The sequence below is a fragment of the Erythrolamprus reginae genome, chromosome 3, assembly GCF_031021105.1.
Source record: "Erythrolamprus reginae isolate rEryReg1 chromosome 3, rEryReg1.hap1, whole genome shotgun sequence".
NCBI lineage: Eukaryota > Metazoa > Chordata > Lepidosauria > Squamata > Dipsadidae > Erythrolamprus > Erythrolamprus reginae.
In genome coordinates this window covers 22148312-22292490 of record NC_091952.1, presented here as the reverse complement: position 1 = coordinate 22292490, position 144179 = coordinate 22148312, and the positions used below count along the sequence as shown (strand labels likewise).

Genomic DNA, 144179 nt, shown 5'->3' with positions numbered 1-144179 from the left:
CCTGGAGTGAGGTGGGAATGGAGATTTTACAGTATCCTTTCCCTGCCATGCCCCACAAGCCACACCTACCAACCCATGCCACGCCCACAGAACCGGCAATAAAACAATTTGAAACCCACCACTGAACACATACAAAAGGATTTCCTGATGGCTCCGGTGAGTGAAAATCTCAGTAATTATTCGAACAAACAAATGGACTATTGAGCAAGACATTTCCTCCAACAACAACAAAAGTGAGATCACCTAAAAACTGTCCATAAGAAGTGGTAGTCTCCAGCTTCCAGAAATTCCTCAGTCAATATGCCCACGGCTCCCTAAGACTCGCTTAAATTACTGTTTCTCAACCTTGGCAATATTAAGATCTGTGGACTTACAATAACTCCCAGAATTGGGGAGGTCTTAACTTATTAAGATTGACTTAAATGATTCTTTTCCAGCCCGATTACCTTCACATAGGTCAAACTGCAATTCCCTCCCCTACAGTATGTTAATAGGAACAAAACACTTCTGGAATGTAGCAGGTTGCAGAAAACTTTCTCTTAAAATTGCTTCTCTTTTTGGTAGTGGGCACCGGACCAGGGTATCTACGAGACCGCCTTCTGCCGCACGAATCCCAGCAACCGGTTAGGTCCCACAGAGTTGGTCTCCTCCAGGTCCCGTCAACTAAACAATGTCGTTTGGCGGGACCCAGGGGAAGAGCCTTCTCTGTGGCAGCTCTAACCCTCTGGAATCAGCTTCCTCCAGAGATTAGAACTGCCCCCACCCTCCTTGCCTTTCGTAAACTCCTTAAAACCCACCTCTGTCATCCACAGTGGGGGAACTGAAACATCTCCCCCTGCCTATGTAGTTTTTTGTGCATGATATGAATGTATGTATGTTTTTATATATTGGGGTTTCTTGTTTTTTAGACTTTTTAAATGTATTATTGTTATTTTAGATTCTAACTATTAGATTTGTCATTATATATTGTTTTTTATCATTGCTGTAAGCCGCCCCGATTCTACGGAGAGGGGTGGCATACAAATCTAATAAATAATAATAATAATAATAATAATAATAATAATAATAATAATAATAATAATAATAATAATAATATAATATAATAATAATAATAATAATAATAATAATAATAATAATAATAATAATAATAATAATAATAATAATAATAATAATAATCCTGGCTGGAGAAATCTGGAAGCTGAAGTCCACAGAGCTGGAAATTGTACAACCCTGATACAAAGTTTGGGATCAGCCTATGGTTGTCAATTCGTATACTATGTACTGTACTATACATGCAAATATATAGCTAAAAGATATAACTGGAGATAGTTTCCAAGATTATATGGCATATTCATAGGTGATGTCATCAAAGGAGTCTCTGCCCTTTTGTTTTTGTTTTTTTGTGGCAAAGAGGACATTTTGTCCTATTAGTAACATTTTTAGTATGCAGTATTTGTGGAAATGATGCTGTTTTCTACTATAAGTATCTTCTTCAACTTTTTATTTATTTATTTATTTATTTATTTATTTATTTATTTATTTATTTATTTATTTATTTATTTATTTATTTATTTATTCATTTATTCATTTGTCCAATACACAAATACATAGGAAGAAAAATAGACATGTAGTAATATATATAAGGGTAAAGTGAACTTAGAGGAGAGGATATATGAAAGAAAGAAAATATATATGATAAGTTCTCACTTATCATATATATTTTCTTTCTTTCATATATCCTCTCCTCTAAGTTCACTTTACCCTTATATATATTACTATATGTCTATTTTTCATGTACATGTCAATTGGACAGGGGAAAGGCACACCAGTGGACTTATGGACGCCCCTTACTGGCCTCTCAGGAACCTGGAGAGGTCAATCGTGGAGAGTCTAAGGGAGAAATGTTGGGGGTTAGGGGTTGACACAATTGAGTCCGGCAATGAGTTCCACGCTTTGATAACTCGATTGTTGAAATCATATTTTTTACAGTCAAGTTTGGAGCGGTTCGTATTAAGTTTGAATCTGTTGCGTGCTCTTGTGTTGTTGCGGTTGAAGCTGAAGTAGTCATTGACCGGTAGGACGTTGTAGCATATGATCTTGTGGGTAATACTCAAATCGTGTTTTAGGCACCGCAGTTCTAGGCTTTCTAGGCCCAGGATTGTTAGTCTATTTTCGTAGGATATTCTGTTTCGAGTGGAGGAGTGAAGGGCTCTTCTGGTGAAGTATCTTTGGACATTTTCAAGGGTGTTGATGTCTGAGATGTGGTATGGGTTCCAAACAGATGAGCAGTAGTCTAGGATGGGTCTGGCAAAAGTTTTGTAGTTATGAGCATTTGTTTAACAACTGAAGTTACAATACAGGGAGGGCCTGTGAATTGTTAGTTCATGCCCCCTCCAGGCCTGCTGGCAAAGCCAGGTCTTCTTGGCCTTATTGTCTGGGGAAGATTGCTCTATCCACTTACATGGATTTTGCTTTTTCCGCATGCGTGGAAGCAAAATCTCACCAGGATGTACCTGCGCACCCGTAGCAGGGCCAAAACTGCATGCGCAGCTCCATTTTTACTACCAGTTCTCAAAAGTACCAGTAGGAACCCGATACTGGCTCCATCCCTGTTTTCAAAAATAGGCTGAACAATTAATTGACTGGGATGGTATAAGGCCCATACTCTCAGCATCATGTCGTCTGGTGATGTATCATGATTTCCCCCCCTTTGCTAAGCCAGAGGTGGGCATGACCAGCATGTGACGCATCCAGCCTGTGGGCCGCGAGTTTGACACATCTGGTATAAGGGTTTCTGCCTTGAATGTTTATTTATTTATTTTATTAGAGTTGAAAGGGACCCTGCAGGTCATCAAGTCCAACCCCCTGTTCAAGCAGGAAATCATATACCTCCCCAGCTAGATGGCAGTCCAATCTCCTCTTGAAAATATTCAGAGTTGGGGCGTTCACAATCTCCACTGGCAGGCCATTCCGCTGGTTGATCGCTCTGAATGTCAGGAAGTTCTTCCTTATTTCTAGGTTGAATCTCTCCTTGGTCAGCTTCCATCTGTTGTTCCTTGTCTGGCCCTGTGGTGCCCTGGAAAATAGAGCGACCCCCTCCTCACTGTGGCAACCTCTCAAGTACCTGTATACTGCTATCATGTCCACCCTTGGCCCTTCTTTTCACTAGACTATCCATGCCCAGTTCCAGCAACCTCTCTTCATATGTCTTGGTTTCTAGTCCCCTTATAGAAACATAGAAACATAGAAGATTGATGGCAGAAAAAGACCTCATGGTCCATCTAGTCTGCCCTTATACTATTTCTTGTATTTTATCTTAGGATGGATATATGTTTATCCCAGGCATGTTTAAATTCAATTACTGTGGATTTCCCAACCACGTCTGCTGGAAGTTTATTCCAAGCATCTACTACTTTTTCAGTAAAATAATATTTTCTCACACTACAGTACTTCTGATCTTTCCTCCAACTAACCTCAGATTGTGCCCCCTTGTTCTTGTGTTCACTTTCCTATTAAAAACACTTCTCTCCTGAACCTTATTTAACCCTTTAACATATTTAAATGTTTTGATCATGTCCCCCCTTTTCCTTCTGTCCTCCAGACTATACAGATTGAGTTCATTAAGTCTTTCCTGATAAGTTTTATGCTTAAGACCTTCCACCATTTTTGTAGCCCGTCTTTGGACCCGTTCAATTTTATCATTTTGGTTGCTCTTTTCTGTATCCTTTCCAGAGTTTCCATGTCTCTTTTGAAGTGTGGAGACGAAAACTGAATGCAATATTGCAAGTGTTGTCTGACCAGAATACTAGAAGAGTTTGGACTAGAACACCTATTAAATCCTTTCAATTCTATGATTCCATGAAAAAAAAAACACTTGAGAAAAGAGGAGAGGCCTAGGTGAATTGGCCTAAACTGAGCAGTGGTGGTTTACCTCCCCAAAGGTTTTCCCTTTGAAATCAGGGCAGGGGTTGTTTAACATGATTAGGACAGTTTATATTTAAACATAAGCTTCTGCCAGTGAAACACCCCACCCACCCACCCTCTCTCTAGTCTAAGTGCTGATAAGGGCTTCTAATCTTGCCCAGAAAAACACGAAACTTCATTGCTACCCCTCTATAAGGGAGGGAAAAAAGGACTTTTGGAAAAAATCCTTTGACAAGGAATTTTTCAAAGAGCCAGGAAAGAAGAGTAAGCTTTGGTTGAGATTAAATGGGATGGAACCAGGAAGTTTCAAGCATCTCATTGAAATGCTAAGCAGGTACAGTTCACCTTGCAACAGATGTAATTGCACACCTCATGTTTTAGCCTTAAGAAGAACCCCATTGCCCAACAGCACAGGGCACACACCCTGTTCTATAATGTTTTTGGAGGAGAAGTATGTTTTTGGTTTTACTCAATAGAGACATTTTGAAATTTTTTTAATACTGGTGATTTTTAACCTTTTAATAGCCGCCCAAAGTCCCTAGGGAGTTGGGTGACATAAAAATTGAATAAAATAAAATAAAATAAAATGAAATGAAATGAAATAATAAAATAAAATAAAATAAAATAAAATAATGAAATGAAATGAAATGAAATGAAATGAAATAAAATAATAAAATGAAATAAAATAAAATAAAATAAAATAAATAAAATAATAAAATATAATATACTATAATATAATAAAATAAAATGAAATAAAATAAAATAAAATAATAAAATAAAATAATAAAATGAAATAAAATAAAATAAAATAAAATAAAATAAAATGAAATAAAATAAAATAAAATGAAATGAAATGAAATAAAATAAAATAAAATAAAATAAAATAAAAAATAAAAAATAAAATAAATAAAATAAAATAAAATAAAATAAAATAAATAAAAATAAAAATAAAAATAAAAATAAAAATAAAAATAAAAATAAAAATAAAATAAAATAAACCTGATGTTTTTCTGAGTTGTTCTACCCAACCCCCAGAAAGGCAGTTTTTATGGATTTTCCTGCCTTATTTCTTTGGAATTAGAGGCAGCTTGTTCTGTTTGCTCCAGACAGTTTGCCCATCTCACAGTCCCGGGCAGGTTAGACTGCTTTTTCAGTCTCAACCTTTGCTCTGATTTTAAGGTTTCTGTTATTTGCAGCTGATATTTCTTTCCCTCTGCCTCCCCCTTTCCACCTTTTAGCATTGAGTCATTGCATGATATGAGCAATGCTTTCATACGAGGAGCAGATTGTTGTGTAGATGTGTGATTGACTAAACGTGATCCAAAATTTACAATAGATTTCCTTCTGTTGTGTAAATAAATACGTATCCTATTTCTTCAGCTGCCCAATTTAGGATTGTACCGCATGTACACGTGGCCGTTTGGCTAAATGCCTGGGCAAGAAGGGCTACCTTAATCCCTTTGTGAACTAGATTCAGCGACAGGCATTATAGAATTGAGATCTCATTTTTAGGGCCAATTGAAAGTGATGAGGGGCAATCATCTTATCATTCATCTGTTTGGTTTGGATGTAACAGACATAGACTTGCTGTTAGAAAGGGAAAAATAGAGGATGGGGACAGGGAAGGTGGTCTTAGACAAAGGAACAAGCAAGGGTGGGTTCCAACTTACCTTGCTGCCAGTTTGCTCCCTCCCTCTCATACAACGTGGGTGGGCCTCATGGGCACACGTGTGCGCAGTAATTAAAAATATCCAATAATAATAACAATAATAATAACAATAACAACAACAACAATAATAATAGTTGTTGTTATTGTTGTTTTAAAAACTAACCAGAAAAAAAGATGGTAACTGCATGCACAGTGCCGAAACTCAGTTTCTCCGCATGCTCAGAAGGGATTTTTTTTAAAAAAAGATGGTAGCATCCATGGACCGGCACTGACCGATCTGGTTCAGTGACACCATCGTCTTAGGTGACCCCGTGAAACAATCGTTCAACCCCCAAAGGGGTTCCCACCCCCAGGTTGAGAATCACTGGGTTAGACCAATGGTGTCAAACTCACGTCGTCACAGCGTCGTCATGTCACAAATTGAGACTTTCCCCCCATTTGTTAAACCAGACGTGGGTGTGGCCAGCATGTGACACATCCGGCCCGCCGACCATGAATTTGACAGCCCTGGGTTAGACAAAATAAAAATTCTACCAAGAGATATGAATAGTCCTCATTTAGCAATTACTCATTCAACAATTGTTCAAAGCTATGATGGTGTTGACAAAGGAGAATTTAAATAGTGTTGTTGAAGTTGTGGTTGACACTCTTTTTCCCAGAGTCATGTGATTAATGTTTGAAGTTGTAAGTTCCAATCATGTGATGTCAGACCTAACAGACCTTTTCAGAGAGGGGTGGCATACAAATCTAATAAATAAATAAATAACTGTGTATGATTCACTTAATGACGACAACCAAAACTGTTGTAAATTGGCATGGCCACATACTTTTTTTCACTTTACAACTGTGTTGCTTAGTAACAAGAGTGGTTGGTCCCATTTATGGTCATTAACTGAGGATGCTTACAACACCAATTCAGCACTTGTTTCAGCCCCATCCAATTGACTGCATGTGACAAAAACCACAACTAAACTTTGTATATTTAGGAAGACTTTATGGTTGAAAACCGCTCCAGTGAAAAACTACTACTACTTATTGAGTGTTATTTTAAGATTTTCCAGATAAACCAGAATAAAGGCTTCACATATCACTAATATAATTAATGTTAATTTAATTTCTAATGGAAGAAAATACATGTACAATTAGGGGTGACCTGTGTAGTGTTTGTTTGCAGACATTTCATTACCCAACTACAGTATGTGACAGCCACAATTTAATCTACCAGCATGAACATCCTTCTAAAGTTGGTAAAATGAGGACTCAAATTATTGGGGCAATATGCTGACTCTGTAAACTGCTTAGAGAGTTGTAAAGCACTGTGAAGTGGTATATAGTTGTACCACATGATTCTTGACAAATGTATATTTTATTTTATGTACGTTGAGAGCATATGCACCAAGACAAATTCCTTGTGTGTCCAATCACACTTGGCCAATAAAAATTCTATTCTATTCTATTCTATTCTATACTGAATGTCTAAGTACGATTGCTATTGCGCATTACAAATCCAACCTAAATTCTAAAGAAATTCTAGACAAGAGTTAGCAAAATGTTATCACACACATGCACAAAGATAAAATTTTATTCATTCGCGGTTCACTTTTACTTTATAGACCAAGTTACATTTTAAGCAGGATGGATGTTCCAACGTCAAACACAGAAAATGATATTTATGCCAACAGCTGTTAAAAATCAAAATCCATGCATTTCAATTGCCAGACAATACTTGTGGTTTATTCTTTGCAGAATTGTATGGGACTGATTATTCATTGATCCAGCAAATTAGGCATTGCTTTTCTTCTCTCCCACCTTCTGATCTTATCCGATTCTAAAGGATAATTACTGATGGAATTGTTCACCAAGTTGTTATGAGGATTGTAAAGCTTTTTTAGTTAACACGTGGCATATGTCTACAACATTCAGTTAATTCACATCTCTCTGCACTATTAATAGAGAAGGTTACATGCCAATTATCCCCAGATTCAATCAACTCTCTTAAGATACAATAGTTGTAGTGTTCACACACTTGATGACTAGCATTCCAGTCAGATATTATAAACAGCTGGTCTACATAAGATTGCAGCGGCATTGCTACTACACACATTTGCCAACAATGTATTTGTCAGTCGTATCTCTTTAGTGGGACAAGGTTGCTCACTAAATATTCACTGGTAGTAATTAATTACTCGCTATTAGTCTCACTAAGTTCTGTGGGATGCGTTCCCAGATAAACATGTTTACAGCAAGTAGCTAGGGATCACATATTTTTAGATTGAGAAGTGTGAGAATCTGTGTGATGCCTTTTCTTCCATGTAATGGGCTACATTGAAATCTATTTTAATCTCCCCTCGCCCCCCATCATTAAAAAAAAAAGTTGCATCTAAATTTCCAGCTTCCCCTGGCTTGAAATTTTGTTGAAAGCACAGATGATTAATGTTTGCTTTAACCCAGGGGGAAAAAAAGGGCTGCTTATTGCAAGATGTGTTCAAAAGCCCTTGCAATGTCCCTTCATCATCTTTCCTGTCTGCAAACAAATTAGAGGCACAGTTGTGGATTCTGACATCTGAACATAAGACAATTCCATCTGTTCTCATGGAGATGCTTGTCCTCCTTTTCTGAGTCAACTGGTCAATCCACAAATGCTGTCCTTGCATTTCTCTTTACAAACCAAATATTCTTATCTGTATGCTTTGGGTAGAATGGAGAGAGATTGAGACAAAACAAAATGTGCTGAGGCCAACAGAGAATGTCAGAGTTGCACCTTCGGAAGCCCAGCAAACCCTGCAAACCACAGACCAGTAGATATGAAGCTGAAGTTTTCAATGAAACACAGCAGCAGGGTTTCTTGCAAAAATATATTTACTTCTTATTTACACTACTATCTGTATTCTTCCTTACTATACATAAGTCACTACTAGTATATCACTACTACCTTTACAACTATCTCAATTACATCAACTCTGTACTACAAAGGACTGCACTGGTTGCCAATTGGTTTCTGGACACAAGTGTTGGTAATGACCTACATGGCATTGGACCGATTACTTACGGGACTGCCTTCTGCCACATAAATCTCAGCGACCGGTTAGGTCTCACAGAGTTGGCCTTCTCCAGGTCCCGTTAACCAGACAATGTTGTTTGGTGGGGCCTAGGGGAGGAGCCTTCTCTGTGGGGGCCCCGACCCTCTGTAATCAGCTCCCCCAAGAACAGAGAGGTGGGGGCATATACTAGTTGCCCCATGCCTGGTGACAGAGACAGAGCTTTTGCGGAAGGCAAGGAGGGTGGGGGCAGTACGACTCTCTGGAGGGAGCTGATTCCAGAGAACCGGGGCCACCACAGAGAAGGCCCCACCAAACAACATTATCTGGTTGATGGGACCTGGAGAAGCCCAACTCAATGGGACCTGATTGGTCACTGGGACTTATGCGGTCCCATAAGTAACCTGGTCCGATGCCATGTAGGGCTTTATAGGTCATCACCAAAACTTTGAATTACGTCTGGAAGCCAATCGGCAGCCAATGCAGGCCACGGAGTATTGTAGAAACATGGGTATATCTGGGAAGACCCGTGACTGCTCGCATAGCCACATTTTGCACGATTTGTAGTTTCTGAACACTCTTCAGAGGTAGCCCCATGTAGAGAACATTGCAGTAGTCGAACCTCAAGGTGATAAGGGCATGAGTGACCATGAGCAGTGACCCCCTGTCCAAAGAGGGACACAACTGGGGCATCAGGCGAACCTGGGCAAAGGCCCCCTCGCCACAGCTGAAAGATGGTGTTCTAAAGTCAGCTGTGGATCGAGGAGGACGCCCAAGTTGTGGACCCTCTCTGTGGGGGTCAATAATTCCTCCCCTCAGGTTAATGGATGGATAGTTAGGGTAGAACTAACTAACTAACTAACTAACTAACTAACTAACTAACCAACCTACTTACTTACTTATTTACTTTATTTATTTATTTAGACTGTAGACAGTCTAAGGTTAAAGTTTTTGGAGTTTGGGGAAGAAACCACAGAGTCAGGTAGTGTATTCCATACATTGATCACTCTGTTGCTGAAATCATATTTTCTGCAGCCCAGTTTTGGGTGGTTTACATTGAGTTTGAATCTATTTTGTGCGTGTGTGTTTTTGCAGTTGAAGCTGAAGTATTCATTGACCGATAGGACATTGTGGTAGATGATTTTATGAACTATATTTAGATCAAATCAAAGACAATGTAGCTCTAAGTTTTCTAAGCTCAAAATTTCAATTCTATTGAAATAAGGTATTCTGTTGCGAGGACTCTTCTTGTGAAATATTTCTGATCTCTTTCAATTGTATTAATATCCGATATGCAGTGCAGGTTCCAGAAAGGTGAGCTGTATTCAAGAATTGGTCTAGCAAGTGTTTTTTATGCTCTGGTTAGCAATTTAATATTGCTAGAGAAGAAGCTACGCAAGATTAGGTTAACAAGTCTTAGTGCCTTTTTGGGCATATTGTTACAATGGGCTCTGGCATATAGGTCATTAGATATAAGTACTCCAAGGTCCTTAACAAAGTGAGGGTCTTCTACAAGGTTGTGTCATCCAAGTTCATATTTTGTGTTCCAATTCTTTTTGCCAATGTGTAAAACAAAGCATTTATTGGTTGCCAGTTATCAGACCATTGTGATACCTGGTCTAAGTCTTTTTGAAGGGTAGAAGCATTGTCGGTGGTGTTGAATAGTTTAACATCATCAGCAAAGAGAACACAGTTACTTATAATATGATTACAAAGGTTGTTTATGTAAACAACAAATAGTGTTGATCCTAGAACGCTCCCTTGAGGGGCACCACTTTTGACAGGTACAGGATTTGATAGGTGCAGGATTTTATGTTAACGGAAACAATAATATTTCTGATCTTTGAAATAAAGAACAGGGCAGGAAGCTCAACATAACATAGATCGTGTTGGGACCCACAATTATTTAACATGTGCTTTTCCTCTTAAAGTTGCTCTAGCATATCTAGCCGTAAAACAAATCAGCCAAATAAATAAAGCTTTACATTCTCTGGGCTTAGACTGAAACCCGCCTGGCAGGTTTTACAACTTCTCACTAAACTGCATTCACATCTTTCCATGGGGGAGGTTTCACTGCTCCCAACTGTTAGGCCAGGACAAAGAAACCTGATACCTTGGAATCTTCCCAGGGCAGGAGAGAAAACAGCCACCGCGAGCAGGACCATTAGAAGGACAGAGAAGATGGTTCAGTTCCTGGATGCATCTGCCATACATCATTCTATTTCTTCATTTCTATGTTTGATTGATAACAGCTAAATTAACTCAGGAGCACTGTAGCTCGCCCACATTATTCGACTGCAGGAAATACGATTTTAGTAACAGAGTAATTGTTGCATGGAACTCACTATCAAACTCTGTAGTATCATCTCCTAATCTCCAAAACTTTTTATTTTATTATTTTATTTTATTTTATTTTATTTTATTTTATTTATTTTATTTATTTTATTTTTTTTATTCATTTTATTTATTTTATTTATTTTATTATTTTATTTATTTATTCCAATACACAATGAGGGTTTTAGTGGGTATATATCTATATACACATAGTAAAATACATAATGAAGGTTATAGAGTAGATTCTCATAGTAAAATATATCTAAGAAATAATAGAAAAGAAGATATAGTAATAGAACATATCAATGAAAGAATAGAAGAAGTGATATAGGAATAGAAGAAAGGTATAGGAGATATAGGAGAGCAATAGGACAGAGGACAGAAGGCACTCTAGTGCACTTGTACTCGCCCCTTACTGACCTCTTAGGAAACTGGATAGGTCAACCGTAGATAGTCTAAGGGTAAAGTGTTGGGGGTTTGGGGATGACACTATGGAGTCCAGTAATCAGTTCCACGCTTCGACAACTCGGTTACTGAAGTCATATTTTTTACAGTCAAGTTTGGAGCAGTTAATATACCTTTACCCTTAGACTATCCACTGTTGACCTCTCCTGATTCCTAAGAGGTCAGTAAGGCACGTGCATAAGTGCACTAGCGTGCCTTCCGTCCCCTGTCTTAATGTTTCTTTTACTTTTTACTAGTATCGTGTATATGAATATTATTATATCTAATAATAAATAAAATTAAGTCTCTAAAGAAATTAAGAAATTTTAAAAAATGTAAGACAGAAAATAGAAAATTACACCAAATAGATAAGATAAATATAGGTGTAAAGACGCAGCAGAATAAAAAAAGAAAGCTAGAAAAGAAAAGAAAAAGAAAAGAACAAAACAAAAAAGAAGAAGAGGAGGAAAGAGGAAAGAAGAACTTTCCTCTTCTTCTCATTGACTTCTCCACCTATCTCCTTATAGCATTTTCCCAAATTTGCAAAGTTTTAAAATTGCTTTATAAAAAAAGAACATATCCAACAGAATCCTCCAACCCGAACAAAGAAAAGAAAAGAAAGAAATTTCCTTGATTGCCCACTGGGGTAAACTTTTATATATAAAGCTGCATACCCAGCTGAATCATCGTGCCCTAGTCAGACCTCACCCCATTCCTAAGAGGTATTTAAGGGCGTACATAAGCGCACTAGCATGCCTACCATCCCTGTCCTAATATTCCCTTTTATTTGTATCCATTTCATATATTCATAATCATAGAAACATAGAAACATAGAAACATAGAAGTCTGACGGCAGAAAAAGAACTCATGGTGCATCTAGTCTGCCCTTATACTATTTTCTGTATTTTAACTTAGGATGGATATATGTTTATCCCAGGCATGTTTAAATTCAGTTAGTGTGGATTTATCTACCACGTCTGCTGGAAATTTGTTCCAAGGATCTACTACTCTTTCAGTAAAATAATATTTTCTCATGTTGCTTTTGATCTTTCCCCCAACTATTTATTTATTTGTTTGTTTTGTTTGTTTTGTTTGTTTTGTTTGTTTTGTTTGTTTTGTTTGTTTTGTTTGTTTTGTTTGTTTGTTTGTTTGTTTGTTTATTTATTTATTTATTTATTTATTTATTTATTTATTTATTTATTTATTTATTTATTTATTTATTTATTTATTTATTTATTTATTTATTTATTTATTTATTTATTTATTTATTTATTTAATTCGATTTTTATGCCGCCCTTCTCTTCAGACTCAGGGCGGCTCACAACATGTTAGCAATAGCACTGTTTAACAGAGCCAGCTTATTGCCCCCCACAATCTGGGTCCTCATTTTACCCACCTCGCAAGGATGGAAGGCTGAGTCAACCTTGAGCAGGTGATGAGATTTGAACCGCTGACCTACAGATCTACAGTCAGCTTCAGTGGCCTGCAGTACAGCACTCTACCTGCTGCACCACCCCGGCTCAGTAACTTCAGATTGTGTCCCCTTGTTCTTGTGTTCACTTTCCTATTAAAAACACTTCCCTCCTGGACCTTATTTAACCCTTTAGGGTTAAATATCTATCTGGAATATATATATCTGCTATCTAATATGTTTGATGAAACAAACAAACAAATAAACAAACAAAAGATGACTTTTGTAGTGTGGGACCGTAAGCTACTTCTTGGGAAGAGCTGAGAATTCCTTAGTAATAGCAGGTGGGTGGCCCATATTGTGACTAAAGGCAAGGCTGGCATTGTTTTGATGTGGCCTTCCTTATATTTGGAGAAATAGGTTTGTACAAACATTTTTTTACATTGCCATGTTCATGGATTTCCTGTCTCAGAATAGCCAGAAATAACACTGCTGAGTTTTGACAATTGCAGAAGGAATTCTGTGGGCTGCGGAAAAAGAAGATTAGGGATCGCATGCAGACCTGGGGAGGAAGTTGCAAACCTTGCAATAAATAGTTTTAAAAATATTGCTTTTAAGACACACTGAGACCTTCAAAGCAGAGGAAGGACCAGATACAGTATAGTGACAAATTTTCCTGGATGTTTTCTTCCTTTGTTAAAAGATCTGTCTGTTTTCTAACCTAATTATGTCAGATTTATTTTGGAGTTCTTGGGGTTTTGATTATTGGAGGGAAAATTAGATATGCCAGGTGGGTTTTTATTTTTATTTTTCAACAGTCAATCTGCTGCCTCCCTAGTGGTCGACAGTTATTTGTTCTGAAGAACTTAAAATCTTTTTGGGGGTGGGATTGGATGGAACTAGGGAGGCCACCGATGGGTCTCCAACTTGGCAAGTTTAAGCTTAGAGGACTTCAACTCCCAGAATCCCCCAATTAGCAAAGCCTTGTCTATATGCACTTTTGTTATCAGGGTGTTGTCTCTGCTTTTTAGTATGCTGTCTAGATTTGTCTTAGATTTTTATGCCTGTATTAGCAACTGTATTATCTCCCTCCCCCAATCTTGGAATTTTCCCCCTTTTGGAATGTTCTAATATTATTTTTATAATTTTAAACTTTTAAATCTTAAATTATTCCAATTTTATTGTTAATTGTATTGATTATATTGTATATTGCCCAGAGCCCCTCCCAGAGGGAGATGGGCAGTTAAGGAATATGAAACATCAATAAATTAAATATATACCATCTCCTGTGGCCTAGAGGTGGAACTCTTGTCTCACAGTTAGGAGGTTGTGAGTTTGATCCTAGGTAGAGGCAGATGTAGGGTCTTCTGCTTGGGCAGAGGGTTGGACTAGATGACCTGCAAGGTCCCTTCCAACTCTGTGTATTTGTTCAATAATAGAATAGAGTAGAATGGAATGGAATGGGATAGAATAGAATAGTATAGAATAGAATAGAATAGAATAGAATAGAAGGAGGGGGAATTATGGGCAGCTCTGTATAATATATCTTAGAATTTAAGAATTTAACTAGAATTAGAATTTAAGTACAACAAATAGACAAACAACAATTATATTGTGAAACTATACAACATGTACAATACTATATGCCTGCTCTTTTTAATCTTTGTATTATAATAAAAAAAATATTTAAAAAAGAGAATTTTATTGGCCAAGTGTGATTGGACACACAAGGAATTTGTCTTGGTGCATATGCTTTTAGCGTACATAAAAGAAAAAGATACATTTGTCAAGAATAATGTGATACAACAATTAATGATTGTCATAGGGGTCAAATAAGCAATGAAGAAACAATCAATATTAATAAAAATCTTAGGATACAAGCAACAAGTTACAGTCATACAGTCCTTTGTGGGAGGAAAAGGATGATAGGAATGATGAGAAAAACTAGTAGAATAGAAGTGCAGATTTAGTAAAAAGTCTGACAGTGTTGAGGGAATTATTTGTTTAGTAGAGTGATGGCGTTCGGGAAAAAACTGTTCTGGTGTCTAGTTGTCTTGGTGTGCAGTGCTCTGTAGCGACGTTTTGAGGGTAGGGGTTGAAACAGTTTATGTCCAGGATGCGAGGGGTCAGTAAATATTTTCCCTGCCCTCTTTTTGACTTGTGCAGTATACAGGTCCTCAATGGAAGGCAGGTTGGCAGCAATTGTTTTTTCTGCAGTTCTGATTATCCTCTGAAGTCTGTGTCGGTCCTGTTGGGTTGCAGCACCAAACCAGACAGTTATAGAGGTGCAGATGACAGACTCAATGATTCCGCTGTATCAGCAGCTCCTTGGGCAGTTGGAGCTTCCTGAGCTGGCGCAGAAAGAACATTCTTTGTTGTGCTTTTTTGATAATGTTTTTGATGTTAGGTGACCATTTTAGGTCTTGAGATATGATAGAACCTAGGAATTTTAAAAGTGGTGACATCAGAAAAGCAAGTAGTGGGTTTGGTTATAAAATTTTCCTTTGCTCTCAAGAATTGGTTTCTTAAACTGAAATGTAGTTCCATCTCTCTCCCTCTCCCTTTCTTTCTCTCTCCCCCCTCTGTGTGTTTATGTGTGTGTGTGTCCCTTCAAAACCTTTTGTGTTACTGCTTAAATCCTCATCCACTATTGTATGCATGTTCAATTGCTCATCCATCTTAAAATCAGTGGTCCATATTGATTTGTTCTTCCAAATTCTTTTCTCTTCCTTTCTTTTTCTTTCAGTACCTTGTTTTACATTGCAATCTCTTTAAAGTAAAGATGTGCAGTTCTGTATATACTCGCTAGCGTACATTCTTTACTCTGGTTGTGAATAAGGCTGTGTTCTGATGAATTTGCTGCTAATATCACCATTTTTAATGGAATTATTTGCCCAAGTTACATTTTTAAGCTTTTCAATAAAATTAAAATGACTACATATTACCAAGAGAGCTAATAGATTGGAATAGAATTATACGAAAATATGATAGCATAAAATAATATTATTGATTATTATTAAAAATAAAAAGAATGAGACTTAGCAGTTTTTTTCTCATGCTGTCGATATTTTAGTTTATTGCTGCATCTTAATTTCTAAGCAGCAATTCTAAATAAAGTGAATTGATCATTCCAAATATTACAGCTTTCCCTAATTTGTCTTCATGTGATAATTTATAGCTTTACGGTACTTTTTCAGGAGTTAACAATGTCAATTCTTAAATGTCAAATCACACATTTTGTATCATTTGAATTCAAAAGTATACAGTATTTTAATATTGAATTGTTTTATTAAAATAAGTCCTCCCTATCTTTACTTTATTTTTAGTCTATATGTTCTCCATCATAGAAAACATTTAATTCCATCACAAAATTCTCCCCCCCCCCGACCCCCATGGGTGCATTCTTCTCTGCAGCTGAAGATGAAATTTCTACAACATAGAAACTACAAGCCTTGGTCTGGAAAAATTTATAAAGAATTCCTGCCCCCCACCAATATTAGCATATCAATAGAACTTGCTCTCCAGGAGTTAAGAAGGGAAGACAACATTTGCATCTGTATTTTTTTTTAACAGTAGAAGAAACTGGATGGATCTGTAACTTCACCAAAATTTATGCAAACTAGAAGGATTGTTGTTGATTGTTGACTACGGCAACAGAGAGAGTTGGAAGTCAATTCTTATTTTTCTCTTCTTTTTCCCAACTTTCCTCACTTGTCTTTCCTCTTTCCCCTCCCTCCTCACTCATTTTATTATTTTTATTATTTATTTTATTTGTAACTTAATAAAAATGTTGTTGTTGTTAACAGAATGAAAATTAATGTATTAGGTCATTCATATATGTACACACAAACATATATATAGTCTCTGTCTGTCTCTCTCCCTACACACACACTATGCACTCAATCCTGCAGTCAAAAGAAAACAAGTTATCTTCCCATCCTCTTCCCGGGCATCCTGAAAAAGATGGACCAGAGAATATACCCTTTCCACCGGCTGTTGTTATTCAGATAATCCTCATTGGAGACAATCTAGGATTACTCCAACCATAGACCTTGCTTCCCAAAACCCCCAATGAAGAGCTCAACAAGCCCTTATACCAATCCTAAAAGGTAACATACCCTATAACCTTCCATGTGGTAATTTTTAATGATATTAAACCCTAACCCTAATGATAAAAGTGGGTAAACTAAATTAAGCTAAACTAACACCCTTCCAAATTTTCTGTCTCTGATATCTAGCTAGCAAATCACAAATTATTTATTAGCTAAATCCACCTTCTTAATGATTTCTGATGGAACAATAAAGCCACAAACTAGTATTTCCCCCAGTTGTGCTATTGTATAAGAAGGATGATACAGGAGAAGCATCACAAAAGATGAATTCCATCTATTCAGGTCTCCCAGTATGGGGTCAATTCAAAAATGCTTCAGGAAGAACAGTTGTGTCATATCAGAAACCAAGATTTGTCAACCTATTGTTATTTGTCAGCTGCCTTACATCTGATTTGGTGATATGAATTATGAATGCTGAATTGAACAAATGATGTAACTGATGTGGATGATTTCTGTCCCCGACCAATGAGGATAAATCAGTTTCTGGAAGCTTATGAAAAGGGAGCTGCAAATAAAATAGATGTAGTTGTTGATGATAAGGGGCAAACTAATAATGAAAATAATGTTCTTCGGGTAATGTGCATGAAAGCAACAAGCTCTGTGAGTTAATGGCCATAATATCTAGAGATAATTTGGATCTGGTTGCCATAACTGAGACATGGTTTAAGGATTCTAATGAATGGGAAATATCCATACCAGGATATACATATTTCATAACGTAATAAAACAACATAGAAATAAAATACAAGTAGTCCTCGAATTATGACCACAATTGAGTCAGAGAAGCTTGCCATTGTGTGAAGCAGAAAGTTTAAATATTTTTTTTTCAACCTTACACTTACTTCCGTGCATAGTAAATAAATTTGAAGTTGCAAAGTTTGCAAATTGGGTGCTCGGGAGTGGAGCTCCATTTTCACTACCCCATTGCGTCCCCCCCCATCCAGGCAGTAGCCCACCCCTGGGGGTGTCCAATTCTAATGTTATTTGCAAGAATTCACAAGGCTTGGAACAACGCAGTACAGGTAGTCCTTAACTTAAGACAGTTTGTTTAGTGACCACACTTACGTCCATTGCAGCATTCCCATGGTCACATGATCAAAATTCAGGCACTTGGCAGCTGACTCTTATTTATGATGGTGGTCATGTCCGAGGGTCATGTGATCCCCTTCTGCTCCCTCCTGACATGCAAAGTCAATGGGAAAGCTAGACTCACTTAACAACCATGTCACTCACTTAACAACTGCAGTGATTCACTTAAAAATGGTAAGTGAATCACTGCAGTTGTTAAATTAGTAACATTTAAGGCAAGGAATGTCTTAAAATGGGACAAACTGCATTTAACAAACATCTCACTTAGCAACAGAAATTTTAATCCCAAGTGTGGTCATAAGTCGAGGACTACCTGTATTTTAAAAGTTGCTTTACTCTTTGCAATGTTTTCCAACTAATACATTTTATTAAAAAGTGTAAGCTTTTGTCAGCTACTGCTTTGCAAAAGCTTATGTGTTTTAATAAAATGTTCGAGTGACAAGAATGTGAGTTATCAGATTCCCATTTTCATTATGGATGAAGATGACTTTTTTCCCTACAATCTTTTCCCCTCCTGTAATTATTGACTTTTCAAATAAAGGGACTGCCAGGGTCTTCCTGGGGGGGGGGGGGGAATGCTACATTTTTGTGTGATTTTGCATGTAAGATTATTGCATTCTATCTGGTAAATGTAAAACTGTCAGTCAGCAGATTTTTATGGAGGTGGCGGAGGAAGAAATACAAACACAGGGCGGTATCTTGTTCTTAAAATAAACTTTTGCAAAATGCCTTAAAAATGTCTTTTTTAAAAAAAATATTAAAATTCATAGCTCATCTTTCTGATGAAAAATTTAAAAAAAGTCTTTGTTTCTTAGAAACTACTTTTGGACTTCTTGCTTGAAAAAAATAGCAACGAGGTTTTGATTTTTTAAAAAATGAGTAAATCTGTTTTGATTATAGAAATACAGTGATACCTTGTATTACAAACTTAATTGGTTCCGGGACGAGGTTCTTAAGGTGAAAAGTTTGTAAGATGAAACAATGTTTCCCATAGGAATCAATGGAAAAGCGATTAATGCGTGCAAGCCCAAAATTCACCCCTTTTGCCAGCCAAAGCCCCCATTTTTGTGCTGCTGGGATTCCCCTGAGGCTCCCCTCCATGGGAAACCCCACCTCTGGACTTCTGTGTTTTTGCGATGCTGCAAGAGAATCCCAGCAGAGGAATCCCAGCATCGCAAAAACGAGCTCTTTGCTGGCAACGGAAGTCTGGAGGTGGGGTTTCCCAGCGAAGGGAGCATCAGTGAAATCGCAGCATCGCAAAAACACAGAAGTCCTCGAAACCCCACCTCCGGACCTCTGTGTTTTTGTGATGCTGTGACTTCACTGAGGCTCCCCTCGCTGGGAAAGTCCACCTCTCCAAACTTCCACTGCCAGCGAAGTGCCCATTTTTGCACTGCTGGGATTCCCCTGCAGCATCACAAAAACACGGAAGTCCGGAGGTGGGGTTTCCCATGGAGGGGAACCTAAGGGGAATCCCAGCAGCGCAAAACCAGGTGCTTCGCTGGCAATGGAAGTCCGGAGATGGGGCATCCCAGTGATAGCGGTGGGTTTGTAAGGTGAAAATAGTTTGTAAGAAGAGGCAAAAAAATCTTAAACCCCGGGTTTGTATCTCGAAAAGTTTGTATGACGAGGCGTTTGTAAGATGAGGTATCACTGTACGGTGTGTTGTTATTTCTTTTGTTTGCTATGTATGCTTTGTTATGTGTGCTTTTATTTTTGTTTGAATTCAGAGTACAAGTTTATTTTATTATATATTTGTATGTGAATGGAAGAAAGTTGGAAGTGATCCAACTTTTAAATCCAATATTTTAAATAACATTTTATCAGTTTTTGAAATGTAGCAACGTTTTTTTTTTAAAGAAAAACCACACCTCACTTTTCTGCTTCTATAAGCACTCTAGGGGATTGGCAACAATTAAAGCACAATGCAATATATAGAACATGGCAGCAAAATCAATACGCTGAAAATCAAAACAGAAGTCAGTATTGTTGAAACAATTTAACAGTTAAAGGGTTAGGGAAAAGACATGCTCTGTAGCTATTTCCTGGTGTCCAGATCCATCTGAACATGTAATGACTCAGCAATTCTGCTTGCCTTCTAGCCTGCTATAGCAGTGTAAATGTCTTGAACATCTTACGCAGAACAATGGATATTCACCTATATTGATCTTTTTGCTAGACTGCTTACATGGCAAAAGACAATGTTTGAAGCCAGATATACACAGGATGAAAGCAAGATTGACTTCCAGCAATGTACAGTTCTTGAGAGTGGTGTCCATGTAAGCTAATTTAGGCTACATGTAAGCTAATTTAGGCTACCTTTCTTTTCCTTATCTAGTAGATTTATTTACTTTGCATCGCTGTTTCTGTGCTTTTAAGACGTTTGCTCACCCTAGCGTGATGGATACACTTGCCTGTCATTCTTATCCTACTTGCCTTTTGAAAGAAACATAACCTTGTAAGTATATTGCATATTTATTTATTTGTTTACAAATGTTATGGGACGGCAACCGCCTATATCTCTCCGTACTTAACAATATTAAAGATAAAAGGAGGAAAACCACCTTAAAAGCAACAATATTTTTTTTAAAAAAAATCAAATGAGGGGTGTTAAAAGTCTAATCCCCACCCCCCAAAAAATTGAAAAGCAAAAGAAGAAGGACCCATCTTCAGATCAGTAGGGAACACATTTCATAGAATTGGGGCATCAAAATGAAAGCTGTTTTCTAGTTGCCAGAAGGAAACCATGACAATTGTAAGCAAATCTTTTTGGATAAACGCGGCCCAAAGGAAAAGCAGACAAGAATCTTAAGAGAAGAGAAGGCTTTCTTTCTAGATAAAAATTATCCTGTCTGAGAGACAGATACCCTGAGTCTAAGGAGAAGGGCGGTATAAAAAATCGAATGAATGAATGAATGAATGAATGAATGAATGAATGAATGAATGAATCAGATTATTATACCCCAGAAACTTCTACTACAGGCAGTAATCTTAAAGAAACGAGGCTGTATTTATTCTATCCCAGAAAAAACATCAGGTCAAGAGCCTCGGTGGTGCAGTGGTTAGAATGCAGTACTGCAAGCTACTTCTGTTGATCACCAGCTGCCAGCAGTTTGGCAGATTAAATCTCAGTAGGCTCAAGGTTGACTCAGCCTTCCATCCTTCCAAGGTCGGTAAAATGAGGAGTCAGATTGATGGGGGCAACATGCTTACTCTCTGTAAACTGCTTAGAGAGGGCTGTAAAGCACTGTGAAGGGGTATGTAAGTCTAAATGGGATTGCTATGCTATTTCATTTATCTTCAGTTAATGATCATTTTAAAATTTTAATTAAAAAAAAATTAACATACTTTTAAAAAGGAGGGTCTATTCCTTCTTGTTATAAATGGGTAAAAGAAGTGCAGCTTTTTCTATGTAAATATTTGTGACAGTATTATAGATTTAGCCTACAATGCAACATCACATCTACTAATCCTGAGTTACCCCTGGATGGCAGCAAAGAATCAAAGGCTTTTTCTGTATCCTTTGCTGTCACCTAGTGGTCATGGGGGTATTAGCAGACTATATCTGGCAGATGTTTGTACTGTACTCTTCTTTATTCGACAATTTTGTGTTTAAAAATACTCTATCCCTGGGATCCCCAAACTTGGCAACTTTAAGACTTGTGGACTTCAACTCCCAAAATTCTGGCTGGAGAATTCCTGGAGGTGAACTCCAGGAATTCTCCAGCAAGAATTTTGGGAGTTGAAGTACACAAGCCTCAAAGTTGCCAGGTTTGAAGACCTCTGCTCTATCTATTTCTGCTTTTTATTTTTATTTTTAAAAATAAGGTTTCAGTATTTCTATTATGCTTCTAATTCTAACACTAGCTGGCTTAGAAAAAGTATCTCATATAAATCTGCCTGAATGTTAACTTAGAAAAAATACTCTGACCATATTACCAAGAACTGCCTGTCCTGTGACCACAGAAAAGCATTCTCGCCATGAATGCTTGATTGTTGAATCCTCTTTTTCCTCTTTTTTCAGTTAAAGTTGTTGGCACATCTTTAGATGTTTAGTACCACCTGAAGACATATCTGATCCTCTAGTCCAAAACTGAGGAACGATGGCCCTTTTATGACTTGTTGACTTCAACTCCCAGAATTCCTGAGCCAAGAATAAAAGGGCTATAACACCCCATCCCTGATCTAGTCCTTCTGTTAAATTTGTGCTGCTGGCTTTCATGTTTCCTATCAATGTCTAGTTGTTTCATGATGAAATATGAGTTTTTAAAACCAGGATGAATAGAAAAAAGAACTGGGATTAATAGTAAAAAAAAAACAAGACTAGGGCAGGTATTGGACATGGCAAACTTGCAGGGGGATGGGACTAAGGAGATCTGAAAGAAAACTGATACAACAATTAAATACAAAAAAGAGTTAAAACTGGAATGTAACTTAGGTAATTGTATTATTGTTTTTAAGTGATAATATATGCATATTGAAGGTATATAGAAACATAGAAGACTGACGGCAGAAAAAGACCTCATGGTCCATCTAGTCTGCCCTTATACTATTTCCTGTATTTAATCTTACAATGGATATATGTTTATCCCAGGCATGTTTAAATTCAGTTACTGTGGATTTACCAACCATGTCTGCTGGAAGTTTGTTCCAAGGATCTACTACTCTTTCAGTGAAATAATATTTTCTCACGTTGCCTTTGATCTTTCCCCCAACTAACTTCAGATTGTGTCCCCTTGTTCTTGTGTTCACTTTCCTATTAAAAACACTTCCCTCCTGAACCTTATTTAACCCTTTAACATATTTAAATGTTTCGATCATGTGCCCCCTTTTCCTTCTGTCCTCCAGACTATACAGATTGAGTTCATTAAGTCTTTCCTGATACGTTTTATGCTTAAGACCTTCCACCATTCTTGTAGGCCGTTTTTGGACCCGTTCAATTTTGTCAATATCTTTTTGTAGGTGAGGTCTCCAGAACTGAACACAGTATTCCAAATGTGGTCTCACCAGAACTCTATATAGCAGGATCATAATCTCCTTCTTCCTGCTTGTTATACCTCTAGCTATGCAGCCAAGCATCCTACTTGCTTTCCCTACCGCCTGACTGCACTGTTCACCCATTTTGAGACTGTCAGAAATCACTACCCCTAACATATGATGTTATGTATGTTTTTGATTTGGAGAAAAAATAATAATAATAAAAGAAAGTCAGCAGCTGCATTGTGTGAACAAGACTAGAGTTTTCAGATTAACAGGTATGGCCATTTTAAAGGGAAAAAATAGATATCACAAAGAACAGCAGTGTAAAACAAGCAGGTAAAAGTTACACAAGTATTAAGCCCATCATCATTATTTACCCAGCTGTTGAACAAGCCACACCTTGCTGTGGCTCTAGAGGAAAAGAACAACCAAGACGAATCTTGAAGGCGGAACAAGGGCATTTGAGTTTTATTCATGTCATGCAGAGTATTACTCATGTCTGTCAGCATTTCAAAATCCTGCCATGCTAATTTAAGCCATTCTTCTCTCCTAAATTTCACTGCCTGCTGTCAGCACTCCACAGCAGACCATACCTTGAAACATGTGAAAAGCAAACGAAGAAATCTAGATCAGGATTTTTAACCTTTGTACATTTGTTCAGAGTTTCATCTTAGGTATGTGCCTGAAATTGAAAGGTAATAAAGGACACAGAGGCTAAAACATATGAAGAATGGTTGCAGGAACTGGGTATTTCTAGTTTAATGAAAAAGAAGGACTAGGGGTGACATGATAGCAGTGTTCCAATATCTCTGCGGCTGCTACAAAGAAGTGGGGGCCAACCTATTTTTCAAAGCACCTGAGGGTAGAACAAGAAGCAATCGATGAAAGCAATCGATGAGAGAAACAACTTAGAACTAAGAAGAAATTTCCTGACAGTGTGAACAATTAATCAGTGGAACAACTTGCTTCCAGATGTTGTGGGTATTCCAACACTGGAAGTTTTAAAGAAGAAATTGGACAACCATTTGTCTGAAATGGTATAGGGTTTCTGCCTGAGCACGGAGTTGCATTAGAAGACCTCTATGGTTCCTTCAAATTCTGTTTTTCTGTTATTATTTTATACTGTGCTATGAGATAACAATATATTTTGCTATTGATCAATTCATCCATTTTTAATAGATCTCTTTTTAAGTTTATCTTAGTGGTACAGTGAAGGCCAGCAAAAAGTTTTACTACCACACTGTGGGTGTGGCTTGGTGGACATGTGACCAAGTGGGAGTAGCTTGACGATCATGTGGGGGTGGCTTAAAGGTCATGTGATTGGCTTAAAGGTGGCCAACTTGACATCAGTCATGTCAAGGGTTTGGGTAGCTTAGGGTGCCTGGCCACTCCTCACCTCAAAGAGATACATTTTATTTTATTTTATTTTATTTTATTTTATTATTTATTTTATTTTATTTTATTTTATTTATTTTATTTATTTTATTTATTTTATTTATTTTATTTATTTTATTTATTTTATTTATTTTATTTATTTTATTTATTTTATTTATTTTATTTATTTTATTTATTTTATTTATTTTATTTATTTTATTTATTTATTTTATTTATTTTATTTATTTTATTTATTGGATTTGTATGCCGCCCCTCTCCGCAGACTCGGAGACACATTCAACCTCATTTTCTGTGATACACATTCAACCTCATTTTCTGTGATATGAAAAACATACCCAGAGCCCAGAAGGGAAAAAAAGAAAAAAAAAATCAACATTTTTCTACTGGTTCTGCATACCTGACCGTACCCGTCAGAGCCCATCAATGTAATGGTATCTTTTCCACAATGTGGTCTGCCCCATGTCACCATGAATGGCTTTCCTTAGCCCTGGCTAATAATATTACTTAGAAATTAAAGGAAAGAGCCAAACAAAAAGATGTGAAATAACTGAAACAGAAACATAGTGAGGGTAGAACTGGTAGTTCTGCTTTTTTTCCCCCATCAGCATTCACTGAATGAGTCTCAATTACAAATACACAGACGGCATTGCTAAATGACCTGGGTATGTGTGAGAGAAAGAGAGGGGAAGGGAAGGGAAGGAGAGAAACAGACAAAAGGAGATAAAGGGAGTAAGATACCATGAAGTGAATTCAGGGATCCACTGAGTGATAGACCAAACTAAAAATAATAATTCTTTCTATTTCCACTTCACCCCATTAGAATCAATTCCACTGTTCTGAAGAAATGATGATATCATTTCATCAGAACAGTTTGTCCTTATTTATCAACCCAGCCCATCAACCCAGATATCTGAAATTTGGCATATGAGTTCCTCAAAGAATTGGTTCACTGACTACAGTATATACTGACTACAAATGTCCTCATATTTGGCCCCAAAAGTAGAGGCATTTTCTTAAAAAAAAAAAAAGGAAAAGGAAAAATTCAACTGTAAAGATGTTTAGCTGGAAAGGCCCTCTGCCAATTTCAATAAAATGTTAACTTCATTCTTGCTTAAAATACTTGGCCAAAGGGATTCAAAGTACAACATGCCTACTGTTGTAAAAACATTGCTCTTATATCTATTATAAATCACCGACTAAATGGTAGGAAAACCAAGCTTTGTTAATCTATTTCTTGTCTTATTCCAGGTAATTAACTTGGTTAGGCGGCCTTCAGAAAAACTCATACCTGAATATTTTCAGAGCTTGGGTTGAATTACCAAACTAGACCATTTACATATATTTTAACCTCTAGCTTGTTTTCTCTGAGTTATCCACAACCGCACACCTCTTTTCCTGATTTCTTGGCTGCAAACTGAGAACTCCTTTAGGGTCTGAAGAAATCTTAAATATGTTCAACAAACTATACTGCTTACCTGTAATGAAGACCTTTTAATAATACAATACAATACAATAATTCAATACAATTATGCTACACTATGCTATGCTACGCTATGCTACAGTGCAATGCAATGCAATACAATATAACATTATTCAATATAGCACAACACAATATAAAACAAAACAATATAAATATTAGTGGAAGACCCTGGAGTTTACATCTTTGGGCAAACTACTCATATATTCCTGCTTTCTTATTTATATCTGGGGTATTCTTCAAAAAGGACATCACTTATCTCATAAATGTTACATTTGCTCAGAAGCCTTAAATGAGGAAATGTGTTGCAAACGTTTTGAAAATTGAAGCAAATTGCATCTTCTGGATCACCTTAATCTGTATGCTTCAAAGAACTCTTTAATATTTGAAAGATCTCTAGAATTTTGCCATTTGCCTCTGTTTCTTAGACTCTTTCTTCATAAGATCGGACATGGATATTCTATTATCTACAGTGGAGATGTTTCTCAGTTTCTTTGAAGTCTCCTTATCTTTATCTTTTAATTTTCCTTTACCTCCCATGATCTCCAATGGTCTAACAACTTTCCTTGCCAGCTTCCTACTTCAATTGCCTTTTAAATGCACCTTAACGTGATTGATGACATTTTACATTTACTTTGTGCAGTGCTGTGTTCTCTTTTGGTTTTTGGTTTGGCAATATTTCCAGTTTTGAAAGAAGCCTTCTCTTCCCCCAGATCTAGTTTGAATACTGCTCCCCCATGTGGGTGATCTCTCAAGGAGTGACTCTAGATGAGCTTCTATTGTTATGTTTTGTTTATTAAAATTACGGTATATGGCCTTTCATCTCAGAAAGGACCTGTTTGATGAAAGGGAACATATCAGAATAGTAAATATAATATTTTTACATGAAAGGACCTCCCTTTGCTTGTGGCACTGCTGTGGCGTCCTTTTTCATAAAAATAAAAATCAATAAAAATAAAAAATCCATAAAAATAAAAAACGATGGGATTCCAGGGGTGGAGCTTTGACGCCACAGAGCGTTCGGCATTCAGGTTCAGCCAAACTTTGCATTTAAATATATTAAAGGGTTAAATAAGGTCCAGGAGGGAAGTTTTTTTAATAGGAAAGTGAACACAAGAACAAGGGGACACAATCTGAAGTTAGTTGGGGGAAAGATCAAAAGCAACATGAGAAAATATTATTTTACTGAAAGAGTAGTAGATCCTTGGAACAAACTTCCAGCAGATGTGGTAGATAAATCCACAGTAACTGAATTTAAACATGCCTGGGATAAACATATATCCATCCTAAGACAAAATACAGAAAATAGTATAAGGGCAGACTAGATGGACCATGAGGTCTTTTTCTGCCGTCAGACTTCTATGTTCTATGTTTCTAAGTTTGTCCGAACTCACTGAACCCGAACACCGCTGGGTTCGCCCATCACTACTTATGACCGTTTTTCACAATTATGACCATTGCAGCATCCTTTAAAATGAATCATTTTTATTAGATTACACCGGTCTACAAAACATATTTTTGTAATCATCGCAGTTGACCTTGTACTTTTCTGAATCAATTTTGTGTTTTGATTTCAAAAATGTATATAGTTTTTCTGTAACAGGTATAGTTTCCATGGAGCAGCATCATTATATAAGGTGTAGGAAATATACTGGCAACATTAAAAAAAACAGTAACACAGGTCTACAAAAATATTTTTTGTAATTGTCGCATTTGACTTTGTACTTTTTGGAATCATTTTTTATTCTGATTTCAAAAATGTATATAATTTTTCTGTAGCAGGTATAGTTTCCACAAAACAGCATCCTTATATGGTATAGGAAATACATTGTCAACATTAAGAAAACAGTAATCTACATGCCAGAAATATAATAGAATAGAATAGATTTTTATTGGCCAAGTGTGATTGGACACACAAGGAATTTGTTTTGTTGCAGATGCTCTCAGCATACATAAAAGAAAAAGATACATTTGCCAATAACCATGTGGTACAACACTTAATGATTGCCATAGGGGTCAAATAAGCAATGAAGAAACAATCAATATTAATAAAAATCTTAGGATACAAGCAACACGTTACAGTCATACAGTCCTAAGTGGGAGGAAAAGGGTGATAGGAATGATGAGAAAAAACTAGTAGAAATAGAAGTGCAGATTTAGTAAAACGTCTGACAGTGTTGTGATATGCCCATGTTACACCAACACTCCGCAGTCTGCATTGTTTGCCGATCAGTTTCCGGTCACAATTCAAAGTGTTGGTTATGACCTATAAAGCCCTTCATGGCATCGGACCAGAATATCTCCGGGACCGCCTTCTGCTGCACGAATCCTAGAGACTGGTTAGGTCCCACAGAGTTGGCCTTCTCTGACTAAACAATGTCGTTTGGTGGGACCCAGGGGAAGAGCCTTCTCTGTGGTGGCCCCGACCCTCTGGAACCAGCTCCCCCTGGAGATTAGAATTGCCCCCACCCTCCTTGCCTTTCATAAACTCCTTAAAACTCACCTCTGCTGTCAGGCATGGGGGAATCAGCAAAACTAAGCATATTTTTGGAATCGGCACATCAAACTCCATAAAAATGACATATTACTTTTACTGATGATTTTTTTGTGTTGACCAATGTTATAAAATAAAATTCAAAAATATGAAAGCAAATAATAGATACAGTGGGATGAAAGAGGCATGGAAGTGAGGAAACCCTAATAGCTAAGCTAGCTCAATTCAGTCCTTAATACATTTGTGGCAGAGCTAACGAGAATACATTGTCAATTTTTCCACATCAGCTTTTCCTAACTTGGCATTGTTTTTCATATGTAGAGACATGTTAGCTGAGAATTTAGGCAATTACAGCCGCAAAACATCTGGAGGACAGGAGATTAGGAAAAGCAGTTTTAAAAGAAAGGTCATTCTTTGCAAACATCTAGTACAATGAAATGTTTGAGCAAACTTGAAAAACTGGATGTCCTAAGCTAACAGCAATCAAAATTGCTGATGTGTGTTCTACAGAAACGCCCAAGAAAGACATATGCCTTATTTCACCCTCTTTCTTGCCAAGTATCCAAATAAGAGAATGATTTTTTTAAAAAAGCTCCAGAGGCATTGATATCCATATACTGCATAATCTGACATTAACTTTTCAAAGACAAAAAAATATATTTTGCTTGCCAATAGGTTTGCTTTTATTTCGCTGGTTCTCCAGAGATGAATGAAAGAAAACATTTTTGTGTTTTCATGCAGTTCAAATGTCTTTATGTATTGGAGAAGCTGAATAACCTATGATTTAACACCAGTATCTGCTGATCAAAGAGATAAACTGTCTCCAGTCTGTCTGGTACATTTCTTAAGTCCTACTACACCTTCAATTATGTTTCCCCCCCCCCCCTTCCTAATGCATGCAGATGAGTCTTTAGAGAGTTCAGTTTTTGCATTTTAAAATGTGCTCTAGAATTGGCTTGTGAAAGAAGATTTGTTTTCCTGTTGAGGAGCAGCTGGTGAGAATGGCATTGAGAGGATAATCCAGAACAAAGCTGAATTCTTGAGAAATTCCAGCATGACAATAAAACTCGCACAGCTTCTTGCTTTAATAAAAGATGGGAGAAATTAGAAACCTCCCAAAGTAATTAAAGGAATGCCATTAAAATGTCTTCCCCCAGAGTTTGAACACAGCTCAAACTGTTACATGAATTTATATTTTATTCTTAATCTTAATACGCAGAGGAAATTTTGAACCTTGTGACTCAACTTCCTTTTTTTTTGCATCTGTATAGGTATATTTATATACGCTGCTAAACTTAAAAGAAGCTCTGCATGGCAGCCCACTTCCTGAACTAAGTAGACATCCGCATTGAGGCAAAATGAAATGGGATCACAGAAAGCTGTCAACAGCCCAATTTTCCTTGAAGAGTAAGTGGAATAGTTGTATCATGGGCTGCTCCAGTTCAATCTATCAATTAGATCCTCTTTTGGAATATCTCCTCCTATTCTTTGCCCTGCTTTTGCTTCTACCTTCAAAGAAACACTGCACCTTTAAAAAAAAATAACAACAATAGATCTTTTTATACATCTGTAAAATTTGGGATTTGTTTTAATGAATGTATAGTATTCCCTCCACCCACCCTCCAGGTCTGGCTTCTAAGGGGCTGCCACAAAGAAGAAAGGGAGTAAGCCGATTCTGCAAAGCACCTGAAAACAGAACAAGAAGTAATGCATGGAAATTAATCAAAGGGGGAAGCATCCTAGAACGAAGGAAAAATCTTCTGACAGAACAATTAGCTAGTGGCTAATCTCACCTTCAGAAGTTGCTCCAACACTGGAGGTTTTTAGGAATAGATTGGACAACTATTTGTCTGACATGGTATAATTTCCTGTTTGTTCAGGGAGATTATATTGTATTGTATTGTATTGTATTGTATTGTATTGTATTGTATTGTATTGTATTCTTTCCTTATCTATTTACTATTACTGAACACCCGGAATATACTATTTAATTCTATGTATATATATATGCCATATACATACATATTACATACAAAAAATATACATTATCTGCTATATAAACTGCATGTGTATGTACGCACACGCACACACAGAGCTCTTCTAAAATTATATACATTCAACCTCATTTACTGCAATAGGAAAAACATACCCAGAGCCCAGAAAGGGAAAAAATAAAAAAATCAATTTTTTTCTACTGGTTCTGTGTACCTGACCGTACCCATAGGAGCCCATCACTGTAATTCTTATGTTTCCAAACCAATTCCTACATATTACCTCTATATAACTTTCTGAATCGGACTCCATCTTATAAATTATGAGGGGAAACTGTACTTCTGAATTAAAACTCAGACTGCAACTATCAGTTCAAGAGGTGAAGAAATATGATAATTACAAATGAAATTAACTGGCTGCAGCAATGAAATGTCAGAAGTACAAGATAATCTGCATCTGGCAATATGGAATCGGATCAATAAAAGCTAGTATCACAATTGACATGTTATGCTTTCAGTTTTATAAAACTTTCAGCAAAATGACTTAATGGTTTCCCTTGGTGAGGAATCACTACTGCCTTCCTTCCTTCCCTCCTTCCCTCCCTCCTTCCTTCCCTCCTTCCCTCCCTCCCTCCCTCCTTCCTTCCCTCCCTCCTTCCCTCCTTCCCTCCCTCCTTCCCTCCCTTCCTCCTTCCATCCTTCCTTCCTTCCTTCCTTCCTTCCTTCCTTCCTTCCTTCTTCCTCTTTCTTTAGCTTATTACAGGAAGATTTGTACTATATTTGGTCACCACAGGGGATTCAATAGATCTTTTAACACATCACTGTTAATGAGCACTTTACTAATTGTCTCTTCAATCCAAGGCCTGTAACAATTGCCAATTACCGTTATTATTGGATTTCACTCAAAGAAGAATGATTCCTTACAGGTTTATTTTTAGAAATGCCATTATAGTATTATTAAGTATCAGTTCCAGGTTTTCTTGAAGAATTAAATGCACATGATCAATTTAAGCTTGAGATCTATAAGACTGGTTTGGTCATTACTTGATGAATTAATACAGACTATCTTTGCTCCATTCTATTCTTTGGTGCATAAATTCATGATAATATTTGCTGATTATCTTCAGCTTTTAGTAAAGAGATATTATTTATTCCCTGGCAATGGATATAATTCCAAAATTCTTTAGCTCCTTGTCAACGTCACCCCACTAGAAGTTATGGTTTATTACTTAAGAAATTTGAAATTTGAAAGATATTTCAAAAATCACTGGGTAGGTGTAAGGAAGTAATCTGATATTTATTGTGGCACAGATAATAGGATTGCTAGCAAAGCTTTTAATTCACCCCAACCCTGTCACTTAAGTTGGAAGGATGCATTTTATTTACTTTGTAAAAGTAATCACAGAGTCTTGAAAGGAAAACAAGCTAGAGTTGAGTCAAATGATTAAACAAGAACATAATAGAAACAGCATGCCTCTTTTCTTCTAGTTCTGTCATACAGGAATGAAAAATAAATTTTGGAGAAGTTTATCTGGTTTCAAGAGTTGACAGAAACATAAATTGGATTAGGTGAAGAACATTGAGTGAGAAATTGTAACTTTTTAAAAAATGGCCAGAAGATTGATAAATGGCAATATTTGGACATTCAGTTATGGACCAGAATCCATAAATACTTCAGAATTTCCTCCAGTGTTAGAATATTAATATTGTAAATATTAATTGTAAATACTTCAGAATTGTTATTGTCGGGACACAACAAGAATCTTCTCCAAAATTAGACGATTAATATAGGACAACTGATAATGATGATTGTTTATAAACAATATACTCAAATCGATGTTAAGGTGTGCAGAGACGTATGGAATAAGGAATTAGAATGCCCAATACATCAATCTCAGCTGATGATTAACTGAACTGAAACTGAATAGGGGAAGGTTTGGTAGGGAAGGTTTGCCTATTTGCCGATAACTCTAAAGTGTGCAATAGGGTTGATATTCCTGGAGGTGTCTGTAATATGGCAAATGATTTAGCTTTACTAGGTAAGTGGTTAAAGCAATGGAAACTGCAGTTTAATGTTTCCAAATGTGTGCACTTGGGGAAATGGAGTCCTCAATCTGAGTATTGTATTGGCAGTTCTATGTTAGCAAAAACTTCAGAAGAGAAGGATTTAGGGGTAGTGATTTCCCAAAATGGGTGAACAGTGCAGTCAGGTGTTGGGAAAGAAAGTAGAATGCTTGGCTGCATAGCTAGAGGTATAACAAGAAGGAAGAAGGAGATTGTGATCCCACTGTATAGAGCACTGGTGAGACCACATTTGGAATACTGTGTTCAGTTCTGGAGACCTCACCTACAAAAAGATATTGATAAAAATGAACGGGTCCAAAGACGGGCTACAAAAATGGTGAAAGGTTTTAAGCATAAAACCTATCAGGAAAGACTTAATGAACTCAGTCTGTATAGTCTGGAGGACAGAAGAAAAAGGGGGGACATGATCGAAACATTTAAAAATATTAAAGGGTTAAATAAGGTTCAGGAAGAAAGTGTTTTTAATAGGAAAATGAACACAAGAACAAGGGGGTACAATCTGAGGTTAGTTGGGGGAAAGATCAGAAGCAACGTGAGAAAATATTATTTTACTGAAAGAGTATTAGATGCTTGGAACAAATTTCCAGCAGACAAGTTTGGTAAATCCACAGTAACTGAATTTAATCATGCTTGGGATAAACATATATCCATCCTAAGATAAAATACAGGAAATAATATAAGGGCAGACTAGATGGACCATGAGTAGTGATGGGCGAACCCGAACCCGCAATTTTTCCAAAGTTCGGGCAAAGTTCGGGGTCGTGTTCGGCGTTTGGAGCTTTGACGTCACTGGCAGGTTGCTAAGGATGCCAAGGTGATCACTTCCTGGATGAGGTCTTTTTCTGTCATCAATCTTCTATGTTTCTATGTTTATGTTTCTATGAATTAAAAATTGATTTTGTTTGTTGGATGAAATATAATTTCAAGAAAGGAATTGATGAGTTCTGTTAACCATGAACTATCACTTGATATTTGTGGGTGGTCATCTTCTTCTAACTCACAAATCAAATCACTTAAAGGTTAATGCAAGTAAATACCGCACATTCTGTGATCACACACACAAAAACTAATATTACAAGCTTGGAAGGATATCTCTTCTCCATTGTGTATCCCATGCCCTAAAGAACATTATTTCTATTTGAACCACACATGAGAGCTCCTGGAGTTTTTCCTTACTTCAAGGATTTAAAAGAGCTTCTATTGGCATCAATGGAAGCCATTTATAGCCTTAACTGCTGCATTCAGGAATAGGGACAGTTTTCAATAGAGGGTTGCTACCAGGGTGTTTTAGCTCATCCATCCCTCCCTTTCCCCATTTGAAAAACCATTCCCTTGGGGTTGGGGGGGGTTGTATTTGTGCATTTGTGTGTGGTGAATAAAATGAGAATCAGTGAATAGACAGTGTAGATGTCTTTATGCTCAAAGAATGTGGGATGTGGCCCACCTTGATTGGCTAGCGTGTTCTCTTCAAGTAGTACAGTTCCTCATCCTTTTTGTACTAGTTGGAAAGTGTTCTGTCTGGGTCACTCCAGAAGTCAATGCCAACCCAAAAAGAGAATCCAGACACACTGGTAAAAGGCAAAGGCAGTTTATATAATTCAAGGAAAACACAGGTAACAGAAAATGTCCTTACAAACAGGAAAAACGCTGGAACTTCAAATATATACACGAAGGGAATAGTCCATGAAGCAATACCAGATTCTTGCTGCCAAGACGGAGCTGTAGATAGCAAACAGACGCCTCCCACGAGTCTTCCAGAGTGCGAGGCCACAAGCCAAGATCAGAGACGCTGAGAATCAAAACAGGTCACCGCAACTCCAATTGATAACACTCCACATGGCTTCAAGGCCTTGCCTGCCTTTTAAACCCTGCTGATGAGGACCACAGCCAAACCCAGCTGCTTCTAATTCAATGGTGATAATATCTCTTTAACTGTTCCTTTCGTTGCTCTGAACGTCTCTGTCTCATGTCAATGACAGCTTGTGCGTCATCACCTAATGACTCCAAGCTACTGGCTGGGGAGTCCTGACTCTCCTCTCCCCTGTCCGACTGTTCAGCCCCCTCCTCTACGCTGTCATCCTCCTCCGGGCATGGAGCCAGCAGAGACACAGCTGGTCCCTGAGCAGCCTCAGGCTGAATCACAACAGAAAGAGACATTTGTTTGTGGGAAGATATAACACTTGCAAGAAATCATTGATTTATTATTCTTCCCTTTGGATGTCCACATGATTTTAAGACTCTTTTTCTAGTTTGTGCATGATGGTTCTCTCCTCCAAGAGATTATCCAGGGCAGCACCTCAGGCTATGCTGAGATATGAATCAATATAGATGGAAGGGAACTTGAAGATCTTCTAGTCCAGCCTCCTGCTCAAACAGGACACTCTATATCATTTCAGACAGACAAGTGACTTCCAGTCACTTTGTAATGTGTGTTAGAACTGGTCTCTGGGTGTCACGTGACTTTAGTTGTCAATGACAATTTGGTTCTATTGACAACAACAATAAAGTATTTATATGTATTTGTAAAAATCTCCCGTACTCACAACTTCTGGAGGCAAGTTGTTCCACTGGTTAATTGCCCTCACTGTTCTGAAGTTTCTCCTTAATTTCAGGTTGTTTCTCTCCTTGGTTAGTTTCCATTCATCCACATTCTATTTATATTTACCTAAATTGCATTTAGGCCCCAAAATATACATTAACATATAGGTAGTCATTAAACAAATTCAGTCTATGAGGGTGGGATGTGGGTGTCAAAAATAAATAAATACATTTAAAATGGCAGTAGTTCCAATTGTGTAACTGAAAGCGGACTATTTTCTGCTGGTGTCTTGATGTATGAGAAAAAAGAGTGGGGCTTCCATTTTGGCCTTTCCTATTCTCCCCATTCATGGGTGGGTTCCTCCCAGTTCGGATCAGATCACCTGAACTGTTAGCGACCCGCTGGTGATGTGACAATGGGGTCACGGATCTGGTTCTGTCAGGGCTGGTCTGTGGCCTCTGCCATCTTTTTAAAAATAATTTTTGACAATTTTTTCTGTCTTTGGATGGCTTTGCCCCTTCTACTTGGAAAAAAGCCCTCCCACCTACCCGCGGGTTAATCCTGAGCATTCTTTCTTCGCCCAAAGCATAGCTGACCAGCTCCTCAGCTGTGTTTCAAGCTCTATCAGTTTAGTTTAGTTTAGTTTTATTGGATTTGTATGCCACCCCTCTCCGTAGACTCGGGGCGGCTAACAACAGTGGTAAAAACAACATGCAACAATCCAATACTAAAGCAGCTAAAAACCCTTATTTTAAAACCAATCATACATACAAACATACCATATATAAATTGTAGAAGCCTAGGGGGAAAGAATATCTCAGTTCCCCCATGCCTGACGACAGAGGTGGGTTTTAAGAAGCTTACGAAAGGCAAGAAGGGTGGGGGCCATTCTAATCTCTGGGGGGAGTTGGTTCCAAAGGGCCGGGGCCACCACAGAGAAGGCTCTCCCCCTGGGTCCCACCAAACAACATTGTTTAGTTGACGGGACCTGGAGAAGGCACACTCTGTGGGACCTAATTGCTTGCTGGGATTTGTGCGGCAGAAGGCGGTCCCAGAGATAACCTGGCCCGGTGCCATGAAGTGCTTTGAATTGTGACCGGAAACTGATTGGAAACCAATGCAGACTGCGGAGTGTTGGTGTGACATGGGCATATTTAGGGAAAGCCCATGATTGCTCTCGTAGCTGCATTCTGCATGATCTGAAGTTTCCGAACACTTTTCAAAAGTAGCCCCATGTAGAGAGCATTACAGTAGTCGAGCCTCGAGGTGATGAGGGAATGAGTGACTGTGAGCAGTGACTCCTGATCCAAATAGGGCCGCAACTGGTGCACCAGGCGAATCTGGGCAAACGCCCCCCTAGCCACAGCTGAAAGATGTTTCTCTAATGTGAGCTGTGGATCGAGGAGGACGCCCAAGTTGCGGACCCTCTCTGAGGGGGTTAGTAATTCCCCCCCCCCAGGGTAATGGATGGACAGATGGAATTGTCCTTGGGAGGCAAAACCCACAGCCACTCCATCTTATCAGGGTTGAGTTTGAGTCTGTTGACACCAATCCAGACCCCAACAGCCTCCAGGCACCGGCACATCAGGCTAGTGAGCATGCACAGAAATGAAAACATGTATAACATCATGATGCAAACTGGTAGCGAATGTAAGTGCAACTTATCCCTCTCCTCATCCCCTTGATTGTATGAATGGGTCCAAAATGTACGGCCCATATATTAAACTTTAATAGCTGAACTATGGATGAAGGCAAATGCCACGGACTGCTGTGAAACTTAAAATGCATTTTCATCTGGCAAGGATGATAATTAATCCAAAAGACAAAATCTAAAGTGTATGGAGGAAGGAAGAAAGAGGAACTTCTCCAGTGCTGATTTCACCATTTAATAATTTTGAAAAAAAAATTGAGCACTGCAAGAAAACTCTTGAAGTGGATAAATGCTACTCTCTTAAATAGCAGATTAACTGTGTTAATATTGTAAATATCACTAGTCATTAGTGTGAAATAGGCCTAAATCAAATTCTCAATCCAAATTTTATTTTGTTGGCTTATAGTTTGATACAGAGGAGAGAAGAGAGCCATGCATTTTGCCATCCCAAGAATTTGGCGTGAACCGACTGATCCCTCAACAAATTGCTACTTCTGCATGGTTGACCCTTCCAAATGTCACAATGGCAAAAATGCACCGCCTGTAAAGTATCCTGACATTCCTTCATCTATTGCCCCAGTACCACACTGCCCGAAACTTTCTGAACCAACACCTCAAGACAGAGCTACACCACCTTCAAAAGAAAGCAACAGGTCACACACCATGGAAGACGTTGAAGATCACAATTTCTTCTCTAAATATGCCCATGTTACTCCAACACTCCGCAGTCTGCTTTGGTTGCCGATCAGTTTCCGGTCACAATTCAAAGTGTTGGTTATGACCTATAAAGCCCTTCATGGCATCGGGCCAGAATATCTCCAGGACCACCTTCTGCTGCACGAATCCCAGCGACCGGTTAGGTCCCACAGAGTTGGCCTTCTCTGGGCCTCGTCGACTAAACAATGTCGTCTGGCGGGACCCAGGGGAAGAGCCTTCTCTGTGGTGGCTCCGACCCTCTGGAACCAGCTCCCCCCAGAGATTAGGATTGCCCCCACCCTCCTTGCCTTTCGGAAACTCCTTAAAACCCACCTCTGCCGTCAGGCATGGGGGAATTGAAACATCTCCCCCTTGCCCATGTAGTTTCTGTGTATGATTTGACTGTGTGCTTGTTTTTTATATATTGGGGTTCTTTTGCATTTTTTAACTTAAAACTGTAATTTAGATTGCTAAATATTAGATTTGTTACTATGTATTGTTTACCATTGTTGTGAGCCACCCCGAGTCTATGGAAAGGGGCGGCATATAAATCCAATAAATCTAATCTAATCTAATCTTTCTCTTCATATGCAGATGAGGAGCGGAAGCCATACTACCTTAACCAAAAAGACCTCAACGATCTGATCAAAGACCTTGGTCTCACCAAGTCCAACGCTGAGCTTCTGACATCAAGGCTCAAGCAATGGAACTTATTAGATGAAAGCGTCCAAGTCACAGATCAGAGGAAGATGAAAACCATGTACAACTGGTTCAGACTCTGATAAAGAACTATGCTGCAATGGATTGCAGGTTGTCACTCAAAATCCATATCCTTGATGCTCATCTTGATAAGTTCAAAGAGAACACGGGAGCTTATTCAGAGGAGCAAGGCAAGCGCTTTCACCAGGATATTATGAACTTTGAATGCTGCTACCAAGGACAATATAACGAAAACATGATGGGTGACTATATTTGGCGATTGATTCGTGAAACTGATTTGCAGTATAGTCGTAAATCTTGGAAAACCGCACACTTCTGAACAGTTTTTGGTAATCTGTGTAAATTTGCAATGCATATAGTGTTTTTAGTCTGACTATATAAATGAGAATATGCAAAATCATCTGTTTCTATAGTAAAAATGCATAATTTTCGTTGCCGTGGTCACAAAAGCGAAGTTTATGATGAATGTAAGCAATTTTTTTTATTTGTTTTAGACACAAGCAATTGGAATATAACATTTAAAAGCTGGGAACAAAATTTGTGGTACATAGTCAGAGCTGTAGTTGGTGACTGATCTCTTTCCCCCCCCCTCCTTTAATCTTCCAAATTCTTCTCCAAATGGCAGCTCCAAGCCGAAGACAAACTTCCTGTCAGTTGAGTAGATAATAGACCCGTTTGAGGCCATAGGGGCTCTTTCCACAAAGCAGGACTATTTTTACTAAGCCACCAGAGAGTAAATCAGTCATTTATAAACATAAACCCCAGGAGAAATTCTTCAGCCTCTCTTATATTGGCGATTGACAGCAGTGGTGAAACATTTAGAAATTGTATGCTAGCAACCTTCACCCAGAAAAGGTAATAATTAATTCCAGAAAATGGAAATAATCATGCAATGTATCTATAGTATGAATCGTGTATCATCTGCAGGGAAGGGTGGAGGGGAGGAGAATGCCAATATTCAAGAACCAGAGAAAAATTCTGCTTTAACCACACATGGCTTAAAGTTAACAATCATTTATTTTATGAGATAGTCTCACCTCTTGATGGTAGCCGGGTCTCAAACCAACCCACCCTGGAGAAGTACTGTCAAGGAGGATTCCCAAATGTAACAATATGCAACCTACTATTAGGAAGCAAATACAACAGAATGTCATGGTTCTAAATTTCAACAGGATGAAGAAGACATTTTTTTAAAAAAATCATAGTGAATGGCATGGTGAAAGACTAAATTGTTCATTTTGGTGGTTGTCTGCAGAGGTGGGTTTCAGCAAATTCATGCCACACCCACAGAACCTGTAGTAAAAAAAATTGAATCCCACCATTGGTTGCCTGTTCTAATTGGTAGAGTTGTTCAGTTCCAGCTTTGACTTAAAGCTCAAGAATGCTATTTTGAGAAAACACACTGACTCATACTCTTTTGGACTCTTTTTTTAAAAACTTTATTGATGGATATTTATTCTGCATAAATCAGATTTCATTTTCAGGCCTTAATATCATAATCTAAGAAGAATATCTAGGATAGCAGGGAAGGTAAAGACTAAATTGTTAATTACCGTATTTTTTGGAGTATAAAAGAGACTGATAATCCTATACTCTGAATGTAGCTTCCCCCCCCCCCCCCCACCTAAGTAGCTGCTAACCATCTTCCCAGCTCTTACCTTCCAGGCTGTTTCATTGTTTCTCTCTGCAAATAACGTTTTACAAGCCCTAAGTCTTTGCAGGGTTTTTTCCATTGTTCTATTGGATCTGAATGTTTCTATCCAAGTGCTAATGATGTTCCCAGCTCTTACTGGCTTGCAAGCTCTTTCATGGTTACTCTCTCCAAATAAAGGTTTTTTAAATCCCTAATCATGGGATAAAAATAATGCACTGGCTAAGGATACTAGCCAGATGACTACCTGGTAAGCAGATTCTTATACTCTGAAAAGTACAGCATTTTTTTTTTTTGCAGAAGCAAAAAAACCTCACTGAAACACACATGCACGTGCATCCCCATGTGAGATTTTGCTACCTGCACAGGTGCAGGAAGCTAAATTTCACTCGAACGTGCACTCACGCGCCAGAGCCACGGAGCTGCACACAATTAGCCATACTGGCAGGCTTTAGAGTCTTCGGAGATGGGCGGCATACAAATAAATAAATAAATAAATAAGTAAGTAAGTAAGTAAGTAAGTAAGTAAGTAAGTAAGTAAGTAAGTAAGTAAGTAAGTAAATAAATAAATAAATAAACAAACAAACAAACAAACAAACAAACAAACAAACAAACACACTACTGATGTACATGTGCATATGTGCACACTCTTCCCTCATATAAACCTTATCCGTGCATACTTAAATCCTGCATAAGCACAGAGCGTCAAAAACGCAACATGATTACATCCAGTTGGGAGGGTGGGGTCACCTACAGTCAGCACTACTGGTTCACTCAATCCAGACAGAACCAGCTGAATGCCATCACTGACTCTGGTTTATATTTCCCTCCAAATTAGAAGTCATTCTTGTCTTTTTTAGAATGGCATTGTGAGCTCTTCTATGAAGGAAGGTAACTAACAAGAATAATGCTTTCTTTTTTAATGACTTCTTTTTCATAAAACATTTGAGAACTAAAGTCTGAGATCTCCCATGGTTTTGCTTTAGATCTTGCTTGACAACACCCAAATCCTCATATATTGGGACTATTTTTTTAAAAGAATAGGTTTTTTGGGGGGGGGCAAGGGGGAAAGGGAGGTGACCTGGTTCCCACTGGGTTGGTTCCTGATCTTTGCTCTGAAGCCACTCTTCAAAATATATTTACTTCCCCTTTCAATCAGGAAATATGGTTTCAACTATACGCTCATTGCATTAAAATTCTGTGAAACAAAATAATAAATACTGGGAACTAGGGGATAAAATGGAATTTGCCCTTTGCTGAACTTGGGTGTTATATATATTTACTTCTAAACTGGAGTGCCTTTTGTATCCTTTTCAGATCCATCAAATTTCTCACCTTCAGCAAACTAAATAGAATAACTGTGCATTTGTTCTGTCCGGCTCTCTGGTACACTCCTCCCAAAAATTCACAGGTACAAATTTCAGACACACACACGTTTGAAAATTCAAAACAATGTTCTTTATAATGAAAATTCACTTAAACTAAGCCCTCTTTTGGTATAGCAAAGAGCACTGGTCTCCAAACAAACTGGTTATTTGTACAAGTCCCTTATCAGTTCTGTGATACTTAGCTTGCAGCTGTGAGGCAATTCACAGTCCTTCTTTCACAAAGTGAAACACACTTTGCTCTGGTTTAGATTCAAAGCGGGGAAAAATCAGCACACAAAAGGTCAGTCAGTAAAGCAGTCACGAAACACAAGGATCAGATAATCCTCCACAATGGCCAAACCCACAGGCTGCTATTTATAGCAGCCTCACTAATTACCACAGCCCCACCCAACCACAGGTGGCCTCATTTTCTTTGATAATAATCTCTCAGTTGTTGTTGCCTATGCATCGCTCTCCGCATGCGTGGCTGTATCATTAACTCTTGTTCTGAATCCAAGGAGGAGCTAGATAATTGATCTCCTTCTGAGCTGTCTGCCACACTCTCCTCCTCCCTGTCACTCATGTCTTCTTGGTCAGAGGAGCCTTCAGCAGCAGATTCCAGGGGGGGGGGGCAAAACAGGCCTGCAGCATGTGGATGTCTCCCCTACATCCACAGTCCTTGGGGCAGGAGCTGGGCGAGAGCTAACCACAACAGCATTTAAGTTGCCAAAGGCTACTGTGATTCACCTGCTTGAGTTATTTAAAATGCCCCAAAAGTGTGATAGCTTTCTTCTGAAAGTGTGTGTGTGTGTGTGTGTGTGTGTGTGTGTGTAAATTAGAGCTGTAAGATAAAACAGAAATATAACAACTAAACAAGGATATGAAGACTGCCTATATGTTTAGGAATGTTCAAGAGGGGGAAACTACAAATAGTTATTGACTTAAGACCACAACTGAACCCAAAATTTCTTTTGCTAAGAGAAAGATAGTTTTTAAGTTTTGTCCCCATTTTATGACCTGTCTTGACACAGTTGTTATGCAAATTGCTGCAGCTGTTCAGTTAGTAACATGTTTATTAAATTAAATTTGCTTGTTAGATGGTCGCAAAGAGGATCACTTGACCCAAGGACACTACAACCGTCATAAATATGAACCAGTGGCCAAGCCTCCCAATTTTTTATAACATGACTATGGGGTCATAAGTGTGAAAAATAGTCATCAGTAACTTTTTTCAGGGTTGTTGTAACTTTAAACAGCCACTAAATCAATGGTAGTAAGTTGAGGATTGCCTTTAATGCACAAGGAGAAGAAATCAAACAGAAGATAAACTGGTTTGGTCTGTGCTGTGTTTGATAAAAATAAATAAAAGAAGAAGATTTGTCAGGCCACACAGAATTAAACTATGCTAGTTTAATTTGATGAACAAAAATTAGCTTTTCTCTCTCTCCCCAAAGGAGAACAAAATAATCAGTGAAATGGAATTCTAATGCTTCCTAATTTGCATACACACTCCTGACCATTCAAATAATGTATATCTAAAGTTTCACATTCGTACCATTACTGTAGGCTGAGAAAAAAAAGGGGGGTGCATTACTTTCTGGGTGACCCTTTTAGATAGATAGATAGATAGATAGATAGATAGATAGATAGATAGATAGATAGATAGATAGATAGATAGATAGATAGATGATAGATATATGATAGATAGATGATAAATAGATAAATAGATAAATAGATAGATAGATAGATAGATAGATAGATGATAGATAGATAGATAGATATATGATAGATATATGATAGATAGATGATAAATAGATAAATAGATAGATAGATAGATAGATGATAGATAGATAGATAGATGATAGATAGATAGATAGATAGATAGATAGATAGATAGATAGATGATAGATAGATAGATAGATAGATGATAGATAGATAGATAGATAGATAGATAGATGATAGATAGATAGATAGATGATAGATAGATAGATAGATAGATAGATAGATGATAGATAGATGATAGATAGATAGATAGATAGATAGATAGATGATAGATAGATAGATAGATGATTGATAGATAGATAGATAGATAGATAGATGATAGATAGATAGATAGATAGATAGATAGATAGATAGATAGATAGATAGATAGATAAACTATTTTAAATGAAGGGAATTACCTCAGAAAGTACAATATGGTGCCCTCTGCTGGTTATAGCAGATTAAAATCTCAGCAAGGGAGTTTAGCAGTAACAGGGTTGAGAATGTATGAAGCAGAAAACAGAGCACGGAAGTGAAATTAAGCAACAGTCAACTTTGTCAATAAAACTGGGCAAGGCTTGAAAATTGTAATCGCATACCAGGGAGGACTATCTCATTCTTAGCAGACCTTGCACTAACTGTCAGCTGTGTACATGTAACCAGTTCAAGATGTTGAAACAGAAGCTGTTGGGAGGGAAGAAAAAACAAACAGGAACTGAGGCTTTTCCAAGTTGTTTGATTTCCTCACCACAAGGAAAAAGAGGTTCTTAATAGTTTTGCATAGATGGGCAAGTCGAAAACCCTCCCTCTCCATATTCCATGACAACCAAAAAGAAGAAAGGGCAATGTAAAAAGTCTCAAATGTTTGATAGTTTTGATACTGAACATTCTGAAATTTAGAGGGCCAAAAGAAGGAAGGAAGGAAGGAAGGAAGGAAGGAAAAGAAAATGGAGGAAAGAGAAAGAAAAAGACAAAGAGAAAGAAAGAAAACAGAAAGAAAATAAAAGAAAGAGAAAGAAAATAAAAAAGAGAAAGAAAAAAGAAAAAGAAAGAAAAAAGAAAGAAAAAGCAAAAAGAAAGAAAGAAAGAAAAAGAAAGAAAATAAATGAAAAAGGAAAGAAAAAGAAAATTAAAGGAAGAGAAAGAAAGAAAGAAAAAAGAAAGAAAGGGAAAAAAAGAAAGAAAATAAATGAAAAAGGAAAGAAAAAGAAAAAGTAAATTAAAGAAGAGAAAGAAAGAAAGAAAGAAAGAAAGAAAGAGTATTCAAGAGGACCATGGTCTGTACTTCCCACCTATATTTTTTGCTGATCATGGCTCAGTTGCTTCAAAAGCTTTGATAATGAGGGGATGGCAAAAGCATAATTGTTAGGGCTGTGCTGAGCACACTTTTAAAATGATCAGAAAGGAAGAATTTGGAGTTTGTACAACCTAGTGATGAAAGCAGCTCATCTTTCCCCCAGCTTCTATGCCAGCTACAAACAGTTAACTCATTAAAGGTAGTGCATCTGCAATGTTTTCTCAATTGAAGATTGACAAAGGATGTGTCTGAACAGACTGTAATCCAGCCGTTTCCTGTGTGTATATGAGAAAGAATGAGTAGGTGAATGTCAGCCTACCAAATGCAATGTGGTGTTATATTATTTAAACAAAACTTTGTTTTGTATGTATGTGAGAGTGGGACTTTTGTTAGGTTGAGTGGCTGTATTTATATATATATATTTGTCCCTTTCCCTTTTTTATTATTTTATTTTGTGTATTTTTTTCTTTTTCCTTTCTATAACACTAGAAAGAAATAAAAATGTAAAAGGAAAAGGAAAAGGAAAAAAAAATCTTAAAAAGTCATCCAACTTAACAAAAGAACCTCCACCCTCACACAAACACATAATTACCAGAAAAGGGGAAAGCTATATATCTCACAGATTAATCAAATTGCAAAGAATTTTTAAAATTTATTTTAAGGGAAAATAATTAAAATGAATGTTTCTCTAACATTACAAAATATTACAAAAATGGCACAAAATTATATTGAGTGATTTTGTTTAGTGGATAGAATTGCCTTTTTCTCAAAGAGAGGTTACTTATCTCTGAAATTTAATCCTTAACATCAAGAATAGTACTATTTTCCCAATTTTTCAAAATAATTATCTTAGCCATATCCAAAGCCATAAAACTATCCATCCTCAAAAATGACCACAATGTAAAGTTTTGGGGCATAATTTAACATAATTCTAATATCTTTAACGTTTAAATCTTTCCTATAAATCTAGTTAGTTATTTGAAAATATTAGTCCAAAAAGATGCCAGTACAGTAAACCAAAAGATCAAATCACAATACTTAACAACTCCGGACTGTAATGTTTTTGTCCCAAACAAGTTTTGTGATGGCAGCCTAGCCATTTTTCTACAAGTGTGACATCACACACATGTATGAAGAATAGATCTAGTGGCACAACACCATGAAAAAAACAAGAAGATCCTGAAAATACAACACTTTTTATCTGTCAACACTGGAAAAAAAACCATCAACATATAATTGCTTAAGAGATTTTAAAAGAATATACTGGTAGAAGGAACAAAAACCAAGCCAAATGTTCTGAGATTTTGTAGAAGAAAGCAACTCCACCTATGCTTGGGGCAAGCTTATTCTAGCATATACATGATCTTAGATATTGCTTAACCAGCAGTGTCTGTCTTAGTCTCCCAAAATATATTTGGAGTTTAACATTATCAAGCAATAAAAGCAATTGTTCAAGCTTTTATCCAAAAGAGTAAGGGTGGGAGGAAATCCACAGGATTTATAGATGCTAATGTAAGTGAATAGTTGGGGTATAGGGGTAGATAATTGACATAGAATTCTTTTAGAGAACTGGATGAAAATCCCTTATCTGAGAGTAAATGAATTTGAGGCATTATCCTATGAGTTATCCAAAGATGGTTGGTTTGTTTGTTTACATTTTTTCCTGTTTAAGAAAGTGTGCTTACATTTCAACACTGGGTATGGAAGGAATCATTACTCAACTCAAAGTCAACTCAGACAAGACGGAGTGGCTGTGGGTTTTGCCTCCCAAGGACAATTCAATCTGTCCGTCCATCACCCTGGAGGGGGAATTACTGACCCCCTCAGAGAGGGTTCGCAACTTGGGCGTCCTCCTCGATCCACAGCTGACATTGGAACATCATCTTTCGGCTGTGGCGAGGAGGGCATTTGCCCAGGTTCGCCTCGTGCACCAGTTGCGGCCCTATTTGGACAGGGAGTCATTGCTCACGGTCGCTCATGCCCTCATCACCTCGAGGTTCGATTACTGCAACGCTCTCTACATGGGGCTACCTTTGAAAAGTGTTCAAAAACTTCAAATCATGCAGAATGCGGCAGCAAGAGCCATTGTGAGGCTTTCTAGATTCGCCCATGTTTCTACAACACTCCGTGGTCTGCACTGGCTGCCGATCAGTTTCCGGTCACAATTCAAAGCCCCCACCCTCCTTGTCTTTCACAAATCACTCAAGACCCACCTATATCGCCAGGCATGTGGGAACTGAGACACCTCCCCCAGGCTTCTATATTTTATGTTTGGTATGTATGTGTTGTATGGTTTTAATTGTTGCGGTTTTATATACTTTTCTTATATATCTAATATTAGATTTGTTTACTGTTATATTGTTTTCATTATTGTTGTGAGCCGCCCTGAGTCTTCGGAGAGGGGCGGCATACAAATCTAATAAATTGAATTGAATATTATCTGGGGGGGGGGAAATATCACATAATAATATGTGGCATTTCTGCATTTGTTACTCTTAGTGGAGATGTTTGGTAGAACTTGGCACCAAGCATCAATTTCTTCAGATTTGTTTTAGGAGGAAAACTTGGAGATCTTTCAAATGCAATGAAGAAAGATTGGGATGAACAGCCTTGACTAAGCTGCATGTAACTGGAACACCACTTCCTTGTGAATCAAAACGTGGGTGAGCCAGAAATATATATATATTAATGATTCACTGGGAAATCAGTTTTGGGGAAATAGGTTTATCTGAGAGTTTTAGCAATTACAGTACATTTGTTCTTTTGGTTTCTAGTTCCTCAGCATGGTGTAGTTCAAATTATGGGAACATAATTCCCCCCAAAATTTAAATGGTGGTCACAATAATTCTAGATCCAACCTTGGCAACTTTAAGACTTCAACTTTTAGAATTCCCCAGCCAGTCATGTCTTAAAATTGCCAAGATTAGACATTCCTGATCTAGAGGGTGTCATAAGAGCTGTGGTTGTGCACTGGTTAGAATGTAGAATTCTAGGCTAACTCTACCCACTGCTAGGAGTTTGATCCTGGTTGGCTCAAGATTGACTCACTCTTCCATCCTTTCAAGATCAGTAAAATGACTCAGATTGTTGGGGACAATGTGCTGATTCTGTAAACTACTGAAAGAGCTCAGTAAAGCACTACAAAGTGGTATATACAGTGATCCCTCGATTATCACGAGGGTTCCGTTCCAAGACCCCTCGCGATAATCGATTTTTCGCGATGTAGGGTTGCGGAAGTAAAAACACCATCTGCGCATGCGCGCCCCTTTTTTCCATGGCCGCGCATGCGCAGATGGTGGAGTTTGCGTGGGCGGTGGGGAAACCCCGATCTTCGTCTGCTCGCTGCTGCTGCGGCCGCCCAGCAGCTGATCTGCTCGGCGGCAGCAGCGAGGAGCCGAATCGGGCTTTCCCCTTTGCGTGGGCGGCGGGGAAACCCCGATCTTCGTCTGCTCGCTGCTGCTGCGGCCGCCCAGCAGCTGATCTGCTCGGCGGCAGCAGCGAGGAGCCGAATCGGGCTTTCCCCTTTGCGTGGGCGGCGGGGAAACCCCGATCTTCGTCTGCTCGCTGCTGCTGTGGCCGCCCAGCAGCTGATCTGCTCGGCAGCGCAGCAGCAGTGAGCAGACGAAGATCGGGGTTTCCCCGCCGCCCACGCAAAGGGGAAACCCCAGCTCCTCGCTGATGCCCCCGCTCGCCCGCCTGCCGCCCGCCAGCAAGAGGGGGAGAGATAGAGAAAGAGAGAGAAGGAAAGAAAGAGATGAGAGAGGGAGGAAGAGAGTGTGAGAGAGGAAGAAGCAAGATAGAGAAAGAGAGAGAGAAACAAAGATGAGAAAGGAAGGAAGAGAGTGACGTCATCGGGTGGGAAAAATCGCGATATAGCGTTTCGCGAAGATCAAGATCGCGAAAATCGAGGGATCACTGTACTGTATTTTTCAGACTATAAGATGCACTGGTGTATAAGATGCACCAATTATGGCTGTGGGTTCTGCCTCACAAGGACACTTCCATCCGTCCATCCATTACTCGGGGGGGGCACTTGTGACTTCCTCAGAGAGGGTCCGCAACTTGGGCATCCTCCTCGATCCACAGCTGACTTTGGACCATCATCTTTCAGCTGTGGTGAGGGGGTTGTTTGCCCAGGTTTCCCTGGTGCACCAGTTTTGGCCCTATTTGGACAGGGAGTCTCTACTCACATTTGCTCATGTCCTTATCACCTTGAGATTCGACTACTGCAATGCTCCCTACATGGGGCTACCTCTGAAGAGTGTTCGGAAACTACAAATTGTGCAAAATGCAGCCGTGCAAGCAGTCGTGGGCCTTCTCAGGTATGGCCTTGTTTCTCCAACACTCTGCAGACTGCATTGGCTGTTGATTAGTTTCCAGACACAATTCAAAGTGTTGGTAATGACTTATAAAGACCTACATGGGATCGGGCCAGAGTACTTGCGGGACCACCTTCTGCCGTATGAGTCCCAGAGACCAGTTAGATCCGACAGAGTCAGCCTTCTGCAAGTCCTGTCAACTAAACAATGTTGTTTAGCGGGGCCTAGGGGAAGAATCTTCTCTGTGGGGGCACCAGCCCTCTGGAATCGGCTCCCCCTGGAGATTCGCACTGCCCCAGTGATGGGCTACCAAACCTTATGCATTTTGTTTCAATATCTTTCAGTGCAAATTGGGTTCTCTGGGGTGGAGCTCCAAATTTTGCTACTGGAACTGCGTTCCTGACCGTACCCGTAGGAGCCCATCACTGCACTGCCCCCACCCTCCTTGCCTTCTGCAAGAGTCTTAAGACTCATTTATGCCACCATAAATGTTTGTATAGTTGTTGTCTGAATGGGTATGATTGATTTTTAATGTACCTGGGGATTTTAGATTGTTTAGTTTTAATTAAATTAATTTAGCTGTTACATTCTGTTGTTTCTTTTTTCTTTTTTAAATAGTTTTTATTAATTATTTACACTAAAACAAAGACAGGACAAATATAATGCAGAGAAGAAGAAAAAACCAATACTGTACAACAATACACACACAATAGAAAAGGAAAAAGAAAAAAAAGGCAAAAACAAAGATAAAACAATGCCAACTTGCAGGCTGGCAAATATATGTTTGTTTTATCTGTTGTTTCTTTTTATATGTTGTAAGCCGCCCCGAGTCCTCAGAGAGGGGCGGCATATAAATCCAATGAATCTATTAATTAATTAATTAATTAATTAATTAATTAATTGATTAGATTTTAAAGAGGCAAGTAAGAAAAAAAGTTGTCCTTCCCAGCCTCTGCAAGCCTCTTAAACCCTCTGTGCACCCTGTTTTTTGCAAAAATGGACCCATTTTCACCCACTCTTTGGAAGAGAGAGAGAAAGAGAGAGAGAGAGAGAGAGAGAAAGAGAGGGAGAGTGTGTGTGTGTTACCATACCTGGGCTACATATTTATGAGTCATATAAGACTTTTCCTAATATTTGTTCCTAGTTTGTGCATTTTCTCTCACAGATCTGGTACTTACTTAAGAGAGGTGGTGCAGGATTTCCTGTTTCTTGCCCTTAAGCTGAGTAGTCTGTAAAGAGCTTGTAGTCACTAAAGGAGACACCATGGAAAGGGTGGAGTTGTAGTTTTCCCCAATTCTCTGCTTAAATGTTTTCTTTACAAATGGAGAGAAAATAAACTATGGCATTTGCAATGCATTTTCTAGAAAAAGCAGGTGCAGATACGGGTGTGTTGGGGATGGCTAAGATCCTGTACTTCTAAGCCATGATTTAGAAATCAGAGGAGCTAAGTTCATGCTACATGAGGTACAACAGCCACTTTATTTTATTTTATTTTATTTTATTTTATTTTATTTTATTTTATTTTATTTTATTTTATTTTATTTTATTTTATTTTATTTTATTTTATTTTATTTTATTTTATTTTATTTTATTTTATTTTATTATTTTATTTATTTTATTTTATTTTATTTTATTTTATTTTATTTTATTTTATTTTATTTTATTTTATTTTATTTTATTTTATTTTATTTTATTTTATTTTATTTTATTTTATTATTTTATTTTATTTTATTTTATTTTATTTTATTTTATTTATTTTATTTTATTTTATTTTATTTTATTTTATTTTATTTTATTTTATTTTATTTTATTTTATTTTATTTTATTTTATTTTATTTTATTTTATTTATTTTATTTTATTTATTTATTTTAATTTTATTTATTTTTTTAGTAAATAAATATTTATTTATTTATTTATTGTGAAATGTGTGAAGAGAAAGAGACATTTCCAAGTCAGACCTTCACTTAACCTGCTTTTCTTCTTCTTTCCTAATTATACATTCAAGTACACAAATGTGCACATACACTCAAAGGATTTGATTGCAAAAATCCCTGGAAATGACCCAGCCTCAATGTAGACTGAAACAGCTTACTGAAAGCCATAAACTGAGCTATCTAGAATAGTTTTATAAGCAACATAAAGCTGTATGCTGGAGAGCTGCGGTAAAGTAGCAAAAATAAACGGTGTGTTTTCATAATATTAATCTTTAGCCTAAACTTTTAGAACTCAAGTATTAATTAATTTTTTATTTTATTTATTTTATTTTATTTATTTTATTTATTGTTAGAGTTGAAAGGGACCATGCAGGTCATCAAGTCCAACCCCCTGCCTGAGCAGGAATCCTAAAGCACCCCAGCCAAATGGCAGTCCAATCTCCTCTTGAAAGTGTCCAGAGTTGGGGAGTTCACAACCTCCGCACACAGGTTGTTCCATTTATTCAAGCAGTGGTGCTAGGCAGAGGTGGGCTTCACATAATTTAACAACAGGTTCACCCAGAATGAAAAATATGAGAGTGCGTGCATGCTTGCTTTGCTCGCTTGTGCACCTTGCGCACATGTGCACAGCATAAAAAAATCAAAGCAACTCACTCATATGCCCCGCCTATGCATGCATGTGCTGTCATAAACATAGCAATTTATCGATTACATCACTTCAGCACACATGAAGCAGAACCAACTGTAGCTCGTTCCCGCAGTTTTCATCTAATTAAAGAATGAATTATTTCCTCCACTCCTTTGCCCAGGTCACCTTGTCCAAATAGGTGTTCTGATATTTCTATGGCAACTCATTTAAGCCTTTGCCAAATATCTGTTGAGATGACCTTGGTTCCCATAGGACTTTTATTGTTCTTATTGAGGCTAGCATTCCCAACCTCCCCTTCCCCTGCCACCCATAGTCTGTGGCAAAGATGGCTTAGATAGTAGGACAAGTTTCAAAGTTGACACCTAGATCTTTTAACTATCTTTTAATCTTTTAATGTGTAGTGGCAGCCAACATAATCTTGAGCTGCATCAACAGAGGGATACAATCTAGGACTAAGGAGGTACTAATACCACTCTATAATACCCTAGTCAGACCATACCTAGAGTACTGCATTCAATTTTGGGCTCCACACTACAAAAAAGACATTGAGACTCTGGAAAGTGTTCTGTTGGGCTTTCTGGTAGAATCCTCCGGAAAATTCACAGGTACAAATGTCAGACACACACACGTTTGAAAATTCAAAACAATGTTCTTTATAACGAAAATTCACTTAAACTAAGCCCTCTTTTTGTATAGCAAAAGCACTCGTCTCCAAACAAACTGGTAATTTGGTACAAGTCCCTTATCAGTTCTGAGATACTTAGCTTGCAGCTGTGAGGCAATTCACAGTCCTTCTTCTTTAACAAAGTGAAACACACTTTGCTCTGGTTTAGTTTCAAAGCGGGGAAAAATCAGCACACAAAGGTCAAAGTCAGCATGGCAGGCACGAAACACAACGATCAGATAATCCTACACAATGGCCAAACCCACACGCTGCTATTTATAGCAGCCTCACTAATTACCACGGCCCCACCCAACTACAGGTGGCCTCATTTTCTTTGATAATAATCTCTCAGTTGTTGCTGCCTATGCATCGCTCTCCACATGCGTGGCTGTATCATTAACTCTTGTTCCGAATCCAAGGAGGAGAGAGATAATTGATCTCCTTCTGAGCTGTCTGCCACACTCTCCTCCTCCCTGTCACTCATGTCTTCTTGGTCAGAGGAGCCTTCATCAGCAGATTCCACCGGGAGCAAAACAGGCCTGCAGCATGTGGATGTCTCCCCCACATCCACAGTACTTGGGGCAGGAGCTGGGCCAGAGCTAACCACAACAGAAAGAGTACAGAAGAGAGCAACCGGAATGTTAAAGAGACCAGAAACCAAATACACAAGGAAAGGTTGCAGGAACTAGGCATGGATAATCCACTGAACAAGAGGCCCAGGGGGGACATGATAGCAGTCTTCAAATACTTAAAGGGCTGCCACAGTGAGGAGGGGGTTACACTGTTTTCCAAAGCACCAGAGGGCCAGAGTAGGAGCAATGGATGGAGAGATTCAACCTGGAAATAAGGAAGAACTTTGTGACAGTGAGAGCAATCAACCGGTGGAATGGCCTGCCTGCAGAGGTTGCGAACACCCCAACACTGGAGACCTTCAAGAAAAGACTGGACTGCCATATGTCTGGGATGGAATAGGGCAATGATGGTGAACCTTTTTTTCTCAGGTGCTGAAAGACTGCACATGCACTATTGCATATGCATGAGTACCCACAACCATAATTCAATGCTTGGGGAGGGTGAAAACAGCTTCTCTGCCCCCCCCCCCCCGGAGGCCCGTTGGAGGCCGGAAATGGCCTGTTTTCCAATTTCTGGTGGGCCCAGTAGGCTTGTGTTTTGCCCTCCCCAGGCTCCAAAGGCTTCCCGGGAGCCGGGGGAGGGTAAAAATCTCCTCCCCCATCTACCTGGAGCTCTCTGGAAGCCAAAAAAGCCCTCCCAGAGCCTCTGTGCGAGCCAAAAATCAGCTGGCCGGCACACACACACGTTGGAGCTGAGCTAGAGCAACGGGGTCAGACTAGATGGCCAGTGAGGTCGCTCCCCTCTCTATCATTCTGTAAGTCTCCTGAATGAGAAGGGAGTCAGAGTAGATGGCCAGTGAGGTCCCTCCCCTCTCTATCATTCTGTAAGTCTCCTGAATGAGAAGGGAGTCAGAGTAGATGGCTACTGAGGTCACTTCCCTCTCTATCATTCTGTAAGTCTCCTGAATGAGAAGGGGGGTCAGATTAGATGGCCAGTGAGGTCCCTCCCCTCTCTATCATTCTGTAAGTCTCCTGAATGAGAAGAGGGGTCAGACTAGATGGCCACTGAGTTCCCTTTCCTCTCTACCATTCTGTAAGTCTCCTGAATGAGAAGGGGGATCAGACTAGATGGCCACTGAGTTCCCTTTCCTCTCTATCATTCTGTAAGCTAGGGGCCTTTGGGCGAGGGAGTGAAGGCAGTGGCTGATCAGCTGGTGCGGAGGAAAGAGCTTCATCCAACTGGCAGAGGCTAAATGTCCTAAACCCACGGCTGACCCGTGCCATAGTTTTGCCATCACTGATATAGGGTCTCCTGCATCAGCAGGAGGTTGGACTAGAAGATCCACAGTGTCCCTTCCAACACAAACTATAAATAAATAAAAATAAAAACTATTCCTTTGTTTCCAACCTTTTCACCATCTTGGTAACTTTCCTGAGCATGCTTCAATTTATTTACTTTTCCCTTTGAGTGCTGGCACCCCAAAATTTCCCTTCTCCTTAATGAAAGATTCAGAAATCTGAACTAGGCCAACTTGATAGTCTGAACACGAGCGTCAATATATTGCTGAATATTAGATTTCCAATGAGGTTTAAATATATAAAAGATGAATTCCTGTACTACTTGAAACCTAAGATATGATATGTAATATAACATGGATTTATAGCAGTCTTCCCCAATTGAGCGGCCACCCAAGAGAGAGAGAGAGAAAGAAAGAAAGAAAGATGCACACCCACACACAATCACCTATCAATCATTTGGCTGGAGAAATGTAGGTGACAGTTTTATGTGTTCATATGTGTCATTTTGTCATCAAAAATTCAGTGAATGTCAAAGTGTCCTTGGGTGTCAAACATCTGATGTGGACTTTGATAGATCCTAAATATATTTCTGAAAACAGTAAAAAAGCATCAGTATATAGTACCCACATTTTGCAAAATTGGGGTCACAGCCATTGCGAATTAATAAAAAACCTTTAATTAAGCGATTAAAAGCAAATACTTTTTCTTAAATAATGTTTATTGAATCAGAAGGAAATCAAAATATACAAGTATTTAAAATTCAGGTGCTAGTTTAAATTATAACATTAGTCTTACTGTTCCTTACTTTTACAATAATGAATAGAATCTGTTTGTATGTGTAGCACAGATGTGCTATGAAAAGCTCCTACCACAGAATGTTTGTAAATCAGTTACAATTTGCATTTGTTCTTCTAATCCATTTTTAAAAAATCATATAATGTATAAACTAAAAATCTGATCTTCCCCTGCAGTACACAATACACAAATTATATTAATAACACAGAAGTAAATATGTCCTTTAGGTTAGTGATAAAAGGGCCTCCATATTGCCCCCTTGTGTTGGATTCTGGTTAACACTTTAATTACTTTTGAGAAAAAAAATGCTTGCATTTAATTACATGAAGATAGAAATAGATGAGAATTAGTGAGAAATCCTGTAAATTTCAGCTTTTTCAATAGACTAACAACTGTTGTTTGATAACCCTTTGCAGTTAGAATGATGGTGAAAAACATGGACTTTTAACCAGTTCTTGTACTTAAGGCCATCATGTGACAATGCAGTCACATTATCAAAATCCAGACAATGAGCAACTGGTATATAATCACAATGGTTGCAGTGTCCCAGAATCACATGCAACCTTATGACAAAGTCAAAGGGGGAAAGCCGTATTTGATTAAAATACTATGGCAAGAAAAGGTCATAAAATTGGGCATGAGACTCACTTAACAACCAGCTCACTTAGTAACAGGAATTCTGTCCCAGCTGTAGTTGTAACTTTGAGAACTGCCTGAAATCACTTGAAAACCAATTTTAAAAATGACTTTAAAAATTATACACTGCTCGAAAAAAATAAAGGGAACACTTGAACAACACAACTCTAAGTAAATCAAACTTCTGTGAAATCAAACTGTCCACTTAGGAAGCAATACTGATTGACAATCGATTTCACATGCTGTTGTACACATTCAACTTTGTACAGGACAAAGTATTCAATGAGAACATTTCATTCATTCAGATCTAGGATGTGTTATTTGAGTGATCCCTTTAATTTTTTGAGCAGTATAAATTTTGGTGTTTATAATCAACATTGGGGCGCTGGTTTGATTGTGTGATTTGAAAATAGTTTAGATCAGGGGTCTCCAAATTTGGCAACTTTAATACTTGTGAACTTCAATTCCTAGAATTCCTCAGCCAGCTTTGCTTCTGATAGCATATTTTCTGAATAATCAGTTTTATGGAAAGATATAAACTTTCACCAGCTACAGTCACATTCTTGAAAGTTTACATATTTTGATAAAATCTGTTATTTGCAAAAGTTCGACCAGATTTCATATGCTGTTCTCACCTAACAAGGTTCTGAAGTGCTAAAACAAGGACACTTGAAGAAAATTGGGATGGAGATTACATTTCATGGAGTTTGGGTAGGCGTGGAAGAGAAATACTTTTTCTTCCATTTTAAAAATACAAACATACGGTATGCAGATCACGTTTTGTGAATTTAGAGTTGTTACTTCTGCATCACAATCCACACCTGTTTATTTATTTTATTTATTACTTAGATTTGTATGCCGCCCCTCTCCGAAGACTAATTTCATATAATGTAGCAAAGTACAGTGGTACCTCTTTAAGAATGCCTCTACTTAAGATCTTTTCTAGATAAGAACCGGGTGTTCAAGATTTTTTTGCCTCTTCTTAAGAATCCTTTTCTACTTAAGAACCCGAGCCCAGAAAAATTTCCCAGGAAATGTAAGAATGGCACGAAGGCCCGGCCAGTTTCCTGCCATTCCACCTAGATTTATCTCTCTGGCACAGTGTATGGGAGGCAGCCTCGTGACCAGTGTATGGGAGATGCGTGCTCCTCCTCACCGCCTCAGAGTCCCTCTTTTTTTTTTTAAGCCTTAAAGTTTTGTATTTTTTTATTCCCCTTACCTCACCTTCTTCTTTCAGCAGCGACTGTCCTCCTCCTCTTCTTCCTCCTCCTCCCACCCAAATTCGGAGCTTTTATTTCTTTCCTAATGGGTTTGCATGCATTATTTGCTTTTACATTGATTCCCATGGGAAAAATTGCTTCTACTTACAAACTTTTCTACTTAAGAACCTGGTGGTGGAATGAATTAAATTCTTAAGTAGAGGTACCAATGTATAGGATATATCAGTGTCTAAATGGAGCTCATTAGGAACTCAGTACAGAAACATATATATATATTATAAATGCATAATGCATATAAATTTGTAGGCAGGCAAAGTTTTTCTCTATTTTTTTTGGGGGGGGGAGAGGGGGATTTAGAAAAAAGAATGAAACAAATCTTAACCCATTCCTCCATACTGGTAATGTCTATCTGCTTTTGGGGTTTGATGAATCTACCAGATGTCCTGGATGCTGAACTCCTTTAAATCTTAGTGCCCTTGTAAGCTTTTGTTATTTTCTTGAACTTTTAATAGAATATGTTCCACAATGGGTAGTCTCTCAAAGCATATATTAGCCCAGTAGATACATTCAGGGCAGAAAGAAGGTTTGATAGTGTTTCATTGGGATCTTAGCCCAGCCTGCAACCCCCACCACTCCATTTTATTGCTATGCAATAAAGAAATACCAGGCAGCTAAACCAATCAGATGCTGCCTTTTTGAGTGCATGACCAATGAGGACACTATAAATACACCTGCTGGTTATCCCATGGAAGATATTGTGATCATGGCAGCAGAAGAAAAGATATACGTGGTGATTCAGCAGACTGAACTGCAGTGAGGGTGGGCAACGCAGTGAGAGCAGCAGTGGGTAGATGGTAGTGGAAACAGACAACTCACAAAACATTTTACTTGGAATGACTTTGGATTTGTATATCAGCCTCTAGGAGAGTGATGGCGAACCTTTTCCCCCCTAGGTGCCAAAAGAGCATGCACGAATGCCCACTCCAATAATTCAATGCCTGGGGAGGGCAAAAACAGCTTTCCGCCCACCTCCCGGAGGCCCTCTGGAAATAGCCTGTTTCCCAATTTTTGGTGGGCCCAGTAGGCTTGTGTTTCACCCTCCCCATGCTCCAAAGGCTTCCCTGGAGCCAGGGGAAGGGTAAAAATGCCATCCCCATGCCCCCAGAAGTTCTCTGGAAGCCCAGAGCCTCCGTGCAAGCGAAAAATTAGCAGGCTGGCACACACATGCACGTTGGAGCTGAGCTAGGGCAAGGGCTTCTGTGCCAGCAGATATGGCTCTGCATGCCACCTGTGGCACCCATGCCATAGGTTCGCCATCACTGCTCTAAGACTTAGTTTATTACAGCCGGGAAAAGAAGGGAAGGAGTGATGGAGGTGGGGCAAGATAAACAATACCAATCATTTTGTTTCTCTTTTTGTCCTGAAAGGAGGGAAAGTAACGGTGATCCAGTGATTCTTCAAAGACTTCCACCTGTTAATTATTTGGGTTTCACGATAGACACAATAGACACAGGATCCGTTTGCACCCCGGCATCTGACATCCGTTTGGGGCTCTGGAGAAAAGGGAGAGAAATGTGTAAACAATGCTGAAGAGGCTCAAGAAATTATGTTTTTATTTATTGCTCTCTTTAGTGGGCTGTTTTCCTCATAGAAACATAGAAACATAGAAGACTGACGGCAGAAAATGACCTCATGGTCCATCTAGTCTGCCCTTATACTATTTCCTGTATTTTATCTTAGGATGGATGGATGTTTATCCCAGGCATGTTTAAATTCAGTTACTGGGGATTTACCAACCACGTCTGCTGGAAGTTTGTTCCCAGCATCTACTACTCTTTCAGTAACATAATATTTTCTCACATTGCTTTTGATCTTTCCCCCAACTAACTTCAGATTGTGTCCCCTTGTTCTTGTGTTCACTTTCCTATTAAAAACATTTCCCTCTTAAAACTTATTTAACCCTTTGACATATTTAAATGTTTTGATCATGTCCCCCCTTTTCCTTCTGTCCTCCAGACTATACAGATTGAGTTCATTAAGTCTTTCCTGATACGTTTTATGCTTAAGACCTTCCACCATTCTTGTAGTCCGTCTTTGGACCCGTTCAATTTTGTCAATATCTTTTTGTAGGTGAGGTCTCCAAAACTGAACCCAGTATTCCAAATGTGGTCTCACCAGCACTCTATATAGCGGGATCATAATCTCCCTCTTCCTGCTTGTTATACCTCTAGCTATGCAACCAAGCATCCTACTTGTTTTCCCTACAGCCTGACTGCACTGTTCACCCATTTTGAGATTGTCAGAAATCACTATTTCTGGATGATGGAAGAGTCTGCATCCAGGATGATTGTGTGAACATTTTACTGTACAAGCAAACAAACTTACTGCCAAGATGAGTCAAATTCCATATGAGAAAAAGCTGCAAAATGTAACATATGTATATTGGCATCATGAGGGACACATTTGCATGACATTGTACTGTAATTTATTTTGTTCGGAGAAGGAACATAGACTATGAAGCTCATCATTTAGACCAGTTAAACCTTTTGAGGTGTTGATCATGGTCAGAAGCAAGTCAAGATAGCAAACACTATTATACAATCAAAGATCCACAGTTGTTTTTTAATGTGCATAACTACTCCCCCAATTTCATTTAAAATCTTTGGATTGTTGAGAGTTGGCTTTAATTCAATATGTATAAATATTGAGTGATTTCATGATGATGTCACCGAACTGGACCAGTCGTGCCGGTCCATGGGCACTGCCACCTTTTTTTGGATTTTTTTAAAAAAATGTTTTTCTTCTGAGCATGCCCAGAAGGTGTCTATAACAGAAGCTGTCTTAAAGCTGTCAATTTTGAAGTTTGTAAAAAGAGTACATGGTTGTAAGAAGTATTCTGCTACACTGGTATTATATTAAATAATATATTACTACACCATTTGGTTCAGAATACTTTTTTCCTTGTTTTCCTCCTCTAAAATCTAGGTGCAACTTATACTCTGGTGCATCTTATACTCTGAAAAATATGGTCCATATGAAAAGAGGAGCAGATAAAAATAAGACAAAAGTGTTGAACCTACGTTCTACAATGTGCAATTGAATCACAACTCAGGGAATGTTACAGCATAAATTCCAGGAATATTTTTTTAAAAATCATATTTTTCTTCTGGACTCAGTTGATGTGTACAATGCAACACATTTAACTGATTACTTGCAATCTGTTTTTGGGAGTTAACCCATATATATTGAAATCCAAACAAATTAGACACAAATATTGAGCACAGAAAGGATGGAACAAACTAGAATTAGCATTTTGGTGGGGGTAAATCTGCTAGCAGCATCTTTAAGGCATAGATAAAATATTTTTATCAGAAGATAATATTTTCCCCTAACAAACTCAATCAGGCAATATGGGAATGTGTGTGTGTGTGAGTGTGTATACATTTATATATTGTATATACATATACAGTCATACCTCGTCTTACAAACCTAATTGGTTCCAGGGGGAGGTTCGTAAGACGAAAGGTTCGTAAGATGAAACATTGTTTCCCATAGGAAACAATGTAAAGTCAATTAATCCATGCAACCCCCCAAAAACCCCCACAAAAAAACCGCTGCCGCCCGGCTGTGACCTTTTAAAACAGCCGCGCGGCTTCCCAGCCGTCTCCCGAAGCCGAGCGCCAAACCCAAACTTCCATGTTTGGCGTTCAGAGGCTGCTGGAAAGCCGCGCGGGTTTTTTAAAAGGTCACAGCCAGGCTGGGGGGCTTTCCAGCTGCCTCCGAACGCCAAACGCGGAAGTTTGGGTTTGGTGTTTGGCTTCGGGAGACGGATGGGAAGCCACACGGCTGTTTTAAAAGGTCACAGCCGGGCTGGGGGGGTTGCTGGGCCCGGCTGTGACCTTTTAAAACAGCCGCATGGCTTCCCAGCCGTCTCCCGAAGCCGAGCGCCAAACCCAAACTTCCGCGTTTGGCGTTCGGAGGCAGCTGGAAAGCCCCCCAGCCCAGCTGTGACCTTTTAAAACAGCTGCGTGGCTTCCCAGTCATCTCCCGAAGCCAAACGCCAAACCCAAACTTCCGCGTTTGGCGTTCGGAGGCTGCTGGAAAGCCGCACGGCTGTTTTAAAAGGTGACAGCCAGCCTGGGGGGCTTTCCAGCAGCCTCCGAACGCCAAACGCGGAAGTTTGGGTTTGGTGTTTGGCTTCGGGAGACGGATGGGAAGCCACACGGCTGTTTTAAAAGGTCACAGCCGGGCTGGGGGGGTTGCTGGGCCCGGCTGTGACCTTTTAAAACAGCCGCACGGCTTCCCAGCCGTCTCCCGAAGCCGAGCGCCAAACCCAAACTTCCGCGTTTGGCGTTCGGAGGCTGCTGGAAAGCCACACGGCTGTTTTAAAAGGTGACAGCCGGGCTGGGGCCCCCCAGCCCGGCTGTGACCTTTTAAAACAGCCGTGTGGCTTCCCAGCCATCTCCCGAAGCCAAACGCCAAACCCAAACTTCCGCGTTTGGCGTTCAGAGGCTGCTGGAAAGCCGCACGGCTGTTTTAAAAGATGACAGCCAGTCTGGGGGGCTTTCCAGCAGCCTCCGAACGCCAAACGCGGAAGTTTGGGTTTGGCGTTTGGCTTCGGGAGACGGCTAGGAAGCCGGCTGTTTTAAAAGGTCACAGCCGGGCTGGGGGGCTTCCCAGCAACCCCCCCAGCTCGGCTGTGACCTTTTAAAACAGCTGTGCGGCTTCCCAGCAGCCTCTGAACGGTTCAGAAAAAAATTGCCTCTTCTTACGAACTTTTTTCGTGATACGAACGCCAAACCCGAACTTCCACCTACTACTGAGTTAGTTCCAATAGAATTAGAGGGCACCAGGCTGGCCTGGGATTCCACTTCATCTGAGTCCCAAAACAATCCAGAGTGAGGAATTTGGTAGTCATTTGCTCTTATAACTCTCCCTTTGGTAATCTCGGCAAGGCCAGATGTCCCTCAAGCTTGGTGGCCCTTCCTTTCAAATCAGTGAAGGGCCCCGTTTCCGTTTCCTACCAGATCAGTCCAGGAGGCCGGCGTGGGCAAGATTTTGTCGATTTTTGTCGATTTCTTAGCTTTCACAAATGCGCAGAAGCAAAGAAAGGCCAAAAATCCCGAGTCTACAGAGAGGGGCGACATACAAATCTAATAAATAAATAAATAAATTAAATAAATAAAAATCACCGAAATCTCACACAGGCAAACGTCCTTGTATGAGATTTTGGCAATTTATGGTGATTCCTTTGCTTCTGTGCATGCGCCGAAGCAAAATCTCATGTGGGGTATGCAGGGGTGTGCAGGGGCACATGGGGACATGCATGCACATGGTGAGGATGCACAGATGTGCACACATCATCATTCCTGCTACCAGAATGGCTATTCCAGGTGTGCCGTGGGTAGCCCGCCACTGCTTCAAATCATTACGCTCCCATTCATGCTTGGGAAAAAGAATGAAGGCGCAGGAGCTATTCTCCTCCACTCCTAAAGGTTTCTTCAAGGAAGAGCTGGCTAAGCAGGGATTGTAAGGGGAGATGAAGGTAACCTACAAGGCCCTTGAAAAACCCTCCGAAGGGCTGTCGCTTCTCCATTCGCTTGAGAGGGCTTTGTTGTGCTGCATCTTCTCCATTCTGAAGGGAGTCTATCTCGGCGGCTTCTTCTTGTCTGGACTCTTGTGGAACTTTGGTTTTCTGGGGGATCTCTTGTGACTTGTTCAGGTTGTCCGTTGAATTCTTGCGGCTCCCTTTGCTTGCAGAGTCTTGAGTTTCATCCTGGGTCAAAGGTCTGTCGGTGAAGTCCAGGGTCTAGAGCAGTTTCAAACAGGGTTACTTGGTCGGTAGGTTTAAAAGAAGAAATGGGCAGCTTGCTTTGCAAAGTGAAAGCCCAAATGGGGAACAATCTCTTTGCTTAGCAGACCATGGGGTGAAAATGTACACCCCATATGCAGCACTAAATGCCAGCAGTGGGCTTGGTGCAGAGGTGTCCATAGAGAATGTTCAAAAAAGTCTATGTGTAGGACAATTTAAGCAAGTACAGTAGTACTTCTAGATACGAGCTGCTCTACATGCGAGTATTTCAAGACACGAGCCACGAGGGGAGAGACATTTCTGTTCCAGTCCTGAGCTCAAATTCGGGATACGAGCCGAGCATCCACTAGGTGGCGCAAGAATCCTTGCTTTCGGTTATCTCGGAGGGGAAAAACAACGTCTAAAGTTATTTGTTCCAGATACGGGTTGCCTCAACATACAAGCTCCCTTCTGGAACGAATTATGCTCGTATCTAGGGGTACTACTGTATATGTTAAGAAATACTGTAAATCAGGTGGAGCACAAAGAATGGAGAAATCAGAGAACTGAGAAATACCTATCTATATTATTTTGGTCCTCCCTCCCTCTTTCCTTCTTTCCTCCTGTCTTAAAAAGTAGTGGTGGTTTTGGCTGTTGAGCTTTAACATCTGCTCTGGCTGTCAGTATTATTGTATATGATTACATGTTCTTTTTACTGGGTTTTTAGTTCAGTTTATAATTGGGTTTGGAATTAATTTTGTATTTCTTCTATACATTGTGAGCCGCCTTGAGTCTTTGGAGAAGGGTGGGATATAAGTCCAATAAATAACTTCCCCAAATTTATACTTTTTTTCTTCAGAGAGGTGCGGCAAAGAAATCTAATTAATAATAATAATAATAATAATAACAATAATAATAATAATAATAATAATAATAATAATAATAATAATAATAATGCTGCCACCAGGGTAATCATCTTGACATTTTTTTAAAAAAACATAGCCTGATGAGACTTCTGGCATAGGGAAGACCCCTAGTATAGCAAGTATAATCTGTCTCCTAAGTGATCTTTGGTAATCTTGTATTTATCCATTTTGCTCATGTCTGTATATCATTGGAGAGCTGATCACAAAGGGAGTGTGAGGCTCCGCCCACCAACCCGCCCACCGCTGTTTGGGTTCTTTTACCCTCTGCATATGCATAATGTGTTCTGTGCATGCGCAGGAGGTAAAGGAACTCAATTGGTGGTGTTTGGGTGGATGGGTGGAGCCTCATGCTCCCTTTGCGACCGGCTCTCCAACAACCTGCAGGCACTTCACAGCATTTCACCCTTAGTTTATGTGAATAAAACAGCATCACTAGGTTTCTGCAATATCTTTCCCTTCCCCTATTTCTAGGTTTTTATACACTGCTCAAAAAAAATAAAGGGAACACTTAAACAACAGAATATAAACTTCTATGAAATCAAAGTGTCCACATAGGAAGCAACACTGATTGACAATCAATTTCCCATGCTGTTGTGCACATTCAACTTTGTACAGAATAAAGTATTCAATGAGAATATTTCATTCATTCAGATCTAGGAAGTGTTCTTCGCGTGTTCCCTTTATTTTTTGAGCAGTATATTTATTTTCTTTAGGGATTAAAGAAAAGGGGGGGATGTTTGTCCCAGAATTAGGAGCATATAACTCTTCTGGCACCATGTCAGCATTCCTCCCTACTTGCCAAAATCTATCACACTTTACAGAAGTGGTTGTCAACCTTTCTAATGCCGCGACCCCTTATGTTGTGGTGGTTCCCAACCATAAGTCTAGCACCAATTCTCCCAGCAGAGCTTTAAACTGATTGGCAGGAAGGTCAGAGGGACAGCCCCATTGTAAAAGCCTGATCGGTTGGATTGTTCCAAGGTGCCAGAATAGAAGCTTTAGTTCCTAACACCATGGGAAATTTATCTTTCCCCATGGTATTAGGCAATCCCAAAGAGGTCCCGATTCCCAGGTTGAGAACCACTACTTACAAGAAGGGTAGGCCAGCAAATTAATGCCTGCCAGACATTAGGATGTTAACATACACGAGAAAGTGTATCTAGAGTATCCAAAGATTATTATTTATAATATGGTGGGGTTGGTATTTACTGTATCTCTGTGATTTCAAAAGTCAACACAAGGTGTGATAATATAAAATATATCAAAATCGTAAGGTATACAGTGGTCCCCCGATTATCGCGAGGGTTCCGTTCCAGGACCCCTCGCGATGATCGGTTTTTCACGAAGTAGCGGTGCGGAAGTAAAAACACCATCTGCGCATGCGCAGATGGTGTTTTTACTTCTGCCGCAGCAGCGAGGAGCCGAAGATTGGGGTTTCCCCGCCGCCCACGCAAACTCCTCGTTGCTGCCGCGCCCGCCGCTTGTCTTGTCCGCCCGCCGCTTGTCCGCCGCCTGCCTGCTCGCTCGCCCGCCGCTCGCCCGCCCTTCGCCCGCCCACGCCGTTCGCTCGCGCCGCTTCCCAGCTGAGTCCTGAAGCCAGAAGGCAAAGGCGAACTTCCGCGTTTGGCTTCGGGACTCAGCTGGGAAGCGGCGCTGGGGTTTCCCCACCACCCACGCAAACTCCTCGCTGCCGCTCGCCCGCCCTTCGCCCACCCACGCCGTTCACTCGCGCCGCTTCCCAGCTGAGTCCTGAAGCGAACTTCCGCGTTTGGCTTCAGGACTCAGCTGGGAAGCGGTGCGAGCGAACGGCGTGGGCGGGCGAAGGGTGGGCGAGCGGCAGCGAGGAGTTTGCGTGGGCGGTGGGGAAACCCCAGCACCGCTTCCCAGCTGAGTCCCGAAGCCAAACGCGGAAGTTCGCCTTTGCCTTCTGGCTTCAGGACTCAGCTGGGAAGCGGTGCGAGCGAACGGCGTGGGCGGGCGAAGGGCGGGCGAGCGGCAGGCGCGCGGGCAGGCAGGCGGCGGACAAGCGGCGGGCGGACAAGACAAGCGGCAGGCGCGGCAGCAGCGAGGAGTTTGCGTGGGCAGTGGGGAAACTCCTCGCTGATGCCCGCCGCTCGCCCTCCCGCCAGCAAGAGGGGGAAGACCCAGGGAAGCCGCCCAGCAGCTGATCTGCCCGGCGCCATCTACGCATGCGTGGCCATAGAAAAAAGGGCGCGCATGCGCAGATGGTGTTTTGACTTCCGGGTTGAAAAATCGCGATATAGCCTTTCGCAATGATCGGGATCGCGAAACGCGGGGGATCACTGTAGAGGAATTCAGAGCTGATCTTTGGAAAGATACATGAGACACTGAAGGAAGGAAGAAAGAGTTAGCCATGTAGGAAAGATCGAGAAAAGAGACCACACAGTCCAAAAGTGGAAATAAATTTGAGGTGGGGGGAATCAAAATAACTCTGTCTTGATTTTATAATTATTATTGTTATACACAGAAATATATATTCCTTTATTTTCCCACCCCATAATTTATTATATTTGGGGAAAGGATTTAAAGATATTTTTTTTTGCCTGGAAGAGCTAAGAACTGTCACTTTGGGAGAACCAAAGAGGTAAAGCTAGAAATGTTGTGTCTGCCTACATTGTACAAGGAGTTATTCCTAATTTTAGTCAAATAAACCTGTAAAATTCTGCATGGAAACACAAATGGAGAAAATATGATTTTGTTTCATTTACTTTATTGTTTTTGCAAAGGCAGCACAAGTACAAGAGAACAGTTTCAGACAAAGAAAGGGGGGGGAAGAGCAGGATACAGCACAGATAAAGAACAACACACAAAATGGCACTGTTGATATTTCTGCAGTTTCAAATTACGAAGTACAAAGAATTTAATATTCATCATCACCTTTTGTAGTTGGAAGTCTGGAATAAGGAACTGAGTAAACACTCAAAACAACACATTCTTTTAAACTGGCTCATTGGGGGAAAGTAGGGTAATAACTAGGCATGTGCTAAAGACTGCAAAACAAAAATGATGCAAGGGCATCAAATGACAACTTTGTTTTTAAAGATTTAATTAACTTAGGCTCTGCTCTGCAATCTCTGTTTTTTCAAAATGGTTGGAATTGCAGAGCCAATTTCTGAAGCTGAAAGAAGTATTAAATCTGTCTGAAATAAATTGGTCTAAAATTATCATATTCTATGTTTTATCTGGAAAAAAAGAACTGAAAAGAATCAGTTTTCCCATGTCTGTTTCTGCAATGCTGCAACCACTTTATATTATGCTACTTACAGCCAGCTGTTTCACCAAAGTATTCTCTGGAGTTTATATCTATAGTTCAGAGGTCTTCAAACTTGGCAACTTTAAGACTTGTGGACTTCAACTCCCAGAATTCTCCAGTCAGCATACTCTGGGAGTTGAAGTCCACAAGTCTTAAAGTTGCCAAGTTTGGAGACTCCTGATATAGTTCATGGAGTTAGATGTTAATTGGAACACTGACATATTACTGAATAGTTCTTAAATTTTTGTAAGGCTGAAACTTAAAATAGCCAAGATTGTGAAACATTGCCCTAAATCTTTTCTATTATGTACACTGAGAGCATATGCACCAAAGAAAAATTCCTTGTGTGTCCAATCATACTTGGCCAATAAAGAATTCTATTCTATTTGAAACTGTTTAGCTATTGTATTAAACAGAAATGTTCTGGCAATTGATCCAGCATTTGAGAACTGTATTATAACAATGCCATTTTTCTTCATTTTAGCTTCTGTTTTGAATTGAATTGGATGGTTCATAAAAGAATTTAAACCAACAGTGCCACTTTTAGTACACAAAGTATTGGGAAACAAGGCAGGAGGGAATACATAAAGTTGTATATCAAGTATAGAAAGGATTGCGTATGTTCTCTTTAAATCCCAGAAGAAGAGTTAAGTTGAACCATCACCATAGGAATACTGAATAATTCATCCACTTACTTGGTGATTAGGTGCTGGCCCATTTATTTCAGGAGGAGTTACCCCTATGTCACTCTTGACTGACTAAAATAACAAAGGATTATATGAATTTCTTCCTACAGTGAGTATAAATGATTGCACATAGGAGTCTCCCTGTCTCACGACTTAGGAACACAATGGCAAAAAAAAGCATGCTATTTCTTTTCTGATAAGAATGTCCTCCAGGGAACTTTTAGCCAAACTTGGGAGTGTCCTGTGAATGTCCATTTAGAATAAATATATGGTCTACCAAACCCTTTGACATAGCTTTTTATGACAAATGGTGTAGTAGACCAGTATTTCCCAACCTTGGCAACTTGAAGATATTTGGACTTCAACTCCCAGAATTCCCCAGCCAGCAAATGCTGGCTGGGGAATTCTGGGAGTTGAAGTCCAGATATCTTCAAATTGCCAAGGTTGGGAAACACTGTAGTAGACCATATATTTTTTTTCTAAATTGACTGGTAGACCATTTTTTTTCCCTTATATGGTCTATCAATTATTCTCTCAGAAAGGAATTGTTTCCGTGTCAGGTTTTAGACTAGGACTTGTTTAGTAAACCACAGATCTCCTGACACTTCACTCTTAGTTGACTTCTCAACTTGAGTTGGCAGGAAAGTCTCAGAGGTGACATGGTTAGATTAGAATCTTTATTATATATGAAACAATTCATGTGGTAAATGCTTGTCCATATAGTGAAAAAAAAATGCCAGGGACTTTTATATGTTCTCAAAGGTTTACATTTGAGGGGTTTTCCCCCCTACTTTTGAATAAATAGTTGCTTGGTCTGATGCTTGATGGACTTTTCCCCAGATAATTGTGGTATATTTAGATGATAGCCATTGTTAGTATATGAACTGTTGATTCCCACTTTCTACCTGAACCCTTTCGTAGCATGAAGGTTGAACTCATGAGGAGTGGAATTCAATAGGAGAAAGTTATTTACTCAAGAGCATATCTCTAGCTGCTATAGAGTCATAAAAAATTCTGCCTATGATCAAATGTTATAGATGAACTATACAGATATAATATGAGATGAACCTATAGGCAACTGTTAACATTCTTTTTATATTCTTTACTAGCCATTTTGTGGAATGGAGGCCCAAAATTGGGTTCATTGTTGTTCTGGTAAAAACGATCATCCACCCACCCATCCATCCATCCATCCATCCATCCATCCATCCATCCATCCTTCCATCCTTCCATCCATCCATCCATCCATCTTGATGAACCCAACCCAATAAATAGGGCTGTTACAAAACTTTTTAATTAGCTGTCCCACCATATTTACTATTAATTGAACTTTATGCTGTCCGACTGCTCAATGATTGTAAGACAGCTGACATACAAATCTAGGAATATCGGTCTTACCAGTTTAAAGAATTTTCTCAAATTTGTTTTGGAAGGTTTCTCCTCTGCTTTGGACTTGGTTTCTGCAACTTCCTGGCTCCTTCTTTGATCTTTCACTGGGACTTCTGGAGATGCTTCAATTCTCTCAGTGTTTACCACCTCTATGTCATCTGTGGGAGTCTGCAATGGTTCCAAAGAAGTGTTATCAAGGATGTGTGAATTCATCCAAGACATTTAGATCAGTCAAAATAAGATTCAGAAGATCTTCTCTCAGTGAGGCTGAAAAAAGTCTGAAGAAGCATGCTAGGTATTCTGCTTCAAGAGGAAGCAAATTAATTGATTTCAAGACTCACACCTCTCAAAACTCAAAGTTACTAATTTCAGAGTCCCTCATCCAATCAGACACTTGGGACTTAATGAAGAAAGTAAAATAGATACATCTTATTTATTTATTTATTTATTCATTCATTCATTCATTCATTCATTCATTCATTCATTCATTCATTCATTCACTCACTCACTCACTCACTCACTCACTCACTCACTCACTCACTCACTCACTCATTTATTTAATTAATTTGTATGCCGCCCCTCTCCGTAGATTCGGGGCAGCTCACAGCAATAATAGAACACAATGTAAAATACAAATCTAATTTAAAAACCAAAAACCCCATAATTAAAAAACATACACACAACATACCATACCCAAATTATATAGGCCAGGGGAAGATGTCTCAATTCCCCCATGCCTGATGGCAGAGGTGGGTCTTAAGAAGTTTACGAAAGGCAAGGAGGGTGGGGGCAATCCTAATCTCCAGGGGCAGCTGGTTCCAGAGGGTCAGGGCCACCATAGAGAAGGCTCTTCTCCTTGGTCTCGCCAGCTGACATTGTTTAGTCGACGGGACCCGGAGAAGGCCAACTCTGTGGGACCTAACTGGTCACTGGGATTCGTGCGGCACAATTTATACTAATTGACAGTGGGCAGAAACATTTTCTTTGGCACTAAGAAGTGCACGGCTTGTGCACTTCTTCTGCACATTATTTTGCCTGCAAGCCATACATGATACTAGTAAGAGAGAAACATTAGGACATCAGATGGAAAGCACGCTGGTGTACTTATGCACGCCCCTTACTGATCTCTTAGGAATCAGGTGAGGTCAACAGGGTAAGTTTTGGGGTTAGGTGATGATACTACAAAATCAGATAGTTAGTTCCATGCATTAGTAAAGTTGTACAGTACTGTATTTCCCCTGCCCACCTGGAGGCCCTCTGGAAACAGAAAATGCCCTCCCAGAGCCTCCGCATGAGCTGAAAATTAGCTGGCTGGAGCACATATGCACACTGGAGCTAAGTTAGGGCAATGGCTTGTGTGCCGGCAGATTTGCCACCACAAGTGGCACGCATGCCATATGTTTTCCATCACTGCTCTAGGCTATGTTATATTGTGCAATCTATATTAGGAATTAATTTAGGTACCTGTGAGTTGTGTGTATGAGTTAATGGAGTTACCAATAAAGGAAAATATTCATAGCTCAGGATTGAAATGTGGGGTCTTTGATGCTTTCTGAGCTTGACTCTTTCCTTGCATTCCCCAAACTAAATAATGTCATCAGTGCTAGATTCTATGATGTTCTTCCACTTTTCATTTAAGAGTTATCAGCAGTAATTTAGCTGGTAATTTTGTTAATTTAAAAAGAATAGAAATAGTCCTAATTAAACTGGTTGAGAAAAGTGATAGCTAATAGAAGCAGAGTTAATTTAATTAAAATTAAGTAAATTAGGAATTTTAAAGAAAATGAACAGTTATCACTCATTATAATTAAGTCACGATAATTATCACATTATGTTATCATTGTGTCTGTTACTAAAGTTTGTTTTTATTATTTTATATGCAGTGCACTGTAATAATCCTGTAATGCCATCTGATGACAGAAGAAACCACAATGTCAAATATAATCCAAGATTTTATCAAATGCTTATACAAGGCTAATAACGAAAACATATTAGCACATCATATGATCCCACTGAAAGCAAACCTTTATTATTATTTTTTTAAAAAATAACCAGCTACTCTCTCACAGCAGCTATATTTTTAATATTTCTCACAGTGATTCCATTTAAAAATGGAATCACAGTGATTCCATTTAAAAATTTTATTCCCCCACCCAAAGCTGAACACATGCTCTATTAAGTGGAAAGCTTATGTCACAATTTACTTTTAAAAACAAAATAGAGCATGGAATTCCCTTGAGAATATTGTATTTATTTTTTCCTGTCTTGTAATGTTCACTCAGCGGGTTTAATGTTACTAGTGATACAGCTATATCCTGGGAGGGACCTATGTGATCAAAGAAAATGAGAGATATTCAGGAAATGATTTACTTTAAGTTCATGCATGACTTGAAATCCATTCAATGTGAGCTATGCCACTTGCAGGATGGGGCACAAATCAAGGGTTGGTCCCCACCGCTGCCACTTCAGTCCCTCGCTGCCCTCGGCCGTTATAATTGCAGCAGCGATTCCTCCCCTCCGCCCCGCCACCATGAGAGAAGGGGCCTTCCTTGATGGGTGCTGCACTGGCGGATTTGCTATGGCCAGTTCTACACACTGCCACTTTAATGCAGACGTCCAGAGTTTCATCTGATGACTCCCAAAGTGTGTGCTATGGTGCTGCCCTGCATTGGCGGCTCCACCATGCATAACTCCACCCACCACCACTTTCTTTCAGACGGCTAGAGAGAGCAGCGGGGGGCAGTACCTGGCATGTTCATCTGCCATTCACCCTTCCTTTCCTTTGGGAGCTGGCAGATGAATGTGCTGAGTGATACCGCCTTGGCCATCTGAAGGAAAGTGGTGGTGGGCACCGTTCCCCATAAGCTGTGCACGTGAGCACGTGTGCCCCCCAAAATGCCCTTCCGTGCACCCTTTTCCATGGGCGCGCACTCCCCATCCCCCTGCCAGTCCGCGGGGGGTGGGGGCGGAGAGGAGCCAGCAGTAGAAGGAAAGGGAGCCGCGGCTGCCCCTGCCTCCCTACCGTGCCTCCGGCCCCCTCGTGTCCCTGGCCTCTCGGCGCTGCCTCTGCCCACCCGATCCGCCCCCTCTCCTCCTCTTCCGCCAAAAGAAAAGCATGGAGGCTGCCTGCTTGAGCCTCCCGACGCCGCTTCACCCTGCCTGTCTTCATTGTGTTTTTTGGGGGGGAGCGGCGGGAAAGCCCTGTGCCGGCCAGGAAAGCCGGCTTTCCGGGAAAGCAGCATGCCTTTTAAACATGCTGCTTTCCTGCACTTCTTTCCTGGGAGGGGAAGTGGCCTCCCCCCCGCCCAGGAAAGAGTTGCAGGAAAGCAGCACATTTGAAAAGCGCACTGCTTTGCCGGAAAGCCGGCTTTCCTGGCCGGCACAGGGCTTTCCTGCCACTCCCCCCCCCCGAAAACACAATGGAGACAGGCAGGGCGAAGTGGCATGGAGCAACGGGAGGCTAAAGCTGGTGGCGGCAGACCTCCGTTGTGTTTTCGGCTGGGGGGGAGCAGGAGGACCTTCCTGGCTTTCCCGGGCAGCTGGCTTGAGCCTTGTGCCGGTCATCAAAGCTGGCTGCCCACCGGAGACGTGGAGAGAAAGAAGGGAAAGAGAGGGAGGGAAAGAGGAGAGGAAAGAAGGAGGGAGGGAGGGAAGGAACGGAGAGAAAAGTGAACGAGAGGAAGAGAGAAAGGGAGGAAGAGAGGAAGGAAGGAAGAGATAAATATAAAGGGAGAGAGGGAGAAAGAGAGGGAGAAAGAGAGGGAGAGGGAGGGGAAGAGGGGAAGGAAGGAAAAGAGAGAGAGAAAGAGAAAAAAGTGGAAAGAAGAGAGAAGGAAAGAAAGGAAGGGAGAGACAGAAAGAGAGAGAGAGAGAGAAGATAGGAAGGAAGAAAGAGAGTGAGAGAGAGCAAGAAAGAAAGAAAGAGTGAGAGTGGAGAAAGGAAGGAAGAGAGTGAGAGAGAGTGAGAGAGAGGAAGAAAGCAAGAGAGAGAGGAGTGGAAGGAAGAGAGAGTGAGAGAGACATGATAAAAAAGGGGAGAAAAAAAGAAAAATGAGAAAACGATTGAGGCAGAGAATGACAGGAAAGAGAGAGAAACAGAGAGAGAAGTGACTCTTGATTTAAAGCATATGGTAAAAGCACTTAAATAATAACAGAGAAACCCCCCCCAGCCCTCACCTGTTTTTATTAATAGTTATGTTTTTGGATTTGCTGGTTGTTTTAGTTTTAATAGTAATAGAGTTTGGTTTTGTTTTATTATTAATTTCTTTTAATAAAAAAGAAGGGATTTATTTATTTATTTATTTATTTATTTACTTACTTACTTACTTACTTACTTACTTACTTACTTACTTATTTATTTATTTATAAGCCGCCCAGTCCCAAGGGGACTGCCATTCAGACACTATACTTTTCGGCCCACCCCGAAAAAAAATTAGAGGGAACATTGGTGGTGGGTGGAATTATGTATGGCAGAGCTGCCAGTGCAGGGCAGCATTGGGGTGCACACTTTAGGAGCCGGCAGATGAATGTGCAGCTCCTGGCATGCCCAATTGCCTGCTCTCAAGGTAGTGTCCCTGTCTCCTTGCCCTGCCAAGACCCCGCCCCAGAGGCTGAGGACAGTGGAACTATGTGAAATCCAGCATTTCCTCAGAGAGGGGTGGCATACAAATCCAATAAATAAACAAATAAATAAATGAATGAATGAATGAATAAATAAATAAATAAATAAATAAATAATTATCCTCATTATCCATCACTCCATCACTCTGAACCACAGTGGGAATAATACATGATCAGCCTGCTTAGGTAATTTCTAGAGATGTGATGGCTTTCTGGCTGGACTACATAATGTTCTGCCAGGCTCTATGGTATGAGTCTCCCGAAAATTCAAGGGTACAAATTCCAGACACACACACACTTGAAAGTTCAAAATCAATGATCTTTATCACAAAAATTCAAAAGAAACAAAGCACCCTTTTTGTATTGCAAAGAGCACTCATCCCAAAACAACCTGGTAGTCTGTACAATCCCCTTAATCAGTCCTTAAGTACTTAGCTAGCAGCTGTGAAGGAACGTCACAGCCCTCCTTCATCCACAAAGTGAAACACACATACACTTTGCTCTGCTTTGGTTTCAAAGTCGTGAAAAATCAACAAACAAAGTCCGGAAACAGCAAGGCACGGTCCTGAAGAAACAACGATCAGATAATCTTCCACAACGGCCAAGCCAGCACGCTGCTATTTATATCAGCAGCTCTAATTACTGGAGCCCCACCCAAACACAGGTGGCTTCTCTTATCTCCTGTAATATTTCTTCAATTGGTCTCTTCAATGCATAATTCTGCTCATGTGTGCGTCTAACACTTCCTCATCCGAATCGACCGAAGATAATGGAGATTGGCTTCCTGGGCTGTGTGCCAAGCCCCCCTCTTCCAAGTCACCCCCCACCTTCTTCGTCCGAGGAAACTGCACTACCTGACTCTGTTGGCAATAAAACAGGCCTATGACATGTTGATATTTCCCCTGCATCCACCTCCACATTCCTTGGGGCAGGAGCTGGGCCAGAGCCAACCACAACACATAAAAAGCATTAATTATCTTTCATGAAAATGTACCTTTGTTTAAACAACCATGTAGTCAGAAAAAATATTCCCATCAATTCATGGAAACTAACCAAACATCAACTGACAAATTAAATAAGAATGCTACTACAACAACAAAACTACTAATCAATTTAACTGTTCTTATATCATCTTATTTACAAACTCTGTCACAGAATTTTGTTTTCAAACAATGCCAGCAGCGCATTTGGTTGAAATATTCCATGTAAAGCAGGGGTGGGCCACCAATTTCAGCCCTACCGGAACGCGCCGGGAATGCGTCCCTGCACGTGCGCCCATGCCCGGCACATGATTTGGTTTCTGTGCATGCTCAGAAGCCAAATCTTGTGCGAAGATGCATGCACATGCAATTTCCAGGGCTTTTTTTTGCTTCCGCACATGCACCCCTTCCTGGCTGCTAGCTCCCATCCACCCACATATACGAACTTTGCCAAAAATCTATGGTTATAAATAAATGCACTACCAATAATAATAACAACTTCCAAGTGAGTGACTCTATAATCCAAACATACCTTTTTCCAAAAGAATTTACTTAGGGGAATGGGAGTAGAAGAAGATCTTTCCTTGGTCATCTCCTTGGAGGGTTCATTGGTGTAAACCACAACTACTGGGGCTGGTGGTTGTACTGGAGCTTCTGGAGGTTTTACGATTGGACTCACTGCTGGACTCTCCTGAACTGGAGGCACGTTTGTTTCTGGTTTTGCAACAGAGACAATCGGGACAGGCTGTTCGGTTGGCTAGAAACAAAATAAATTTTAAAAATTGTCCTGGAGAAGATGAAGCTCTAAGATCATCAATTGGCTACAGTAGAAGACAAATAAGGTCAGAAAAACATGGTATACTGGCATCTTTCATTCCAGCACCCTCATACATTGATCCTTATCTAGTAGAGCAGTGGTTCTCAACCTTTCTAATGCTGCGACCCCTTAATACAGTTCCTCATGTTGTGGTGACCTCCAACCATAAGTCTAGCGCCAATTCTTCCAACAGAGCTTTAAGCTGATTGGCAGGAAGATCAGAGGGACACCTCCACTGTAAACGCCTGATTGGTCGGATTGTAAAAATATGTTCCAAGCTGCCAGAATAGAAGCTTTAGTTCCTAACACTATGGGAAATTTGTCTTTTCCCATGGTCTTATGTGACCCCTGTGAAATGGTCGTTCAACCCCCAAAGAGGTCCTGACCCCCAGGTTGAGAACCATTGTATTAGAGCAGTGTTTCCCAACCTTGGCAACTTGAAGATATTTGGACTTCAACTCCCAAAATTCCCCAGCCAGCATTTGCTGGCTGGGGAATTCTGGGAGTTGAAGTCCAAATATCTTCAAGTTTCCATGGTTGGGAAACACTGTATTAGATGAGACATGTTATGAATATAATGTAGACATCAATATAGGCTATCAAAAACTAGAGAAATACTGTATACAAATGGAAAAGAAAGTTGTCTGTATAACTACTCACCTTGGTATTTGCTGTCTGTGCAACATCTTTTTTTGCCTAAAACAATGTAAAACACACAAACACAGAGAGAAATCATGTGGGCATTTTCATTCTCTATGAACAGAAGTGATTGTAAATCATGTTTAAGGATGGGGAGAAATCCAGGCACTGGACAGGGTTGACATGGTGAAGCCATTACAAAGAAGAGTTTGCTGGGTATATTTTCAGCATTTCTCTGGCCTTCTGAAATGTTGAGCTGTGTCTACTAAAATGTCACTGGGAATGAACTAGAGTATAAAACTGAAAATATGATGTAGCTAAACTAAAATCATCTCAGAATGAAGGATGGAGAAAGTTCCTAAGGAGTTGAGATTGAGATTGATTTTGAGATTGAGATAAGAGGGCAGTACTGCAAGCTACTTCTGCTGATCACCAGCTGCCAGCAGTTTGGCAGATCGAATCTCAGTAGGCTCAAGTTTGACTCAGCCTTCCATCCTTTCAAGGTCGGTAAAATGAGGACCCAGATTGTTGGGTGCAATACGCTGACTCTCTGTAAACTGCTTAGAGAGGGCTGTAAAGCACTGTGAAGCGGTATATAAGTCTAAATGCTAATGCTAGATTGAAAAGACAAGTCAGAAAAATGGAAGGACTTCATATAGCGAATCCTTTCCCAGTCTGGATGGCCAGCAGACAGGTACATCCTACAATCTCCAGAACTGTCTATGGAGATTCTCAGTCATCCAGGTTATGGTTGTCCCAAAGGTGCTTGGTTTTTTTTTTCAAGAGGCAACTGGACTTTCTTATTTTTCTTTGAAGACATTTCGCTTCTTACTCAAGAAGCTTCTTCAGCTCTGACTGAACTGATCTCCAGAATTCCAGCTTAGCCAGGCTATTGCTCAGAGCAGTGTTTCCCAACCTTGGCAAGTTAAAGATATTTGGACTTCAACTCCCAGAATTTCCCAGCCAGCAAATGCTGGCTGGGGAATTCTGGGAATTGAAGTCCAGCTATCTTCAACTTGCCAAGGTTGGGAAACACTGGCTTAGAGTTTTGCTAGCCCGTATCCAGATGGGTTTAATTGGGATAGGCTAAGACAATTAAACTGTGCAATTTGGTATCACAAAGAGGGATTATAAATGTCAAATGGGAAAGCTCCAAAAAAGGAGGAATTTGGGAACAATACGGCAATTCGTGTCTTGTTATCCTGATGATTTAAATGCCTCCAATTGCAGAGACAGTATGGCTGTCATTACCAGCAGGAGGCGTTGAATGGGATATTATGCTCAGCCAGTTGAGTCTTTGTTCTTCTGAATCTGCGTGATCTGAACTTGCAATGATTTCACCATATCAGCAATCAAAAGGAAACACATAGCAATAGTATTAGTATCTGATATTAGGCCATGTCACTGCTTTGGGGTTGAAATTAGTTTTATGATATAATCCTGAAAAAAATATCTTAGGAGGAGATGGGAGTATCTGAAGCAAATCTGTATGCATTATTTTCAGGTCAAGCAGTATCTTTGATGAAGAGAATGCATCAATTCAAGTACTTCTTTAATTAAAATGGTGTAAAGTACCTGAAATGCATCAGTTCAGGTACTCTATACCAATGAGTAGAGATGGCCTTGTGCTAACTATATGGATACTGTCGTATGAAGCTAATAGGAGTTTGTTGGTTTTGCAGCTCCTCTTGGCAACCATACAAAACCGGTGCTTCCATTCTCCCTTCCCAAGGGGGGAACCCCAATAACATGTTTTACATGTGCATTATAGCCTGTTGTCTTGGGTTTTTTAATGGTGTCCCATTCAAGGACCAAATAGCTCCAACTGTGCTTGCTTTTGAGTCCAGAGAAACTCATCAGTGCCGAGCATGGAAAACTCATTTCCCAGCAAAAAAGAATCTATTTCAAGGCAATACTTAATGTTTTTGTCTTATAAAGAAGCCTTCCTGATATTTATGCCATGATGATGCTGGAATTCAAGTAGTTGTGCTTACAACACGTTAAATGTTGCTCGATTAGGGCACGTTTGTGTTAAAATTTCCTAAAATCAGTGCTTGTTCTACGATCAGTGTAGCTCCTTTTATATGGAGTTTGAATTTACTGGGCCTAACAAATTTTTCATATGGAAGGAATTTAGCCAGTTTCCTTTTCTTCAATCCAGGTTTAAGACGATTGAGAAACAAAGGTACTTGAGCCTTCCTTCCTTCCTTCCTTCCTTCCTTCCTTCCTTCCTTCCTCCCTCCCTCCCTCCCTCCCTCCCTCCCTCCCTTCCTTTCTTCTTTTCTCCCTCCCTCCTTTCTGCCTTCTTCCCTCCCTCTCCTGTGATGACGGGTGAAAAGGGGGGTAGTTATTGCATGATTGACAAGTTTGGGGGGAGAACTGAATTTCCTGCTTTGTTTCAACATTTCAAAGAGAAAGAAAGACAGTCACACAGTTCAGCTTCAAATTGCCTAGTGGAGTGAAAGTAGTGGCAGTATGGAACCTGGTTAGGGTGACACAGTTTTTATTAGTGAGAAAGACTCAATAACAAGACACAGAAAATAGAAATGAATATACGGTCAGTGGGTTCAGTTCCTTCCCCTAATCCCTGAATTCACAGATATTAATGGAGAGATAAATGTTCAGAATTATCATGATATTTCCCTGCTGGCAGATTATATCTTTGTCAAAGCCAGCAACAATTCTAAACAATTTCCAACTCACGCTTTGCTTTTCAGTAATGTTAGCTGCTGCATGCTTGCATTCAAGATAAGAAGATTTAAAAGTTATCTTGTTATTCAGAGCTCTAGATTTCCATGTTAGTCTCCCATACCAACCTTATGTCTAAACAGTTTGCTAAATGTACTATGTCCTAATCGGGGGCTGTCTGGTTTCTTTTTCTTGGTGCTTTTGACAGGGGAGTCCGTCGCCGTCTTCTCAGCAAGCTGCCCACCATGGCCTGTTTGTGATCCCTTTGTGTGACATCAATCAAAGTTGAATTTTCATTGCATGCTCTATTTTCCTTTTGCTCGTAAAAGGCATCAGCAATCGTTTATGCACAATGTCTTTATAAAACTCAATACTCAAATCTCACTTCACTGGAGATAATTCTATATTTAGGTACTATATAAATTGATAGAAATAAGAAAGAAATAGGTATAAAAAAGCAAAATCTTACACCTAGGTAAGAATAACCTAAGACACACATACAAGTTGGGAGAATGCCGCCGGCGACTTACCAGCCGGCGCGGGGTTGCGGCGTGGGACCGGGAAAGGAGGCCGCCATGTTGGGGCGGAGCCTGCGGCCCCTCGTCATCCCAGGGGGCCGCAGTGACGAAGTTTGGTGGCGCGGGCCACCCATTGGCTGGGCGAGGGTGAGGCAGCCCTATAAAAGGGGCTGCCTCGTGGCGCAGTTACCCTCGCCCGGCAGTTTGGAGACACCCGCCCACCCTCCCTCTGCTACAGGGTACATATGATGGGTCGCCCACGGTGGGGCCGAGTAGGAATTTTTTGCAACCACAGCAAATTGGCCCAGCTCTGGTTGTTTTTTCGCCTGCTCTACTCTGTACGTTGGAGTTGTGGTTAGGGGGTGGTCTCACCGACTAGTGCCCCCCCCCTCAAGGTCACTAGGGGGGGGGGTTGGCCGATAGGGGGCGGAAATGGGCGTAAGCAGCAACGGTGATCTCCTTTAGGGGCACCTCTACTGAGGTGAAGGGGGGATCTTCCTCTCGGATCACAGGGCTCGACCGGCCTGGGTTCGTTGAGGGGGGTTTCTCCTGTGGCTTGCTGCATGGATATTATCAGTGACCAGTGGCGAGCCATCCCACACGCCAAGGGGGCGTAGCCAGGGGCAGGGCGCAGGTGTAATTTTACCATGACCCTGCACCCAGGCATGGAGCTTTCGCCCAGAGTTGCTCAGTTGAGTTTGTGTTGAAGTTAACTCCGCCCCCATTTGAGTTTATGCACCACTGCAGGTCACGTGGGCTTATTTGGTTAATTAGTTAATTAAGTTGAGTTAATAAAAGTGACCCTATTTATACCCATTACTGTTGTCCGACTGTTACTCCGCCTGCGCCGCAAACCAAACATAACAGCAGTGCTATGAGAGAGATCTCAGAGTCTTGGTGGATAACCAACTAAATATGAGCCAGCAATGTGCAGCAGTGGCCAAAAAAGTCAACACAATCTTATCTATCTATCTATCTATCTATCTATCTATCTATCTATCTATCTATCTATCTATCTATCTATTTATATTTATTTATTTTGTCGAATACACAATGAGGGTTTTAGTGGGTATATATCTATATACACATAGCAAAATACATGATGAAGGTTATAGAGGAGATACTCATAGTAAAATATATCTAAGTAATAATAGAAAAGAAGATATAGGAATAGAATATATCAATGAAAGAATAGAAGAAGAAATATAGGAATAGAAGAAAGGTATAGAAGATATAGGAGAGCAATAGGACAGGGGACGGAAGGCACTCTAGTGCACTTGTACTCGCCCCTTACTGACCTCTTAGGAATCTGGATAGGTCAACCGTAGATAATCTAAGGGTAAAGTGTTGGGGGTTTGGGGATGACACTATGGAGTCCGGTAATGAGTTCCACGCTTCGACAACTCGGTTACTGAAGTCATATTTTTTACAGTCAAGTTTGGAGCACTTAATATTAAGTTTAAATCTGTTGTGTGCTCTTGTGTTGTTGTGGTTGAAGCTGAAGTAGTCACCGACAGGCAGAACGTTGCAGCATATGATCTTGTGGGCAATACTTAGATCTTGTTTAAGGCGTCTTAGTTCTAAACTTTCTAGGCCCAGGATTGAAAGTCTAGTCTCGTAGGGTATTCTATTTCGAGTGGAGGAGTGAAGGGCTCTTCTGGTGAAGTATCTTTGGACATTTTCAAGGGTGTTAATGTCTGAGATGTGATATGGGTTCCAAACAGATGAACTGTAATCGAGTATGGGTCTGGCAAAAGTTTTGTAAGCTCTGGTAAGTAGTGTGAGATTGCCAGAGCAGAAGCTATGTAGGATTAGGTTTACAACTCTTGAAGCCTTCTTGGCTATATTGTTGCAGTGGGCTTTGGCACTTAAATCTTTTGTTATTAGTATACCAAGGTCTTTAACCGAGTGGCGATTATCTGTGATAATTTGATTATTCAGTTCGTATTTGGAGTTCAGATTCTTCTTCCCAATGTGTAGGACAGAGCATTGCATCAACACTGCATCAACAGGGAGATACGCTCCAAGGGTAAGGAGATACTAATACCACTCTATAATGCTCTAGTCAGACCACACCCGGAGTACTGCATTCAATTTTGGTCACCCCACTACAAGGAGGACATTGAAACTCTAGAGAAAGTTCAGAAAAGAGCAACCAGAATGATAAGGGGACTGGAAACCAAGACATACGAAGAGAGGTTGCTGGAACTGGTCATGAATAGTCTAGCAAAAAGGAAGGGCAGAGGGGACATGATAAGGGTGTAGAGATATTTGAGGGGTTGTCACTGAGAGGAGGGGGGGGTTCACACTATTTTCCAGGGCACCAGAGAGCCAGACCAGGAGCAATGGATGGAAACTGATCAAGGAGAGATTCAACCTGGAAATAAGGAAGAACTTTCTGATGGTGAGAGCAATCAACCAGTGAAATGGCCTGCCAGCGGAGGTTGTGAATGCCTCGTCACTTGACATATTCAAAAGGACATTGGACTGCCATCTGGTTGGGGTGGTGTAGGGTTTCCTGCTTGAGCAGGGGGCTGGACTTGATGACCTGCAAGGTCCCTTTCAACTCTGATAATAAATTTTAAAAAACTGCATTTTTTAAAATATTACAGGTCACCCTCAACCTAACAACCACAAGTGAACTCACTATTGTTAAGTGAGAACTTTGTTCAGTGAATTTTGCCTCATTTTTAGACAATTCTTGCCCACAGTCATTAAATTAATTACCACAGTTGATAAGTAGTAACACAGTTGTTAAGTAAAGCTGGCTTCCCCATTGATTTTGCTTGTCAAAAAGGTTGCAAAACTTGACTTTGGGACACAGCAATAGCCATAAGAGTCAGCTTGCAAAAATTTTTTATCACATGATCAATGATCACAGGGATACTACAAAGGTTGTAACTGTGAAAAAGCAGTTATAAGTCACTTTTTTCAGTGCCATTGTAAGGTTCGCTAAATGAACTGCTGTAATTAGTGGTCTACCTATATTTGCAACAATATATTGTGTGGGATTCAATTTTTTTAAGTGGCTTGGTGAATGTGGCATCTTTTCCCCAGAAACTCACAACTTACACACTACCCTGTTCTTCCATTTAATTTTTATTACAATATTGAGGGATACGAAAGGGAGTGGTGCAGTGGCCTAGAGGTGGAGCGCTTGCCTCATAATCAGGAGGCTGTGAGTTTGATCCCAGAGAGAAGCAGATATTTCTCTCTCTGGGCACAATGAGAATATATATCTGCTGCGAACTCTGCATTTGCGACAGGAAGGTTATTTGGCCAATGAACGCTCATCTCCATTCATTTGCCCCAACTCCACCCTGATGCAAGGGATTATGGGATTATTAAAAGACAAAAAAAAAAGAGAGAGAGCTATAGCAAAGGCTGAGATAGTGGGTAGGGAAAGGAGGCCTCCAATTTGGGAGCAAGTTTGACTTTCAGACTAATTGCCCCATCCTGTTGTACCCTTAGCCTCAATGTTCTGATGGTTGATGCCAGATGAATCTGTAGAGCAGTATTGGGTTCCTACTGGAAAGGGGGGGGGGGCACTGCACCAGTAGCAGAAATTGGGCTGTGTGCACATCTTTGGGTAGCCTGCAGGTGTGCATGTACATCAGAGTGATTATTTGGCTTCTGCGCATGCGTAGGAAGCAAAGTCTCATGAGAAGATGCACATACATGTGAGATTTTGGTGATTTTCGACAATTTTATGCTTCCACGCATGCGCGGAAACAAAAAATTACCAAAATCTTGCCCACTTTCCCGCAAGATTTGCTTCCTGTGCATTGGCCAGACACCTGGAGCTGTGTGCGTATCAACAACAGTAGTGGGGGTAAGTTGGAACCCCTGCCTACTATAGAGCCATCATCTTCATGCACAATCTGGTATTGAATTAGCAACTTGTGTCCTGTTGGGTCATTGTTTCAGAGATATTTCCTTATATAAATAGAAAAACAGGATGACCATTGGCCAAAAAGCAGCGGGAGGGATTCCTGACTTCCTGCCATCTTCCCCAATTACTTGCCTTGCAGGAAGCAGGCAGGTAATGTTGTAAATTTCAGTCATGGCACCATAGTTGACAACAGCAATGTGGTGGTATTGATAACACTGAAGTAGGCACAACTTTGCCAACTTTCAATCCCATAGGTTCTTGGGGTTTGGATTAAGACACATACTGTTAATTAGGCCCTTGGAGCTACATTGGTTGAAAATAGTTGCCCTATGGGTTTTGTCATATTGGAGGTTACAGATAATAAAAAAGACACAAGAGTTTTTAGTAGATGAAGACATAGCCTTATCAAAAAACTCTCTGGGTATAGAAATCAACCACAAAAGACTCTGTCCTTACAACAACGGAAACCAAAATGAAACAGATGAGTGAACCTAGCCATCATGAGCATCATGCTTCATGAGAATTGAACTCAGATCCTTATCTGACATAATTTACAATAGCTTTCCACAAATTAGCAGCTTCCACTTGCCCAATATAGCTCCAAGAATAATAAGGCAATTCTGAAGGCAAAATAAATGAGGATCATATATGCGGTTCTGAACATGGTTGGTAAATTCACAGTAACTGAATTTAAACATGCCTGGGATAAACATATAAGACACTGAAACTCTGGAGAAGGTGCAGAAAAGAGCAACCAAAATGATCAGGGGTCTAGAAACCAAGACTTATGAAGAGAGACTGGGCATGGATAGCCTAGAGAAAAGGAGGGCCAGAGCGGACATGATAGCAGTCTACAGGTATACGAGGGGCTGCCACAGAGAGGAGGGAATCACTTTATTCTCCAGGGCACCGGAGGGCCGGATGAGGAACAACGGCTGAAAGCTGACCAAGGAGAGATTCAAATTTCCTGACGGTCAGAACGATCAACCAGTGGAACAACCTACCAGCGGACGTTGTAAACTCCAATACTCTGGATATTTTAAAGAGGAAATTGGACTGCCATTTGGCTAGGATGCTATAGGGTTCCTGCTTAGGCAGGGGTTTGGACTTGATGACTCGCATGGTCCCTTCCAACTCTAACAATAAATAAAAATAAAATAAAAAAATAAATATCCATCCTAGGATAAAATACAAGAAATAGTATAAGGGCAGACTAGATGGACCATGAGGTCTTTTTCTGCCGTCAATCTTCTATGTTTCTAACATCATCAGAGTAGATCCAATAAGTGAAATAAAATAAGTAAAACAATGCAAAATAAACCACACACAAATTTTTAAACCACCCAACTTCATATCAGATGCAGTGCTTTCTCATTTAGGATGGGTTGTGTGTATAAATCAATTCTGGAATTCCCAAGTAGGTAACAGCTCCCCCCCCCCAAAGAAACCCCTTTTCCAAAGAGAAAGATACTCACCTTATCCTCAGTGTCACCTTTGGAATCAGCTTTGCTTGGTGAAACCTTTCAAGAGAAAAATCATTATTGAAATGCACAGTTTTTTAAAAAAAAAATTCCAAATTTTGTCATTGTCTTTGATTGAAAAGCAAAGGGAATTGGGAGGACCCAATTTTAAAATTTTAAATTTATCTATTCTATTCTATTCTATATGTAATCCCAGCTATTATCTTCTGGCTAACCACTAATGGAAAACATATTACCAATCTTGATCAAATTTTGGTTCCTTCCAGCAGTTATTTCATTTTCTTATATTCTGTTACCAAACTATTTAATGCATATTCAAAAGGGAACACCTCCACCAAACAAGAAGCTTGTCTAAATTCATATGATTTTTAACATTAATCTTAAGTGTCAGTCTTCATGCCATTTAGACGTTCTGTACAAACTGAATTTCGTGAGCATTGTTTTTGAACAAAAATCTTACTGCAGATTTTTTTTAATTCAATCGTAGACAGTGCAATTTTTCATTGTGTTTATCAAAAATCCTGCTCTTGAGAAATACATTGATTTATTTAACACATTTTAATGGCTGGATGGTCTCCCAATTTCTAGCCTGGTGCCAATTTACACAGTCTGGGTGGCTTACAACATAAAGATTTCCCAATGTAAAAACTCTTAAATTTTCATCAGAATATATCTGATAGTTTTGACTGGATCTTCCAAATTAATGAATAAAAACCACAATCTTTCAAACTCAATTGACTTAAGTTCTTCTATAATAGCTTTCCTCAGTTTCACACTGTAACTCCAAAGATTTCTGGTTAAGATAACCTTTTCTGAAAGCTAGGAAATTCCATAACTGTTGGGTGCCAGTCTGGGGGAAATCATTCTACAAGTTCATTACTTCTTCGAACACTGCTTTTCACATTGTCTAGCAAGTACAGCCAGCCACACACTATTCTCATCTGCAATACATGATTTCATTTTCAATCTTTGTGACAGTCACTTTTCTGCGGCTGCCATTGCCCCTTTTAAATTTGGGAAGAAGGAAGGAAGGAAGGAAAGATGGAAGGAAGGAAGGAAGGAAGGAAGCAAGCAAGGAACGAAGGAAGCAAGGAAGGAACGAAGGAAGGAAGAAAGCAAGGAAGCAAGGAAGGAAGGAAGCAAGCAAGGAACGAAGGAAGCAAGGAAGGAAACAATGAAGGAAGGAAGGAAGCAAGGAAGGAAGGAAAGAAGGAAGGAAGGAAGGAAGGAAGGAAAAGATTGATAGCAAATTTGTGTAACAATCCATCTCAGTTAGATAGGGAAAATCAAAATGACAGCATCTTACCAGTGTTTTGAAGAAGCTCATGATGTTATTATCTGTCCTAGTTGCTGTATTAGTGTTCTCTGTTTTTCTCTCTTCTAGGACAAGATCCTCAGAAGTCAAGCAATTCGAAACTGCTATATCCTGTTGCAGAGTGATTTGGTTGGGTTCATCCACTAAATCCTGCATCAAAAGAAAGCATGTTTCTTTCAGATCCTAACTTATTGAATGCCAAACAGATTTGTAAAAGTAATCTGTTTGCCACTTGTATCATGTTGCTCTACAAAAGAGAGTCATAATTCCATCCATATTTCTTCAGCCTACATATCCAGAACAATTGGTCATTTATGTAGTCAATGCTGAAAATATGCACGTTTGCCGTTCAAGTTGGAGGGACATTGTTCAGAATCACAGAGAACAACAAATGCAAGAAACAGGGTTGCATATGACTAAACACGGATCCTCATTCCAAGCAACTGAATATTAAATACTAAACTCCACATGATTTGCAGCTTTGAACTCTGAATTCTGAGGGTGGATTTTGAAAAGCTCAGTTTATAAAATTTGATTTGCTTAGTATTTGCTTAAACCTAGCTAGAACTTTAACATTGATGGAAATGTTCTTATGTACATTTAAATAATAATTTCTGCATCTGTAAGGATTTTTGAAAAAAACCCCAGTTCAAACCTTTTAGTTTGAATTAAATGGGAAAAACCAGAAAAGTGCCTTAAACAGTGAACACCAATAATAGTCTCTGGGATAACTAAGAGACTAAAGAGAAAAATAAATTCAAAACCATGAAAAATGGGCTTAAATATATAGAATATAGAAGAGAAGTGTGAAGTTTCCAAAAAATGCTTTATTTTTTCTTTTTCTTTTCATGCCTTCAAGTCAGTGTTGGTCACTGTTGGCAACTGCCTGGACTAATTCTCGTCATTTTCTTGGTAAGATTTCAAAATTGATTTTCCCTTACCTCTTTCATAAGGCTGAGATAGAATGGTTGGCCCAGCTGACTTGGTGTCTAAAGTGGGATTGAAACTGATGGTCTCCCAATTTCTAGCCTGGTGCCTTTAACTGGATTGGTTAAGCAATGGACTGTGGATTTGGACTGTATTTATTTTTATTTTATTTATTCTTTGTCCAATATACAATACATATGAAAGAGAATAGACATTAAGTGATATATAAAAGATAGGAAGTAAAGAGGAAGAGAAGTAGGTGGGAAGGAAAGAATATATATGATAAAAGGGAAAGGAAAGACAATTGGACAGGGGACGAAAGGCACATCAGTGCACTTATGTCCGCCCCTTACTGGCCTCTTAGGAACCTGGAGAGGTCAATCGTGGAGAGTCTGAGGGAGAAATGTTGGGGGTTGGGGGTTGACACTATTGAGTCCGGTAATGAGTTCCACGCTTCGATGACTCGATTGTTAAAGTCATATTTTTTACAGTCAAGTTTGGAGCGATTAACATTGAGTTTGAAGCTGTTGCATGCTCTTGTGTTGTTGCGGTTGAAGCTGAAGTAGTCGTTGGCCGGAAGGACATTACAGCGAATGATTTTGTGGGCAATACTTAAATCGTGTTTTAGGCGCCGCAGTTCTAAGCTTTCGAGATCCAGGATGGTTAGTCTGTTTTCGTATGGTATTCTGTTTCGGGTGGAGGAGTGGAGGGCTCTTCTGGTGAAATATCTTTGGACGTTTTCGAGAGTGTTGATGTATACAGGAGGCATACTAGGTGTTGTGGTTAGCTTTGGCCCAGCTCCTGCCCCAAGGACTGAGGAGGTGGATGCGGGGGAAACATCAACATGTCATAGGCCTGTTTTGCTGGCGACAGAGTCAGATGGTGAATTGTCCTGGGCAGAAGGAAGTGACGGTGAGATGGAGGAGGGGGGCTTGGAAGACAGCCCAGGAAGAAGTCAATCATCCTTATCTTCCTTAGATTCAGATGAGAAAATAATGATAGACCCACACATGCATAGAGCTATGCATAGGAGTGAACAGCTTCAAAAGTATTATAGGAGATAATTGAGTCCACCTGTGGTTGGGTGGGGTTCAAGTAATTAGGGCTGCTGTTAAATTGGCAGCGTGCTGGCCTCGCAGTGTGGAGATTTTCTTATCGTACTGGTTTGGACCATGACTTGCTGTTGATTTTTCAAGACTTTGAAACCAAGGCAGAGCAAAGTGTGTATGTTTCAACTCGTGGAAGAAGGAGGGCTGTGACGTTTCTTCACAGCTGCTAGGTAAGTACTTAAGGACTGTTTAAGGGGTTTTTACAGCCTACAAGTTTGTTTTGGGAAGAGTGTTCCTTGCAATACAAAAAGGGTGCTTTGGTTTTTTTTAATTTTGTGATAAAAAACATTGTTTTTGAATTTTCAAGTGTGTGTGTGTGTGTGTGTGTGAATTTTTTACTCTTGAATTTTCAGGAGGCTCATACCATAGAGCCCGGCTGAACACTAGGCAATTGAACTACTTTCACATGACCTGGTTATGTAGAATCCTGAGGATCCGGTGGCAGGATAAGGTGCCTGACACTGAGGTCCTCTCCAGAGCAGGCCTGCCATCAATTCCCACCCTGCTGATGAAAGTCCAGATATGCTGGGTGGGCCATGTTGCTAGGGTGCCAGACCATCACATCCCTAAACAGGTCCTCTATAGGGAACTGTCTAAAGGAAAGCGATTGCATGGGGGACAAAGGAAGCATTACAAAGACACGTTGAAAGCCTCCTTCAAGTCCCTCAATATTGACACCACCTCCTGTGAAACCCTGGCACCAGATCGACCAACGTGGTGCATGCTGATCCACCAAGGCTGCCAGACATCTGAGGCCAGAAGTATATTCAGACCAGTAGAGAAAGGAGCACTCCGCAAAGCCAGGGCTGCAGATGCAAATGTTGTGACAATGGTGCCCACACATGTCTGCCCAACATGTGGCAGAACATTTCGTGCCCATATAGGCCTTCCCAGCCACCTGCGGACACATCATGTACAGCCTACAACCCATTAGATGTCAAGGTCCTCCTCAAACACAATAGATGAACAATAACACTGGATTGGTTCAGCAGAGAACCTACTGGACTTGGAATAGGACATGTGAAAAGATTTTGGAACTGCAGCTGAATATGAGTCAGTTATATGACATGGCTGAAAACAGACATGAAAGACCAGATCTGCATGTAAAGTGCAATTAAGCAGATTTCTTGCTACAAACCAATGCACGGTAATCTTCTCAAAACCTTGTTAGATAAGGGCTAACAGCACTCAAGGTCACGTTTGTGGCTGGCTACGTAGGGATTCTAGGCCATTCCTTCTTTTAATTCCTCCCCCAGGTCCTGGTTCTTCTCCTACAGCAAGTGCCATTTCAAGCAAGATCAATGAAAGTATAGCTTCACATACCAAAATTGCTCAACTCTATTCTAGCTCTGTCAAGATCCCAATTTGAGTAGAGGTTTACAGAAAGATAATTATGGTATGAGGTTTCTAATTAGTCAATGTATTTTTCTGTCTGGTATAGTAATCTTCCTCTCTCAGGAAATTGAATGTACTACAGTAACTATATGTTAACAAGAGTATGCATGTTTGCATGTATGTATGCATGTATTAATGCATGTTTGAATATCTCTTTTCATCTTTCTCTTTTACTCCAACATACTTTTCAACAATGCCAGATATACTGATGTTTGAAGCAAATAAACATGTCTTCCTCTACTTTGTACAGATGAACAAAGTAAAATACACTCAGAAATGGACACTCACAAAAGTTCAGTTCTGACAGCTGTTCTCTGCCCACCTACTTTCTTCTCTTTTGTTGCGTACAAGCTCAACAATTCCTAATTAATTTCATACTTGCCAACATTTTACAAATGATGAAAGCAGCAGCATTGTCTAGTTATAACCTCTCTGTCATACACATGCATACACATAGACAGAGAAAGAGAGAAAAGTACAGGATTTACACAGTTCTGTTGTGCTAATTTACTGTAGAAAAGTTTCTAAAAGTTTAAAAAACTGGATAGATTCAGAACAAATTCTTTAGATGGACAGGCCCTAGGCTGTTTAGGTTTTAGCAAGTACACGTCCTACTTTCTTTGGTTAAAAATAATCAATAAAACTAGTAAAGAAGATGAATTACAATATGCAGAGATAATATTTCTTAACTTATCTTTTCTTTTATGTACACTGAGAACATAGGCACCAAGACAAATTCTTTGTGTGTCCAATGACACCTGGCCAATAAAATTCTATTCTATTCTATTCTATTCTATTCCATTCCATTCCATTCCATCTTAAAGATACAATGAAAGTATGTTTTACCCTCTTCCATCTTAAAGATACAATGAAAGTATGTTTTCCCCTCCTCCAGACTATACAGATTGAGTTCATTAAGTCTTTCCTGATAAGTTTTATGCTTAAGACTTTCCACCATTTTTGTAGCCCGTCTTTGGACCCATTCAATTTTATCAATATCTTTTTGTAGATGAGGTCTCCAGAACTGAACACAGTATTCCAAATGTGGTCTCACCAGCGGGATCACAATCTCCCTCTTCCTGCTTGTTATACCTCTAGCTATGCAGCCAACCATTCTACTTGTTTTCCCTACTGCCTGACTGCACTGTTCACCCATTTTGAGACTGTCAGAAATCACTACCCCTAAATCCTTCTCTTCTGAAGCTTTTGCTAACATGGAACTGCCAATACAATACTCAGATTGAGGATTCCTTTTGCCCAAGTGCATTATGTTATATTTGGAAACATTAAACTGCAGTTTCCATTGCTTTGACCACTTATCTAGTAAAGCTAAATCATTTGCCATATTACAGACACCTCCAGGAATATTAATCCTATTGCACACTTTCTGCAGCCGGTGCCTTCCCAGATCTCTGGATATTCCACCCCAGCACTGTTTGGGCACAGAAGGCTTTTCCTTCCTCCCAGCTCCATTTGGGGAAGGGAGCCCCCCCCCCCAGCCCTTTTTTGGGGAAAGAGGCTTTCTTCCCCTCACAGCTCTGTTTGGGGAAAGAAGGCTTTCCCCCACTCACAGCTCCATTTTGGGGAAAGAGGTTCCCCCTCTCACAGCTCTGTTTGGAAATAGGAGGTCCCCCCAAGCTCCATTTGGAGATGAGAGGCTTCCCACTCCCACAGCTCTGTTTGGGGAAAGGAGGCTTTCCTCCCCTCACAGTTCCATTTGGGGAAAGGAGGCTCCCCCCCTCACAACTCTGCTTGGGGAAAGAAGTCTTTCCTCCCCTCACAGCTCCATTTGGGGATGGGAGGTTTCCCCCCTCACAGCTCTGTTTGGGGAAAGGAGGCTTTCCTCCCCTCACAGCTCCATTTGGGGAAAGGAGGCTCCCCCCCTCACAACTCTGCTTGGGGAAAGAAGTCTTTCCTCCCCTCACAGCTCCATTTGGGGATGGGAGGTTTCCCCCCTCACAGCTCTGTTTGGGGAAAGGAGGCTTTCCTCCCCTCACAGCTCCATTTGGGGAAAGGAGGCTCCCCCCCTCACAACTCTGCTTGGGGAAAGAAGTCTTTCCTCCCCTCACAGCTCCATTTGGGGATGGGAGGTTTCACCCCTCACAGCTCTGTTTGGGGAAAGGAGGCTTTCCTCCCCTCACAGCTCCATTTGGGGATGGGAGGCTTCCCACTCCCACAGCTCTGTTTGGGGATGGGACGCTTCCCCCCCTCCCAACTTTGGATATGGGATGCTTCCCCCCCCCTTACTGCTGTTTTGGGATGTGAGGCACAGGGGTCATGCGTGCCTGTGTAGGGGGTGGGCCATGCAAGAGGGCTATTGCATTATGGGTCTGTGCAAAAAAGGTTCGCCATCCCTGGCTTAAGGCATTAAGGCTTAACCCCTACACCAAACTGGTTCTCATCATAAGAGTACAACTAATTGCTAAATTCATGTTCGTTAAACAAAGGGCGAATAGAAGTTAAACAGATACAACCACAAAAATAGAAAAAAACAAAGACAAAGAAATCAATCAATCAATCCAAGTTCTCATCTCTAACAATCAAAAGTCCTTCTTTAAAAAGCTACAGTGCTAGAAAAGAGCCATGAAATTTCCCTTGGTAAACTTCCAAGCTAATTTCATTGGAAAGTAGAATGAGGCCAAACCCTTGTTTGATGTGCCTCAGGTAGACAGATGGAGAAAGAAGATGATAGAAATGTCATCAGCTCAAACTAGGGAATGGAGTGGTCCAGAGTTCACCAAAATGGTTTTTTTTAAAAAAAAAGATTGAAGTAGATGAAAATGAAAAAGTTATTTTCCCCCCATTTCTCTTCTTGTTTTTTAATTAAAACTGAAGCAAGAAATACTCAACATTTAAACATCGAATGGATGGTCTTATTTGTAATCTATTGGCATAGCTCAAACACCAACATGTTGTCACTTTGATGATAGACAACAGACATCGTAATTGTCCATAACCTATTGTTCAAAATGATACGTGAATTCCATATTATTCCTTACTTGACTGTGAACATATGAACGAAATATTGACAATCATACTGTATATATATATTAAATTCTAGAACTGTGATGGCACAATGGTTAGAATGCAGTACTGCCGACTACTTCTGCTGATTGCTGGATATCTGCAATTTGGCAGTTCAAATCTCACCAGGCTCAAGGTTGACTCAGTCTTCCATCCTTCACAGGTCAGTAAAATAAGGACCCAAATTGTTGGGGGCAACATGCTGACTCTTTAAACTGCTTAGAGAGCACAGTAAAGCATTATGAAGTGGTATTTATACCCCGTCCCCTGTCTTATTGTCTCTCCTGTATCTCATATGTTGTACCTACTATTCTTCTATTCTATCCTTCTCATACTTTTCTACAATATTCTTCTGTTCTGTTATTGATATATTTTATTCCCATATTTTCACTTCTACTCTTTCTCTAATATATCTTACTCGAGTATATCCTCTATATAACCTTCATTGTTATGAAGGTTATATAGAGGATATACCGCCTGCTACCGCACGAATCCCAGAGACCGATAAGGTCCCACAGAGTGGCCTTCTCCAGGTTCCATCGACTAAACAATGTCGTTTGGTGGGCCCAGTGGAAGAGCCTTCTCTGTGGCGGCCCCAGCCCTCTGGAACCAACTCCCCCCCGGAGATTAGAATTGCCCCCACCCTCCCTGTCTTTCGTAAACTACTCAAGACTAATTTATACTGCCAGGCATGGGGGGAGTTGAGATATTCCTTCCCCATAGGCCATTACAAGTTATGCATGGTATGTTTGTGTGTATGTTTGGTTTTTATAAATAAGGGTTTTTAGCTGTTTTATTATTGGATTGTCACATGCTGTTTTTATCATTGTTGTTAGCCACCCCGAGTCTAAGGAGAGGGGCAGCATACAAATCCAATAAATTATTATTATTATTATTATTATTATTATTATTATTATTATTATTGTACATTATTGTACAAAAATAAATAAATATAAGTCTAAGTGCTATTGCTATTATGTTTATAGAGGAATAACCCACAAAGGCATGTGAAGGGCCTATGACACATACTGTGGCTCTGGACAGGAATGTCCTCCAGCAAGACTTGATAAGCCCTGTCCCCTTTTATTTTGCATTCTTGCATCATGACTTGACTGCAGATTGATGCTTGCAAAATGAAATCACTGTGCCTGCTGAAAGCAGATTTTGCTTGCTGTCAAAAAAAAACACAGGCCAGCCAGTGCAGCTGGTTTTATTACTGCTGTCAATTTTCACTGACTGACTAAGAGCAGGTCAGATACTACTGGCCTATTTTTTGAGGGCAATGACATTTTAAAACAATGGCATTGTTAAAAAAAAGGCCTGGGAATCAAGTAATGTCAAAAAATGTCACTGGTGCAATAGTGCAATCTGCTTCATAAATTATCAACAGCAGTAACATTGAGACTTATATACTGCCCCTGGATGGTGCTTTGTGGCGCACTCTGTGTGGTTTACAACATTAGCATATTGATCCTAACTATCTATTTAGGGTTGCCACAATGTAAAAAACCCCCCCAATAATCTAGTTTTGGTCTCCATGAAGTAAAAAAGACGTTGAGATTCTAGAAAGAGTGCAGAGAAGTGCAACAAAGATGATTAGGGGCCTGGAGGCTAAAATATATGAAGAACGGTTGCAGGAACTGGGTATGTCTAGTTTAATGAAAAGAAGGACTAGGGGAGACATGATAACAGTGTTCCAATATCTCAGGGGGTTCCACAAAGAAGAGGGGGGGGCAAAATATTCTCCAACCATCTGAAGACAGGATAAGAAGCAATATGTGGAATTTAATCAAGGAAAGAGGCAACGAGAGGGAGAAATTTCCTGACAGAACAATTAATCACTAGTGTTGGGCGAACTAAACTCGCACAATTCGGGTCCGTACCAAATTTTGTGGTGTTCGGCATGCCAGACCCGAACCTGATTTTTTTTAAAAAAATTGTGCTTTGGTTTGGCGTTTGTGCCGAACACCGCGAAAGCCACCACCCAGCTGTCCTCTGCTGAGAAAAGGAGGAGGAGCCAGGCGCTGGTGGCGGCAGAGGAAGGTGAAAACCAGGGAGCTGTTGCCCAGTTGGGAGGCTGGGAGGGAGGCACAAAAGGAGCTGGGGAATCCCTCCCACGAAGAGATTCCGGGGGCGGAGCTTTGACATCATGTATACTGGCAGGTTGCTAAGGATGCCAAGGTGATCACTTCCTGGATTCCATGTAAAAAAAAATATATTTTTACGAAAAAGGATGCCGCAGCGGTGCTGCAAGCAAAGGGAGGTCTTTGCTTGCGGTGCCGCTGCGGCGTTCTTTTTCATAAAAGTAAAAATAAATAAATTTTTTTAAAAAATTTAAGTAAAAAATGATGGGATTCCGGGGGTGGAGCTTTGATGCCACGGACTGTTCGGGTTCGGGTTCGGCCGAACTTTGCGTGAAGTTCATCCGAACTTGCCGAACTTGAACACTGTTGGGTTTTCCCCATCACTATTAATCAGCTTATCTCCAGTAGTTGTGAATGCTCCAATACTGGAGGTTTTTAAGAAGAGATTGGATAACCATTTGTCTGAAATGGTATAGGGTTTCCTGTCTACACAGGGGGTTGGTCTAGAAGACCTCCGGGGTCCCTTCCAACTCTGTTATTCTATTTTATTTTATCCCCTCAGAAGGATGGAAGTTTGAGTCAACCTTGAGCCCCCAGGCTATGGGCAGAGTTAGCCTATAGTACTGGATTCTAAACACTGCACCACTTAGGCTTATAATGGAAAATATTACATAGAATTCCTGGATAATACTTTGGAAATTTGGAAGAAATTAGGAAGCAATATCCTTAAAGAAGAAAAAAATTGTACTCCCTCAGTCTAAAATGTGAGCCCATGGCTATTCTTAAAAACACAGATGTTATCTCAGGGTCTTCCATATAAGCATTTAGCTTTCAATCCTTCTATAATTCATATTAGTGCTTGTTGAAGTATCTACTAGGAGTCACTTTATAAATGCATTGACATATGTGGTAGCTATTTTTTGGGTAGTAGAGTGCACATGTCTTGCAACTTTCTTTTTCAATAGCACTTGACGTTGTGTTTTTTTTAATGATGGCTTTCAAAAATCTTATTATTTATGGATTATTCGATGTTTGCATTTTTCACTCATACAATACAATTCTTTATGCGATACTTAATTCTTTATGCTGGGTGGGAGTGACCTCATAAAACCAAAGCAACAGGAATTTATTCAAAAATATATATTCAGAATTGCATTGTGTAGCTTATTCTATTCCATGGAGATCCTTTCCTCCACGTCTTTCCTTTAAGATAAAGAATGGGTCACATACCATTACAAAGGGAACATACAATTCAGTGGGATGAAAGTGGGATGTGGACAGAGATTCCTATTATATGTAAAATGTTACATGCATGGAATTATGGTGTAACAAACGTCCTTTAACTTCATGGGGAAAAAAGGAAGATACTGTATAGGATTTCTTTTTAGGTGAGTATGCAAGGAGTTAACTGCTTCTATAAGAGTTAGTCAGTCAGTGTTTCTCTCCTCTCTCCCTTTCCCCCCCTCTCACAATCAGAAAATTAGTATAAATCAGTCCTTCTCAAATAGTGCCCCCCCTGGGGGGGGGATGACACAGAGCGATGTCAGAGGGGGCACGTGTGAACCCAAGGAACATGCTTGGTCCCTCTCAATTGACTCCCCTGGTCGGGGAGTGCATTTCAGTTGCACGCTCCTCCGAGCCCAGAAGAGAAAGTGGCCAGGCGGGGTGGCTGTGTGGGTTCTCGTTGTTCTCAGTGGGTGCCATAGTAGCCATGAATGGTGTGGCAAACCTGTTGCTGGACAAGGAGGAACATCTTCTGCAGTTGGGCGAAAGCTTCAAATGGCACCCTAAACAGCCTGGCCCATAAGTGCTGCCTCCTTCTACACCATTCGCTGTGCATGTACAGCAGAGGCAGTACTTATAAATGCTGCTTCTGCTGAACAAGCTTAGGGTGCCAGCAATCCCAAAACATCAGCTTGATTAAGCTGGCCTGGCTCCGTATCAATAGAGGGCCCTAATCATGGTAGCCTATGCCTTCCCAATCAAAAATAGGCTCCACTGAGTTCATTCTGACTTAATCCCAGGTAAATAGGTAGAGCAGCCTTCCCCCAGCCAATAGTTTGCTTGCAGTTTATAATGTAATATAATATTGTTGTGGTTAGCTCTGCCCCAGCTGCTGCCCCAAGGAATGTGCAGGTGGATGTGGGGCAAACATCCACATGCCGCAGGCCTATTTTGCTCCCGATGGAATCTGCCGACGAAGCCTCCTCTGACCAAGGAAGCGTGAATGACAGGGAAGAGGGGAGTTTGGCAGACAGCCCAGGAGGAGATCAATCATCTGTATCATCCCTGGATTCTGAACAAGAATTAATGACACATCCACATGTGTAGAATGATGCATAGGAGACAACAACTGAAGGATTATTAGAAGAGAAAATGAGGCCACCTGTGGTTGGGTGGGGCTGCTGTAATTAGTGCTACAGATAAAAGTGCAGCCTGGTGTTTTAGCCTCATGGCAGTTTATCTGATTCATTGTTTAGTCAAGATCGTGGTTTTTGTGCTGTTCAAGATTGTGTGTGGACTCTCTGGACTTTAGAATTGGACTCAATTTCCCAGTTATTGGGTGAGCAATTGGATTGCATTTAACCTGTGCCTTGTGTGTACCAGAAAATCCCTTTGACATTTAAAAAGGGAGCTGTTTCTGTTTTTCTGTTTATAAAAACTTTTGGGTTTTCCTTTTATCATGTGGTGTGTGCCTTCCTGGACTAATTACCCTGTAATTACGGGCGGTTGAAACACACTGGCAGAACAAATATAATAAATATTAACATTAAAATTCCACTGGGGCCCAGATTGGAGAGTTGGGGGGGGGGAGATCAGTGGCAGGTTGCAGCCGGTATGGCCCAATACAGCGTCCCAGTAGCGAAAATGGAGCAGCATGTGCAGAAGCAAAAATATTGGCGAAAATCACCCAAATCTCACTTGCACACTCATCCTCATGCAAGATTTTGCTTCCGGTGCATGTGCAGGAGCCAAATCTCATGCTGACATGAGCCCACCCACTGGACACGCCCACCTGCCTGCCGGACACATGCATAACCACCCCGGATGTATGTGCGACCATGCTGGAACCCCCACCTAGGGGGCATGAAATGTTTATTTCTTCCTAGGGTGGTGGTGGGGTTTAACAAAAAATAATTGAGAAGCATTGGCATAAATCAAGGATACTTTCCAAGAAAAGTCGAGTTGTTAGCTACAACTTTACAATTTAAACCCAGCGTTTTTCCTTTAAAAAAAAAAATGAACACATGCGCAAAAGGGCAAGGTTTTGATAATGCCCTTCCACCTGTCATTCTGACTAATAGTAATAATAATAATAATAATAATAATAATAATAATAATAATAATAATCAGCTAGAGAAATTAGTGAAATATGAAGATCTACAAATCGAGCCGCAACGACTCTGGCATAAGCCAGTGAAAGTGATCCCAGTGGTACTTGGCACGCTGGGCACAGTACCAAAGGATCTCAGCGGACATTTGAAAACCATCGGAATTGACAGGATCTCCATCTGTCAATTGCCAAAGGCTGCTTTACTGGGATCGGCAAACATAATTTGCCGCTACATCACGCAGTCCTATGTGCTTGGGAAGCGCCCGACAGGTGATGAAATACGTAATCCAGCATAGTGATCTCGTTTGCTGTGTTGTATTGACATAATGATCATAATCATAATCATAATCCCAAAAAAGTGGTAGAAAATGTGCAAGCAAAACTACTGTGGGACTTCCGACTTCCGACTGACCAAATTCTGAAGCATAACACACCAGACATTGTGATCGTGGAGAAAAAGAAAATATGGATCATCGACATCGCAATCCCAGGGGACAGCAGAATTGAGGAGAAGCAGCTAGAGAAATTAGTGAAATACGAAGATCTAAAAATCGAGCTGCAACGACTCTGGCATAAGCCAGTGAAAGTGATCCCAGTGGTACTTGGCACGCTGGGCGCAGTGCCAAAGGATGTCAGCGGACATTTGAAAACCATTGGAATTGACAGGATCTCCATCTGTCAATTGCCAAAGGCCGCTTTACTGGGATCGGCAAACATAATTTGCCGCTACATCACGCAGTCCTAGGTGCTTGGGAAGCGCCCGACTGGTGATGAAATATGAAATCCAGCATAGTGATCTCGTTTGCTGTGTTGTATTGACATAATAATCATAATCATAATCATAATCCCAAAAAAGTGGTAGAAAATGAGCAAGCAAAACTACTGTGGGACTTCCGACTTCCGACTGACCAAATTCTGAAGCATAACACACCAGACATTGTGATCGTGGAGAAAAAGAAAATATGGATCATCGACATCGCAATCCCAGGGGACAGCAGAATTGAGGAGAAGCAGCTAGAGAAATTAGTGAAATACGAAGATCTAAAAATCGAGCTGCAACGACTCTGGCATAAGCCAGTGAAAGTGATCCCAGTGGTACTTGGCACGCTGGGCGCAGTACCACAGGATCTCAGCGGACATTTGAAAACCATTGGAATTGACAAAATCTCCATCTGTCAATTGCAAAAGGCCGCTTTACTGGGATCGGCAAACATAATTCGCCGCTACATCACGCAGTCCTAGGTGCTTGGGAAGCGCCCGACTGGTGATGAAATACGAAATCCAGGGTAGTAATCTCATTTGCTGTGTTGCATTGACATAATAATAATAATAATAATAATAATAATAATAATAATAATAATAATAATAATTTATTAGATTTGTATGCTGCACCTCTCTGAGGACTTGGAGCGGCTCACAACAGATATACTCTCCTGTCGCCTGCATACACCCTGGTACAAATCCTAGCCTCCTAAAAGATAGACCAGGGGATTTATGAAAATGATCCTTTCTGCCAAGACTACATTCACATTCATATTAGCTGTGGCTAATAGTCCAAGCAATCTATTTACCTTGGCCTGAATAGAAACTGCTCTATCCAGGCTGTGAATCCTGCCCTTGTTTGAATTGTGCAGCTTCCTGAATGTAGTTTTGTGATGCTTGAAAAGAAAGCCGTGTTTCAGACAAACACAGAATGTCTGTCTATCTTCAGGACACTGCCCTAAAATGGGAACATCTCCCTCCTTTCCTCTTTCCAGTGGTGCTGCTTGTTTGTTGGCATGTGAAAAAAAATAAAAAAGCTTTGATGTGATTGATATAATTAATTAATTTTCTCCTCTGAAGCTATAAGCCTTGGCTTACTTATAGAGGGATTGGTGCCCTGAGCAAAATCCAGACCATTACAATTCTATCTAATATTTTGACTTTCTGTACAAATACGCAGTCTACAAAACTGGGACTTCTTGCCAGTAGCTCAGCCGAAGGAGTCCCTGACATTATATGATGTGTGGCTTTCCATCAGATTTCTTCCAGCTGGATATAAAGCCCAACAAAACACAGGCAGGAAGGCTATTAAAATGATGATGATGATGATGATGATGATGATGATAATGATAATGATAATGATGATGATGATACTAACAACAACAATAATAACAACAATAGAGTTGGAAAGGACCTTGGAGGTCTTCTAGTCCAACCCCGTTTAGGCAGGAAACCCTATCACTACCACTACCACTACCACCACCACCTCCCTTTCGCCTTTGCCTTTGCCTTCCCCTTCTCCTCCTCAACTTCCTCCTCTTCTTCTCCATCTCCTTCTACCTCTCCCCCCCTCACCTCCTACCCTCAAAACATTGCTCTAGAGTACCGCACACCAAAACAACTAGACACAAGAACAGTTTTTCCCCAAACTCCATCACTCTGCTAAACAAATAACTCCCTTAACACTGTCAAACTATTTGCTAAATCTGCACAGAACTACTACTGGTTTTTTCTCATCATTCCTATCACCATCTCCTTCCACTTATGACTCTATGACTGTTAACTTGTTGCTTGTATCCTTAAGATTTTTATTAATATTGTTTCCTGATTTCTTATTTGACCTCTATGATAATTATTAAGCTTTGTACCTCATGATTCTTGACAAATGTATGTTTTCTTTTATGTACGCTGAGAGCATATGCACCAAAAACAAATTCCTTGTGTTTCTAATCAAACTTGGCCAATAAAGAATTCTATTCTATTCTTTAACCACAAATGCAGCCATTTCAGATGAGGAATAGTTAATAAACAGGATAATCATTATTTATACAACATTGTTTATGCTGTGGTGGGGCATATTTAACGATATTACTTTAAAAAAATCCACCTCTCTTCATAATTCACTTATTGAAGCAGCTACATACTGGTATATATATTTAAGTTACTGAACTAATCACTCTGCCTAATGACAGAGCTGGTCTTATTTATTTCTCTGCCCCAAGCATTATTCCTCCCCACTAATCTGAAATTATCTTGTTTTCCCTAAGAAGTTTTCAGAAATGTAGTCAGAAACAAAACAGATATTCAGTGTGTGATTGTAGGAAAGAGGTCATATCTGTGAATAACTGGTTCCACTGTTGCATTATTGTAAGGATTTTTTAAAAAATATATATATAATTATAATTGAAAACTATTTTCACCAAACAGAAGTCCCTTATTTGACAATTCTGAACATATTTTGACTTTCTGTAGGTAGACATCCTTTCAAGAGTTTAAAAGACGCTGCTGTGACTCCCTTGGCCTTCTGTTCTAAAGGCTGAATAATCTCAGTTCCTTCAATGAGGATAATAATAATAATAATAATAATAATAATAATAATAATAATAATAATTATTATTATTATTATTATTATTATTATTATTTCTCTGGCATAAGCCAGTGAAAGTGGTCCCAGTGGTACTTGGCACGCTGGGCGCAGTGCCAAAGGATCTCAGAGGACATTTGAAAACCATCGGAATTGACAAAATCTCCATCTGTCAATTGCAAAAGGCCGCTTTACTGGGCTCGGCAAACATAATTCGCTACTACATCATGCAGTCCTAGGTGCTTGGGAAGAGCCCGACTGGTGATGAAATACGAAATCCAGCATAGTGATCTCGTTTGCTGTGTTGTACTGACATAATAATAATAATAATAATAATAATAATAATAATAATAATAATAATAATAATAATCATCATCATCATCATCATCATTTAAAAAAAAACTGTTTTGCTGAATCCCTAAACTGCACTGAACTGAACTAGGCTCAGTACTAAAACAAAACAAAGCAAAACTTTGAAGTATTATTTTCTGTTATTTTCAAATTACCCTTCACTTGATGTAGTTTAAAACAGCCCTTGTTTTTACTGTGTCTATATTATACAAATGTTAGCATCCAGTTTGTAATCAACTACAATCCCAAGATCTTTTTCACATTTTTTAAAAACCAAGCCAGGTATCCGTTTCCTCCCACATCCATCTTGGACTTGGGGAGGTATTTTTCTGTTAATTGAAGAAAGAATTTTGCATTGGTCTCTATTTCTTTTTTCTTTTCTTTTCTATTTTAGCTGTTTTAAGATCAATTCTCTAAACTGTTAGGATATCTCTCAATTCTACTTAATTATCCCACCCACTTCCAATTTCTATACTTACCTTTCCCTGCGATTCATGATCTGAGGTGTCCTTTGATCCTGCAGGTTCTTCCGAAGAGATACCAACACCTGGACAGCTGTCAGTCACCTCCTGTTGATTTTGCTCCTGTCGTCTGCTCTTAGGTCTTCCTTTTTCCAAATTGAAGAGCCTGTCCAAAAAGGTTAACTCTTTGGACTTTGGTAAAGGGACATCCTCCTCTTTCGCTGGTGCCGAGAGTTCGATTTCACTATGAGATGCTTCACTTAGGTTTTTATCAGAAGCTTTCTCTGTGGCAGCTGCGACCGAAAGCTCCTCGTTTTCACTCGACGCTTTGTTTCCTTGAGCCGCCTCTGAGCTGACATCAAGTTGAGCTGATCCAAGGGATGAATTTGTTGCCTGCGCTTCAGTACGTCCTGGTACAGACCGTGAAAATGAAAAGGCAAAACGAGATTTGGCAGCTGGTGGAATAGGCTTGGCTTCTTTCCCGAGATTATTTCCACTGGCCTGGGAGTTGGAGCTTATCTCCATTGTTTTCTGGGAAGAAACAGCTGCATTGTCCAGGCCAACACTCACTCTTGCATCCACTACAAGTGCAAACAAGAAAACAGCAATTCTCCATCACAACAGGAAAGATGCACTATTAATCGTAGCTGCCTGCATCTTTAATGGACTGACTGTAAACTGAAAGGTCAAAATGAACACAGTGCCCATGTTTCATTCTCTTACCAAGTATGATGTTTGGCCTAGCAAAGAATCTGAATCACCCAAATCTACCATATGGTCCCTGATCCATTTATAAGGCCTGCCTTTCTAATGACATAGAGCTGTTGGATAAAATGAAAATGAAATTAGCAAATAATTGACAGCCTTCTCTATTTGACTTTAACTTGTTGCTTATATCCTAAGATTTTTATTAATATTGCTTCTTCATTGCTTATTTGACCCCTATGACAATCATTAAGTGTTGTACCACATGATTCTTGACAAATGTATATTTTATTTTATGTACGCTGAGAGCATATGCACCAAGACAAATTCTTTGTGTGTCCAATCACACTTGGCCAATAAAAATTCTATTCTATTCTATTCTATTTCAAAACTATCCTGCAAAAGTGAGGTTGCTATTACTACATTTTTACTATTAGTACTTTTTCAAAATGATAAATGTGTGATTATAGTCCTTTGTCTGATCTTTGGAAGTTGTCATGACATGACAAATAGAAAACTGGAAAACTCATCAAAAAGGCAGAACTTGGTTTGAATGCCAGATTGCCATTTAATATTTGGGAACACAGACTGTTTTGAGGACTGACAGGGTTCCTTTTCTACAGAGTGCTCAATTTATAGCCATTCATTTTATGACCATTCAAAGTTACGAAAAAAGTGACTTATAACTGGTCTCCGTATTTACAAACTATTGTAGAAATTCTATAGTCCCATGATCAGAGTTCAGGTGCTTGGCAACTAGTATGTATTTACGATGTTTGAAGCATAGTGGAATCATGGGATGGCCATTGGTGACCTTCCAGGGGGATTCTGACAAGCAAAGTCAATGGGGGGAACTTAGGTTCACTTAATAACCATGACAAAAAAGGTTGTAAAATTGGGTGTGACTCAATTAATGACCATATTCCTCAGTGATGGTTTTAAGGAGTCTGCAGAGTTATCTCTGAGTGGTCAAAGATACACATACACAGAGGAAACATGGAGGTCTTGCAGATATTCAGCTGACAGCCCAGAGATACAGGTAATAATTCAGTAATTTAATCCAGATACATTAAGTGTATAAAATATTATTTACTTTGCCAAATATCTTAGTCAAGAACAGTCCTAATCATACATGGTTAAATCAGTCAATGCATTCCAATAAATATACAATACTATAAGCTTACCTTTCCAGTTTACAAATACATAAATCATTTGAACACACAGTTCTTACTACAGCATAGTCACAGAGACAAACCAGAAATAGCAAAGAATAGCGGAGACAGTCAGGCTTCTGGATCCCTCTTATGGCAATCTGTAACACTACCTCTTAAAGCAATAGTGTTCTAATACATTATTATTCTTATTATTCTTATTCTTATTTATTAGATTTGTAATAGATGTAAGCCCTGCCTTAGAACAATGGCAATGATCAGTAAAATAAATTTTATAGAACTTTATAGAACTGTTACTTATTGAATTCCTTAGAACAAAAGTGTCAAACTCATATCACCATGGAGGCATCATGTGATGTATCGGGACTTTTTCCTCCTTTCCTAAATTGGGTGTGGGCATGGCCAGCATGTGAAGCATCCTGCTTGTGGGCCGTGAATTTGATAGCCCTGCCATAGAGTCTACCAGAGATTATGAAAAGTCCAAATGTACTTGACAATTTCTGAATGTTTTTTGTTTAGTGAACTTCAATGAGTTTTTGGGATGAAGAGTCATTTTGAACTACATCAGAAGTTGAAACTAAGGTGGTAAGTGTTGAAAACTACACATGCACGCTCCAAAGATTTGGAAAAACCAAGGAAGATTTTAACCCTGCATTAATTTGCAATTAACTGGATTGTTTAGCTACAAAATAGGATATTCAACAGTGCAGAATGCCAAGGAGATCAGTGTAACTCCAATAATAAAAATCAAAAGAATATGGTAATTCTGCAGGTTGAAACTTTACTGGGTCACACCAATGCGTTTGACAAGACTCATTTGGATTAGCCTCTGTTATTTTAAGAAGATTGTCAATTTTACCACTCCCCTTGACTAAATATGCTTCGGCTGAATACACAACATCAACTAGCATATAGTTGAAGCTAGTAGTATGTAGTTATTAATATTGGTCTTTCTCACATCTGATGCATAAAGTTATTAATACTGGTCTTTCTCACATCCTTCATTGTGTTGTACTTCCCTATTTGGCCCTTCTTTCTCATCAGAATGGAAAATCAGAGAAAAATCTTTTTCTGACACTGAACTGAAACAGGAAAAAAAAAAGGCAGAAAAACAACTTTTGGAGTTGAGCAACTTGATTGGAACCCGGGTAGCAAGTTATAGGTGCTAACACACAACTTGTGTGGCCTGTTACAAAATACCCATTTATCAGAAGGTAAAACTGCTTCTTCTAAATTTCCCAGGCTAGCTCTGACTTTTTCTGAGTTAGCTTTGGCTTTTTTCCCTGGGGAAGAGGTCCTATTTCCAAATAAAGTTTTAAACTACAATAATATCACACCTTATTTATTTTCTTGTCCTGATAATACAGGCTGCAACAACAGTTTTGAAAATAGGTATGATTCTAAAGACTGGTGCTTTGCAGTATTTCTGTTAAAAAAAATGGGAAAGCCAGATTCACTTAAGTAGTGATGGGCGAACCCAATGGTGTTCGGGTTCGGCAAGTTCGGATGAACTTTACGCAAAATTCGGCCAAACCCGAACCGAACCCGAACTCGAACCCGAACGGGGAATCCCTCCCACGAAGAGATTCCGGGGGCGGAGCTTTGATGTCACCAGCAGGTTGCTAAGAACGCCAAGGTGAGCACTTCCTGGATTCCTTGAAATCCAGGAAGTGATCACCTTGGCATCCTTAGCAACCTGCCGGTGACGTCAAAGCTCCGCCTCCAGAATCTCTTCGTGGGAGGGATTCCCCAGTTCCTTCAAAGGCAGGTCTTCACGTAAAAATAAACATTGTTATTTTTCTGAAAAAGGATATTGCAGCAGCGCTGCAAGCAAAGGGCAGTCCTTTCATGTTTATTTTTACGTGAAAAGACAGCCCTTTGCTTGCAGCGCTGCTGCGGTGTCCTTTTTCGTATGGAATCCAGGAAGTGATCACCTTGGCGTCCTTAGCAACCTGCCGGTGACGTCAAATCTCCAAACGCCGAACACGACCCTGAACTTTGCCCAAAGTTTGAAAAACAATTGTGTTCATGTTCAGCATACCGAACACCGCAAAATTCGGTATGGACCCAAATTGTGCGGGTTAGGTTTGCCCATTACTACACTTAAGTTTTAGGCAGGATGTGAAGCCTAGACTAGTCCAAAGTCAATGTCCACAGATTTAGTTATACAGGTAGCCCTCGATTTATGACCACAATTGAACACGGTTATTAAGGGAATCATTGCAGTTGTATTAGTAACACAGCTTTTAAGTGAATCTGGCTTTCCCATTGACTTTGCTTGTCAGAAGTTTGCAAAAGGTGATCACATGACCCAGGACACTACAACTATTGTAAGAATGAAACAGTTGCCAAACATCAGAATTTTGATCTTGTGACCTATCAAAGGACTACAACAGTCCAAACAGCAGTGGATTGTTCCCAGTTTGGCCGGTTCTGCCAACCGGTAACAGTGGCAGCGGCAGGAGGCTCTGCCCAACCGCCCTACTTCACCTTCAACCGCAACAACACACGAGCACCTAATAGATTCAAACTGAAATGCATTACCTGACTCTGTGGTTTCTTCCCCCAAATCTTCAATCTCAGATTGTCTACAGTTGACCACTCTCCTTTTTTAAGAAGTTTGTAAGGGGTGTGCCTAACCTCACCATTGTGCTTACTGTCCTTGTCCTACTGTCCTATTGTCTTCTTTTATCATTACTTACTACTTATGTTATGCTTATACAAAATACCAGTGATACTTATGTGCAGAAGCATTGTGCAAACCCATAGCAATGCGTTTTAAAACCCACTACTGAGTTGTAAGTGTGAAAACGAGTCATAAATCACTTTTTTCAGTGGTAATTTGAACGGTCACGAAATGAACTGTTGTGAGTCGAGGGTTACCTCTACCTTCACAGTCATAGACACTTTCCTTTTTTTCACTTGCATTCCCCTGCACAGATTTCTTTTATAACTATGCAATTAACTTCATAGCATAATGTGGTATTTCCTGAAATTCAAGATGTGGGACATTTTAGACGAGCTTGCAAATCATGTGAGCTTTCCTACACTGTTATATGAATGCTAGTGGCAGAATGTTTAAAAGCATTTGAAAGTGTTGCTCACCTTGGCTTTTAGAGTCATGTCTCAAATTAGGCTTCAAACATACCTGTGCATTTAGCCATGACAGCATCTTAAGAGGCATCCAAAGAAAACGTAGGGCTGGTTGGTTCATAATCTACTTAGCTACATTAGCCAACAAATGCACAATCAGAAGAGCTGAAGGACCAGGTTAGGCACTGATCATCATCATGGAGAACATCAATCACCTGTCAAACTAGCGACCTGTGGGCCAGATGGGTCACGTGCAGGCCACACCCACCCCAGCTCTGCAAAGGCAAAAAAAGTCCTGATACGTCACCACTATTGGGTTCCAATCCGGTACGTACCACACTGCGCACCATTAGCAAAAATAGAGCTGCACATCTCCGGGGCGCGAGTGCACCCCAGCAAGATTTTGCTTCTGCGCATGCGCAGAAAGTAAAATCTTGCAAGTGTATGTGAACGCGTGTGATATTTTGGCAATTTTTTGCTTCTGCGCATGCACAGAAGCAAAAAAAAATGCTGAAATCTCATGCGTGCATGCATCCTGTCACAAGATTTTGTTTCCTGCACATGTGCAGAAGTAAAATCTTACTGGGACATGTGCAGTAATGGGCAGCCAAATTTTTTACTGCCACACTGCGGCTGTGAGTTATTTTGTGGGTGTGGGTTAATGGTCATGTTACTGGGTAGGACTGGCTTGCCGGCCATGTGACCAGGTGGGAGTGGCTTGAATGATAATCATTTCTCAAGTGAACTGTTAAGTCCTTGACTTACAACCTTACCAGTGTCGCTCGCTGGGATGACAATTTGCTTCGCGTTTCCTGCGCTCTCCTTCCTGGGTTGCTTCCCTGCCTCAGGCTGGATAGCTAGGCAAATGGGTGCTGCCAGAAGCATAAATGCTGCCAGAGCAACTTCCACCCATGCCTTCTGCTTGCATCTGAGGTGGGAGGTGGCCGCGTGAGGCTGGAGGGGAGCCATGCAGGAGAGAAGGAAGCTTGTCCAAGGCCAGGAAGGAGGAAAGAGGAAAAGAGCAAGGAGTGCAGGCGCAACAGCAGCAGCAGGGTGAAAAAAGGAGAGCCCAGCTGAGAACAGTAATCCAAGAAGTGACAGCCGCTGATCAGCTGGAGCTGTGTACGCATCTTCATTTCCACCAGTGGAACTGTGTTCCACCCCGTCCTGCCTGCTGCCCATCCCTGGACGTGCGCATGTGTATGCTGGCGACAAAAAGTTGCGCACACATCACACCAGTAGCGCCAGTGAGTACCAACCCCCGCCTGTACGTCACAATACTTAATATAATGAGATTGAGTTTGAAACCCATGACTATGTAGTCACTAAGAGCTGTTAGCAACTTGTTGGCATATAATCAATCAACTCCCCTTCCAAAAGGATGGATACCCAGTGCAAAATCAATGCCACCTATATTTTACAAAAATGAAAGTCAAGCTAAAATGTGATTCTCGCCAAGCCAAACTTATTGTTTAGTTTAGTTTAGTTTAATCAGATTTGTATGCCGCCCCTCTCCGCAGACTCGGGGCGGCTCACAGCAACAACAACACAATGTAAAACAAATCTAATATTTAAGCTAATTTAAAAAACACCACAAATTAAAACCAATCATACACACTAGCGTACCATGCATAAATTTTATAAGCCTAGGGGGAGGGGGAACATGTCAATTCCCCCATGCCTGACGACAGAGGTGGGTTTTAAGGAGCTTACAAAAGGCTAGGAGGGTGGGGGCAACTCTGATATCTGGGGGGAGTTGGTTCCAAAGGGTCGGGGCCGCCACAGAGAAGGCTCTTCCCCTGGGTCCCGCCAAATGACATTGTTTAGTTGACGGGACCCGGAGAAGGCCAACTCTGTGGGACCTAACTGGTCGCTGGGATTCGTGCGGCAGAAGGCGGTCCCGAAAATCAGGACTTGATTCCTCCTATAAAAAATACTAGAGGGGGTAAAATGGTCAATCTAATTTAAAGATCAAAAAGGGATTTATTTATTTATATTTATTTATTTATTTATTTATTGATTGATTGATTGATTGATTGATTGATTGATTGTATTTGTATGCCGCCCCTCTCTGGAGACTCGGAGCGGCTAACAGCGACAATAAAACAGTGTACAATAGTAATCCAATACTAAAACGATTAAAAACCCATTAATATAAAAACCAAACATACATACATACATACCATGCATAGAATTGTAAAGGCCTAGGGGGAAAGAGGATCTCAATTCCCCCATGCCTGATGGCAGAGGTGGGTTTTAAGTAGCTTACGAAAGGCAAGGAGGGTGGGGGCAATTCTAATCTCTGTGGGGAGTTGGTTCCAGAGGGCCGGGGCCACCACAGAGAATGCTCTTCCCCTGGGTCCCGCCAAGCGGCATTGTTTAGTTGACGTTTATATGAGTTATCAATTACACAATTCCTTTTCTTTTCCCATTTTGACTGCTGCCTGATATTGGAACACAAGGCAGGACAAAGAAAAACACAGATAAAAGAAGTAATTATGGAGTGAAATGTACTCACACATAAACACACCACTTTATGTTCCTTTCTCTAAAACCCTGCAGGATTGATACAAACCAGGATTAGGTCACCCACATCTGTTGCTATTACTTCTAATTTAACCTTTGCCTTAAAATCCATTTTTCACTTTATTATTCAAACACCTGCTTCCGCAAACTTTTTCCACCACAGAAGCAAATATTTAGCAAAGTAACGAGATGGTGTCTCTTGATAACAACCAGCCTTGTCTTCTTTGGCAGTTTTTACAAACATGAAATTATTTGAAGTGCCAGGTTGCTGTAAAAACTCTCCCCTCTGAAAGTCATTAGTAGAAATGTTCAGGAGAAAGACTTTAATACTGTTGGGTGTGAACAAGCAATGTGTTATGTTGTAGAACAGGGGCCCCCAAACTTGGCAACTTTAAGACTTGAGCTATGCTTTAAACTATGCTGCCTGGAGAATTCCGGAAGTTGAAGTCTTAAAGTTGCCAAGTTTGAAGATCTCTATGGTAGAACAAAGGCAGAAAGTGATCAAAAGCAGCTTCTGATTTCACAGATGAATAAAAATGTCTCCATTTTCTGAGCAAATAAACAGGGGAGCAAAATTCCTTGCGGAGGAATTTGACAGGGAGATTGTAAAGGAAGCTTCCCGGTAATCTGCAAATTATGGCCAATGCTTGTTCTGCTTGAAGAGGTGCCTGAAAACACCTGTTGGAGGTTATGTTCTTGTAACAGGAAACAAGCTTGAGAAGAAAGTAACTAACTTGAACACACCATAAAATGTGGAAAGTTCCTTTCCACAACAGGCAAAACGTTTGAAAAACCTATTAAAAACTCTCCTTTTCTAATGATTCATGTGGTTGAAAATGAATTGGAACACTAATTCATATAGTTTGAACTTGTCAGATTGCTATATTTTGGTCTGAAAGTCATAGAATTATTAACAGGCAGAATAACAGAACAATACAATAATAACAAATTTGGAAGGGACCTTGGAAGTCTTCCAATCCTGCACAAGATGGAAATCCTATATTAATCCAGAAAAATGGTTGTCCAACCTTTTCTTAAAAACCTTTAGCGTTGAAGCATTCACAACTTGTTCTACTGATTAATTTATTCTAATTGTTACAAAATTTCTCCTTTATTCTAGATTGGTTCTTTCCTTGATTAGTTTCCATCCATTGCTTCTTGACCTGCCTTCACCTGCTTTGGTGAATATGTTGACCTCCCTCTTTTGGTGGCAGTCCCTTAGATGTCAAAACACTGCTATTATGTCAGCCCTAAACTTCTTTTTAAGGACTTTGGATTATCTTCTATCTGTCAAGCATTTCTTTATTTTCTGTAGCCGAAGGCCAATTTTAGCAATTTTACTAAGGCATCAAGAACTGTGGACACTTCATAAACTAAAGATAGACAAACTAATTAATAATTGTGGCAGATTGTTTACATATTGTTCTTTGTCAATGGATTAGTGCAACATGGAGAGAAGGACAAGAAGGAAAATGTTCAGATGTTTTTGCTCCTAAATTTTAATTCCTTTATATATGCTATAGAATATAGAATAACACAGTTGGAAGGGACCTTGGAGGTCTTTTAGTCCACCCCATGCTCAATCTCTTCTTAAAAACTTCCAGTGTTTTCTTCTTAAAACTCCGTGTCCAATCTCTTCTTAAGAACTTCCAGCTTTGGAGCATTCTCAATTCCTGCAGACAAGTTGTTCCACAGATTAATTGATCTAAGTGTTAGGAAATTTCTTCTTAGTTCTAGGTTTCTAGACACCTATTTCCCCTTTTCTTAAAAAATTGCTGTTTAGTAAAGTCTAGATCTTATTAAGATTTAATATGCACTGGGCACTGAAAAAGAATTCCTGCTTGTCTTTCTAATCATGAGACAGTTCAGTAAACATGCTAACAGTTTTAGAAAAACTGTTTGCAAACTGTTAGACATGTGATGGTCTGTACGGTTGCATGCAGGTTAAGCAACTTGAGCTTGTGCTACCTGTCAGAGACTGTCAATTACTTGACATGTTTTACAATTTTCCCACAGCTCCAACAGATAAGAAAGACCTAGAAAGTAATGGAATGCCCTAGGTATGATAGGTCTTGCTCAGCTTGATGTATTCGAAGTTGAATAGACGAGGATAAAGTTCATTATCTATCAAGATCAGCAGTGGTTTCTTCCCGGTTCAAACTAGTTTACCCAAAACGACAGCAAACTGCTGGTCAGTTATTTCTTCTTCAGCTTTTTGGGGAGGGGGATTTTCTCGGCACTGCACATGCACACCTATGGGGCACAGCCACACAGTGCAGGAGGAAGTGAACTGGCAGCGAGGTACAGAGGTGGGTTGCTAAGGTGGAACGGTGACGGTTGCTCACCCCTGTGGCTCTGAGTGCTAGCGGAGTCTGGCACAATTCTGCTACTGCAGCTGTGCAGGAACCCAGGTTTTGTTGGGGATTTTTGCTTCCCTGTGCACACGGAAGCAAAAAAATGTGCCAAAACAGGGCTGCACCTGCGTCTCTGTGCGCGATTCTGCTACCTGCACAGCTGCAGTAGCAGAATTGTGCTGGACTTTGCTAGCACTCAGAGCCATGGGGGGCGAGCACACATTACTGTTCCATCTTAGCAGCGCACCTCTGGCGAGGTAAGTTAGAACCCCTGATCAAGATGGGATTGAACATTAAAAATTAGCAGGACCATTCATTGTTTCCTCTTGATGTATGGTAGCAGCAAATGAGAACTCCAGCCAAATGAAGGACCATCATCACCAGTGAAGGGCTCCACTTACCTTTTCCTACAGGTACGGGATCCCAAGGCCGGCATGGGCACACACATGCCTGAAAAGTGTGCATGCACTCCCACATGAAATTTTGTTTATGCGCATGTATCCGAAGCAAAATATCACATGTGGATGCTCATGCAGGTGAGATTTCAGTGATTTTTTGCCCATGGGGTGAGATCATCCAAGGGCATGGGGTGAGGTATCATCAATATGTCGATGATACCCAATTATACATCTCCACCCCATGTCCAGTCAACTAAACAGTGGAAGTGATGTGCTGGTGCCTGGAGGCTGTTGGGGCCTGGATGGGTGTCAACAAACTCAAACTCAACCCAGACAAGATGGAGTGGCTGTGGGTCTTGCCTCCCAAGGACAATTCCATCTGTCCATCAATTACCCTGTGGGGGGAACTACTGATCCCCTCAGAGAGGGTTCGCAACTTGGGCATCCTCCTCGATCCACAGCTGATATTGGAACATCATCTTTTGGCTAAGGCGAGGAGGGCATTTGCCCAGGTTCGCCTGGTGCAGCAGTTATGGCCCTATTTGGGCAGGGAGTCACTACTCACAGTCACTTATGCCCTCATCACCTCGAGGTTCAATTACTGCAACGCTGTCTACATGGGACTACCTTTGAAAAGTGTTCGGAAACTTCAGATTGTGCAGAACGCAGCCGCAAGAGCCATCATGGGGCTTCCAAGATTCGCCCATGTTTCTTCAGCACTCTGTGGCTTGCATTGGCTGCCGATCAGTTTCCGGTCACAATTCAAATGTTGGTCATGACCTTTAATGCCCTACATGGCAATGGACCAGACTACCTCCGGAACTGCCTGCTACCACACGAATTCCAGCAACCGATAAGGTCCCACAGAGTTGGCCTTCTCCGGGTCCCGTCGACTAAACAATGTCGTTTGGCGGGCCCCGGGGGAAGAGCCTTCTCTGTGGCGGCCCCGGCCCTCTGGAACCAACTCCCCCCGGAGATTAGAATTGCCCCCACCCTCCCTGTCTTTCGTAAACTACTCAAGACTCATTTATACCCCCAGGCATGGGGGAGTTGAGATATTCCTTCCCCCTAGGCCATTACAAGTTATGCATGGCATGTTTGTGTGTATGTCTGGTTTTATAATAAGGGTTTTTAGTTGTTTTATTATTGGATTGTCACATGCTGTTTTTATCATTGTTGTTAGCCATCCTGAGTCTACGGAGAGGGGTGGCATACAAATCCAATAAATTATTATTATTATTATTATTATTATTATTATTATTATTATTTACTTGTTTCTACACAAAAAGGTGAAAAATTGCTGAAATCTCACCCGCGTGAGCATTCTCACCCAAGATTTCATTTGTGCAGAAGCAAAATCTCATGCGGGGGCGCACACACATGTGTCAGGCATGCACAAGGCTGGCCTGGCCTCCAAAAACCAGTAAAAAGTCCTACCGGATCGCCCGATCCCATTCATACCAGGTGGGGCCCGTTACTGATCATTATCAAAGACAATAAACTAAGTTATCCCCCAAGCCTTTCTTTTTATCTCCAGCAGTTAAAATACAAAGCATTAAACTCCAGGATTTAAAAACAAACAAACAAACAAACCATCGCATAAAGTAGCCATGACTCTTCATTTGTAGGATTAACCTTGCCCTGGTGTGAATGGGAATGGAAGACTATTTTTGCAGCTACGTGTATCTTTTCGGCGTGTATCTTGCAATGTCACATGAAAAAGAGGTGAGCCTAATCCAAGTGAGTCAATGAAGTCAAACACTATTGATTAATTCAAGCTAACACCCACAATGTAAATTTGCTATTGACCGATCAGCCTTTTGTACTCAAAACTGCACCTTCATTGTTCACAGAAAATAGACAAGTGATAATGCAGGACACACCCCAAAAAATGTGCAAGAATTTTTAAGACCTACCGGACACATTTAGTGTAACAGTGGTAGGCTTTGCAAAACAATTCCAGAAAGAGCTGTTTGTGGCAATAATTCATGTTGGTGAGTGGAATCTTTTCCCTCAGTCTTCTAGTGAAGATGGCCATAACTACTCTACTTGAAACCCGAAAAAGATTTCCTGGCCTTGCATTCTTCACAACATCAAAGGGTGCCATCTGCTCTTTAAATAATTCACAATGTTTAGAGGCTTGGAGCAATATTAGATTGAGGACATTCTGAGGAATTTCCCAAAAGATCTGTGTCATCCTGGAAATCATTCAGCTACAGAAACAATGTCGTTTGGCGGGCCCCAGGGGAAGAGCCTTCTCTGTGGCGGCCCCGGCCCTCTGGAACCAACTCCCCCCGGAGATTAGAATTGCCCCCACCCTCCCTGTCTTTTGTAAACTACTCAAGACTCATTTATACCGCCAGACATGGGAGAGTTGAGATATTCCTTCCCCCTAGGCCATTACAAGTTATGCATGGCATGTTTGTGTGTATGTTTGGTTTTATAATAAGGGTTTTTAGTTGTTTTATTATTGGATTGTCACATGCTGTTTTTATCATTGTTGTCAGCCGCCCCGAGTCTACGGAGAGAGGCGGCATACAAATCCAATTAATAATAATAATAATAATAATAATAATAATAATAATAAGCAAGTTGGGAGCACAGATCAAAATACAGCTTGTTGAGAAACCCAAGATCTGGCAGCTGCCCAAGGTAATCAGCCTTATGTCTTAGCCAGATGTGAGACGTTGCTCAGAATTTACAGAGAAGAGCCTAATGAAATGTACTCTTCTAAAAATATGGTACAAAATTAAAAAGAAAAATTATCTGAAAATTCCTAGATGGCTCTCAGTCATGGAAGCCAAGATCTATCTAAACTTAATAGATACAACCAAAATGTTAAAGTATAGTGATATACTAGACCCATCAGGAAAATTAAAAAGTAGAGAACAATTGGCAGAACAAAATGTAAAAATTGATTGGTGGCCCTACTTACAAATAAAATCAAGATACAAAAAGGATATTGAAGGAACGGGTATGGACACTGATATACAGCAATTAGATAAATTCTGTTAGGCCCAAGCAAAAAATAATATCAAAATTATATAAATATCTACTAGAATTTGATAAAATGGAAGAAATCGTCAACAATCTTATGGTAGCCTCGGTGAAAAATGTAGGACATAACATACATCTAACTGAGTGGGAGAGGACCTAGAATACAAACTGCAAAATAACAAAATCTCTAGCATATAAAGAAAATTATTATAAATGTTTTATAGATGGCACTTAACTCTGTCAAAATTGGCTATAATCTATGTAAACGGGTGTGGATCTGTGTTAAAATATTGCAATGTTTAAAAATGAAAAACAATAAAATAAAAAAGAAATGTACTCAAATTCCCTTAGTTTAGTCTTTTGCTCTAAGGCAGGGGTATCAAACTCGGAAAGACATGTTTTTGTCACTTGTCATATCGCAACCTTTCCCCCATTTGCAAAACTGGGGGTGGGGGTGGCGAGCACGTGATGCATCTGATGCTAAAGGTGAAAGTGTTCCTCTATCCCAGGGCTGTCAAGCTCACGTCCGCAGGCCAGATGTGTCATGTACTGGGCACACCCACATCAGGTTTAGCAAAAGAGGGAAAAGTCATGATATATCATGTGACAATGCCCTGACAATGTGAGTTTGACACCCCTGCTGTATCCATTCAATTCTGACTCTAGAGGGTAGTGTTCATCTCTGTTTCTTAGCCAAGGGAGTCACCGTTGTCTGAAGACCAGCACGACTATACACTGAGATATCCTAACTTGTAAAAGTGGTACCTATTTATCTGCTTGCATTTGCATGCTTTGAACTGCTACCATGTCTCCCCCAAAATAAGACACTTTTGAACTGCTACCATGTCTCCCCCAAAATAAGACACTGTCTTATATTAATTTTTGCTTCAAAAGTTATGCTACGTCGGGGGGTGCCTTATATTTCTCAAATAAGACAAATTCACAGGCAGAAAAGCTGACACCCCCAAAGAAAGTGTACCGTACGGTACACTGATTACGGTACGGTACCTGTCAGTATGGCACCCACACACACAAACGACGGCACTTATATGGTACAACAGTATACTCCCGCTATTGCAGCTTCCGGCCACCAGAGGAACTACAGTCTATGCACTGTAGTGGAGACTGTAATGGCAGTGAGACAGCAGCAGACTGTGTCTGCTGTACTGGACGGTACAAAGCGATGGAAGGGGCCAGCAGGGGACGCCACATTATTACGGTACCGCTATGAACAGCTTTGAATGGTACCGTATGTTTTTCCACCATACCATATGTAAACTTATATTAGCAAATTCTGCAAAACCTCTGACATGTCTTACTTTCGGGGTATGTCTTATTTTCGGGGAAACAGGATAGGAGGACAAGAGCTGGGGTAAATAACAGGAGCTCATCCCATCATGTGGCCCTCTTTGAACCCAGACTGTCAGCTTTTCAGCTGAAAAGCTCAGCATCTTTAACTACTGAGCCATCACGCCCTCCAAAGTTTCCATGAATTCCCCTAAACTTTGCATTCTATAAAATAACTCACTACACCTGCATTAACAAGGCTCGGTTATAAATATATATATTATTGATCATGCTAATGGATTTTTATAGCCTGTCCAAACAACCATCACCTATAATAATGTGTCGGTCAAACCTGCAAGCTTTTTATACTTCAGAAATAAACACTGACTCCGACTTCTATGTTTGCTTAAGTTGCTCTCCATCTGGTGCTTTCCATCCAGATCTGTTGGCAATATTGGTAGGGAAAGATTGGAGCTGTAATCCCACCTCGGAGGTACCAAACTGATGATTTTTGAAACAGAGGTAAAGCTTCTTTTTTTTGCCCCATAGAGTTGAATTTGTAATTCACAACTTACAGCCACAATTGAGCTCAAAATTTCTGCTGCTAAATGAATTTGTTAAATTAATTTTGCCCCATTGTACAACCTTTCTTGGCACAGTTAAGTCCCTGCAAATTCACTGTAGTGGTTAATAACATGGTTGTTAAGTGAATCTCGCTTTCCCCATTGATTTTTGCTTGTCAGAAAGTCACCAAAGGGGGTCAGATGTCCCCGGCATACTGCAACCATCTTAAATACACACCAGTTGTCAAGTAGCTGAATTTTTGATCACACGATCATGGGGTTGTTGCAATAGTCATAAGCAGGGGTGGGCGGTTGCCCGGATGGAGGGTATGGGACGCAGTGGGGTAGCGAAAATGGAGCTCCACCCCAGAGCACCTAATTTGCACTGAAAGATGTTGAAAACCAGGCCCACAGTGTGAGTAGCCCTTCACTGATCATAACTATGAAAAACTGTTGTAAGTCACTTTTTCAATGCTGTTGTAACTTTGAATGGTCAATAAATGAATGGCTGTAAGACAAGGATTACAGTGGTACCTCTACTTAAGAATGCCTCTACTTATGAATTTTTCTAGATAAGAACCGGGTGTTCAAATTTTTTTTGCCTCTTCTCAAGAACCATTTTCCACTTACAAACCCGAGCCTTGGAAACTGTAACTGGAAAAGGCAGGGAGAAGCCTCCATGGGGCCTCTCTAGGAATCTCCTGGAAGGAAACAGGGCCAGAAAAGGTGGGGAGAAGCCTCCATGGGGCCTCTCTAGGAATCTCCTGGGAGGAAACAGGGTCTCCACCCTCTCTGTGGTTTCCCCAATCGCACATATTATTTGCTTTTACATTGATTCCTATGGGAAAAAATGGCTTCTTCTTACAAACTTTTCTACTTATGAATCTGGTCACGGAACGAATTAAGTTTGTAAGTAGAAGTAGCCCTCCCCCTGCAATGCATGCACACAACCCCAGCACTGCCCCCCAGGCATGCGCACAGGCTTCACTGAAGAGTCTGGACTTCCAATAGGCCAGTTGGGCTGTTTTTCACCATCATCAAAGAACAGCCCAATATCCCAACTGGAAATTTGTTTCCAAACTTGCGTTTGGTCCATTGGGCCATTTTTCATGATCTTTAAGCCTGGGGAGAGCGAAAGCAGCCAAAAAGAAGCCAGAAAATCAGCTGGCCAGTGGGCACATGCATGCTGGAGTTGACACAGGGCAACGCATCGCATGCTCTCAGATATGGCTCCATGTGCCACCTGTGCCACGCTTGTCATAAATTTGCCATCACTGATCTATACTGCCCTGGAGATTGCAGAGGTTACGATTTATGACATCAGGATACCACAAGGAAGAGAGGTAAATAATTCCATCCTACAATACTCTTGTGTTTGGAGGTCCTTGGAAGTTTTCTCAGGGCATAAGTGATATCCTAAATGTGGCCAAGATCTGCATTAGCTGTTTTATTTCTGTACAGCTCCACTCAAAGTGAAAAAAAGAATTGTAAGCAGAGGACAATTGGTAGTTTTTAAGGGGCACAGTCACTTCCAGACTAAAGGCATCCATTTTGCTGCTTAGAATATCCTAACTTGTAAAATAAAGGTTTGAAAATTAATTCCTGCCTATTCTGAGAAACTCTATTCTGTGCGGATAATATGGTTTCAAAGTTCAAATTTATTATTACAGTTATAGACCAAAACCAATAAAAACACTCAGTGAATACACAATCAAATGTTGTAGGATAAAATGATAAATAACAGATAAAATCCAGTCTATCAACTATGCACTGTCAATACTACTAAAATTACAATCCGTAAGCTGTGAGGTCTATATTCAGTTTGATATTATTAGGGATCAAGGTTGCTACATTTGTTGTATAAATTAGTTAAGGTGTATTAGGCAGTTATAAGCTGGCCACAAATGGCATATAAATGGTTTATTGGGTCATGGAAAGCTTATCCTTGATTATGTGATGCACTCTTCCTTTCTCTATCTCCTACTCACCCAATGAAGTAATGCCATTCAGCTGTTTGTCTTTTCAGTTCCCAGTCTGGTCCCAATTATATAACACAGAGATATGCTAAGCTTCCTATCCAGAACATACCTGTGTCACCGTTTGCAGAAAGCTTCGTCTGTACTGGTTGGATGAGAACAGGTCCATTCGTAAGGTTTTCAGGAGGTTCAGAGGAAACCTGCAGGGCAAGACTAAAGTTTGGTCATCAGAACTAATAATTCATCCTGAAAATTTGTAGTGTTTTATGCACCATAGCAATCAACAAAAGTTTAGTTTTAACCAGGTCTAGGGAAAAAAATTGTGACCTGATTAAAAAATGAATAAAACAGACTCAATTGATTGGAGGCAAAATATTGTAGATTTGTGAAAGGATCACTTCTTTGGATTGCTTGGGAGTAAATCCAGGCAATTCAGCTGGATTTACTTCTGATTGGATTTGTATAGGAATACAACATTAATCTCTCATTCTTATTCTCCTACGTAGGTGTCGGGGGATTTTTGGCAAAATAACCCCATTGTAAATAAGAAATATCAAATGATTTTGTGTTAAAATAGGATGCATGGAATGATAGACAGACAACAGACAGGCAGTAGATGATGGATAATTGATCAATTCTATATCTATCTGATGATTGATTATTGATTGATCGAAGATAGATAGATAGATAGATAGATAGATAGATAGATAGATAGATAGATAGATAGATACATACATACATACATACATACATACATACATAAATACTCTTTAGGAGTATTTGAAACATTGACACAAATCTTCAAAATGTTTGAACAAAGCAAAATTGGCTCATGTTTATATATAATGGAGTCTCCACCACTTACTCTCCTTTTTTAATATTGTCTATCTTGCCTACAGTAGAGTGAGCTCTAGAAAAGCAGCCCACTTATCAGTCTGAATTTTTTCCCCAGGAAATAATACACTACAATTTGCTATGGTAGCTTGAAAAGAAGACACCATTTTGAATTTTCAACTTAAAAAAAAAAAGAATTTGGATGAACATGTAGTTTTTATATACTGCTTGGAAGGGTCCAAGCCAGTTGTTGAGCTAGGAAACATATATAACCTGCATTTGCCCCCAAAATCAAGACTTACCAGATGCAGGGAAATATGTGAAAGAGTGAAATATATCAATGTATTGGACATGAAGGGCAAATAACTGTCAATAAAAGCACCGGAAAAATCCAAAATAAAAATCTGAAAAAGATGGCAACGCCCATGGACTGGCACAGACCAATCAGGTTCAGTGACATCATTGTGACATCATCAGCAGTTTGCTACCAGTTCTGGCAAACCAGTCTGAATTGGGGAGAAACCCACCTCTGAGTGGAACCCACCCCTGCATGGAACACTGTTACCTTCACACCAAAAGGGGTCCCTATTTTTCTACTTGCATTTTTTACGTGCTTTCAAATGGCTAGGTTGGCAGAAGCTGGGACAAGTAAGTAGAAGAAGAAGGAGTAAAAGTAGGTAAGTAGAAAAGTTAGGTCCATGTTATTTGTATGTCAAAATATTGAGAGTGCTGTGCATATTTTAATACTATTTAAAAACTGTATGAGTCAAACTTATCCAAGACCTTTTGAGAAATATTGTAAATCAAAGACTAGGTCTGCTGGGAATTCTGGGAGCTGAGATCCATAACAATCTAGAGGACAGTACATTGGATAAGGCTAAGGTACATAATGGTTTACTCTAAAATTTACCTGTGAATATGCTGTTTCAGTATCAGGATCTTGGTCTTCAGGGTCTCTTGGAATGGATTGTATATTTCCCATAACAGTGGCTGTATTGGAAGACAATGAAACAATCTATCAAAATTCACCTCCTTTCCAGTATCTCCCTCATGTTCACTCCAAAATGAGAATAATGACTCTTGAATGCAAGTAAAATATGTGTGTCACAGTGCTTTCAGTTAATCTGAAGTAAACTATCAGGACCAAAATAGATGTTAACTCAGTGGTGGGATTCAATTTTTTTACTACCTGTTCTGTGGCTTGGTGGGTGTGGCAGGGGAAGGATACTGCAAAATCCCCATTCCCTCTCCACTCCTGGGAAAGCTTATTTGTTTTTCTGAGTTCTGGATGAATTTGAGGCAGGTTTAATAGCATCACATTTCTTTGCAGGAGTGTCTACAGAATAAAAAACTGTCCAGAATCATTTTTTCAGAATGAGATGAGCAGTTAAAAAAATAAAAGTTTAAAGACTCAAGGTGGGAGTTTCAATTGTGCAATCATAATCGTCTTAACTGTCCTTTGGCACTCCTATTTCTTTGTGACACCCCTGCAATATGTTAGTGTCAAATGAAGCAAAGAGGACTGAAGGATGGCTTCCTTGGGAGGAGTTTGGTTGTAGAAATGTGCCATTGTGGAAAGACCTTTGAAAAGTGTTCGGAAACTTCAGATCATGCAGAATGCAGCTGCGAGAGCAATCATGGGCTTTCCCAAATATGCCCATGTTACACCAACACTCCGTAGTCTGCATTGGTTGCCGATCAGTTTCCGGTCACAATTCAAAGTGTTGGTTATGACCTATAAAGCCCTTCATGGCACCAGACCAGATTATCTCAGGGACCGTCTTCTGCTGCACGAATCCCAGCGACCAGTTAGGTCCCACAGAGTGGGTATTCTCCGGGTCCCGTCAACTAAACAATGCCGCTTGGCGGGACCCAGGGGAAGAGCCTTCTCTATGGCGGCCCCGGCCCTCTAGAACCAACTCCCCCCAGAGATTAGAATTGCCCCCACCCTCCTTGCCTTTCGTAAGCTACTTAAAACCCACCTCTGCCGCCAGGCATGGGGGAATTGAGATTCCCTTTCCCCCTAGGCCTTTACAATTTTATGCATGGTATGTCTGCATGTATGTTTGTTTTTTTATATTAATGGGTTTTTAATCGTTTTTAGTATTGGATTATTATTGTACGCTGTTTTATGATTGCTGTTAGCCACCCAGAGTCTTCAGAGAGGGGCGGCATATAAATCCCATAAATAAATAAATAAAATAAATAATGTGATCTATTTAAATTTATTATGATTGCCCATTTCAAAAATTCTGGCCAATTTGCAATGTCCAAATATACAAATAAAACACTTAAGAAAGGGAAACAAAATGTAGGGAACTGGATTAAAAACAATCGTAACAATACAAAAAATAACAGAGGCTCTACAGACATATTAACTCAGGCTGGGAAATGTCAAAGGAAATTTTAGTACTATGAAGCCTACCATATTTATGATGGCTTTGTTTATTTCAGGCTGCAGCAGCTTCATTAATTTATACCAAAATAAATCTGTTAGTCCTTATGGTATCTTTTTATTGCTTGTATAGTAAGGAGCAAGATGTCACTACCTTCGAGCCATAAGGGCTGGAATATAAGTCTGAAACTAGAAATTATTGATGCATGTCCAAGTTTAGCTGTGACAAAGGGCAAAATGAGAAAAAAAAATGTTGGGTGTGATTGCCTGCTAAGTAAATATCCGGTTAGGAAGCCAAGTAAATCATTTGGCTCAGATGGCATTGGCATACTCACAAAATGGAAAAGAATAACAGAGTTGGAAGGGATCTTGGAGGTCTAGTCCAACTCCCCTGCTTAGGCAGGAAACCCTTTACCACTTCAGGCAAATAGTTATCCAACATCTTCTTAAAGATGTTGGAGCATTCACAACTTCTGGAGGCAAGCTGTTCCATGGATTAATTGTTCTAACTGACAGGAAATTTCTCCTTAGCTCTAAATTGCTTCTCTCCTTGTTTAGTTTCCACCCATTGCTTCTACCCTCAGATGCTTTGGAGAATAGTTTGACTCCCTCTTTTTTGTGGCAATCCCTAAGATATTGGAACACTGCTGTCATGTCTCCTCTAGTCCTTCTTTCCCTGTTAAACTAGACACACCCAATTCCTGCAACCATTCCTCATATGTTTTAGTCTCCAGTCCCCTAATCATCTTTGTTGCTCTTCTCTGCACTCTTTCTAGTGTCTCAACATCTTTTTTACATTGTGCTGACCAAAACTGAATAGAGTATTCCAGGTGTGCCCTTACCAAGACATTATAAAGTAGCATTAACACTTCGCGTGATCTTAATTCTGTCCCTCTGTTTATATAGCCTAGAATGGAACAATTGGCAATGGCTTTTAATAAGGTCATACGTGCTAATCCTAGCGATCTAAGGGAAAGCATGAGAGGAACAATAGAGACCAGCTATTGGGAAGGTAATGTTTTTTAATCTATTCCCCTTCACATGAAGTCATTAGTCTGCTTTGTCGAAATAGGCAGTAAAGGGAAGGGCTTGGTATTAGTCATTTGGAGAGTAAATAAGAACCACCCAAGAACAATTCAAACAAGTTTGCAGCACAGCATACTCTGCATTTCAAGACCTTATAACCTTTCTCTCTTAGCCTCAGAGAAAAGCATTCAACTTTTCCATGCACCTCACAACACTAATTTGCACATGATTGTCATAAAGACCCCTGAGATTTCAGGAAGAGAAATGTGGATTTGCAGAAAGCTGGCATAGCAAATGGTTGGAATGAAATACTCCTTCTCCATCTGTCCACTCCTCAGTCAAAATTGTTCCCTCCTAAACATCTTGGAGAAAAAAATACATATGAAAGGAGAAGTGGTGGGCTCCTACCAGAACGGCTAATTGTGTGCAGCTCCGCGGCTGTGGCGCATGAGTGCAGGATCGAATGTAATTTTGCTTCCTGCACCTGTGCAGGATGTATAATCTCAGATGGGGGAGCACATTTTGGTGAGGTTTTGCGGGGAAACAAACCTTGCCAAAACATGCACGCATCTACATCCTCGTGCGAGATTTTGCTACCTGCACAGGTGTGGGAAGCAAAATTGCACTCAATCCCACACTCCTGTGCCAGAGCTGCGGAGCTGTGCACAATTAGTTGTTCCGGTAGGAGCCCACCACTGGAAAAGAGTCACCAAAAGACATTGTCCCAGAACAGTGTAGAAAATTAAAGCCACTGCCTGCTTGTTGGCACATATCACCAGACCTAAGAGACATTATCAACAGACTCTTGCAAAATCCTTGAAATCCTGAAACCTGCAAAAAGCAAACATTTTTGTCTCCCTTTCTTTATGAAATTATTCCTGGTTTGTACTTCTGAGCATTTAATTCCTCCATAACCATTTTCCCTTTATGTTTTCTATTTTAAAAAACCAGGTTTCTCCCAGTTTAAAGTCAATTTCAGATGATTTCACAGACATGTCAATGTAATTTTCTTGGCCGCAGATTGAACAGATTTGTCACTGTTTTTTCCAGGATGTCTTCTGACCTCCCTGTCTAGAGTCAGAAATCTTTGGTGTGGATGGCACATCATCAGAAAGTCTCCAAGTTGTAGTCTGGATTAAGAAATCAATAAAACCAAAATGTGTGTGTGCGCGCATGTGTAACCAAACTTTATGTTGCTGCCCAAAAAAACAATATTGACATGCCCACGAGTTCAGCAAGCCTTTACTTTTTACACAACCTAACAACTAACACCTTTACCAAAAAAAGGAAGATGCAAAAGCAGGATGTCCAACCTTGGCTGCTTTAAGACTTATGGACTTCAATTCCCAGAATGTCTCAGCCAGCCATGCTGGTTAGGGAATTCTGGGCATTAAAGTCCATAAGTCTTAAAGTTGTCAAGATTGAACAGTCCTGAGCTAAAGCGTTGCTAGAAATTACATGGAAACAGCACAGCTTCCCCTCGTCTATTATCACATTATTGTAAGTTGGGTAACTTTAATCAGGGCTTTCTAACATACCCATATTTAGCAAGGATCAAATATTTTTATTAGTAGTCAAATTATAGGTTGAAGTCCATGCATTATAGGTTGGCTTATTAGAAGATGAGACATTTGAGTTATGAAGTATAATAGCAATAGCATTTAGACTTATATACTGCTTTACAATGCTCTACAGCCCTCTCTAAGCGGTTTACAGAATCAGCATATTACCCCCAACAATCTGGGTCCTCATTTTACCCACCTCAGAAGGATGGAAGGCTGAGTCAACCTTGAGCCGGTGGTGAGATTTGAACTGCTGAATTAAAGCTAGCAGTTAGCTGAAGTAGCCTGCAGTGCTGAACTCTAACCACTGCACCATAACTCAAAGATGAGCATAACTTGTTATCTGTGAGCAACTTTAAAGGAAAATGGAGATACTGACCAAGAGAGGCCTCTCTGTCACTAGGACAGTGCTTCTCAAATAATGGGGTGGGCCCCCTGGGGAGGGGCACGGAGTGATGCCAGGGGAGCTCAAGTGACCCTCTTGATCATTTCCTCTAGACAGGGAGTGTTTTCTCAGTTGCACACTGCTCTGAACCTGGAAGAGAAGGTGGCCAGATGGGGTGGGGCAGCTACATGGGTTCTTCATGTTCTCAGTGGGCACTGCGGTAGCCATGAACGGCGTGGCGAACCTGCTTCTGGACCATGAGGAGCATCCTCTGCAGCTGGGTGAAAGCTTCAAATGGCACCCTGAAGCCTCCTTCCACACCATTTGCTATGAGTACCCAGCAGAGGCAGCACATGGGCTAGGCCAGGGAACACAAAACATCAGCCTGATTAAGCTGGCCTGGCTCCATGTCAAAAGAGGGCCATAACCAGTGATGGGCTCCTACAGGTACGATCAGGTACGCAGTACTGGTAGCAAAATTTTGGTCAGATACATAGTACTGGTAGCAAAATTTTCATTTTTTTCTTTTTTTCCCTTCTGTGCTCTAGGTATGTTTTTCCTATCTCAGTAAATGAGGTTGAATGTGTGTAATTTTAGAAGAGCTGTGAGCGTGTGTGTGTACATACACTTTATATAGTGGATAATCAGGGGTGGGCTATTGCCCGGACGCGGGGGGACGGACGACACGCAGTGGGGTATCGAAAATAGAACTCCACCCCAGAGCATTCAATTTGCACTGAAAGATGTTGACACAAAATGCAGAAGCCAAGCCCACAGTGTGGTAGTAAAAAATTTGGTATTAAAAATTAAATAAGTAAGAATTTATAATTATTTGAAGATTTATAAGATAGAGTGAAATAGCTTAAAAACAATATACCGTAAACATAGAATTTTTGTTCTTCTTTTTTCTTCTTTTTTCTTTATAGTATGATAAAGTTGGAAGTGTTATCTTTTCTTGCATTTTTTATATTTTATCCTTTTGAATAAGTATATGATATCTTATAGATAAAGAAATTTAATTAACATAATTAACATAAAGAATATAGAGTTAAATTTAACAAGAATGTAATGTGCACGTGTGACATTTCTGTATTGATCTGACGATAGTTAGGGTTTTATATTTCTGTATTAGCTAGACTTCTACGACAAGCGGAGCAATGGTAGCTCCTTAAATGTTTAATGTTGCTTGTCTTTGTTTGTCTTTTTTGAAAAATAAAAAAAAATATTTAAAAAATAATTGGTAGCCCATCACTGGATGTAACCATGGTAACCTTTGCCTGCCTAACGGAAAACAGGCTCCACTGAGTTCAGTGTCACTTATTCTCGGATAAATGGGTAGAGCAGCCTTCCCCCAGCGAGTAGCTTGCTGGCAGCTTATAATAAGTAAAATAATAAATATTAACACCAAAATTCCAGTAGGGCCCAGATCGGAGAGTTGGGGGTGCATGAAATGTTCACTTCTTCCTGGGGACAGGGGTGAACAGAAAATAATCAAGAAGCACTGAACTAGGGAAGCACCTTCAAAAGTCAGGAGAAAATATGGAAAATACCCTAGGCCGACTTACCGGCTGGGGCTGTTGCGGCGATCGGCGGGGGAAGGAGGCCGCCATGTTGGGGGCGGAGCCACGGCCCCCACGTCATCAGGGGGCCGCGGAGATGTCATCTGTGCGCGGGGCACAGATTGGCCGGGGCGAGAGGGAGGCAGCCCTATAAAAGGGGCTGCCTCGTGGCGCAGTTCCTCTCGCTCCGGTGATCGTCGTGGGACACCTGCCCGCCCTCCCTCTGTTACAGGGTGCATATGATGGGTCGCCCTTAGGGGGCCGAGTAGGAATTTTTTGCAGTCACAGCAGATTGGCCAGCTGTGATTGTTTTTTCGCCTACTCCACTCTGTGCGCGGGAGTTGCGGTTAGGGGGTGGACTCACCAACTAGTGCCCCCCCCTCAAGGTCACTGGGGGGGGGTAGGCCGATAGGGGGCGGAAAATGGAGTAAGCAGCAACTGGTGATATCCTTTTTGGGGGCACCTCTAGCGAGGTGAGGGGTGAGCTCCTTCTCGGATTACAGGGCTCGACCAGCTTGGGTCCGGGGAGGGGGTCGCTCCTGTGGCTCGCTGGCTGGGGGAGTAACATAGACCAGTAGCGAGCCATCCCACACGCCAAGGTGGGCGTTGTGGGGTGCAGGGGGCAGGCATAATTTTACCATGACCCTGCGCCCATTCTAGGAGTTTTCGCCCGAGAGTTGCTCTTTTGTGTTCGCTGGAGAAGTTGATTCCGCCCCCATTTGATTATGCACCCTGCAGGTATTAGTTAAATAAGTTAAGTTGAGTTTGGTTGAATAAAAGTGACCCCATTATACCCATACCTTGTGTCCGACTGTTACTCCGCCTGCGCCGCAAAAAGCAGGCTTCTCCTCATTTTTCTGCTGTTATTTATATTTTGAAATGAGAAGGGCTTGCATGTATGTGTGCACACCTTCCAATCAGTGTTGACTCTTGCTGACTGCCTGGGTTAATCCCTGCACTTTTATTGGCAAAGTTTTCCTTGTACTTTCCGCCTTCCTTTCTTCCTAAGCCTGAGAAAAAGGAACTGGCCCCGTTCCTCTGAAATCACCCAGCTGGCTTCATCCTTTAGGGTGGAATTAGAACTCGCAGTGTCCTGCTTTCTAGCCCACATCAAACTGGTTTTCAAAAAATGGCTGATTATCACACTATCGTGCATTTTATCTGTAAGTCAACAAAACTCTAAGAAAACAAAACCCCACCCCTACAATAAATTACTTTTAAATATTATCCGTCCACTTCCTTGGGACTCCAGAGCAGCATAGTCTAACTAACAGTTCATTGTGTTGGCATAAAATGTCCCATTACTTTGCTAGCCAGGATGACCTTCTTCTTGGGGAGAGGAAATGTGAACTGGGTTCTCCCCAGTTCTTAATTTCATCTGCTGCTTCCCAGAGAGAACTGTAAACACGAAGCTAGCAAGAGGAGCCCTGATTTTTTCAGCTCGGTACACTACACTGTCTCATTTCTCCAGCTATGGCCTCCATGAATTGGTTCCATGTTGTAAGCTTTGGGCAAGAAGGAATAGCAGATATGCTAGGCGTATGGGTGAGTCTTGAAGACCCTGCAGCGTAGGAAGCTGCCAAAATCTCTGAGAAACACTCTTCCTCTCACTGCACAAGGCAATAAAAAAGAAAGGGAGAAGAAAGGAGGAAAAAAAAGCCAACGGATGTGCAGTGTGTAGTTTTTATGTTTTAGTTCTGAGCTTATAAGTAAGATTAAAATATACATCTTTGATTAAACTAGCCAGGATGCTAATAAATGCTATTTAAACACCGGTAGATACTTTAACATTAAATAATACACATACATACATACATATTGTATCTTACCTGTGTTTGGAGAACTAAGTCTGACTCTGTTGTACAGCTGATCCCTTCTGGAGCTGTTCAGCCACAGGTGCTGCAGTGTTTAAAAGTCTCTCCCAACAGGTATCTTGCTTTGCCTTGAGCAATATTCAGAGTGGGTAAACATTAGGTTCAGCCACATGGATAGGGTGGAGTTTTGGACACCCAGTGGCTGTACTCAGCTTTTTTTCCCCTTCCTGCCTCCAGGGCAATTCTAGTCTGCTTTGTTACTAGTATGCTTTCCACTGTGAATAGTGCCTGCAGAATGTGTAGGACTTTAAAACAACAACAACATCAACAAACAAACAACAAATACCATGAGGTTTACAGTTATGTATTTTTTTCCCTTGGACAAAAATAAAAATAACAGTGTGATCTTAAGTGTGCTTATGCAGAAAGAAGGCTCAAGAGTTACCTAGGGAATATAGGATTGCAAGAATGTGGCATATCCACATGAACAGGATTTGGAGCAGCTGATGGTTTGCAAGGAGCAAAGGGCACAGGTTTTTGAAGAAAAAGGCTGCTTTAATTTGGATTCTATATAAACTCAACAAGGACTTGTTTGTTCCGTTGCTTTGAATTCTTTTCATTTTGTAAATATGGGGGAATAGCATGGAGACTACCCCCTGCATATTGGGATCTTCACCCATCATAGAGGATTAGATCAGCTGGAATAGCACTAAAGTGTCTCTTTGTAGATAAGATGTATCCCACCCTAATATTTATAGGATCTTGGATGGGGAAACCCATCCCTTGATCTGGGAAATCCATTTGTAGGCAGATTGCATTTTGTTTCTAGAAAAAAAGTGATCAGTAAAAGAGTGGCCTTGCAATTTTAGAGATATCTGGATGATATTGAATATCTGATCCCATTTCAATTCAAGTTTCAGCTAAGATATATCGTATTTTTCAGAGTATAAGATGCACCTATATTTTAGAGGAGAAAAACAAGGGAAAAAAGTATTCTGAACCAAATGGTGTAGTAATATATTATTTAAGAAAATACCAGTGTAGCAGAATACTTTCTATAACCATGTATACTTTTTACAACCATGTACACTTTTTACCAGCTTCAAACTTGGCAAGTTTAAGACTTGTGGACTTAAACTCCCAGAATTCCTCCTCCAATTAAGTTGAAGTCCGCAAGTTTTAAACTAGCCAAGTTTGAAGACCCTTGCACCTCTAATCCCTAATCCAGGGGTTCTCAAACTTAACAGCTTTAAGACTAGTGGACTTCAACTCCCAGAATTCCTCCTTCAGTCATGCTAGATGGGCTAATTAGAAGGCAAAATCTCTCCCATTTTTGTAAAAAACGGACCATTTTTCAGCCACTTTTAAAAATGTGGTGGGCAAAGAGTCTGAAAAAATTGTTTTTTGCCCAGTCCTCAGAAGTTCTCTGCAGGCTTCCCAGACCCTCTGTCCACCCCATTTTTCACAAAAATGGGATACAGGGACAGGGCTTTGGGAGGCCAAAAATGGCTGTATTTGGTGTATAAGATGCACCGACACTTCCACCCTATTTTGGGTGGGGGGTAGGTTCATCTTGTACTCCAAAAAATATGGCAACTATTTTAGTTACACATTGATTTATATCCAATGTAGAAAGTGGCTGGGAAATAGTACAACTCAGCTACCCTGTTTTCCCAAAAATAAGACATCCCCTGATAATAAGCCCAATCAGGCTTTTGAGTGCATGGCAATAAGGCCAAGCATTTATTTCAGGGTTCCAAAAAAAATGAGACAGAGTCTTATTTTTGGGAAAATTATTTTTGGGTAGATCTTTTTCATTGACCCTGACATTGGCAAATAAAGCCTTCATTTAGAAATAGTTTGGGCCTTTCCTTTAAGGCCATGTCCACTGTCCAGTTAACATAATCCATCCATCAATCAGAAGAAAGCCAGAAAGGAGTTTGGAGGTCTTCCAGTCTAATCCCCTGCTCAAGAAGGGGACCCTATACCATTTCAGATAAGTGACAGTTCATTCTTTTCTTAAAAACTGCCAGTGAAAACCACCCACAAGTTCTGAAGGCAAGTTGTTCCATTGGTTAATTGTCCTTGCTGTTAGGAAATTTCTCCTTTATTTCAGGTTACTTATCTGTCCTTGATTAGGTAATGAGGAAATTACATTTCAACCTGAAGAAATGGAGATCTCTCCTCTGACAAGTGCTAAATTATTTTGCATCACTTGTGTGATGACCAATCTACATGAAATTACAGCAAGAGATAAATCAGATTTTGGATTGGAGTGACATCAGTATGCTGATGTTATTCACTACTACTGCTCCTCCTTATCTAACTCAAGGAACAATTGACATCCTTATATGTTGAAATTTAATAGTGGCATCAAGGAAATAACCAGGTATCATTTCATCATAGATCAGTGCATCAGAGAAAACAAAATGAAAGGATGGAGATGCTGTTTAAAGTATCTGCACCAAACAGACTATGGAAAATGCCTCTGTTCCCAACAGAGGACATCTACTGTCAACTATTCTTAAGTTTTTAAGTTAAGTTTTAAAGAAGAGATTGGACAGGGTTTTGTCTCAAATGGTAAAATGAGACAGGTCCTTCTCTCCAAGGTCCCTTCCAACTTTCTGTTATTTTGTTTTTCTATTATTCTGTTGTTATTCTATGATTCTTCCTAAGATAAGCCTTTAATCTTAAAGTTGGTCCATTCCACTTCTAAATTTTTTTGAGATTCTTTAAACTCATACTAAACAATTGTGCATACTGTAAACCTATGCCTATTTCACTTAACATGCATTTCGTTTTCTCTAATACTTTATATCAATATATTTTGTAAACAATTTCCTCTAATGTGAACATTCTTTTAACAAATTCATGGATTTTTCATAGATTGGTTCCTATATTCTTTCAAAAATATTGTCAAGAACATTATAAAATTCCAAGAAGTGCATATTTTGGTGGTGAACTGAGGCTTCCTACCATTTGGCATTTGAAAGGCAAAAAAGTGTTTTTGCATTGATATACAAAATAAATAAAATTTATCTTCCTGTCTAGCCAATAGATGACTGAAGGACAAATTTAGAATACCTAATTGTTAGTATGTTAGAAATACTTCAAGGTCCACTGGTGTATATAAAAACAGAAGGAAAAAAAATGGAACTTTGGGGAAAATGACTCCAGCAGATAACCCCTTTAAAGCAAGATTGTTAACAGAAGCTAGTTTTCACCATAAGAACTGGGATTTTTCCCCTTTACAAATCATCTTGGGATAATAAATCTAGACTATCCAGTTAAATAAATTTACATGTCCCAATCTGACATCTTACTTTGAATATAAAAATATCAATAACATTTAGACTTATATACTGTTTCATAGTGCTTTTACAGGCCTCTCTAAGTTTACATAATCAGCATATTGTCCCCAACAATCTGGGTCCTCATTTAACTCACCTCGGAAAGATGTAAGACTGAGTCATCCTTGAGCCGGTGGTGAGATTTGAACAGCTGAACTATAGCTAGCAGTTAGCTGAAGTAGCATGCAGTGCTGCACTCTACCCATTGTGCCACCCTGGCTCAATATGATGGGTCTTAGCATTCTCCAAGCTTTAACAGATCAACTGGATTGGAAGGGACCTTGTAGATCATCTAGACCAGGGGTAGGCAAAGTTGGCTCTTGTATGACATGTGGACTTCAACTTCCAGAATTCCTGGGCTAGCATGATTGGCCTAGGAATTCTGGGAATTGAAATCCACGAGTCATAGAAGAGCCAACTTTGCCTATCCCTGATCTAGATCAACCCACTTCCCAAGCAGGAGACTCTATATCTGCATTATCAGTCCTTTATTTTGCTGACTTGGCTGCCTTTTCATTCTACCATTCCCAGGACCAACTCCGCGGGTGCCCGCCCCCTTCGCCCACACTTCCCTCCCGGTGCCTCTTGGGAGTTATAGTCTTTTCGAGGAGGCGGGCTCAGCCGCTCTGCCTAGTAAAAATCACAATTTCTTTCGTTGCTTTTTTTTTCTTTCTCTATTTCTCTCTTGCTCTTTCATTCTTTTTTCTTTATCTTGATTTCTTTATCTTGCTTTCTCTCCTTCCTTACCGCTTTCCATTTCTTTCATTCCCCCTCTCTTTTTATTTCTCTTTCATTCTCTTTCTTTCCTCTTTCTTTCTTTCGTTTCTTTTTCTTTCTTTCTCTCTTGCTCTCTTGCTCTTTCATTCTTTTTTCTTTCTCTTGCTTTCTTTCTTCCTCTTTCTTTCTCTCCTTCCTTCCCTCCTTCCATTTCTTTCATTCCCCCTCTCTCTTTTTATTTCTCTTTCATTCTCTTTCTTTCTTTCTCTTTCTTGCTCTTTTTCTTTCTCTCTTTTACCTTCCCTTTGTCTATTTCTTCTTTTGTTTCTCCTTCCTACCTTCTTCCCTCCCTCCCTTCCTTCAGTCCTTCCTCTCTTACTCTCCCCTTTCATAAGTTTCCTTCCTTCCTTCCTCTGCTCCTGTCCCTTCCCCCTTTCTTTCTTTCTTTCTTTCTTTCTTTCTTTCTTTCTTTCCCTCCCTCCATTTCTTGCTTTCCTTCTCCTTCCTCCCTTCTTTCCTCCCTCACTCCCTTCTTTCACTCCTTCCTCTCTTACTCTCCCCTTTCACACCTTTCCTTGCTTCCTTTGCACCCTTCCTCTGTTCCTGTCCCTTCCCTCTTTCCTTCCTTCCTTCCCACCCTCTGTCCATTCATTCACCCATTCCTCTCTTGATCGCCCCTTTTACCATTCCTTCCTTCCTTCCTTCTTTCCTTCCTTCCTTCCACCCTCCCTCCTTCCTTCATAGCTCGCCCTCGCCTTTCTTCCCTTCCTTCCAGATGGGAGTGCCCCCTCAAGACACCCGCCCGACTGCTGGTACCCTGCTTTTTCTCTCCCCTCGTCCTTTCCAGCTCCTCGCCGGTGGCTGCCAGGTGTGGGATCCCCCTCCCCCTCCCCTCGCTAGAAAGCACATGGTTTTGTCAACAAGAAGGGAGAAGTGCCAAGGAGCCGTAAATAAGCCTTGCTCTGCCTGATGCCAGGAGGATCTTTCTTTCCCTTGTCACTCCTGCTTCTTTCTTTCTCCTGGACGAGTCCACACAATTGGCTTAACCCAGTTCCTGAAATAGCCTATGGCAGTGATTCCCAACCTTGACAACTTGAAGATATCTGGACTTCAACTCCCAGAATTCCGCAGCCAGCATTTGCTGGCTGGGGAATTCTGGGAGTTAAAGTCCAGATATCTTCAAGTTGCCAAAGTTGGGAAACACTGGCCTATGGGACCGCCTCGCTTGGCGTGAAACGGGAAATGATCCCCGGGGGATGGAGTGGCTTGGCGACTTAAAATAGTTTTAAAATGGCGGGGGGGGCAGACACTTAGGCTGTATGGGGCCCCAAAATTCCTGATGGTGGCCCTGTTCACCCCCAAACTCATTAACCTGGGGGTGGACGGGAGGGCCCTTTTTCAAGCAGCGGAAGAGGAGAAGGCATCCAAACATGGAAAAAATTGCCAAAAATTCCCCAAAAAAGATGGCGGCACCCATGGATCAGCACCAACCGAACTGGATCTGTGACCCCCATCATCACATCACCAGTCAGCTGCTAGTGGTTTGGGCAATCTGGTCTGAATCGGGAGGAACCCACCCATGAATTCAATTTATGATAACCCTATTTAAAGAATGATATGTTCATGTATTGTATATTCAATGGAATATGTTCATGTATATTCAATTGAAACATCAAGAAGTGGCTAAAAGAATGTGCATGATGCTCACCGTATATTTACCAAAAAACATGCTCCTTGAGGGATCCACGATAAACAAATGAAAGATAGTTGAGCTTTCATCTATAGTTCTCTCATTTATTTATCAAAGAATCCATCATATGAAATTCCTGGTTTTGTTTTTATTATGAGAATCTATGACTTGAAAGTGAGTCAGAATTGCCAGCAAGGTCATGGATTCTTAACCCAATGTACACAAATGACAAGGTAAACAAGATTGCTTCATGCCCATATCCTGAAAATATATTTTAGGCAGAGGTGGGTTTCACATAATTTAACAACTGATTCACCCAGAATTGAAAATGGGAGTGTGCTTGCTCATTTTTTCCAGGATAATTCAGTATTAATCCAGTTTAATTACTATAATGTAACAAAGCCATGCAGTATTTTTCATCTAAATAACTTCTGTCCCTTTAAATCTTCTGGATATCTCACCCCCTTCCCCCCACCCTCTTTCCCAATGTACAAATTAATATTTGAGTTGGACACTAAAAATGGCTGGTTGAAGAACTGACACTGTGGCATTGGAATAAGTTATTGCATATACCATGAACAGCAAGAGTAACTAACAGAGAGGTGTTAAATTGTACATATCCAGATCCATCACTGGAAGCTAAAATCATAAGATTATCTCAGACTTACTTGGGTCATGTTATGGGGCTACCTTTGAAAAGTGTTCGGAAACTTCAGATCATGCAGAATGCGGTTGCAAGAGCAATCATGGGCCTTCCCAGATAAGTCAACACTCCGTGGCCTGCACTAGTTGTCGATCAATTTCCAGTCGCAATTCAAAGTGTTGGTTATGACCTATAAAGCCCTACGTGGCATCAGACCAGAATATCTCTGGGACCGTCTTCTGCCGCATGAATCCCAGGGGCCGATTAGGTCCCACAGAGTTGGCCTTCTCCAGGTCCCGTCGACTAAACAATGTCGTCTGGCGGGACCCAGGGGAAGAGCCTTCTCTGTGGGGGGCCCCGGCCCTCTGGAATCAACTCCCCCAGGAGATTCAAACTGCTCCCATCCTCCTCACCTTTCGTAAGTCATTGAAAACTCACCTTTGTCACCAGGCATGGGGAAATTGATATATCCCCCAACTGTCAAGGTTTGTGTATGGTTTGATTGGATTGTGTGATCATTTTACTATAAGGGTTTTAAAATTGTTTTTAAATTGGATTTGTACACTGTTTATTTTGTTGTGAGCCGCCCCGAGTCTTCGGAGAGGGGCGGCATACAAATCTAATAAATTATTATTATTATTATTATTATTATTATTATTATTATTATTATTATTTGTGCAAATTCATAGTAGAAGGCAGCGATGTCAGGAATGGTTAGTGGACAAAGAAGAAGAGGTGAACAAAGAACAACGGGCTTGATAACATCAAATCTGATGCAAAGCTGAACATACAACTATTAACAGTCTGGAAGGAGTTGGGCAACCTATAAGTTAAATGAATGAATGAATGAATAAAACAAAGCAAGCAAGCAAATTGTACTTGACAGAATAGCATTTAACCAAATGGTTAAAAACAAGAACACCAACATTTAATTTATGGTCTATTTATTTATTTTATTTTTTGGCTGTGGCGAGGCGGGCGTTTGCCCAGGTTCGACATTTCTGAATTTCTGGTAAGCCCGTTGGGTCCATTTTTTACCATCCACATGCTCCAGAGGCTTTCCTGAAGCCTGGGGAAGGCAAAAACAACCTTCCCCAGCTCTACGGAAGATTGAAAATCAGCTCGTCAGCCACACATGTGCACTGGAGCTGACGTAGGGCAATGCCCTGTGTGCCCTCAGATATAGCTCTGTGTGCCACCTGTGGCATGCGTGCCATAGGTTCGCCACCACAGGAATAGGGTTTTCAGTTCGGGCAGGGAGTTGGACTAGAAAACTTCCAAAGTCCCTTCCAACTCTGTAGTTCTGTATTCTAAGGGTAGAGAAAGAGCTGGTGGACTGTTTTCATCGAGCTGTTATAAAGAGATTGCAGTGTTGCTGCAGGGAGATTTATAATGTGCCACGATCCTACTTCTACAGTCAAAACTAATGGGTTGTCTGCACTAATGCTAATTAACTAGATCCTTGGAGAGACAAATCCTTGATTTATCATCAATTATCAGGATGTTTTCAGTCAGGCTCTGCCCTGTGATATTTGTTCTGCACAATATTCTGTTTATTTGCCGGGTGTAGGGGATTATTGTCCTACACTGCCTCTAGAGTTTGGTGCTACCTAAGCTTTACTGCGTCACCTGATGTGCCTTGATCTTGGCTTACTTCCCACATTTTAGTTATAAATACTTCCTTAATTTCTGCCTTCTTGAAGATAACATCAGCATGCAAAAGAGAGAGCTCATTGAATACCAATGCCAAAGGACAAAAAATAGCTTCCACCCGTTACGAAATGCTGCTTTCTAGGCAAACAATTCAGGAAACAGAAGTGTTTGTGTTTGTGTTCTGTGTAGTCTTTGTTGTCCTGTTTCTTCTCTCCCTGAACCTCCCACTCTCTCTTTCTCTCTGATTTGCCATAGAGTTATTGTTTCTGAGTTGCAAAACCCACAACCACCACAAAATGGGAGCAGACAATTTGCTGTCACCTTGTGATCATCTGGATTATTACAGCCTCAGATCTACAAAAACTCATCCATTTACTTTCCATCTTGAACAATATTTTATAAGCATGATCAAGATTAGACGTTATTTAGGGAGGATTAAAGAATAAAATCCTCAGCTTGAATATATCTAAGAACAAAGGGATTTGCCCTCAAGATGAATTGTGATGTTTGATTTTGAGTTATTGGTGTAACTGTAAGAGTTTGGGGATATTTACTTTTGGCAGATGATTTTATTTGTTTGTTTGTTTATTTGTTTTTTGTTAATATTTTTTAATAAAAATTATTAATAAAATCATAAAAAGTCCCCATATACAATCATTCCCTTTTATTCAATTCAATCATTCACATCAGCCAGAGACAATCTCGTCTCTTGCAGCCCCCATGCTTGCTGGCAGAGGTAGGTCTTCAGAGCTATATGAAAGACCAGGAGGGAAGGGGCGGTACGCATCTCCGGGGGGAGTTCATTCCAGAGGACGGGGGCCACCACAGAGAAGGCTCTTTCCCTAGGCCCCACCAGACGACATTGTCTGGCCGACGGGACCTGGAGAAGGCTAACCCGGTGGGACCTAACCGGTCGCTGGGGTGCATGATGGTCCCGTAGGTAATATTATATTAATATTCCAAGTTAGCGGAAATGATGGAAAACTGCTACAGTACAGATTGTTGCTGAATCACTGTTGATTATAAACTATGAACAATTAAAGCGGAGCTCAAATTAGGAGATTCTGAATATGAAAATTTAAATTGTCTGTAGACACGTTCATACCAGAATTTAGTGAAGGAACAAATTGTTTCGAAGTGGCAGGAGCAGTGGTGAGTTGATCCCGGTTCAGCCTGGTTCCGTGAAAAGGTAACACTGGTGAAAAAGGTCCCCCCACCAGGATGTTTCTGCACATGTGCAGAGCATTGTAAGTGTGCGTGTGAATAGGTAGCAAAGGGTTTTAGAACCCACTGCAGGGACAGATGATTTTGTTCAGTTTATTACAAAGTACTGGTAGTCCTCAACTTGTGACTTTTCATTTAATGATAGTTCAAAATTAAAATGGCCTTGGAAACAGTGATTAACAGCCTGTCCTCAGAATTATGACTGTCAAACCATCCCCATAGTCATATGATCACAATTTATATGAGAAGATGAAGGAGGAGAAGGAGGAGGGAGAGGAGGAGCAAGAGGAGGGAGAGGAGGAAGTGGAAGAGGAAGAAGGAGGAGGAGGAGGAAGAGAAGGAGATGGAGATGGAGAAGGAGAAGGAGGAGCAGGAGAAGAAGAAGAACAACAAGAACAAGAAGAAGAATTTTAAAATTATTATTAAATTTTATTTTTTTAAATAAATGTCAGATGACCCAGGATAGTTGACCCATAGCCATGGATATTATGTTCCTTATCTTTAAACTATGCTAATTCCCAGGTCAAACAGCATCAAACAAACCCTTAGCCCCTCTAATTTGCTTGTCAGAAGGACAATAAGACTGTCCTTCACAATGGAAATTTTGCCTAAAGTGATAAGAATGAAAGAAACTAAAGTATTTGGAATGGGGGATAGCTTTGAAAGAATGTTCAAGTTGGGAACAATTATTTCTTCATGTGGGAGCTCCACAAAGAGTCAGGGATACTGTGTCACCAACCCAAACTGAAACAGGAACACATTGTGAGAATGCTGGAGTGGTGGGTGGGGCAGGCATTTCGGGAACACAGTTGTTCTACTGTCTGAACTGTTTCGCTATCCCATTAAATATGCCCCTCCGATTGCAATGCTATGCCAAATATTTCACCCAGGGAGTCCAAGTTGCTATATAGGGTGACACCAACACCCCCGTATATCTAAGCAGTTGTGGTTTCCAATGACATTATTTCTTCTGACATTCACATACATCCAGTGAAGGGCTGCAACTTTTTTTACTACTACACTGTGGGTGTGGCTTATTTTGTGGGTGTGGCTTGCTGGCCATGTGACCAGGTGAGAGTGGCTTGATGATCATGTGACCGCAGGGTGGCTTAAAGGTCATATGATTGGCTTAAAGGTGGCCAACTTGACATCACTCACATAAAGGGTTTGGGTTAGGGTTAGGTTGCCTGGCTTCTCCTCGCCTCAAAGAGATATAATTTCCCCATCTATTTACTATTACTGAACATCCAAAATATACTATTTAATTCTATGTATATTTGCCATGTGTGTACATACATATTACACACAGGCACACAAAAATATACATTATCTATTATATAAACTGTATGTGTATGTACATAAACACACACAGCTCTTCTAAAATTATACACATTCAACCTCGTTTACTATGATAGGAAAAACATATCCAGAGTCCAAAGGGGAATTTTTTTTTTCAAAATTTGTCTACCGGTTCTGGTTACTTGACTGTACCCATAGGAGCCCATCACTGCATACATCTATACCAGTGGTGAAATCCATTTTTTTTTCCTACCAGTTCTGTGGATGTGGCTTGGTGGGTGTGGCAGGGGAAGGATACTGACAAAATCTCCATTCCCACCCCATCCTGTGGTCAGCTAGATGTGATATTTGCTGGTTCTCCGAACTACTCAAAAATTCTGCTACCGGTTGTTCTGTCGGGCTGTCTGGTAGAATCCTCCCAAAAATTCACAGGTACAAATTTCAGACACACACACGTTTGAAAATTCAAAACAATGTTCTTTATAACGAAAATTCACTTAAACTAAGCCCTCTTTTGGTATAGCAAAGAGCACTCGTCTCCAAACAAACTGGTAATTGGTACAAGTCCCTTATCAGTTCTGAGATACTTAGTTTGCAGCTGTGAGGCAATTCACAGTCCTTCTTCTTTCACAAAATGAAACACTCTTTGCTCCGCTTTAGTTTCAAAGCGGGAAAAAGCAACACACCAAGGTCGAAGTCAACAAGGCAGGCACGAAACACAATGATCCTCCACAATGGCCAAACCCACATGCTGCTCTTTATAGCAGCCTCACTAATTACCACAGCCCCACCCAACCACAGGTGGCCTCATTTTCTTTGATAATACTCTCTCAGTTGTTGCTGCCTATGCATCGCTCTCTGCATGCGTGGCTGTATCATTAACTCTTGTTCCGAATCCAAGGAGGAGCTAGATAATTGATCTCCTTCTGAGCTGTCTGCCACACTCTCCTCCTCCCTGTCACTCATGTCTTCTTGGTCAGAGGAGCCATCATCAGCAGATTCCACCAGGAGCAAAACAGGCCTGCAGCATGTGGATGTCTCCCCCATATCCACAGTCCTTGGGGCAGGAGCTGGGCCAGAGCTAACCACAACACCGGTTCTCTAGAACCATACAGAACCTGCTGGATTTCATCCATACATACAACCTGCCATGTTTTTCCATCTTGCGTTGAATCATCTGAAATCTTCACATCCCTGTAATGGGCAGATAACCAAAGGCATTCTGTTATCCACCTTGATTAGTCAAAAAACAGAACACTTTTTAAAAACTCCAACTGTAATGGTGAGATTGCTTGATTTATTTTTACACAGATTTAATCTTTAGAATAAGTCTAAACTTTAATTAGATTTAGAGTTGTATCACGCTATTCTTTCAGGAGTTCAAGGCAGTGCACATATACTTCAGTTCTCCCTCAATAGAAGAATACTGTACCATAAGTTGGGCTGAGAAAGAGATAGCCCAAAGAGACCTAAAGCCTCAAGCAATAAATGGGCAGCGCCGGACTTACCCGGCTGGCAGGCTTTTCTGGAGGGACCGGGAGACACGGTCCCTCATGGCGGCCGCCATCTTGGATCCCGGGCGAAGTCTCACGATGCGAGACTTCGCTCGGGAGATCAGGACCTGATTGGCCAGGTCCCTGATTGGTCCGGGCGGGGCCTGCTTGCCCTATATAAGGGCGAGCAGGCCCGGGGCTCTCCCTTTTCGCCCGGACTGCATTACAAGAGCAGACGTTCGTTCGTCTGCTCCGGTGGCCATTTTGTTTGGCGACCTCGTGCGAGGTGCCATTTTGTGGCCTGCAGACCAGCGGGAAGCCCTTTATCATAGCGGAGCCAGCATCGGCTGGGCTCCGCTCCGGTTTGGAGCCACAGTACCATCGTTGGTGGTGGGGTGGTGTGCTGCCCTTGGGGTGTCCTCGCGGGCCCGCGGGGGTCCTCCTTGGGGCTTGAGGCCTTCTTATAAAAGGCCTGGGTGGGGCCTTCCTTGCCACAGTTTGGGAGGGGTTGGTGTCTGGGCCTCCTTGGAGGTGTGCGCTGCAAGGCCTGCGGGTAGGGTAGGCCTTGTCTGGGTGTCGGGCCTTCGGGGGGGGTTTTTTGGCACGCCCTTCTTCTATTCTTATTATACATAGGTTATTAATTAGGGTCATGGCCCCTAAAAAGCGTCCAGCTCAGGGCCATCGGCCTCCACCAGTGGTGCGGCCCAGGAGGGCTGCCAGGCCGTCTGCCCGGGCTCGGGTGGCGGCAGAGGGGCCCCTGGGTGGGATCCCGGTAGAGGGGGTGGTGGGATTCACCCCCACTGTCCCTCACCCCGAGGTTTCCCCTTCTCTCTCCTGGGCCAGGGTCTTGGAGCGTCTTGCTGATTTGGAGAGGTGGCGGTCGGGGGCGGGCCCGGAGGGGCTTCCTTCGACTGCCACAGCAGCATGGGGCACCGACCCCGAAGTGGAGTCAACCCCAGAGGGGCAAGGGGCCCACAACCCGCAGACGGGACACACCGGGCAGAGGGCCCAGTCGGGGCAGTGGTCATCGTTCCAGGGCCCAACAAGAATGGGCCCAACGTGGATGGCTTCTACCCCTTACGGGGCAGGTGAGGTTGCACCACACGTAGGCACATCACCGCTCCTTCCCGTGCAGGGTCCCGGGTTCATCCCACCCACAGTGGGGGGTGGCAACAGCTTTATGGGAGCTGCTGCAGGCACTTGTGGACAGGTTTGGTCCCCGCCGGCTCCGCTTGCAGGGGCGCCGGGGGTACCTGTCCCAACCGGGGCGGGGGTGGGGGGTTGGATCCCTCCTCCACCGGCCATTATGCCACCGGTTCCTTTTATGTATCCACCGGGGCTTGGGGTGCTGGGCTCGGGGGCCACCACGGTGTGGGACCCGTTCGCCAGCATCAAGCCTGGGGCCATCCCTTGTGGGTTGCCCGCGACGCCTTTGGGGTACCATCTTCACCCGTCAGTAAAGGAGGCAATATGGCGGGGGGAGTACGTCGATCTTTTCTCCATTTTAAACAGGGAGGTCCCTAAACAGGACAAGGAGGTGGTCCCTGGGGAGAAGGTAAAGAAAACAAAGGTCACAAAGTGCTTCAGCTCATGGCTGTACGCCTTTCTGACCTTTGCGTCGGTGGTAATTCAGAGGCAGCCGGGTAGGGCCGCTGCCTTGCTGAAGTACGTCGACCTTATAGCAAGGGCGCATTTTGAATATGGGGGCACCATATGGAGGCATTACGACAAGGGGTTCAGGATGCGTATTGCCCATGACCCCTACTTGCCTTGGGATATGGTGGTTCCGGACCTGTGGTTCCAGGCCATGCATATGTCAGGGAAGGAGGGCTGTGATAGGACCGATAGCGGTCACTTTATGGAAGAGGAGCCCGCGACGCCCGCGCCGGCCAAGGCCGTGGCGGGTGCCGTTGGAAAAGGGGCCTCTTTGGTGTGTCACGAGTTCGCTGCAAAGGGGGCGTGTTTCCGTCCCTTTTGCAGGTTTTGTCACGCCTGCGGAAGTTGTGGGGGAAACCATTCCGCAGCCGTGTGCCCCCGCCCCAAGAAGGGGATTGAAAAGAAAGGCTCGGGTCTCCCAAAGCCTCCCCCACCTGCTGGGGGAAAAGGGGCCCAGCCCAATTAATTTAATGGTGCTTGAGGGTTGGTTGGGTGACTACCACCCTCGCTCGAGAGCGGCCGCTCTCTTGCTAGGTTTTTCAGAGGGATTTAGGATCCCTTACCTGGGTGTTAGGAAGGCCTTCATGTCTGACAACCTTAGGTCGGTTGTTGGTCATGAAGACATTGTTAGGGAGAAGATTGGGAAGGAGGTGGCCGAGGGCAGGGTCCTTGGGCCCTTCTCGGAGCCGCCCTTCCCGAATCTTCGGGTGTCTCCCTTAGGTGTGGTCCCCAAAAAGGCGAGTGGTGAATTTAGGTTGATTCACCATTTGTCTTTTCCAAAAGGGGAGTCAGTGAATGATTTCATTCGTGACGAGCTGTGTTCAGTCCGGTATGCGTCCTTTGATGCAGCCGTGACTATGGTTAGGAAGTGTGGGGTGGGAGCCCTTATGGGTAAATGCGACATTAAGTCGGCATTCCGGCTCCTCCCCATACACCCAGACGACTTTGAGCTGTTGGGCTTCCATTTTGAGGGGGGTTATTACGTGGACAGAGCTTTGCCCATGGGGTGCTCTGTCTCGTGCTCGCTTTTCGAGAGTTTTAGCACCTTCTTGGAGTGGGCGCTCAGGAGGCAAAGTGGTCTGGGTACGGTCGTTCACTACCTTGATGATTTCCTGTTGGCGGGGCCTGCGCATTCAGAGCAATGTTTTGCTTTGATGCGGGACTTCGAAGCCCTTTGTGCTCAGTTAGGGGTGCCTTTAGCATCTGAGAAGACCGAAGGCCCCGCCACCAGGATTACCTTTCTGGGTATTGAATTGGACTCAGAGGAGCAATCTTCTAGATTGCCCCTAGAGAAGTTGGTAAAGATTAAGCGGAAGCTTGACGAGGTCCTGAGCTGCCGGAAGGTGACCCTACGGCAGCTTCAGGAATTGGCAGGCATTCTTAATTTTGCCTGTCGGGTAGTTGTTCCTGGTAGGGCTTTTTCCAGGAGGTTGTATGATGCGATGAAGGGGCTCCGTTTGCCCCATCATCGTACCCGCCTTTGCGCTGGGGTCAGGGCTGACCTCGGCGTGTGGCGGGATTTTTTGGTCAGGTTTAATGGTTTGTCTTTCTGGAGGCACGAGCTTCTCTTGGAAGCTGAGTTGCAGCTCTGCTCTGACACCGCGGGGACTTGTGGTTTCGGGGTGGTGTTAGGTGACCAGTGGTGCTGGTCGTCATGGCCTCCGGAATGGAGTGCCTCTTCGTTGGTTAAGGACCTGACGTTCCTGGAGCTCTTCCCCTTAATAGTGGCCTTAGAGCTTTGGGGGGAGCAGTTTAGGGACAAGACCGTGCACTTTTGGTGTGACAACCTAGCGGTTGTCCATGTGGTGAATGCCCTGTCCTCGAAGAGCGACAGGATCATGCGGCTTGTCCGCCATTTTGTGCACAGGTCCTTGTCTCTAAACGCATTGTTTTTGGCTAAGCATGTCCCCGGGTTAGATAACGGGGTTGCTGACGCCTTGTCCCGTGGTCAGTTGTCCAGGTTTCGGACCCTGGCCCCGTGGGCCCGAGAGTTGCCAGAAGCGTTCCCCGGCCACCTCTGGAGTCTGGGAGGGATCCAGAGTGGTGGAGAGACGGGGCATCCCGGGCAATCCCCTTGTCTGTAGCGCCCGGCACCCTTGGGGCATACCAGCATGCGGGCAAGGAGTTTGGGGATTTCAGGCAGGGCAGGGGTTACCAGCTTAGCTGACCCGTCCCTGTATAGCACCTGGCCGGGTTCTGCGTCCAGCTTGGGCAGCATGGCCTGTCAGTTAGGACGATCCGGTCCTGGTTAGCCGGCCTCGCCTTTCTGTCCAAGGCGGGGGGGTTTGCAGCTTTTTCGGGTGACTTTGCATCCGGCAGGTGCTGGATGGCTGTGTGAGGGAGCGAGCGGGGGCCCCTGGTGACACTCGTCAGGCTCTGACGGTGGAGCAGCTGTCTTTAATCAACGTGGTTTTGGCAGTCTGTGTTCCTCATTGTAAGAGGCCCGTCTTTTTTTGGGGGGCAGCGACTTGTGTCATGCTTGTGGGGCCCTTGGGGTCAGTGAGGCCTGGCCTCATCTCAGGCTGGCAATTCGCTCCGTGCCTTCCA

At 41.0% G+C, this 144179-nt stretch overlaps 1 protein-coding gene and 1 long non-coding RNA gene across 5 annotated transcripts; one reads left to right on the top strand and one right to left on the bottom strand.

The window, feature by feature from the left end:
- Nucleotides 1-21195: 21195 nt before the first annotated feature.
- On the top strand, nt 21196-38309 carry LOC139163657 (uncharacterized). Its single transcript, XR_011558505.1, has 3 exons — nt 21196-21278; nt 29639-29774; nt 37924-38309. It is a non-coding gene; the product is annotated as an uncharacterized lncRNA (long non-coding RNA).
- Nucleotides 38310-54263: 15954 nt separating this feature from the next.
- Nucleotides 54264-128042, bottom strand: BCAS1 (brain enriched myelin associated protein 1). Of its 4 annotated transcripts, none has more exons than XM_070744588.1 (12): nt 127923-128042; nt 120077-120156; nt 118445-118532; nt 101280-101842; nt 85222-85380; nt 83910-83954; nt 75358-75393; nt 74413-74637; nt 68290-68448; nt 66901-66963; nt 61769-62023; nt 54264-57767 (listed from the first exon to the last, which is right to left on the bottom strand). In XM_070744588.1, the coding sequence occupies exons 2-12, from the start codon at nt 120146-120148 to the stop codon at nt 57693-57695; spliced, it is 1740 nt and encodes a 579-aa protein (XP_070600689.1). In that variant the 5' UTR covers nt 120149-120156; nt 127923-128042; the 3' UTR covers nt 54264-57692. The 4 variants fall into 4 exon arrangements, with proteins under 4 accessions (XP_070600689.1, XP_070600691.1, XP_070600690.1 ...); XM_070744590.1 differs by having other exon boundaries at nt 101280-101671; nt 127923-128036; XM_070744589.1 differs by lacking the exon at nt 66901-66963 and having other exon boundaries at nt 127923-128012.
- Nucleotides 128043-144179: the final 16137 nt, after the last annotated feature.

Bases quoted from the DNA above. Each gene is read 5' to 3' on its own strand.
- BCAS1 (XM_070744588.1), bottom strand. From the start codon at position 120,148: ATGGGAAATATACAATCCATTCCAAGAGACCCTGAAGACCAAGATCCT. The intron at 68,449-74,412 runs GTATGTTTGGAT...GAACCATTGCAG, and splicing joins GTAAATTCTTTTGGAAAAAG to ACTCCCACAGATGACATAGA. The intron at 62,024-66,900 runs GTAAGTGGATGA...AAACTGCTCTAG, and splicing joins GGCCAGCACCTAATCACCAA to ACCCTGGACTTCACCGACAG.